Here is a 144,179-nt window from a genome sequence, read left to right as displayed (position 1 = left end):
TCCTGAGGGGAGACCCCACATCTGTCTATTCGTCTGCACTCAATAATATTCTGATTAAAGCTGTGGATAATTTACTTATCTCTAAGAATGAGTTCAATTTTATTTTTCCCAAATATCCCACTATCGCTACTTTCTACTCTCTCCCAAAGATCCATGAGGGGCTTATCCCCTTAAGGGGTTGCCCAATTGGGTCAGGAATCAGTGCCCTATGTCAGAACTCAAGTGTATAATTAGATCGTATTCTTCGCCCATTTGTAACAGTGTTACCCTCATATATAAGAGATACAACAGATTTGTTAAACAAAATTGAGGATATACGTATTGAACCAGGTACTATTATTGCATCAATTGACGTTGAGTCACAATACAGTAGCATCCCGCATCAACAGGGTGTTCAAGCAGTAGAATATTTTCTGAGAACAAGGAGTGTTCACCTCCTGGCACATAACAACTTAGTCGTTGAGTTACTTAGATTTGTGCTTGATCACAATTATTTTTTATTTAACGGCAAGTTTTACCACCAGCTCAGGGGCACAGCTATGGGGAGCCCATGTACCCCACTTATGCTAATTTGCTCCTCGGCTGGTGGGAGGATGCCGTTGTATTCCGGGACGAGGATGTCACATGGTGCCCTAAGATCATTTTCTGGGAGTGCTACATTGATGACATCCTCGTCCGGTGAAATGGCATCTTTTGAGGAATTTGTGGCATATCTTAACATCAATGACCTGGGACTTAGATTTACCTATGTGGTACGAGGGGACAGCATCCCCTTCCTTGATGTGTTTATCACTAGAGGGATTGGTGGCCATATTGGTACTTCTATTTCCCGGAAACCAACAGCCTCAAACAGTCTGCTGAGATGGGAAAGTTACCATCCACACAGCCTAAGGAAGGGCATCCCTAAAGGGCAATTCCTGAGGCTGAGAAGAAATTGTTCATCATACTGGGATTTTGAGTCAAAATCCAATAATCTGAAGAAAAGATTTAGGGATCGGGGTTACCCGGTGCATGTAATTAATCAAGAGTACAGACACGCGGCTGGGTGTAATCGATCAGAGCTCCTTGTCCCTAAATTAAAAAACAACACTGAAGAGGTTACTCAACTAATTGGAACCTTTGATGACCAAAATGACAGAGTAATGAATATCCTAAGAAGGCATTGGGGCATCCTTAGGGCAGACCCGGTTATCAATAATGCCATTACCCCATATCCATCAGTCTCTTATAGGAAGGGCAAATCAGTGCGTGACTTTGTATCTCACAGCCATTATAGTGCCCCTAAGCCATCTGGCACATGGCTGGACCGGAGGGAACGTGGCACGTTTAGATGTGGGTCTTGCGGCTTCTGTAAATGTGTAAAACCATGTAATACCTTTGTGAGCTCTGTAACAGGCAGAACTTATAACATGAAACATTTTGCTAACTGCAAAACAGTAGGTGTTGTATATCTGTGTATGTGTACTCGCCCCCTGGACTATGAGGGCAAAACGGACAGCTGAGGGTGAGGATCAGTGAACATAAGTGGGACACTCCCCTTGCTGGACACATAGTCAATGCACATATGGGTGACCTTAAATCGTTTGTATCTAGGGTCATTGAGACAATCCCTAAATTTATCAGATTAGGAGACTGGGATAAAAGAATCATCCAGTGAGAGCGGAGATGGATCTTTGGGTTGGACTCCACTAGTCCAGGAGGCTTAAATGAACAACTTAACTTCGGATGCTTTATTTAATTTTGTTGCTCTAAAAACTGCCAAAATTGCCTGGTTACATTGGTCCTACAGACCATGACCACTACATCTATATCTCTCATTTGGGAGATTCTGTACTATATTTCTATTTGATTATTGCTTTCTTCTTTTCAGCATTGAGGGTCCGACTATCCTTTATTTATCTCTATAAGTCTAATCCCTATACTGCGTACTATATTTTTTGTAGGCAATATTTTAAAGGGATGTGTAGTATGAGATGGAACACACATGGTGGACATGGAAATAAGGTATATCTTTAGGTCCCTATATGGACTAATAGAGGGAAGAGGTATATTATGACCGTTTCCATTGTCCGTTAGCCATAATGATGGTGGAACATATTTTCTATCGCTGTGGATCTTTTAGCAGCTGGTAACGCGCCCCATGGAACGCATGCTGCGTTCCACAAGCGAGACAGACTGGTATCACATGATCACTGATGTGCAGACTGCGCTCCACCACTGACACTTGTAACCGGAAGCCGATACTATCTTCTGAGAAACAAACTGCTGATACATACAAGCGGCTGACAGCTGCCCTGCTACCCCGGAAGTCAATGAATGACTTCTGGGATTACGGCGTGCGTTCCACATTATGGTATATAAGGACCCTCTGTTGAAGCGCATTCAGTGCTTTTTCATTACAAGCTGCCTGGTGCTTACCGCTGGCATTGCCCTGATGAAACCCTTTGGACCAGCAATGGGTGGAAACGCGTCGGGATGGGGCACTAGTCCCCGGGATGGGGCACTAGTCCCCGGGATGGGGCACTAGTCCCCGGGAGATAAGTGGACATTATTGATTACACACCTATGTGCTGATCATGAGGTGTCTGTGACCTTTTTGGTTGGGATGAATGCTCACACAACGCGGTTGTGGCTCAATACATATTAATGCCTATAGAGATGGTCACTTTTTTCATCTATATTGGATGGCTTTGCCTGCCTTGACCCAATGGGACTTGTGGCTTATTTTGTGACCACTTTGGGCAAGAATTATGAGCTGTGTAATCTTTTGTATTGATATCATGTATAAATGCCCTAACCTGATGGTTTGATGACTATTAGAACCTGAGTATATTTTCCTTGCCTAAAGGATGGTCATGACACATAATGGGTCTCATCTCTTAGCTTTTAAGTTTGCCAGCTGTTTTGACTCCTCTATCTATCATTGAACCTCAGGTATCATCCTCTATCAGACAATTCTTGGCTAGTGTCAAACCGTTTCACATCTATACATCAAGATAAGAATTGTGGATAAAGACGAGGCGTTTGTGAAATATATGATACCCTCTTTGATTATCACTTGTTATTAGCCTATTGAGCCTTACCTAGAGTTATTCTGCTCCGCCTCTGGAACCACAATGTTTAGATTCAGATAAGGACCTTGGTAACTGCACGAACAGCACTTTAGACATTATAGGTGTTTGGTGATGGTGGTGGCTTTTTGATAGGGATTCCTGTTGAGGGTCAAACCATTTTCTAGTGATTTTTGAAGTGTGTTTTGGGTCATTGTGCTGCTGGAAGACCCATGACCTCTGAGGGAGACCCAGCTTTCTTACACTGGGCCCTACATTATGCTGCAAAATTTGTTGGTAGTCTTCAGACTTCATAATGCCATGCACACGGTCAAGCAGTCCAGTGCCAGAGGCAGCAAAGCAACCCCAAAACATCAGGGAACCTCCGCCATGTTTGACTGTAGGGACAGTGTTCTTTTCTTTGAATGCCTCTTTTTTTCTCCTGTAAACTCTATGTTGATGCCTTTGCCCAAAAAGCTCTACTTTTGTCTCATCTGACCAGAGAACATTCTTCCAAAACGTTTTAGGCTTTTTCAGGTAAGTTTTAGGCTTTTTCAGGTAAGTTTTGGCAAACTCCAACCTGGCTTTTTTATGTCTCGGGGTAAGAAGTGGGGTCTTCCTGGGTCTCCTACCATACAGTCCCTTTTCATTCAGACGCTGACGGATAGCACGGGTTGACACTATTGTACCCTCGGACTGCAGGGCAGCTTGAACTTGTTTAGGTGTTAGTCGAGGTTCTTTATGCAACATCCGCACAATCTTGCGTTGAAATCTCTTGTCAATTTTTCTTTTCCGTCTACATCTAGGGAGGTTAGCCACAGTGCCATGGGCTTTAAACTTCTTGATGACACTGCGCACGGTAGACACAGGAACATTCAGGTCTTTGGAGATGGAATTGTAGCCTTGAGGTTGCTCATGCTTCCTCACAATTTGGTTTCTCAAATCCTCAGACAGTTCTTTGGTCTTCTTTCTTTTCTCCATGCTCAATGTGGTACACACAAGGACACAGGACAGAGGTTGAGTCAACTTTAATCCATGTCAACTGGCTGCAAGTGTGATTTAGTTATTGCCAGCACCTGTTAGGTGCCACAGGTAAGTTACAGGTGCTGTTAATTACACAAATTAGAGAAGCATCACATGATTTTTCGAACAGTGTCAATACTTTTGTCCACCCCCTTTTTTATGTTTGCTGTGGAATTATATCCAATTTGGCTTTAGGACAATTCTTTTTGCGTTTTTTTTATTTAAGACAAATTAAATGAAGATAATAATACCAAACAATTTGGGTTTGCAATCATTTTCAGGAAGAAAATGAGTATTATCTGACAGAATTGCAGGGGTGTCAATACTTTTGGCCATGACTGTATCTATGTATGTATGTATTGTACATTTGTGCTCAAAAGTTTACATACCCCTGCAAAATTTTTGCTTTATTGGCCTTTAGTTTAGAGAATATGAATAACACCAAAACTTTTTCTCCACTCATGGTTAGTGGTTGGTTGAAGCCATTTATTGTTAAACTCTGTGTCTTCTCTTTTTAAATCATAAGTAAAGATCACCAACAAAAAAAGTGACATTATATAAGGCCAAATATAGATGTGCAATAGTATGTCGTATAGTCACTTAAAAATAGGACTCATCAAGGGCCAATCATCGAACAGCAAACAAAACCCAAAGAGGACAAAAGATGATCAAAAAGGCCAGGGGTATAGTGTAAAAATCTACAACTTTATTGAATACGATCATATTATATAAAAACCAGAGAGAAAAAGTGGGTAAGACCACAGTGCACAAAAACAACAAAACCGGGATGGGTGAAACCGCGGCTAGCAATAACGTATATACAATGAGCAAATAGCAAAATACATGGTATAAATATGTAAGATCAATGGCTCCGTTACCCCTGTGCATGGCGAAATGAAAACATCATGTCGGTCAGTAATAATGGCTGTGATACAGACGTGGGCAGAGTAGTAACAGCATAGTAGGATATACCTTAATCAAATGAAGACCAAACGTCCGCAACAGCAAAACAGGAGAGCGGGAGGAAGCCAGCGGTCACCACATCACCCCGACGCGCGTTTCGGCGGAGCCTTTGTCAGGGGGCGTGGTGACAAAAGGATATGTGCGGTTTAAAAAGGAGCCCCGACCAATGGCCGGAAACCGGAAGTGAAGTAATGTGCCAATGCATATTAACGATGGAATAAGTCACAGTAATAATGTAATAATAATAAACATAGTCCTAGGAATGGGAGGTATGTTAATAGTGCAATATGCAGCGGCACAAAGATTAATATTCAATCAAGCAAGCTGCTGCGGAAGCGGCGCATGCGCCCTCAAGACCCAAACCCCGCCTGTCGGCGTCCACGTCAAAGAGAGGCGGGGCCGCAGCGCTGGGTGAGCGCGGCAGAGACCGCGTCGCTATAGAGATGCAGAAAGCCGAGAGACGGGGCGGGCAGAGGCCGTTATGGTTGTGGCGGATGTTGAATCCCTTTACACCAGCATTAAACACCCTGACGGCCTCAGGGCCACTAAATACTATCTTAATATGTCCAATTTTCCTATTTCTTTTCAAAATTTTGTTTTAGAATTACTTGAATTTGCTTTAACCCACAATTTCTTTACGTTTAAGGGGTCCTTCTTCCTGCAGCTCCAGGGAACAGCCATGGGAGCGGCCTTTGCCCCATCCTATGCTAATCTTTGGGTTTTCTTTTTCAATCATAACTACCCAAAACATCAAAAGACCCTCATCAAAAGTTCACATACCCTGCTGATTTTGGCCTGATAACATGCACAGAGGTTGACACAAATGGGTGTGAATGGCTACTAAAGGTAACATCCTCACCTGTGACCTGTTTGCTTGTAATCACTGTGTGTGCATAAAAGCTGAGTGTGTTTCTGGGATCCAGACAGACTCTTGCATCTTTTATCCAGCCACTGAATTTTCTGGATTGTGAATCACGGGGAAAGCAAAAGAATTGTCAAAGGATCTACGGGAAAAGGTAGTTGAACTGAATAAAGCAGGAAAGGGATACAAAAAGATATCCAAGGAATTCATAATGCCAGTCAGCAGCATTCAAACTGATTAATGGAAATTCAGGGGCTCTGTAAAAACCAAACGACGGTCAGATAGACCAACAAAAAGGTCATTAACAACTGCCAGGAAAATTGTTCGGGATGCAAATAAAAACCCACAAATAACATCAGCTGAAATACTGGACTCTCTGAAAACTAGTGGTGTGGTTGTTTCAAGATGCACAATAAGGAGGCACGTGAAGAAAAATGGGCTGCATGGTCGAGTCGCCAGAAGAAAGCCATTACTGCGCAAATGCCACAAAGTATCTCGCCTACAATACGCAAACAGCACAGAGACAAGTCTCAAAACTTCTGGAACAAGGTAATTTGGAGTGATGAGACCAAAATTGACCTTTTAGGCCCCAACCAAAAAACGTTACATTTGGAGAGAGGTTAACAAGTCCTATGATGAAAGGATCATCAGACCTACTGTAAAGCATGGAGGTGGATCGCTGATGTTTTGGGGATTTGTGAGCTGCAAAGGCACAGGAAATGTGGTCAAAGTTGAAAGAAAGAGGAATGCAGCACGTCATCCGCAAATACTGGAGGCAAATTTGCAATAATCAGCCCAGAAGCTGTGCATGGGTGTTCCAACATGACAACGATCCAAAACACAAGACCAAGTCAACCTGTCATTGACTACAGCAGAACAAAGTGAAGGTTCTGGAGTGGCCATCTCAGTCTCCTGACCTCAATATCTTTGAGCCACTTTGGGGAGATCTCAAGCGCGCAGTTCATGTTAGACAGCCCAGGAATAAATTTACAGGAACTGGAGGCTTTTGCCAAGAACAGTGGGCAGCTTTACCATCTGAGAAAATGAAGAACCTCATCCACAACCACCACAAAAGACTTCAAGCTGTCATTGATGCCAGAGGGGGCAATACAAGGTATTAAGAAATGGGGTATGTGAATTTTGATCAGGGTCATTTGGATGTTTTGGGTTGTCATTATGATTTAACCCCTTCATGACCTTCACCATAGTAGTACTATAGAGGTCGTTTCCTCCCTTTGATGTGGGCTCCAGCGCTGAGCCCACATCTTTCCTGGGACATGTCAGCTGTTTTGAACAGCTGACATGTGCCCGGAATAGCCGCGGGTGGAATCATGATCCACAGCAAGTAATTCCATAGCATCATAGCAAGTAATTCTACTGCATAGAGGCGATCTGATTATCGCCTCTATATCGCAGAGCTGATCAGGCTATAGCAACTTCTAATCTCCCATGGAGACTATTGAAGCATGCCAAAAGTAAAAAAAAATGTTTTTAAAAATCTAAAAAAAATAAGTTTAAATCACCCCTCTTTCGCCTCATTCAAAATAAAATAAAATAAAAAATCAAACATACACATATTTGGTATCACCGCATTCAGAATCGCCAGTTCAATAAAAAAAAGGGATTAACCTGATCGCCAAACAGCGTAGTGAGAAAAAAGTAAAAACGCCAGAATTACATTTTTTTGGCCGCTGCGACATTGCATTAGAATGCAATAACAAGCGATCAAAACATTGTGTTAGGGTTGGCGGAACGCACCGAATATATACATTTATTAGAAGTTGGTGCATTCGCAACCCGGGATCCACCATGCAGGAAAGCACCTGCAGCTAAATATGGCGGTACTATATAGTAGTACTTCACAGAGTCTGTTAGCAAGGATAACGCTGTGCCCTGTTTGGCTCACAGAGGAACACAGCTACTTAGTAGAGCAGATGGTGGTCATGTAGTCAAATGCAAACATGAAACTCCTTGCCGGAGGTGCCAGCATTCTAGGGGTTTATTTCAGCCGGATCCCTGAATACACACACACCAAACTCCTCGCCGGAGGTGCCAGCATTCTAGGGGCTTATTTCAGCCGGGTCCCTGAATACACACACACCAAACTCCTCGCCGGAGGTGCCAGCATACTAGGGGCTTATTTCAGCCGGGTCCCTGAATACACACACAAACATGACCACACTGGCGCGGAGCTCGTACATGAATTGACACGTGCGGTCATGCGCACCTATTATAGCTGCAGCAAATACAGGACCTTCCTAGAAGGACCAATGAGAGACTGCCAGAGACATTGAACACCTTCAGGACCTTCCTAGAGGACCAATAGAATTTGCTGCAGTACCTGAGCATGTGACCCTTGATCTCCAATGAGAGATCTTACCCTGGGCATGCTCAGAAGGGGAAAAGTAGGACTTAGTCCCAAAGACGTCTGCCACAATGGCAGAAGCTGGAGGGACAGCAGTAACCCTTCGCACAGTGTCAGACTGAGCTTGACGCTGGGACCGACGCCTCCGCTGAGCAGGCAGGAGAAGAATGGGAGACTGCAGCGGAGATGGCTCGAGATTCCCTCTGTGCAGAGGCGGGAACTCGACCCCTAACACATTGCATCTGCACCAATATGGTATCAACAAAAATGTCAGCTCAGCATGCAAAAAAATAAGCCCTCACCCAACCCGAGATCATGAAAGGTGGAGACGCTAGAGGTCTCAGAAAATGGCACAATTTTTATTTTTTTTAACAAACTTTGGAATTTTTTCACCACTTAAACAAAAAAGAACAGAGACATGTTTTGGTGTCTATGAGCTCGTTATGACCTGGAGAATCATAATGGCAGCTCAGTTTTAGCATTTGGTAAACATGGTAAAAAAAAAAAGTCCCACAAAGTTGCGAAATTACACTTTTTTTTTGCAATTTCAACACATTTGGAATTTCTTCCCTATCTTCTAGTACAGGACATGGTAAAACCAATGATGTCTTTCAAAAGTACAACTCATCCTGCAAAAACCAAGCCCTCACATGGCCATATTGACAGAAAAATATAAAAGTTATGGTTCTGGGAAGAAGGGGAGCAAAGACTGAAATGCAAAAATGAAAAAGGGCAGGGTGGCTTCACCCATCCACTAACCATGAGTGGAGAAAAAGATTTGGTGTTATTCGTATTCTCTGAAAAAAAGCCAAGGAAGCAACAATGCTGCCAGGGTGTGTAAACTTTTGAGCACAGTTGTATGGTGCACTTAATTTCATTTCAACCTTGATAGTGACTCTCTTAGGATACATTTTACTCTATGATGGCACTTTTGCACATAGCCACTAGATGGAGCGACATTTGCCTGAATTTTTATATCTACATATGGTTTACAAAAATTATATTTTCTTCTCTTAACTATATAATATTTATCATTATAAGCTGTGTGTTTTTGTAACTATTTATATGTATACATGATTGATTACCACTTCTGTCTCTGTAAAAACAATCCCCTGTAACGCCTTTCCGACATCGACTCCCTCCCTTTGATGCGGGCTCCGGCGCTGAGCCCACATCTTTTCTGGCACGTGTGCCCCTAGCAGCCTTTGACAGCAGCATTTAACGTGCGCTTACAGCAAACGTGCTGGAAATCCTGCCCATTGGTGACCCCGTCACGTGATCACTGGTCACCAATGGATTGGTATGACAACCAGTGGTCTCCAGCAGACCTCTGTGGTTGCCACTCCCAGATTGCTATGAGCGCCGCCCGGTGGACGGAACTCACAGCAAGTGATCAAATCTGCTACATACAGGCCAATATGGTCAATATATATATATTTGTAAGAAAATATATATTTTTCATATAGAAATGTTTGCAAACAGTGCAAACATTGCATTAATACATTTTATTTACTATTTTAAGCTTAGTTTCACAAAAAAAAAAAAAACTACAAAAAAACTGGTGGCACCTTCCCTTTAATAAAGATGAGTTGTTTTTACTGATGGGATAAATGTTTGTCTTGGGTCATTTATTTCTTTGTGGTATTTGGTTTATCCTATAAAACTCCCATATAATATTCCATCCTTGAATGCACGCTGCGTGCATCATGTGTCTGTACAATAATATGTATAGGTTCTTCCCATCTGAGTTATTTTTGAAGGTTAACAAAATACGATTTTCCTGTAATTCATTTCTCACACTCAGGGCTGCCACTAGGAATTTCAGGGCCCGATACTAGCAAAATTTCCGTGACCCCCTTGAGACTCCGCCCAGGCTCTACCCCAGCTCCGCCTCCACCCCTCAAACTGTCCACAGTCCCACCGCTCTCTATTGGAAAAACTCCACTTCTCACCTATCACACATTAACAGTTCCCATAACCAGATCACACATATAACAGCAGCTTTTGTTTTGGCCAAAAGATTTATCTAATCTGCCACCACGACACGGCAGACTCTTTTGGCTGGGCCCTACGCTACTGTACCCTATTAAAAATTTGTTAAAATATGCAGTACAATTTAGGTATATTTTTATTTATTTTTCAATTTTTAAAATGACCAATAATATCACATACAAGAGACAAATACCACCGCACCATAACCAGACGCCATATTACTACAGCATAGTGACTGAATAATACCACATACAAGGAACAAATATCACCGCACCATGTTCAGATCACATATTACCACCACATGGTGGTCAATAAGACCACATATTACCACCACAGTGACCGAATAATAGCACATACAAGGGACAAATACCACCACACCATGACCAGACCACATATTACCACCACATAGTGACTGAATACTGCAATACTAATCATTAATTAAAAAAACCCACAATACTAATATCACCATATGTGCTATTATACACAGAAGATCTGTACTTAGTATGCAGTGTCCGTGTACAGGTAACACACTGACTCACCAGTGACGTCTCTAGATGAAGTCCTTTAGCCTCGCTTTCCATCTTCATCCAGCACAGACCGCCATCAGGTCTTCCAGCCAGGACTTGTCTCTGCAGTAAATAACACAGTTATCTAGAGCTCCTCTTGCAGAACACATTGCTTAATTTTTTCCCCAACTTCTACATTATACCAGATGAAGAAAAAAAGGCAACAGTGTCGCTCTGCACAGAAACAGGAATGCCCCCCATTTAAAACAGTATCCTCATAAAATAAAATAAATACATCACTGCAGTAATAATATCCGTTAATTAGCCCCTATGGTAATAATATCCCCCATCCTGGCCGCGTGTATCTCATTCCTGGCTCCAGCCATATGTTCTCACATTCTGCCTCCATGTGGTCTCCCCATCCTGCCCCATCTGTCCCATGATCCTGCCCCATCTGTCCCATGATCCTGCCCCATCTGTCCCATGATCCTGCTGCCCCATCTGTCTCCATCATATCCATCCTGCCCCATCTGTCTCCATCCTGCCCCATGTCTCCATCCTGCCCCATATTCCTGCCCCATATTCCTGCCCCATATTCCTGCCCCATCTGTCTCCATCCTGCCCTATATTCCTGCCCCATCTGTCTCCATCCTGCCCTATATTCCTGCCCTATTTGTCTCCATCTTGCCCCGTGTCTCCCAGCCTGCCCCGCCTCACATTCAGCCCCGTGTCTCATATTCAGCCCCCTGGGTCTCACACTCTGCCCCCCGTGTCGCACATTCCTGCCCCCCTGTGTCTCAAATTCCTGCCCCCCCGTGTCTCACATTCCTGCCCCCCGTGTCTCACATTTCTGCCCCCAGTGTCACATTTCTGCCCCCAATGTCTCAAATTTCTGCCCCCAGTGTCTCACATTACTGCCCCCCAGTGTCTCACATTCCTGCCCCCGTGTCTCACATTCCTGCCCCCGTGTCTCACATTCCTGCCCCGTATCTCACATTCCTGCCCCGTATCTCACATTCCTGCCCCGTGTTTTCATTCCTGCCCCGTTTCATATTCCTGCCCCCGTGTCTCACATTCCTGCCCCATTGTCTCACATTCCTGCCCCCGTGTCTCACATTCCTGCCCCGTCTCTCACATTCCTGCCCCCGTCTCTTACATTCCTGCCCCGTGTTTTCATTTATGCCCCGTCTCACATTCCTGCCCGTGTCTCCATCAAGCCCTCTTGTCTTTACCATGTCCCAGGCTTGCCGCATTCAGTAAAAAAAAACAAAAAACACCTTTCTCCTTACCTGGCCAGGCTCCAGCGCCGATGTCCATCGCAGGCATTTCAGCGCAGACTCGCCGGCGAATGACAATGACGTCATACGCCGGCGACGTGCGTGCTGATGTCAGCTGCCAGCCCCCGATTGGCTGGTGGCTCTAACTGTTGCCTTGCGGGCCTGCAAGCAACAGAGGACACTGAACCTGCATCTCAGACGCAGGTTCAGTGTACTGTTTGAAGCCTGCCACTGGGGCCCGGGCGGCGGGCCCAATGTGGGCCCCCTCTGCCCACCGGGCCCCATACGCCAGTCAAGGTAGTAATGCCCTGATGGCGGCCCTGCTCACACTCTAGGTATAATAATGGCTTTTCCCAGTTTAACAGCAAATTTATCAAAATATATAGACTGTCATCTTCAAAAATTGGTCCCTGAACTCCCTTCTCATTTAAAAGATAGTACACATATCCTCAGAAAACTAGAGAATATAGAATGGAAGGATCATTTTATTATGGGCACGCTTGATATTACCTCACTATATACTATTATACAGCATGATAAAGGCTGTGAAGCGGCAGAATTCTTTTTAAATAAACAAGGCCTACTGCCAAAAAGTCAAATTCAATTTATTTTAGACTGCATGCGTTTTATTTTATCTCACAATTATTTTAAATATAATGTGCACTACTACACCCAGCAGTGGGGTACTGCTATGGGTACCAGATTCGCACCTAGCTATGCGAATCTCTATGTGGGTAAGTGGGAGTCTGATACCATTTATGGGGACTCCCATTGGGGTGCGAATCTGGTACTCTGGCAAAGATTTATCGACGACATTGTTTTTATCTGGTCTGGTGGTCCCGATTCTTTGTCTTATTTTATTAGTAATTTAAATAAAAATTCATATTTTTAAAAATTTACGGGAACCACCAGCTCCGTTTCTATCAACTTTTTAGATCTTAACATTTTTATTGAGGAGGGTATCATTCATACAAGGACATTCCTCAAACCGACGGATGGCAATAACTATATTGCTTTGGATAGCTGCCATCTTCCTAATTGGCTGTTGAACGTGCCAAAAAGCCAGATGATCAGGGCACGTAGAAATTGTTCCCGTAAGCAGGATTTCATGCAGGAATCCAAAATTTTGACTGATAAATTTAGTAAGAAGGGTTATTCCCACAGTTCTTTGTCCTTGGCTACTAACCAGGTAGAAAAATTACCAAGATCAGGTCTCTTGCAAACAAAAGAAAAAACCAGCAAGAAAGAATGGTTAGATCGAGTCCCAATTATAACGAGATATAATGCTAACACCTACTTGTTCAAGAAAATTGTAAGTAGACATTGGGACATCCTTAGAGAGGACAAGGTCATTGGGGAAAAACTCCCAGAACGTCCATGGTTTATTTATAAAAAGGCTTTTAATCTAGGTAGCAGGATAGCTCCTACAGTCCCATGTAACCTTCTCCCAATAAAATATCCATTTGGAAAGACACCTCAAGGCTTCTATCCTTGCTTAAAATGTAAACCATGCAAACTGTTGGGAAGTAGAAAACAACATTTATTTGAGAAGGGGACCATCAGTTGGAAAATTAAAAACTTTATTTCCTGTAACACCAAGGAGGTTATATATGCAATTATATGCCCTTGTGATAAGGTGTATATAGGCAGAACCAAAAGAGCCCTTCATACAAGGATCAACGAACATATCAGAAATATAAAGAAAAAATTTGTTGGGTACCCTCTCTCCAAACACTTCCTGACTCACCATGAAGGGTTAATTTGTGGAACTACCTTTACTGGCCTCAAAGTGGTACAAAGATGCTGGAGAGGGGGGGATTTTATTAAAAAAATGTCCAGGGAAGAGACGGAGATGATCTTTAAATTGGATACTTTAATCCCGAGAGGTCTGAATAGCGAAATTGAGCTATTTGCGTTTAATTCATAATATGGTTGTGTGTCCACGGTCCACTATATAAGAGCGCAATACCTTGAAGAGGACCATCCCTGAGGAAGGAGATCGTTTATCTCCGAAACGCGTTGGAATTGGTCCTAAGCTCTTTCCATAGCCGGTCACGTGATTACTCACGTGAATGTGACGTCACACTAGGTCCTGCGATTGCGGAAGACCTAACGGCTTTGTCCAACAGCGTGGACACACTCCATTGTACGCAGGCGTGCGCTGCCACCGGCCGGGGCAGTGCCTGCGATCCGGATCTTTACAGGATTGTTTGTGGACTACATCTCACCCAATTTTTTTCCTGGCATTGTAAAGGATTGGAAGAAACAACAACATAGAAGCAATCGCTACAGATCCATAATCATCTGGTACTTTATTTTCTTTCTCATTTCGGGCGTCTCGAGAAAACTACATTGAAGTATTCCTATCTCCCTCGGACTACTTTCTCAGGTAGCTATGCAATATTTTTAACTAATTTTTATATATCTTGCGGCATGAGGTAGTTTGAGCGTGTATAGTATAATTCTCCGTTTCTTCTTTCACTCACCGTGGTAGGATTTATCAACGGATTTGGCCCTATGGTCCTCTTTTTATTAAAAAAAAAAAACACCTTTCTCCTTACCTGGCCAGGCTCCAGCGCCGATGTCCATCGCAGGCATTTCAGCGCAGACTCGCCGGCGAATGACAATTACGTCATACGCCGGCGACGTGCGTGCTGATGTCAGCTGCCAGCCTCCGGTTGGCTGGCGGCTCTAACTGTTGCCTTGCGGGCCTGGATGGGCCTGCAAGCAACAGAGGACACTGAACCTGCATCTCAGACGCAGGTTCAGTGTACTGTTTGAAGCCTGCCACTGGGGCCCGGGCGGCGGGCCCAATGTGGGCCCCCTCTGCCCACCGGGCCCCATACGCCAGTCAAGGTAGTAATGCCCTGATGGCGGCCCTGCTCACACTCTAGGTATAATAATGGCTTTTTCCAGTGAGGGATTTTTGCGGTTTAAAAAAGGTTGACAACTAGTTGGACAAGCCCTTCTCGTTCCTCATGTTTGGTACTGTTAAAATAAAAATACTTATTATTATTATTTATTTATATGGCATCATTGATTCCATGATGCTGTACATGAGACGGGGTTACATAAAAATACAAAGATCACTTACAGTAAACAAAACTAACAATGACAGACTGATACAGAGGGGAGAGGACCCTGCCCCTGCTGGCTTACATTCTACATGATGGTGGGGAAGGAGACAGTAGGTCGAGGTTTGCAGTAGCTCCGATGGTGTTGAGGTGGTCGTGTGGTCATTACAGGTTGTAAGCTTCTTTGAAGAGATGGGTTTTCAGGTTCTGTTTGAAGGATCCAAATGTGGTGGATAACCAGGCATGTTAGGGCACAGAATTCCAGATGATGGGGGATATTCGGGAGAAGCCTTGGAGGTGATTGGGTGAGGAGCGAATAAGTGTGGAGGAGAGAAGGAGGTCTTGGGAGGACGGGAGATTAGTTGAGGAAAGATATTGATTAGTTTAGAAATATATGGAGGAGAAAGGTCATGGATGGCTTTGTAGGTCAGTGTTATGCAAACCTCCCATGGTGGCACCGTTTCACTGGTGTTGGTGCTTGTGTTCGTGGGTTTCTTTTGAGATTTTTATGTCATGTGAGCCCTGTGCCCAATCAGCGCTGACGTTACTGTCCCCACCTTCGGAAAAATCAAGCATCATGAGGCAGTCAGAGAGCAGCCGCGGACCTGGCTTCCTATTCATGTTCAATACGTCCGAAGGAAGGATCAGTGAAGCTGCCGCTGATCAGGTGCAGGGCTCTTGTGGTGTAACAACCTCACATAAGCTCTGGGACAGTGAGTCTCAACACCGCTGAAGTGGAGCCGGCACGCCAGCGGAGTATGAGTGTTTTTATTTTAATGAGGCCAAACATGAGGAATGAGTTCACCAAGAAAAAAAAAAAAAAAAGATATACACCATATTTTTTTGGATTATAGGATGCACTTAGGTTTTAGAGTAGGAAATACACGAAAAAAAATTGAAGCAAAAAATGTGGTCAATTCTGTACTTTGTATCTCATATCCTGATATATATGGTCCCCTCACCCCTACCCCGATACACATGGCTCCCTCATCCCTAGCCTTGTATGCATGGGTCCATCACCACCATCCTGTCACGGGGAGCCTAGGTAGGCTAAGGCTGGTTACCCGGGCCCCTGCGATATCCCTCAGACTAGGGGGAACCCTGTCTGTCCCACTCCCAGAATTTACACTAATGGTGTGCTTGTCTGCGCCACCAGGCCTAGCCCTGACTCCTGTTTCAGCCCTATGCTGAAACCACCACCCGCCACCCAGTGAAGAGACCACACACCAACCCCCACAGAAAGCACAGACAGGGAAAACTTAAAACGCACCACGCCTCAGACACACAGGAAAACACAATAATGTGCACAGGGCAAAACAAATACAAATATAGGAAGGAGAAATATAACACAGGATAATACACCATCAGATAAGGTATTTCTTCTCCAAGACCACCACTCCAGACCGGAATCACTAGGCACAAGCTATAATCGGCGACGCCCAAAGTCCAGCAATACTATTTAAAGGCCGTGGGCATGACCCAGCCTCCAACCCGAGTACCAGCTAGATTAACCACGGGCAACCTGGATGAAGTCTAGCCAGCGCCACTGAGCGTATAGTGGACGAATGTGGAATTACCGCTGTCGGACACCCTAGTGTGAATAGCATCCAACATGACAGTACCTCACCTTCTACGAGGGACCCCAGGGCCCTCATGACTTATAGGACCCGGCTTGTCCGGATGGCGGCAGTGAAACATACTGACCAGCCGGTCCGCATGTATGTCCGAGGCTGGTACCCAAGAACTCTCCTCCGGCCCATAACCATGCCAGTGTACCAGGTACTGTAATGTGCGGCGCACTACTCGAGAGTCAACCACCTTGGAGACTTCAAACTCCAAATTGCCATCCACCAAGACTGGAGGTGGCATTGGCGCCGCGTCCACGGAACCCACCACCTTTTTTAATAAAGATCTGTGGAACACGTTGTACATCTTATATACCGTAGGGAGCTCCAATCGGTAGGCTACCAGGTTAATGATGGCGGCGACCCTAAATGGACCAATAAACCTTGGACTCAATTTCAGGGATGGTATTTTGAATTTTATGTTTTTTGTGGACTACCACACCCAGTCACCCACACTCAGGTCCGGACCTGGCACACGTCCACTGTCAGCCACTCGTTTGTACCTTGCACCTACGCTCAGCAAGCGCTGTTTCACTCTCCTCCAGACGGATGACAGTTGTGCTCCTAGCTGGTCCTCCTCCGGGACACCAGCTGAGCCCCGCTGACGCAGAGTACAAAATTGAGGATGGTGCCCGTAAACACAAAAGAACGGGGACTCCCCAGACGATTCCTGGTGGTGATTATTTATGGCAAACTCAGCCAAAGGAAGGAACGTCGACCACTCCTCCTGGTTGTAAGAAACAAAGCAGCGTAAGTACTGCTCCAAATTCTGGTTCATACGCTCAGTCTGACCATTTGACTGAAGATGAAACGCCGAAGAATGCGACAACTTGATCCCCAGCCGTGAGCAAAATGTTTTCCAAAATTTAGCCACAAACTGAGTACCCCTATCAGACACGATGTCAGACGGGACCCCGTGAAGTCTGACCACCTCCTGCACAAATACCTGAGCCAGAGTCTTTGCATTAGGCAACGAAGGTAAGGACACAAAGTGCGACATATTTGAGAACCGATCAACAACCACCAGGATGACCGTGTTCCCAGCTGAGGAGGGCAAGTCTGTGATAAAATCCATGGAGATCTCAGTCCATGGCCTACTGGGTACCCCGAGAGGATGTAGTGTGCCAGCAGGATGGGAGCAGGGCGTCTTAGCCATAGTGCACGTGGTGCATGCTGACACGTACGAGACCACGTCCTGATGGATTTTGGGCCACCAAAATCGACGCGACACCAACTCCAAGGTACCCCTAACCCCTGGGTGGCCAGCCAGGACAGCATCATGATGCTCCATCAATACCTTTAGGTGAAGATGTAGCGGTACAAACGATTTGTTAATGGGAAGCTCTGGTGGTTCCTCCTCCTGAGCCTCGGCAATCTCAGCCTCAACCTCAGTCGTGAGAGCCGAGACCACTACACCCTTTTGGAGGATGGGTACCGGATCTTCCCGAGGTTCTCCCCCCGGAAAACACCTGGACAAGGCATCCACCTTGGTGTTCTTAGACCCAGGTCGGTAACAAAAAAGTTGAATTGCGTGAAAAACAATGGCCAGCGAGCCTGCCTGGGGGACAGACGCTTGGCTGACTCCAAATAGAGAAGATTTTTATGGTCGGTGATAACTGTAACCTGGTGGACCGACCCCTCCAAGAAGTGTCGCCACTCCTCAAAAGCTAACTTGATAGCCAACAGCTCCATGTTGCCGATATCGTAGTTACGTTCGGCGAGTGACAGCTTCTTGGAGAAGTATACGCATGGACGCAACTCGCCCAAGGATGAGCCTTGTGACAGCACCGACCCCACTCCAACCTCAGACGCATCGACTTCCACAGTAAATGGTTTCGATACGTCCGGTTGCACCAGAATGGGGGCTGAAGCAAAACTGTTCTTCAGGAACTCGAATGCGCGCACAGCAGCCTCAGACCAGGCAGAGAAATTGGTACCTTTTTTCGTCATGTCAGTGAGCAGTTTAGCAATGGTAGAAATTTTTTTTATAAACTTTCTATAATAGTTAGAAAACCCAAGGAACCGCTGGAGCACTTTTAGATTATCAGGCCGTTCCCAACGCAGCACCGCTTGCACCTAAGCGGCGTCCATTTTAAACCCTAAAGCGAACACAATATAACCCAAGAAAGGTAACTCCTGAACCGTAAATACACATTTCTCAAGTTTTGCATAGAGCTTATTCTCTCTGAGTAGCTGTAACACCTGCCTAACATGCTCTAAATGAGTATCACGGTCGCATGAATAAATGAGAATGTCATCTAGGTACACAATAACGAATTTCCCCAGGACATGAGAGAACACATCATTTATGAAATGTTGAAATACAGCAGGCGCGTTTGTCAACCCAAATGGCATCACCAGATTTTCAATATGACCCACAGGAGTATTAACCTCTTTCTGACCTTGGACGGGATAGTACGTCCGAGGTCAGATCCCCTGCTTTGATGCGGGCTCCGGCGGCGAGCCTGCATCAAAGCCGGGACATATCAGCTGTTTTGAACAGCTGACATGTGCCCGTAATAGGTGCGGGCAGAATCGCGATCTGCCCGCACCTATTAACTAGTTAAATGCCGCTGTCAAACGCAGACAGCGGCATTTAACTACCACTTCTGGCCGGGCGGCCGGAAATGATCGGAGGTCGGCGATGCTTCAGAATTGTAACCATAGAGGTCCTTGAGACCTCTATGGTTACTGATGCCGGCCTGCTGTGAGCGCCCCCCTGTGGTCGGCGCTCACAGCACACCTGATTTTCTGCTACATAGCAGCGAACAGCAGATTGCTGCTATGTAGCAGAGGCGATCGTGCTGTGCCTGCTTCTAGCCTCCCATGGAGGCTATTGAAGCATGGCAAAAGTAAAAAAAAAAAAGTTAAAAAAAATGTGAAAAAAATATAAAAGTTTAAATCACCCCCCTTTCGCCCCAATCAAAATAAATGAATAAAAAAAATATCAAATCTACACATATTTGGTATCGCCGCGTTCTGAATCGCCCCATCTATCAAATAAAAACAAAGCATTAACCTGATCACTAAACGGCGTAGCGAGAAAAAAATGCGAAACGCCAGAATTACGTTTTTTGGTCGCCACGACATTGCATTAAAATGCAATAACGGGCGATCAAAAGAATGTATCTGTACCAAAATGCTATCATTAAAAACGTCATCCCAGCATGCAAAAAAAAAGCCCTCAACCGACCCCAGATCATGAAAAATGGAGACACTACGAGTATCGGAAAATGGCGCAATTTTTATTTTTATTTTTTAGCAAAGTTTGGAATTATTTTTCACCACTTAGGTAAAAAATAACCTAGTCATGTTAGGTGTCTATGAGCTCATACTGACCTGGAGAATCATAATGTCAGGTCAGTTTTAGCATTTAGTGAACCTAGCAAAAAAGCCAAACAAAAAACAAGTGTGGGATTGCACTTTTTTTGCAATTTCACAGCACTTGGAATTTTTTTCCCGTTTTCTAGTACATGACATGCTAAAACCAATGATGTCGTTCAAAAGTACAACTCGTCCCGCAAAAAATAAGCCCTCACATGGCCAAATTGACGGAAAAATAAAAAAGTTATGGCTCTGGGAAGGAGGGGAGTGAAAGACGAACACGGAAAAACGAAAAATCCCATCTTCCACTCATCCCCTTGACGGACTCTTATGAGGTTGTACAGCCCCCTGAGGTCAAGCTTGGAGAATCACTTAGCATCAGCCACCTGGTTGAACAAATCAGGTATCAGTGGCATAGGGTATGAATCACGAACCGTAATCTGGTTTAACTCCCTGAAATCCAGACATGGGCTTAATCCGCCATCTTTCTTCTTAATGAAGAAGAACCCTGCTGCCACAGGCGAGGACGAAGGCCTGATGTGCCCTTTGCTCAGACTCTCAGCAATGTAGTCTTTTAAAGCTTGCCTTTCAGGACCAGAAATGTTAAACATCCTTGCTTTCGGCAATTTGGCCCCTGGTTTTAACCTAATAGTACAGTCATAGGGTCGATGTGGTGGCAATTCTGAGCAACCCTTCTCCGAGAACATATCCGCGAAATCCAGCAGTGACTCAGGAATGCTAGGAGTCACAGCAGACACACATGTGGCCAGGCAATTCTCCTGGCAGAATCCGCTCCACTGGATTATGTCCTGGGTTCTCCAGTCAATCACCGGGTTGTGCATACACAACCATGGAAAACCCAGAACCATTTGTGCAGGAAGATTACTGAGCACCCTACATGTAACCTGCTCAAAATGTAAGACCCCAATGTGGAGTTTAACCTCAGCCACAAACTCAGTAATCTCCCCCTGTGGGAGAGGAGCGGCATTGATGGTGACCACCCGGATAGGATGAGGCAGTTTTTCGATCCTGAAACTGTCGGGGTCGTCACGACAATACCCTTCATCCACCAGTCATTCCAAATCAGATTAAAAGCATGTTGGTACCGGATAAGAATGAGTCAGACACAATGCTGGTTCAAACTCATTGCATGCTCATGTGTAACGTCACAGCAACAACTGAACTTTATTTCCTGATACACAACATTACATGATCTATTGGGGGAAGGTGTGCAGAGGACGGGGATAGGCGGGGGTTAAGCAATGTATCTAGTATTCAGTCCTTCTGGTTGGCTCTGACATCATATGATGGATCCTCCTTCCTCCCCGTCACTTTAAGTTTCCATTTCTCCAGAAACGATACTTTAGCTTCAGAAACGAAAGTAGATTCTTGGCAAGAACAAAAAGTAGGGCAAAGGTGAATACTGGCAGCCATCTTAAATACAGTTAAATTTGCATTAGCAAGCAAAGGGGAAAAACTTATTGTTTCACAGCATAAGAATATATAAAAGTACAAAAGAGTATAAAGACATATATTGGGGCTCGATGCTTATCATGTGACACCCCTGCGATTTGCATAGGCTCCGTGGGCCCACCTGCAGCAACCTCACGTGCACCTACGCTCTCCCCCATAGGCGGCGTCTCTTGTCCCCCTGAAGCAAACGACGATCAATGCGGACAACAAGACTCATAGCAGACTCTAGAGAAGCAGGAGTCTCATACATCAGGAGGGCTTGTTTAACCCTTCCCGAAACCCCATGAACAAACTGACTCCGCAGCGTGGGGTCATTCCATTGTGTGTCCACCGCCCAGCGGCAAAATTCAGAACAGTAATCCTCCGCCATTCGCTCCCCCTGGCGGAGAGCGCGTATTTTAGATTCTGCTAGAGCCATTCTGCCAGGATCATCATATATGAGCCCAAGAGCAGAAACAAAAACTCTCCACTGAGTTAAATGCAGCTGAATCAGATGGTAATGAAAATGCCCATGCTCCGTTCAGTAATGACAACACCAGGCCCACACGCGGAGCCTCATTACCTGAGATCGGGCGCATACGTAAGTATAATTTGCAAGCTTCACGAAAAATAACAAATTTACTGCATTCCCCAGCAAGCCTTTGAGGTAAAGGGATCTTTGGCTCTGCAACTCTACCTGCAGTTTCAGCATGCACATTAGATACTACTAGACCCTGTTGCTGAACCGCCCCCTTCAACCCATTGACCTGTAAGGACAGCACCTCCAACTGGCGGGTTATGAAAGTCATGGGATCTATAAAATACAAAATTTGGGGCCGATTATAAATGTCACGGGGAGCCTAGGTAGGCTAAGGCTGGTTACCCGGGTCCCTGCGATATCCCTTAGACTAGGGGGAACCTTATCTGTCCCTCTCCCAGAATTTACACTAATGGTGTGCTTGTCTGGGCTACCAGGCCTGGCCCTGACTCCTGTTTCAGCCCTATGCTGAAACCACCACCCGCCACCCAGTGAAGAGACCACACACCAACACCCACAGAAAGCACAGACAGGGAAAACTTAAAACGCACCACGCCTCAGACACACAGGAAAATAGAATTATTCTTACCGTTAATTCGGTTTCTAGGAGCCTTCCACGACAGCCACCAGGAGGTTGTCTCCATACCCTAATGGGGGACAGGAAGCACAAGAGGTTAAAAACCCCTCACACCTCCCATTAACTAGTGACTTACAACTGAACCCATAGCACCGGTTACCTTTAGGTTCTCAGATAAATATCCAAGAACATCGGGAGGGAATTAATGCTGTCGTGGAAGGCTCCTAGAAACCGAATTAACGGTAAGAATAATTCTATTTTCTCTAGTAGCCTTCAACGACAGCCACCCGGAGGAATGCCAACCAATTCTGTATTTAGGGAGGGATCACAGCTTGAAGAACCTTTCGGCCAAAAGCAAGATCCCGATTGGACCAGAAGTCCAATCTATAATGCTTAGTAAATGTGTGTAGAGAAGACCATGTTGCTGCCCTGCAAATCTGCTCTGTTGAAGTGCCAGCCCTTTCAGCCCAAGAGACGGAAGTAGATCTGGTGGAATAGGCCCTTAGGCCCGCAGGAATAGCAATATTCTGAGTTAGGTATGCTTCAGAAATGGCCTTTTTTATCCAATATGATACATAAGAAGAGACTGAAAGCGCACTCACCGGTTTTTGAACAATCAGAGCGGTTTATTCACATGAAATCATGCGGTGCAGGGAGGGTTTGTGAATACAAAGAGGATGACAGCTGTTTCGTGCTAGGTGAGCACTTCAACAGATCCAGATTGGATCTGTTGAAGTGCTCACCTAGCACGAAACAGCTGTCATCCTCTTTGTATTCACAAACCCTCCCTGCACCGCATGATTTCATGTGAATAAACCGCTCTGATTGTTCAAAAACCGGTGAGTGCGCTTTCAGTCTCTTCTTATGTATCATATTGGATCTGTTTTTCATAAGCAGCACCAAGGTAAAATCTTTTCAGCGGTTTTTTTGTTTAGTTTGTTTTCTGACAAAAGGCTTAAACAGTGCATTTTTTTTGCCCCTGGAGCAGTAAGGGTCTAGCGTATAGCGGCTGTGCGATTGCATTTTTTTCTTTTTACTCTGGACTTTGGCCTTTTTTATCCAGTTGGCAATGGTACTCTTCGCTACCTTCTTGCCTTTGTTTCTGCCAGAAAGATGAACGAAGAGATTTTTGTCAATTCTGAACGATTTAGTATGTTCTAAGTAGTATAACACTATACGTCGTACATCCAAGGTATGAAATCTGTGTTCTTCCGGATTTGAAGGATTGTGACAGAACGATGGGAGGACTATATCCTGTGATCGATGAAATTCTGATACTACCTTCGGTAGGAAACATGGATCTGGACGGAACGCGATGGAGTCATCCCTTATGGTAAGATAAGGCTCTCTTACTGAAAGGGCTTGTATTTCCCCCACTCGTCTTGCAGTAGAAATTGCAACCAAGAAGGCCGTCTTGCAAGACAGAAGTTGCGAGGAGCAAGATGATAATGGCTCAAATGGAGGAGCTGTAAGACCCTTTAGAACTATGTTTAAGTCCCATGATGGCACGAAAATTTGTTTTCTTGGACAATGTCTTGATGATGCGACAATAAACCACTTTATCCAACGATGACCCGCAAGGTCTTGATTGAAGACGGAGCTCAAGGCTGACACCTGAACTTTCAAGGTACTTGGCTTCAGGCCCAACTCTAATCCTTTTTGTAAAAAATCTAATATTTGTGAAATATTAGGATGAAAAGGGTCAGGTTTATGAGGATGACACCACGAGGAGAATCTATTCCAGATTTTGCCATATATGGCATTGGTAATAGGTTTTCTAGATTTCTGTAGAGTAGAGATTACTGACTCTTAAAGGCCCTTAGCTCTTAGTACCTGGACTTCAATAGCCAGGCTGCCAGTTTGAACTTTTGTGGTTCCGGATGGTAAAAGGGGCCCTGGCAGAGAAGATCTTCTGATGCTTGAAGAAAGACTGGACCGTCCACCTTCAGTTCTTCGATGAGGTGGTACCAGCTCCTCTTCGGCCATGCTGGAGCTACCAAGATAGCTTGGACCTGATCGTCCCGGATCTTCCGGAGGGTCTTTGCAAGTAACGGTATTGGAGGGAACACATATGCTAGATGGAACCTCCAAGTATGAGCGAAGGCGTCTACCCCCTGAGACCTGTCCCTGGGGTTTAGGGAGAAGTAGTTCTCGACCTGTGCATTCTGGCTGGAAGCTAGAAGGTCTATATCGGGAAGACCCCATCTGTCTATCAACATTCTGAAGACGTCCGCCTTCAGGCTCCATTCTCCTGGATGCAATTCGTGACGACTTAGGCGATCTGCATGAATGTTCACTGACCCCCTGAGGTGTATCGCTGAAAGTGAGAGATGTTTCTGTTAGGAGTCGAGTTTCCTCTGCTGCACAGGGGGAATCTCGATCCGTGTCTGCTGCTGTCTCCCATTCGGTATCGGCCGCAGTGGGCTCTGCTCAGCGGAGACGTCGCTCCCAGCGTCTCGCTGGGGCTGATTCGGTGCATAGGGTCACTACTGCCTTTTCTGGCTTTCCTATGGTACCCTGGACTGATCTGCGGCGAGCGAGCCTCTCTGGGACTAAGTCCTTGTTTACTCACACTGAGCATGCCCAGGGCAGGGTCTCCCATTGGAGGTCGAGGGCCACATGTTCAGTCACATGCTCAGGTGCTGCAGTACATTCCATTGGTCCTTCTGGAAGGTCCTGAAAGGGCAAAAACTTCAGTAGCAGCTTCCTGTGCTGCAACTATATAAACTGCGCATGACCGCATGGCCATGCGCTAGTATTGTCTTATGTTATGTGCTTTGCGCCAATGTGGTCACATGCATGTGTGTTCAGGGACCCGGCTGAAATAAGCCCCTAGAATGCTGGCTCCTCCGGCGAGGAGTTTTGTATGTTTGTGTGACCACTGACTGCTCTCTGTTTGGGCAGTTACCCTGTGCCTCTGTGGAGTCTAACAGGGCACAGTGCTTTCCTTTCACGGCTACTCAATGAATTAACTGAGTTAGTCTATACCGCCATATAGCTCCGCCGTTTGCTAGCAGCAGGTACTCCTGCACGGTGGACCCCGGGCTGCGAACGCACCAATATCAATAAACATCTCTATTTACTCGGTGCGTTCCGCTAGCCTTAACAGTTTCTCTGCCCAGCAAAATATTCTGTTTGATATTGCTTTTAATTGGTTGAACTTCGGACTTCCCTGGTATTTTAGATGCGCAACAGTCGTCATATTGTCCGAGTAAATTCTGACATGTTGACCCATGAGACTGCTGGCTGCCCGAAGGGCCCTCTCCACTGCCAACAATTCTCTGAAGTTGGAGGAACTGGAGCTCTCTCTCTGATTCCAGTGACCCTGGAATGGGATTTGCGAGACCACTGCTCCCCAACCTTTTTGACTGGCGTCTATTGTCACCGTAATCATCGGATCTTGCACCCAGTCTACTCCTTTCAGTAGGTTTGATTGGATCGCCCACCAGGTTAACGAGGCTTTTACCTTCCCTGGAGTGTAAACTCTTCTGTTTAGGGAATTTGGATTCCCGTTCCAGTTCCCTAAGATGTGTGCCTGCAGAACTCTGGAGTGGCTCTGAGCCCACTGGACTGATTGTATACAGGCTGTCATCGACCCCAGAAGAGACATTGCAGCCCGTAGAGTCGGAGAACGTTGTTTTCTGAAGTGTGAGACCTTGGAAATTAGATTTATCCGATGTTCCTCTGGCAGGAAGGATTTTTGACCTTCTGAATCCAAGAGGACTCCGAGGAATTTCCTCACCTTTGATGGTGATAGCTGAGACTTTTTTAGATTTGGAATCCAACCCAAAAACTGTAAGATGTTCAGAGTTTTGGAAATTCTCTGATTGAGAACTTCGGCGGAAGGACCAATTATTAACAGGTCGTCCAAGTATGGTACTATAGCGATGTCTTGGCTCCTGATATGGGCTACTGCTTCCGCCATGACTCTGGAAAACACCCTTGGGGCTGAGGAGATCACGAAGGGGAGAACATTGTATTGGAAATGCAAGATTTTTTGGTTGAATTGGACCGCAAATCTTAGGTATTTCCTGTGATGAGGAATATGGAAATAGGCATCCTTGAGGTTTATTGTTGCCATATATGAATGAGGAGCTATTAGAGGGATGGCTGTTCTGACTGACTCCAACTTGAACTTGCGGTAGGTTATATATTTGTTGAGAGCTTTTAGATTTATTATGATCCGAGCTTGCCCGGAAGGCTTTTTTATCATGAAGATACGGGAATAGTGTCCTTCCCCTTGCTTGTTCACCGGGACCACGGAAATAGCTCATGAGTCTAGCAAGTCCTGTATTCCAGCCATCATCAACTTTTGAGTCTCCTGAGATGACGGGGAGGTGACTCTTAAGATCCTGGGAGGAGGCGCATCGAACTCTATCAGTAGACCCTGTTGGATGACACTCACGACCCAAGGGCTGTTGGAGATATTCTGCCAACTGTGAACGAAGTTCGAAAGCCTCCCCTCCACCGGATCGGAGTCATTGCTTTTCTTGTTGTTTGTTGGGGAATAAGGATGTTTTTAGGCTTCCCTTAGCATAACTCCACCTCCCGGTTTTTCCTTTTCCTCTACCCTGGGAGGGCTGGGGCTGGGAGGGTAAAAAAAAAACGCTTCCTGAGAGGTCTCTGTTCAGGAAGGGTTTTCTTTCTGTCTGTGGCTTTCTCTAAGATGTCATCTAAAGAGGGCCCAAACACGTAGTCACCCTTAAAGGGAATGGAACATAGTTTTATTTTTGACGTAACGTCTCCGCTCCACATTTTTAACCAGAGAGCTCTTCTGGCTGAATTTGTCTGGACCAAGGATCTGGCGGCCACCCGGATAGATTCCAGTGAGGCGTCTGCAAGAAACCCTGTTGCTCTGTGCAAGATAGGCAAGGAGTCCAGTACCTCCTCTCTCGGGGTACCCTGAGAGATGTGGTTTTCCAACTCTTCTATCCAACGGAAGAGAGCGCGGGCCACGCAGGTGGATGCTATATTGAATCTGAGGGCAGAGGTAGACGTTTCCCAGGACTTTTTGAGAAGGCTCTCAATCTTCCTATCCAAGGGGTCCTTTAATTGGGAAGAATCTTCGAACGGCAGAGCCGTCTTCTTAGCCACTCTAGCCACATGGACATCAATTTTTGGGATGCTCCATTTTATTGAGTCCTCATCAAGAGGAAACCGATGTTTAAAATCTGGAGGCGTTGTTAGCCGTTTCTCGGGCAATTCCCATTCATTATTAATCATATCTATTATGCTTTTATGGACAGGAAACCCAGGTTGCTTTTCAGCATGTATACCGAACAGTTCGTTTTGTATAGACTGAGGAACTGATCCCTCTTTTAGCCCCATGGTGTTCCTCACTGCAGACACCAATTCCTCAATATATTCAGATGAAAAAAGGTATTTCCTAATTTCCGCAGATTTATGGGGTAGCACATCTTCCCATTTGACAGAGGAAGACGTATAAGACCCCTCAGACTCTGACTCAGAATACACCTGGATTTTCCTCTTTTTGGGGAGTGATGGACCAGGTGAGGACGGTGGTGGCGGTGGAGGTGGGGCAAGTGTGGCCAAAGAGGTTTGAACCTCCTGCCTAACCAAGGAGCGAATTTCATCAATGAAGGGTGTTCCGCTCGGACGATTTTATCCCTACAAGGTTGGCACAACTTTTTCTCCCAATCTAGCGGCATTTTCACATTACAGGTAGCACATTTGCGTTTGGTAATGTTTTTAGGGACAGGCTTGACTCCCTGTAATGAGGAAGCCGTGTAAGAAGGTATATTTAAGTGTACCTTTAAATGGGACCCCCTCTGCCACACTTACTTGGGCTTGAGGAGCGCTGGGCTCTGCAGCTGCAGGGCAAGACCAATCCATGCTTAAGCAGGCTTACCTGAGACGTCTTCACAGCTTATATAGAAAATAAGCCTGCACCAGCGCGTGGCAATTAGCCGCCCCTCCCCCTCCGAAGTCCCAGGCAGGCATGCGAGGATGCAGCGTGCCTCGCACGCCGTTCGGTGATCCATAACACTGGACTGTGTCGCTCCTGTACAGGAGCGCCGACCCGGAAGTGGAGTCACCTGACTTCCTGGTCGCCGAACAGCATGCGCTGGAGGGAGAGACACCGGAGAGCTCAGGGAGGCCTCCGGGTGGGCTCACCGGCCAGCTTTGTCCCCGCAAGAGGACACATGAGGACCGGGAACGCGGTCCCAGAATCCAAAGGAGACGGGAGAAACAGCGCAGGAGGAAGCCGCGGGGGGCCCGACCATTAGTGCCCGGCAAAAGAATGCTAGAGCCGCCGCTGCAGCGCACCAGTAACCTCTCCATGCCCCATGGGGGACAGGAAAGACACTGGTTAATAGGAGGTGGGAGGGGTTTTTAACCTCTTGTGCTTCCTGTCCCCCATTAGGGTATGGAGACAACCTCCTGGTGGCTGTCGTGGAAGGCTACTAGAGAAAACACAATGTTTACAGGGCAAAACAAATACAAATATAGGAAAGAGAAATATAACAAAACGATAATACACCACCAGATAAGATATTTCTTCTCCAAGACCACCACTCCAGACCGGAATCACTAGGCATGAGGCACAAGCTATAATCGGCAACGCCCAAAGTCCAGCAATACCATTTAAAGGCCGTGGGCGTGACCCAGCCTCCAACCCGAGTACCAGCTAGATTAACCCCGGGCAACCTGGATCAAGTCTAGCCGGCACCACTGTTATGACCTGGTGGTTAGGAGCACCCGGAATGACCTGATAGTTAAACCTCATACAGGACGAGCTCTGGGATGTGGGAGCTCTGCTGACCGCAATCCCTAATCCTATCACACACACTAGAAATAGCCGTGGAGCGCTCCTGACACTACCTAGGCGCCTCATCACAGCCTAAGAGTTAGCTAGCCCTAGAGAAAGAAAATAAAGCCTACCTTGCCTCAGAGAAATTCCCCAAAGGAAAAGGCAGCCCCCTACATATATTGACTGTGAGTAAAGATGAAAGTCACAAACGCAGAAATGAAACAGGTTTCAGCACAGGGAGGCCAGACTTACTAAATAGACAGAGGATAGGAAAGGTAACTTTGCGATCAGCACAAAAACCTACAAAAGACCACGCAGAGAGTACAAAAAGACCTCCGCACCGACTCACGGTGCGGAGGGCCACTCTGCATCCCAGAGCTTCCAGCTAGCAAGACAAAATCATGATAACCAGCTGGACAAGAAAACAGTGAACAAATAATGACTATCAGGAACTTAGCTTCTGCAGGAGAAGGCAGGTCACCAGAGAGATCCAGGAGCGAACTGAACCAATGCAAAAACATTGACAGCTGGCATGGAGTAACGATCTGAGGGGAGTTGAATAGAGCAGCCAACCAAAGGATAAACCACGTCACCTGTGTAAGGAACCTCAGAAGCAGCAGCTTCACTCATAACTCTCCGAAGTACCATTCACGACCACAGGAGGGAGTTCGACAACAGAATTCACAACACACCACTGAGCGTATAGTGGACAAATGTGGAATTAGCGTTGTCTGTTGGATGCCCTAGTGTGAATAGCGTCCGCCATGACACATCCTGATACACATGGTCCCCTCATCCCTACCGGGGTGTGGATGGATCTCTCATCCCTATCCTGATACACAGTCTCCTCATCCCTATACTAGTATGCATGGCCCCATCCCTATCCTGGTATGCAGGGCCCCCATCTCGTCGTAGTATGCAGGGCCCCATCCCTATTCTGATATGATTGGCCCCCACCCTGGTCTGCATGGCCCCATCAGAAAACATAAAAAAAACCAAAACATTACACTTACCTACCCGGCGCTCCCTCACAGCGTCATGCTACGATGCGAGCAACTGCTTTATGCTCGTAAGCAGCACATGGCAGGGACATCACAAGCAGAGTACAGCTGCCGGAGTACTCGCTGGGACTGTGCACACAGAGAGCGGTTAGTATTCATTGCTCTTCAGTAGTGCGCAGTGTCCGCCGGAGCCTTCCTGCTGCTGCAGGCGGTCACGAGTGCCGCTACTTAAGAGAAATGAATATTCATTGGATTCATTCATCGGGAGACTATTTAATATTCACCTATATTCAAGCGCGACTAAACAAAAAAAAACCTAAAATCATGTATCATGTTATCCGAAACAGTCAGAAAACTAGCCACATATTGGCAGACCTCAAACTATATACTTCGTAAGTTTATACGCCACTCCAGTGTCAGGAATAGATAGTATGTGAAAATACAGCATATACCGCTCAGGGAACACTTAACTTTCAGAGATAATCTCCATATTCATACTAAATAATGGCACAGATCTTCCAGACATTATGATTGCACACATCTCTAGTCTTTATAATGATATTGCACTAATTCCTTAACAGACCGCAGCATAGCCATTAGTTAGGCCGGCGTCACACACAGCGTATGAAAATACAGTCCGTATATTACGGCCGTAATACACTGAAAAGTCCCGAAAATAGTGGTCCGTAGCTCCTCCGTAGGCAGGGTGTTTCAGCGTTTTTTGTGCATGGCATCCTCCGTATGTAATCCGTATGTCATCCGTACTGCGTGTTTTTATCGCAGGCTTGCAAAACCGACATACGGCTATACAAGGGATCCATGTGTAAAAAAAACAAAAAAAAACCAAAACATATATATATATATATATCAGTAGACACATATATGTACTTATATGAATATTTCATCCAGCGCGATAAAGCAGAAAGCCGGTAATTCAATTACCGGCTTTTGCTCTCTCCTTCCTAAACCCGACATGATGTGAGACATGGTTACATACAGTAAACCATCTCATATCACCATTTTTTTTGCATATTCCACACTACTAATTTTAGTAGTGTGTCTATGCAAAATTTGGCCGTTCTAGCTAGTAAATTAAGGGGTTAAATGGCGGAATAAATTGGCGTGGGCTCCCGCACAATTTTCTCCGCCAGAGTAGTAAAGCCAGTGACTGAGGGCAGATATTAATAGCCTGGAGAGGGTCCATGGTTATTGGCCCCCCCCGGCTAAAAACACCTGCCCCCAGCCACCCCAGAAAAGGCACATCTGGAAGATGCGCCTATTCTGGCACTTGGCCACTCTCTTCCCATTTACGTGTTGCGGTGGGATATGGGGTAATGAAGGGTTAATGCCACCTTGCTATTGTAAGGTGACATTAAGCCAAATTAATAATGGAGAGGCGTCAATTATGACACCTATCCATTATTAATTCAATACTAGGAAAGGGTTAAAAAAATACACAAACACATTATTAAAAATTATTTTAATGAAATAAAAACAAAGGTTGTTGTAATATTTTATTGAACGTCCATTCCAATCACTGAAGACCCTCGTTCTGTAACAAAAAAACAAACAAACAACAATATACATACCTTCCGCAGATCTGTAAAGTCCAACGATGTAAATCCATCTGAAGGGGTTAAAATATTTTGCAGCCACGAGCTGTGCTAATGCATTGATGCTCGTGGCTGCAAAACCCCAGGGAATGAAGGTAAAGTAGGTCATTGACCTATATTTACCTGCATTTGCGGTGAGGCGCCCTCTGCTGGCTGTTCCTAGATCGTGGGAACTTTCCTAGAAAGCTCCCTGGCTCGAGTTCATAAAAGGCGCCCTCTGCTGGTTGTCCTCATATGAACACGAGCCAGGGAGCTTTCTAGGAAAGTTCCCACGATCTAGGAACAGCCAGCAGAGGGCGCCTCACCGCAAATGCAGGTAAATATAGGTCAATGACCTACTTTACCTTCATTCCCTGGGGTTTTGCAGCCACGAGCATCAATGCATTAGCACAGCTCGAGGCAGCAAAATATTTTAACCCCTTCAGATGGATTTACATTGTTGGACTTCACAGATCTTCGGAAGGTATGGATATTGTTGTTTTTTTTTTTTTTGTTACAGAACGAGGGTCTTCAGTGATTGGAATGGGCGTTCAATAAAATATTACAACAACCTTTGTTTTTATTTCATTAAAATAATTTTTAATAATGTGTTTGTGTATTTTTTTAGCCCTTTCCTAGTATTGAATTAATAATGGATAGGTGTCATAATTGACGCCTCTCCATTATTAATTTGGCTTAATGTCACCTTACAATAGCAAGGTGGCATTAACCCTTCATTACCCCATATCCCACACCTACACGTAAATGGGAAGAGAGTGGCCAAGTGCCAGAATAGGCGCATCTTCCAGATGTGCCTTTTCTGGGGTGGCTGGGGGCAGGTGTTTTTAGCCGGGGGGGGGGCCAATAACCGTGGACCCTCTCCAGGCTATTAATATCTGCCCTCAGTCACTGGCTTTACTACTCTGGCGGAGAAAATTGTGCGGGAGCCCACGCCAATTTTTTCCGCCATTTAACCCTTTAATTTAGTAGATAGAACGGCCAAATTTTGCCTATACACACTACTAACATTAGTGTGGAATATGCAAAAAAAAGGGGGAGAAGACATGGTTTACTGTATGTAAACCATGTCTCAAATCATGTCGGGTTTAGGAAGGAGAGAGCAAAAGCCGGTAATTGAATTACCGGCTTTAAAGCTGTCTAGCGCTGGAAGAAATATTAATATATATATATATATATATATATATATATATATATATATATATATATATGTGTACACATTTATTCTACCTATTCTACTGGAAGCTGTCAGTGTGATTTTACTGTACACCGCAATGAGTTACCGGTTTTTCTCGCTAACAGCGCTGCGTATTTCTCGCAAGTCACACTGCTGGTCCGTGTGTGATCCGTATTTTTGGGGCTTCCATAGACTTTCATTGACGTTTTATTTGCGCAATACGGTGACAAAAGCAGCATGCTGCGATTTTCTACGGCCGTAGAAGACCGTATAATAGTGATCAGAAAAATACGGCAGATAGGAGCAGGGGCATAGAGAATAATTGTGCCGTATGTTTTGCGAGTTTTACGGACGTAGTTTCTGCGCTCTTACGTCCGTAAAACTCGCAAGTGTGATGCCGGCCTTAGAAGCTGCTATTGATCTTTGGAGCAGGTAAGTTTTCCCTGAGTGGTACATATTGGGCCGTCTGAAAACGGAGTTTAGTCTAGGACAATTTGTCTGCACTACTAATTAACAGCTGTTACAACACCAAACTAGGGCAGTCCCTATAGGAGGAAAACACAAGAATTATACTGTATTGTCACATACTATCTATTCCTGACACTGGAGTGGCTTATAAACTTACGAAGTATATAGATTGAGGTCTGGGATCTGCCAATATTTGGCTGGATTTCTGACTGTTTCGGATAACATGATACATGATTTTAGTTTCGTCTATTCTCGCTTGAATATAGGTCAGTATTAAATAGTCTCGTGATGAGTCACCTTTGGTGAGGACGATGAAACCCGTAGAAATGAGAGGCTTGGAGAGTGAGCGTGTATATGTCACCTCACCCTATATACTGAACTGTGGGGTACATGTTTTTTCTATTAGTCACCTACTGACTAACCAGGGCCGGCGTCAGCACCCGGCGCACCCGGGCAAATGCCGGGGCCCTGGCGAGACAGGGGGCCCATTTATGGTAGTGTAACTACATCCTGGACCCTGCTGTGTGTGACTGACTCAGACTCAGTCAATCAAATCCCTCATGCTGGCGCCAGGCGGGCGGCAGCGCCTCGGCAGCAGACAGCACAGAGCTCCGACTGTGGTTTCGCTGGCGCCTGGCGCTGCGCAGCTGCCTCCAATACTCACCAGTCACCTCCGCCGGCCCGTCACCATGGATATACAATACAGAGGGTCACTTCTGGGCGACGCCAGGTCATCAGTCCTGTCACTTCCGGTCGCCGCCCTCGTCATCCTAAGAGCCGGCAAGAAGAGCTCCTCACACAGTCACAGCAGATCTTCCTGCGTTCGTTTAGTTCCATTCCAAGTCCACCAGCCACAGGTCCAGCAGCGGCAGTGCCAAGCAGGAGAAGAAGAGCAGCAGCCAGCAGCTGCAGTCAGGTGCACGGTGCACCCTCTCTCTGTGTCCACAACGAGGGCGACGGACGGCACCGAGTGAAGCAGTGAGTGAGTGACTCATCTTCGATGACGGTCCCAACGCTGCGCATTGCGGGGCCGGGGGGAATGGGATGCAGCCTGCTGACTGCCTGCGTCTGCTGCGTGCATCCTGCCAAGCTGTATTGCTTCATTCAGAGTTTGTGAACCTTATCACGGGGCTGTGCTATACTACGTGCGCTGTGCTGTATACTACGTGGGCTGTGTTTCTTTGTTATATCCTGCGCGGGCTGTGTAATATCCTGCGCGGGCTGTGTAATATCCTGCGCGGGCTGTGTTATATCCTGCGCGGGCTGTGTTATATCCTGAGCGGGCTGTGTTATATCCTGCGCGGGCTGTGTTATATCTTGCGCGGGCTGTGTTATATCTTGCGCGGGCTGTGCTATATCCTGCGCGGGCTGTGTTATATCCTATGCGGGCTGTGTTATATCCTGCGCGGGCTGTGTTATATCCTGCGCAGGCTGTGTTATATCCTGCGCGGGCTGTGTTATATCCTGCGCGGGCTGTGTTATATCCTGCGCGGGCTGTGTTATATCCTGCGCGGGCTGTGTTATATCCTATGCGGGCTGTGTTATATCCTGCTCGGGCTGTGTTAAAGGGGGGGCCCAGTGAGACTCTTTCGCCTGGGGCCCTTAAAAACCTGGAGCCGGCCCTGTGACTAACCTTCAGGGGGTGAATTATGGGTATGGTTTTAATTTGGAATTAAAAAAGTTTAGTTCTATCCTTTTGTCAGCAAACATGAGGAATGATAAGAGACAACCCATTTAAGAAGATTCAATTTTGGTTAAAACTATTCCAACATTATGAACATAAAAAAGGCTTCTCCCCTATGTGACGTCTCTAATGGTTTATTAACAGATGATTTCCAAGTAAAATATTTCCCACATTAACAAAATGAAAAAAGCTTCTAATCTGTGTGACTGCACTGATGTCTAACAAGAAGCGCTTTCCATTTAAAACATTTCCCACATTCTGAACAGGAAAACGGCTTCTCCCCTGTGTGAGTTCTATGGTGATTAACCAAATCTGCTTTCTGGGTAAAACATTTCCCACATTCTGAACATGAAAAAGGCTTCTCCCCTGAGTGGGTTCTTTGGTGTCTAACAAGATTATCTTTGACGGTAAAACATTTCCCACATTCTGAACAGGAAAAAGGCTTCTCTCCTGTGTGAGTTCTATGGTGATTAACCAAATCTGTTTTTTGGTTAAAACATTTCCCACATTCTGAACAGGAAAAAGGCTTCTCTCCTGTGTGAGTTCTATGGTGATTAACCAAATCTGTTTTCTGGGTAAAACATTTCCCACATTCTGAACATGAAAAAGGCTTCTCCCCTGAGTGGGTTCTTTGGTGTCTAACAAGATTCTCTTTGACGGTAAAACATTTCCCACATTCTGAACAGGAAAAAGGCTTATCTCCTGTGTGAGTCCTATGGTGATAAACCAAAGCTGTTTTCTGGGTAAAACATTTCCCACATTCTGAACATGAAAAAGGCTTCTCTCCTGAGTGGGTTCTTTGGTGTCTAACAAGATTATCTTTGACGGTAAAACATTTCCCACATTCTGAACAGGAAAAAGGCTTCTCCCCTGTGTGAGTTCTATGGTGTGTAACAAGCAGTGATTTATGTGCATAACATTTCCCACATTCTGAACAGGAAAAAGGCTTCTCCCCTGTGTGAGTTCTCTGGTGAGTAACCAAATCTGATTTCTGGTTAAAAAAATGTCCACATTCTGAACATGAAAAAGGCTTCTCCCCTGTGTGAGTTCTATGGTGTTTAACAAGCAGTAATTTATGTGCAAAACATTTCCCACATTCTGAACAGGAAAAAGGCTTCTCCTCTGTGTGGGTTCTTTGGTGTCTAACAAGATTTTGCTTGAGGGTAAAACATTTCCCACATTCTGAACAGGAAAAAGGCTTCTTCCCTGTGTGAGTTCCATGGTGATTAATCAAAGCTGATTTCTGGTTAAAACATTTCCCACATGCTGAACAGGAAAAAGGCTTCTCCCCTGTGTGAGTTCTATGGTGATTAACCAAATCTGATTTCTGGTTAAAACATTTTCCACATTCTGAACATGAAAAAGGCTTCTCCCCTGAGTGGGTTCTTTGGTGTCTAACAAGATTCTCTTTGACGGTAAAACATTTCCCACATTCTGAACAGGAAAAAGGCTTCTCCCCTGTGTGGGTTCTTTGGTGTCTAACAAGATTCTCTTTGACGGTAAAACATTTCCCACATTCTGAACAGGAAAATGACTTCTTTGCTTTAGGAGTAGTTTGTCTTTTAATGCTTATGTTGTGACTTTGATTTTCCTTAGTAGTCAGTAATGAATCAGTAGATGGGACCTGTTTCATAGGATCAGATGACAGATCTTTGCGGTGAATGGATGATAATATATCTGGAGTAATGGCATTCACTTCAGTTGTATCTTGTAAGATCTCAAGACCATCAGATTTAAAAATTGAAGATGTCAACTGTCCCTCTGATCTCCTGGTACAGTCATCTAAGATAAAAAAAAAAACAATTATTATTTTCTACAAACTTTTAGAATTTTCTAGAACATTCTCTGACTGTTCAATAGTAGTCATACAAGTATAAAAGCACAGGTGACTCGAACCAACATTTCAGTTTATGTTATTGCTGAGTAAGAGAATAACGAATTGTAGCTAAAGAGCTTTCTTTTTTTAGATGTAATCAAGAGGTTGATTGCACCCAGCAGATGCATTTTGCTACGTGTGTGGACAATTTATGAAGACAAGAGTGAGAAAGTATTCCATGAAAGCATGTTGTATGATATGCGAGGCCTACAAGGCATATTTCACCATGCCTGTAGGGCATCAAGACAAGTCCTGGGTACCTCATTTCACATGCGAATATTGGAAGAAAACTCTTTAAGGTAAGGTGAACAATTGCTGCTCATTTGGATGGCAGTGCTTTATTTTTGTAGAATTTCAATGATTTAGATCTAGTACAGTTTAAGGAGTTGCAATTGACAACATTTTCACATATATCAATGCACTATAGCAGGGGTGTCAAACTGCATTCCTCGAGGGCCGCAAACCATGCGCGTTTTCAAGATTTCCTTAGCATTGCACAAGGTGCTGCAATCATTATGTGTGTAGGTGATTAAATTATCACCTGTGCAGTACAAGGAAATCCTGAAAACATGACCTGTTTGCAGCCCTTGAGGAATGCAGTTTGACACCCCTGCACTATAGTAAAATATGTATTAAGTAATGTGTAAAATTTAATGCTTTAAATTTATATGATTAATTATATCTGCTATGTTACAGGTTGGTACAGGGGAGAAAAGAGAGCCACGAAGTTTGCTAAGCCGCAAATTTGGCGGCAACCAACCGACCACTCAAGCAATTGCTACTTCTGCATGGTGGATCCTGCCAAATGGCGCACAGGCAAGAATGCACCTCAAATTTTTTTATCCAGACATTCCTTCTTCCATTGCCCCAGTACCACACTGCCACGAGATAACTGTTCCAACTCCCCCAAAGAGGGATCAACCATCTTCAGGAAAAAGCAGCAAGTCGGACAGTGAGGAAGGTATTGGAGATCAAGATTACGTTTTCTCAGATGCGGTTGAGGAGAGAAGGCCATACTTTCCTAACTAGAAAGATGTCAACAATCTAATCAGAGACCTTCGTCTTACCAAGTCCAATGCTGAGCTTCTGACATCCAGGCTCAAGCAGTGGAACTTGTTGGATGAAAGCGTGCAAGCCACAGATCAAAGAAAGCGTCAAACATTTTCCAACTTCTTCTGTTGAGAAGATGGGTTGTGCTTCTGCAACCATGTGGCCGGTCTTTTTGAGGCTGTAGGTGTCACCTGTAACCTGAGTGACTGGCACCTATTCATAGACCGTTCAAACCGCAGCCTCAAAGCAGTGCTGCTTCACAACGGAAACAACTACCTTTCTCTCTCTATGGCTCACTCGTTTTATCTAAAAAAAGACTACACGAGTGTCAAGATGTTGCGGAGAGCTTTGAAGTATGACGACTATGGATGGGAGGTCATCGGAGACTTCAAAATGATGTCATTCCTGATGGGCCTTCAAGGCGGTTTCACAAAATTTCCTTTGTCTCTGGGACAGCCGTGACACTAAGGCACATTATCACAGAAAGGACTGGCCACAGCAGACCGTGTTCTCTGTGGGGAAGAGCAACGTCAAGTGGGAGCCGCTGATAGAACTTCTGAAGGTGCTGATGCCACCATTGCATATCAAGATAGGCCTCATAAAGCAATTTGTCATGGCTCTTGACAAGGAGTCAGAATCTTTCACGTACCTCTAATATCTCTTTCCAAAGCTGTCGGAGGCAAAGGTCAAGGCTGTTATCTTCATCGAACAGCAAATCAAGAAGATCATAGAATGTGACGAGTTCGGCAAGCTGCTGAACAGGATGGAGAAAATGGCTTGGAACAGTTTCATTACAGTGGATCATGGCTTCCGGGAAATCACAAGGCTGAAAACTATGTGCAGTTGGTTCAGACGCTCAAAGAATTACGCCATAATGGGATGCAGAATGTCTCTCCAAGTGCATATCCTTGATGCTCATATTGACAAGTTCAAGGAGAACAAGAGAACTCTGAGGAGCAAGGCGAGCGCTTTCATCAAGATATATTGAACTTTAAACTTCATTACCAAGGACAGTATAACGAAAACATGACGGGGAACGACATTTGGGGGCTTGTTCAGGAAAGTGATTTGCAGTATACTTGCAAATCTAGAACACCTACAGTACAGACCAAAAGTTTGGACACACCTCTCTTAACCCCTTCATGACCCAGCCTATTTTGACCTTAAAGACCTTGCCGTTTTTTGCAATTCTGACCAGTGTCCCTTTATGAGGTAATAACTCAGGAACGCTTCAACGGATCCTAGCGGTTCTGAGATTGTTTTTTCGTGACATATTGGGCTTCATGTTAGTGGTAAATTTAGGTCAATAAATTCTGCGTTTATTTGTGATAAAAACGGAAATCTGGCGAAAATTTCGCAATTTTCACATTTTGAATTTTTATTCTGTTAAACCAGAGAGTTATGTGACACAAAATAGTTAATAAATAACATTTCCCACATGTATACTTTACATCAGCACAATTTTGGAAACAAAATTTTTTTTTGCTAGGAAGTTATAAGGGTTAAAATTTGACCAGCGATTTCTCATTTTTACAACGAAATTTACAAAACCATTTTTTTTAGGGACCACCTCACATTTGAAGTCAGTTTGAGGGGTCTATATGGCTGAAAATACCCAAAAGTGACACCATTCTAAAAACTGCACCCCTCAAGGTGCACAAAACCACATTCAAGAAGTTTATTAACCCTTCAGGTACTTCACAGCAGCAGAAGCAACATGGAAGGAAAAAATGAACATTTAACTTTTTAGTCACAAAAATTATCTTTTAGCAACAATTTTTTTATTTTCCCAATGGTAAAAGGAGAAACTGAACCACGAAAGTTGTTGTCCAATTTGTCCTGAGTACGCTGATACCTCATATGTGGGGGTAAACCACTGTTTGGGCGCACGGCAGGGCTTGGAAGGGAAGGAGCAACATTTGACTTTTTGATTGAAAAATTGGCTCCACTCTTTAGCGGACACCATGTCACGTTTGGAGATCCCCCGCGTGCCTAAAAATTGGAGCTCCCCCACAAGTGACCCCATTTTGGAAACTAGACGCCCCAAGGAACTTATCTAGATGCATAGTGAGCACTCTGACCCCCCAGGTGCTTCACAAATTGATCCGTAAAAATGAAAAAGTACTTTCTTTTCACAAAAAAATTCTTTTAGCCTCAATTTTTTCATTTTCACATGGGCAACAGGATAAAATGGATCCTAAAATTTGTTGGGCAATTTCTCCCGAGTACGCCGATACCTCATATGTGGGGGTAAACCACTGTTTGGGCACACGGCAGGGCTCGGAAGGGAAGGCGCGCCATTTGACTTTTTGAATGGAAAATTAGCTCAAATTGTTAGCGGACACCATGTCGCGTTTGGAGAGCCCCTGTATGCCTAAACATTGTAGCTTCCCCACAAGTGACCCCATTTTGGAAACTAGACCCCCCAAGGAACTTATCTAGATGCATATTGAGCACTTTAAACCCCCAGGTGCTTCACAGAAGTTTATAACGCAGAGCCATGAAAATAAAAAATAATTTTTCTTTCCTCAAAAATGATTTTTTAGCCTTGAATTTCCTATTTTGCCAAGGGTAATAGGAGAAATTGGACACCAAATGTTGTTGTCCAGTTTGTCCTGAGTACGCTGATACCCCATAAGTGGGGGTAAACCACTGTTTGGGCACACGGCAGGGCTCGGAAGGGAAGGCACGCCATTTGGCTTTTTAAATGGAAAATTAGCTCCAATCATTAGCGGACACCATGTCACGTTTGGAGAGCCCCTGTGTGCCTAAACATTGGAGATCCCCCACAAATGACCCCATTTTGGAAACTAGACCACCAAAGGAACTAATCTAGATGTGTGGTGAGGACTTTAAACCCCCAAGTGCTTCACAGAAGTTTATAACGCAGAGCCATGAAAAAAAAAAAAAAAATTATTTTCTCAAAAATGATCTTTTAGCCTGCAATTTTTTATTTTCCCAAGGGTAACAGGAGAAATTTGACCCCAAAAGTTGTTGTCCAGTTTCTCCTGAGTACGCTGATACCCCATATGTGGGGGTAAACCACTGTTTGGGCACATGCCGGGGCTCGGAAGTGAAGTAGTGACGTTTTGAAATGCAGACTTTGATGGAATGTTCTGTGGGCGTCACGTTGCGTTTTCAGAGCCCCTGATGTGGCTAAATAGTAGAAACCCCCCACAAGTGACCCCATTTTGGAAACTAGACCCCGAAAGGAACTTATCTAGATGTGTGGTGAGCACTTTGAACCCCCAAGTGCTTCACAGAAGTTTATAATGCAGAGCCGGGAAAATAAAAAAAAAAATTATTTTCTCAAAAATGATCTTTAAGCCTGCAATTTTTTATTTTCCCAAGGGTAACAGGAGAAATTTGACCCCAATATTCGTTGTCCAGTTTCTCCTGAGTACGGTGATACCCCATATGTGGGGGTAAACTACTGTTTGGGCACATGCCGGGGCTCGGAATTGAAGTAGTGACGTTTTGAAATGCAGACTTTGATGGAATGGTCTGCGGGCGTCACGTTGCGTTTGCAGAGCCCCTGGTGTGGCTAAACAGTAGAAACCCCCCACAAGTGACCCCATTTTAGAAACTAGACCCCCCAAGGAACTTATCTAGATATGTGGTGAGCACTTTGAACCCCCAAGTTCTTCACAGACGTTTACAACGCAGAGCCGTGAAAATAAAAAATCATTTTTCTTTCCTCAAAAATGATGTTTTAGCAAGCATTTTTTTATTTTCACAAGGGTAACAGGAGAATTTGGACCCCAGTAATTGTTGCGCAGTTTATCCTGAGTATGCTGGTACCCCATATGTGGGGGTAAACCACTGTTTGGGCACACGTCGGGGTTTGGAAGTGAGGGAGCACCATTTGACTTTTTGAATACAAGATTGGCTGGAATCAATGGTGGCGCCATGTTGCGTTTGGAGACCCCTGATGTGCCTAAACAGTGCTAACCCCTCAATTCTACCTCCAACACTAACCCCCCCACATCCCTAACTCTAATCCCAACTGTAGCCATAACCCTAATTCCAACCCTAACCCCAACACACCCCTAACCCTAACCACAACCCTAATTCCAACCCTAACCCTAAGGCTATGTGCCCACATTGCGGATTCGTGTGAGATTTTTCAGCATCATTTTTGAAAAATCCGCGGGTAAAAGGCACTGCGTTTTACCTGCGGATTTTCCGCGGATTTCCAGTGTTTTTTGTGCGGATTTCACCTGCGGATTCCTATTGAGGAACAGGTGTAAAACGCTGCAGAATCCGCACAAAGAATTGACATGCTGCGGAAAATACAACGCTGCGTTTCCGCGTGGTATTTTCCGCACCATGGGCACAGCGGATTTGGTTTTCCATAGGTTTACATGGAACTGTAAACCTGATGGAATACTGCTGCGAATCCGCAGCGGCCAATCCGCTGCAGATCCGCAGCCAAATCCGCACCGTGTGCACATAGCCTAATTCTAAAGGTATCTGCACACGCTGCGGAAAACGCTGCGGATCCGCAGCAGTTTCCCATGAGTTTACAGTTCAAAGTAAACCTATGGGAAACAAAAATCGCTGTACACATGCTGCAGAAAAACTGCACGGAAACGCAGTGGTTTACATTCCGCAGCATGTCACTTCTTTCTGCGGATTCCGCAGCGGTTTTACAACTGCTCCAATAGAAAATCGCAGCTCTAAAACCGCAGTGAAATGCGCAGAAAAAACGCAGTAAATCCGCCATAAATCCGCAGTGGTTTATCACTGTGGATTTATCAAATTTGCAGCGGAAAAATCCGCAGAGGACCAGAATACGTGTGCACATACCGAAACCCTAACCCTACCCCTAACCCTACTCCTAACCCTATTCTAACATTAGTGGAAAAAAAAAAAAAATTATTTATTTTTTTATTGTCCCTACCTATGGGGGTGACAAAGGGGGGGGGGGGGAGGGGGGTCATTTATTATTTTTTTTATTTTGATCACTGTGATATAATCTACCTCAGTGATCAAAATGCACTTTGGAACGAATCTGCCGGTCGGCAGATTCGGCGGTCGCACTGCGCATGCGCCCGCCATTTTGGAAGATGGCGGCGCTCAGGGAGAAGACGGACGGACCCCGGCAGGATCGCTAAGTATGATGGGGTGGGGGGGGGGGGGGAGCACAGGGGGGGGGGGGGAAATCGGAGCATGGGGGGGTGGATCGGAGCGCGGGGGGGTTGGAACGGAGCATGGGGGGGTGGGTGGAACGGAGCACGGGGGGGCGGGTTGAACGGAGCACGGGGGGTGGAACGTCGCACGGGGGGTGGATCTGAGTACAGGAGGGGTGATTGGAGCACGGGGGGAGCGGACAAGAGCACGGGGGGAGCGGAGCACAGGACGGAGGGGAGCCGGAGCAGTGTACTGGACAGATCGGTGGCTTGGGGGGGCGATCGGTGGGGTGGGGGCACATTAGTGTTTCCAGCCATGGCCAATGATATTGCAGCATCGGCCATGGCTGGATTGTAATATTTCACCAGTTTTAATAGGTGAAATATTACAAATCGCTCTGATTGGCAGTTTCACTTTCAACAGCCAATCAGAGCGATCGTAGCCACGGGGGGGGGGGGGGGTGAAGCCACCCCCCTTGGGCTAAACTACCACTCCCCCTGTCCCTGCAGATCGGGTGAAATTGGAGTTAACCATTTCATCCGATCTGCAGGGACGCGATCTTTCCATGACGCCACATAGGCGTCATGGGTCGGATTGGCACTGACTTTCATGACGCCTACATGGCGTCATGGGTCGGGAAGGGGTTAAAGATTTTTTTGTATTTTTAGGACTATGAAAATTGTAAATTCACACTGAAGGAAACAAAACTATGAATTAACACATGTGGAATTATATTCTAAACAAAAAAGTGTGAAACAACTAAAATTATGTCATTCTAGGTTCTTCAAAGTAGCCACCTTTTGCTTTTATGACTTCTTTGCACACTCTTGGAATTCTCTTGATGAGCTTCAAGAGGTAGTCACTGGAAATGGTCTTCCAACAATCTTGAAGGAGTTCCCAGAGATGCTTCGCACTTGTTGGCCCTTTTGCCTTCACTCTGCGGTCCAGCTCACCCCAAACCATCTCGATTGGGTTCAGGTCTGGTGACTGTGGAGGCCAGGTCATCTGGCGGAGCACCCCATCACTCTCCTTCTTGGTCAAATAGCCCTTACACAGCCTGGAGGTGTGTTTGGGGTCATTGTCCTGTTAAAAAATAAATTATGGTCCAACTAAACACAAACCGGATGGAATAGCATGCCGCTGCAAGATGCTGTAGTAGCCATGCAGGTTCAGTATGCCTTCAATTTTGAATAAATCCCCAACAGTGTGACCAGCAAAGCACCCCCACGCCATCACACCTCCTCCTCCATGCTTCACGGTGGGAACAAGGCATGTAGAGTCCATCCGTTCACCTTTTTTGCGTCGCACAAAGACACAGTGGTTGGAACCAAAGATCTCAAATTTGGACTCATCAGACCAAAGCACAGATTTGCACTGGTCTAATGTCCATTCCTTGTGTTCTTTAGCCCAAGCAAGTCTCTTCTGCTTGTTGCCTGTCCTTAGCAGTATTTTCCTAGTAGCTATTTTACCATGAAGGCCTGCTGCACAAAGTCTCCTCTTATAACAGTTGTTGTAGAGATGTGTCTGCTGCTAGAACTCTGTGTGGCATTGACCTGGTCTCTAATCTGAGCTGCTGTTAACCTGCGATTTCTGAGGCTGGTGACTCGGATAAACTTATCCTCAGAAGCAGAGGTGACTCTTGGTCTTCCTTTCCTGGGGTGGTCCTTATGTGAGCCAGTTTCTTTGTAGCGCTTAATGGTTTTTGCAACTGCAAAGTGGGGACACTTTCAAAGTTTTCCCAATTTTTTGGACTGACTGACCTTCATTTCTTAAAGTAATGATGGCCACTCGTTTTTCTTTACTTAAGTGCTTTTTTCTTGCAATAATACAAATTCTAACCGTCTATTCAGTAGGACTATCAGCTGTGTAGCCACCAGACTTCTGCACAACACAACTGATGGTCTCAACCCCATTTATAAGGCAATAAATCCCACTTATTAAACCTGAGAGGGCACACCTGTGAAGTGAAAACCATTTCTGGTGGCTACCTCTTGAAGCTCATCAAGAGAATGCCAAAAGTGTGCAAAGCAGTCATCAAAGCAAAAGGTGGCTACTCTGAAGAACCTAGAATAGAAGACATATTTTCAGTTGTTTCACACTTTTTCGTTAAGCATATAATTCCACCTGCCTTCAGTGTGAATTTACAATTTTCAGTCATGAAAATACAGAAAAATCTTTAAATGAGAAGGTGTGTCCAAACTTTTGGTCTGTACTGCATTCATTTCTGAACCTTTGAGAGATTTTTGACTGTCTTTGTCAATTTACAATGCAAGTGTTTTTTTTATCAGACCGCATGAACGAAAGCATTAAGCTACTTACTGGTAGCGGCATTTTTCGGAGGCCCATGACAGCTCTACGAGAGAGGGGATCCGCCCTTCAGGAACAGGAAACCTACAGATACAAAAGGACGGTACCTCTCCCTTGCATCAGTTGTATTTCAGAGCCTGAGAGGACTACCGCGGTTAGTAGCACACAAATATACACTATATACAGTTTATGTACAAAAATAATCCATCATAATGAACTATATACCACACGTGAGATCTATCTATCTCGTTATATACATTATAGGAAGTGCAACCCCCAGTGAATAGGGAGGGAACTAAGGGTGCTGTCATGGGCCTCCGAAAAATGCCGCTACCAGTAAGTAGCTTAATGCTTTATTCGGACTCCCATGACAGCACTACGAGAGAATTACAGAGATGTAAAACTACCTTAGGGAGGGACTATAGCCTGTAGCACCCTTAACCCGAAGGTGAGATCAGAAGAGAACGCCAAGTCCAACCTATAGTGCTTGAAAAAGGTGGAAGGGGATGACCACGTAGCTGCCTTACATATCTGGTCGATCGATACTCCAGATCTTTCCGCCCAAGATGTAGCCATGGCCCGGGTGGAATGTGCCCTCAGATTCTGCGGAGCTGGACCTCCACCTGCAGTATAAGCCAGAGAGATAGCCTCCCTAATCCACTTCGCTAGCGTGTACTTGGATACTCTAAGACCTTTCCTGGGACCTTGGAAGGATAGAAACAACGCATCCTCTCTCTTCCAAGCATCAGTGACTGATATATATTCTAATAGACATCTCCTAACATCTAATGTATGGAGTAACTCCTCTTTGGAATTAGAAGGATTAGGGAGAAATGACAGTAACACTATCTCCTGAGATCTGTGAAAATCTGAGGCCACTTTTGGTAAATAAGCTGGATCTGGTCTGAGGACTACTCTGTCCTGTAGAAATTCTGTGTAAGGGGACATCCTAGAAAGAGCCTGTATGTCTCCTACCCTACGAGCAGATGTAATTGCCACCAAAAACGCTGTTTTGAGGGATAGTAATTTAAGTGAGGCTGAATGTAAGGGCTCAAATGGTTCCTTAGTCAAGGCTGAAAGGACTAGATTGAGATCCCAAGGCATTGACCTATTCCTGTGTATAGGTCTGGATCTACTAGCTGCTTTGATAAACCTTGATACCCAGTAGTTACCCGCAATGTTACAAGAAAATAGAGCCCCCAGGGCTGAGACTTGTACTTTTAGAGTACTTGTGGATAGATTTAGCTCTAGCCCCCTCTGCAGGAATTCTAGAATCTGGTTGATTGGTATACCCTCTTCAATATTAAAATTTGAAGAGGCCAGAAACTTCCTCCAAGTTGTAGAGTAGATCTTAGTTGTTATGTTTTTCCTACTCTTCATAAGGGTATCAATTAGATTTGGAGAAAAACCTCTGCTTTTCAACAATGACCTCTCAAAAACCATGCCGTCAAATGGAGACCTTTCACTTGTGGATGGTTGATCGGACCTTGATGAAGTAAGTCCGGAATGTCCGGCAGTACCCAGGGGTCTTTCACAGACATGGTCCTGAGCCAGGAAAACCAAGCTCTTCTGGGCCAGAACGGAGCGATCAGTATGACTCTCGCTTGATCCTCCCTTATCTTCCTGACCACCAGCGGCAATAGATTGAGCGGGGGGAACACATATGCCAATTGGAAATCCCATCTGATCAGGAAGGCATCCACTGCCAGTGGATATTCCCTGGGATTTAAGGAACAGAAATTTATCGTCTTTCTGTTGTGCTTGGTGGCAAATAAGTCCACTTCTGGATGACCCCACATGCGGACAATCCGGTTGAAGATTTTTGTATTCAGAGACCATTCTCCTTGTTTTAAGGTGCTTCGACTTAGAAAGTCTGCTCTTATATTCTCTCTCCCTCTTATGTGAACTGCGGATAAAGATAGAAAATGGTTTTCTGCTGTCTGGAGCAGTCGATCCGCTACTTCCATCAGGGACTTGGAGCGTGTTCCACCCTGGTGATTCACATAGGCCACTGCCACCTGGTTGTCGGAGAGGATTTTGACATGGTGACCCTGTAGATATACGAGGAGTTCTTTAATTGAGAATTCAATTGCCATTAACTCCCTCTGATTGGAAGAGGCTGATGTTTGGGGATCCCATAAACCCTGGACTACTACATCACCCATGTGTGCCCCCCACCCCGTGGGGCTGGCGTCCGTCGTAACTACCCGAGTCACTTGAGTCACCCAGGAACTCCTGCTGACAGATTGTCTTCCTTTAGCCACCATCTAAGAGATGTCAGAACCTCTGGACTCAATGTCATTTGACCCTGCAAGGAACCCTGTAAGACTCTATCATAATTCAGTACGTCCAACTGTAAAGGTCTGGAGTGGAACTGGGCCCAACGGACGGCGGGAATACAGGAAGTCAGGGAACCTAACAAGGACATAGCCTGTCTAAGAGTCATGGTTGGTTTATTGATTGCTTTTAATACCTGTTGTTGGATATGGAGCAGTTTATCAGGTGGAAGACAGCATTGTTGGGACTCGGAATCTAACAGCAGCCCTAGGAATCTCTGGGTTTTTAGGGGTTGTAATCGGGATTTTTCATAGTTTATGATCCAGCCCAGATGTTCTAGTTTAGATATAGCTGTTTTTACCTGAGCAAGGCAATGGTCTGCTGAGTTTCCAACTATCAGGAAATCATCCAGATAAGGGATTATGAGGATATCAGATTCACGTAAGTGCGCCATGATCTCCGCAACAACTTTAGTGAATACTCGGGGAGACGTTGAGAGGCCGAAGGGAAGGGCTCTAAATTGAAAATGTCGAACAATACCCCCCATAGACACCGCCACACGTAGAAACCTCTGAAAGTTTTCATGGATAGGAACATGATAATACGCATCCTTTAAGTCCACAACTACCATGAAGCAGTGTTTGAACAACATTTTAATTGCAGAGCTGATTGACTCCATTTTAAATGTGGCCTTAACCAGGTATTCATTAAGGGATTTAAGGTTAATAATAGTCCTAAATGACCTGTCTGGTTTTTGAATCAGAAATAGGGGAGAGTAGAATCCACTTCCTCTTTCTGACTCTGGGACCTCAATCAGCACGTTTTTGAGGCATAAACTCACAACTTCTGCCTCTAAAGCCGTCTGTTCAATAGTGGAGGAACGTAAGGGGGTTAATATAAATTTATCCCGAGGCCAGTGAATAAATTCCAATTTCAGACCTTCTGAAATAATACCTCGGACCCAGTCACTATTTGTGATGTTAATCCATGCGGAAGAGAAGGCTGACAATCTCCCTCCCACAGGGATTGCTAGTCATTGGTCCGGTTTCTTACGTTCTTTTGAGGAACGGCGGAACATGTAAACCGTACCTCTCCTGCGTCTATCCTCCCATCTAAAATTCTCTCTAGAGGGTGAGGATGCGCGCTTCCTTCCGCGACCAAATCTCCTCCTGTTGAATGGACGCCGATAAGAAGCTGATGACAAACTAGGGAATTTTTTCTTGTCATCTCCAGCCTTTTCAAGCAGCTCATCCAAGGTTGGCCCAAAGAGATATTCCCCTTTGCATGGGATAGCGCATAATTTGGACCTTGATTGAATGTCACCCGACCAACACTTCAACCACAGGGCTCTACGAGCCGCGTTGGAGAGTCCTGCTGCTCTGGCCGCCATTCTGACCGAATCAACCGACGCGTCCGACAGGAAAGCTGCAGCATCTTGAATCACTGGAAGCGCACTTAGAATAGAACTTCTGGAAGCGCCTTCTTTAAGCTGGGATTCCAACTGTTCCAGCCAGACCATTAGGGATCTGGCTGTACAAGTCGCAGCCACTGCCGGTCTCAAGGATCCGGCTGCCATCTCCCAAGTACCTTTAAGGAAGGTATCCGCCTTCCTGTCAAGGGGGTCTTTAAGGGATCCCATGTCCTCGAAAGGTAATGCGGCTTTCTTTGATGCCTTTGCTACCGCGGCATCTAACTTAGGGGCCTTGTCCCAGGTATCCACAGTCGTATCCTCAAAGGGATATCTGCGTTTTAAAGCTGGTGGTAATGAGCCTTTCTTCTCCGGTTTCTTCCATTCCCGGAGAATCAGGTCTTGAATTTTATCATTCACCGGGAAGGATCTACGCTTCTTGTGTTCCAAGCCACTGAACATAAGTTGCTGACGGGAAAGCTGAGTCTTAGGTTCTTCTAGGCCCATCGTACCTCTGACCGACTTAACTAATTTATCTACCCGATCCAGAGGCAGACAGAATCGGCCAGATTCCTCTTCTGATGAGGAAGAGATCTCTGAGCCATAAGAACCTTCGTCCTTATCTTCCTTTGACGGATCAGAGATCACCGAGGTTCTCTGTCTTGAACTTCCCGTCTGGGACATAGACCGCAGGGATTCCCTTACTTCTGAACGGATCATCTCACGCAGATTAGCCGTAGAAGCAGATTCTTCCGCTACCTAGGGGAGGACAATAAGGGTGATACCATCTATCTAGCCTGATGTCACTCAACCCCTCCACTCCTGTAGACCTTACCGTCTGTTGTATACAGGAGGCGCATAATTTTTTAGTGTAAGAATCTGGTAACGGGACTTCACACAGGGCACATTGTGTTTCGACTTTGCACTTTTCTTTCCCTAGAATGACAAAGTATAAGGGGCCCGCGTCACTGAGTGAGCATTCACGTAGATCACTTACCAGTGTACGCCAAAAAAGGTACCGGAACACGAGGGGGTTCTTTGCCAGTCGATGCTCTAGATCCCTGCTTGGACGAGCTTTTACGGCTGGACTGGTCACTCCTGGCATGCTCCTTCTCCGTGGGCTTTTGTCGCACCTCCTCCGGCAGCTGAAGCTGCCGCTCACCATCACTCTCCATGATGTAGATGTGACCAAAGGCAGAGCTCTAAATCCGGCTCCTGCTTAAATCCCCCTCAGATCCGGTCAGCAGGCTGCCTGGCGCCACTCTCATTGGTTCCTGCTGATGAGGCTACAGCTGGGGGGTCAGCGCAGTGTGTGAGGAGTCCGGCGTTCAGGATCGATGGGCGCCGCCATCTTGGATGAACTGCGCATGCGCAGTCACCCAGAGACCCGGAAGCGCCTGCTGACTCCGCCCCCTCGACATCACTGCACCCGGAAACGCTCCAGCTAACGCTGAGAGCGATGCAGGACGCCGAAGAGCACGCAGCAGCGCTCCGGATAGCGTTCCCCTCCTGGCACCGCTACCCCACCACCGCGCTGCACCACCACATGGACCGAAGGAGCGCTGTACTTACCGACGCCGGCGCTGAAGGAGATCAGGAATCCTCTGGACTCTGCTCCCTGCTGTCTACGTCACTGACGTGCAGTCCAGCCAGGACCACCGTGACGTCTTCCAGGGGCTTCCGCACCGGCCGAGGTAGGAGACCCCCCCGCTACCTGATTCGACCGGCCGGCCTGGGATCCATTCCTACGAGATTCATCTGTAGGATCCTGTCCCATCAGGAACAGGAAACCAACTGATGCACGGGAGAGGTACCGCCCTTTTGTATCTGTAGGTTTCCTGTTCCTGAAGGGCGGATCCCCTCTCTCGTAGTGCTGTCATGGGAGTCCGAATAAAATATAATAGTTTCCTTTTTTGTCAAAATAAATACAAAATATTTCTGGGTTGTGATCATAAAATCAAAGTTTCTGTTGAATGTAGTCGTTTTTCCATAGTCTTTAAACATAAGCAATTGAAATATTTCACTTGGAAGCCAGGAACAAAAATTGTGTTACATGGTGTTATTTACCAAAACAATGACTGTTTTGTCCCCACTCAGGTCCATCATCTGTCAATGGAAAAACAGAGGTTCGCACACTATTAGTGGCTCAAAGGCTGTTGAAAAGTAACAGAGTTTCTATAAACCAATCAAGAAAAATCCTCTCTCACTTCTGAGTCTTGCAGTGCGCTCAAACAACTTTTAAGATCCCTATATTTAGCAATATTATATAGTGAGAAGAATCCACTTAATTTGCGGTGTGTGTCTCCTGAAGCACAATCTGGGCACTATGTGCTGGGTAATAAAATGGCAAATGTGTAATTTTCACTCTCCAACATCCACTGCGTGTTAATTTCCAGAAAGTGGCTGTGGAGTCAAAATATTCATTCCTCCTACACACATGGTCTAAACTGTTGGTATCCCTCGCTTAATGACAGAAAACCACACAAAGGTCACAGAAATAACTTGAATCTGACAAAAGTAATACAAAATAAAAAATCTATGAAAATGAACAAATTAAAGTCAGACATTGCTTTTCAACCATGCTTCCACAGAATTTAAAAAAAATAAAACTCGTGAATTAGGCCTGGACAGAAATGATGGTACCCTTAACGTAATATTTTGTTGCACAACATTTTGAGGCAATCACTGCAAACGATTCCTGTAACTGTCAATGAGACTTCTGCACCTCTCGACAGGTATTTTGGCCACTACGCAAGAGCAAACTGCTCCAGTTGTCTCGTGTTTGAAGGTTGCCTTTTCCAGGCGGCATGTTTAAGCTCTTTCCAAAGATGCTCAATAGGATTTATGTCAGGGCTCATAGAAGGCCACTTCAGAATAGTCCAATGTTTTCCTCTTAGCCATTCTTGGGTGTTTTTAGCTGTGTGTTTTGGGTTATTATCCTGTTGCAAGACCCATGACCTGTGACTGACACCAAGCTTTCTGACACTGGGCAGCACATTTCTCTCTAGAAACCCTTGATCGTCTTGAGATTTCATTGTACCCTGCACAGATTCTAGACACCCTGTGCCAGATACAGCAAAGCAGCCCCAGAACATAACAGAGCCTCCTCCATGTTTCACAGTAGGGACAGTGTTCTTTTCTTGATGTGCTTCATTTTCCAGTCTGTTAACATAGAGCTGATGTGCCTTGCCAAAAAGTTCAATTTTTGTCTCATCTGTCAATAAGACATTCTCCCAGAAGTTATGTGGCTTGTGAACATGTAGTTTGGCAAATTCCAGTCTGGCTTTGTTATGATTTTTTTTATACAACCAAGGAGGACACCATTGTTTCTCATGAAGTCCACTTTGGGTCATACAACGACGGATGGTGCAATCGGACACTGATGTTCCTTGAGCTTGAAGTTCACCTTTAATCAGTTTAGAAGTTTTTCAGGGCTCTTTTTTTACCATTCGTATTATCCGTCTCTTTGATTTGCCATCAATTTTCCTCCTGTAGTCACTTCCAGGGAGGTTGGCTACAGTCAATGGATCTTACATTTCTGAATAATATGTGCAACTGTAGTCACAGGAACATCAAGCTGCTTGGAGATGGTCTTATAACTTTTACCTTTAACATGTTTGTCTATAATTTTCTTTCTAATCTCCTGAGACAACTCTTTCCTTCGCTTCCTCTGGTCCATGTTGAGCGTGATACACACCATGTCACTAAACAGCACAGTGAGTATCTGTAGCCCTATATACAGGCCACTCACTGATTCCAAGATTGTAGACACCTGTGATGCTAGTTAGTGAACACAATGCGATTTAACATGTCCCTTTGTCACATTTTCAGGGGTACTATCATTTCTGTCCAGGCCTATTTCAGGAGTTTTATTTTTTTTAATTTTGTGGAAGCATGGCTGAAAAGCAATGTCTGACTTTCATTTGTTCATTGTCATAGATTTTTTATTTATTATTATTTTTGTCAGATTCAAGTTATTTCTGTAACCATAGTGGGTTTTTTTGTCATTAAAAGAGGGGTACCAACAATTTTGACCACATATGTATAGATTTTAACCCTCAGTGAATTAATTTACAAAACTGAATCACTTCACGGGGATTTCGACTAATCTGGCTTTCTGTCATTTAGTCATATTAGGGCTTCTGTATATGATGTGCCCAATCTCATCTGGGATCTGTTCCTGCTGTCCAGATGGAGTAATCTGCTCCCTACTTCAGCCAATTGGAAAGTACCACACCCTACTAAAGCTCAAAGCACATGGCCGGAATCTGCCAGAAACAGCGTTGTTCTCCTCTGGTTCAGTCCTCTGTGCTCAGCTTGCGTATTTGTTTACTGTGTGACCGTGGCCTGTTTACTGACTAATCGTGTGTCTTCCGATTCTGTCCTTCCGGTTCTGACCCAGCTACCTGACTATTCTGCTTACCATCTAATACCACAGAATGGCAGGTAACACCATGGTCCAAGCCTAGGGGTCCCAGTGTAAGTCCAGATCCATGTAATGGTGATAAAGGGAGATGAGCAAGGCAATCCTTGGGATATGGAAAGCAGAGAAGATAGTGCCAAGCATGTTCATGGTGGCGATCTTTTGAGCTATCAGTTGACCACGAACAGTGCTCCCAATACATTGTGTCTGCAAACTATTCCAGCTAGATCTTCATTCAAACAGCTAAATGGCGCTCCTTCCCTTCTGAACACTGCCATGTGCCTAGAGAGTAGTGTACAATCGTATGTAGGGTATTGTGAGAAGTTGAAAAATAATTTGTAAGATCCATTTGTTTTCTATTATCCTTTGTGAAGAATTCCAAAGTTATTCCCCACATAAAGTGACACACGTTAGATTTTAAAAATTGAAAAAACGATGAGACTTGAATACCTCAAGGCAGGACTTATACCTCGGGGTTTAGAAGTGGCTTTTTTTCCCACTTGGGAACCCTACGATTCTTTTGGTAATTCTTGGGAGCAAGGGCTCACACAATGTTCCAAAATATTAATTAATATGCTGCTTGAACATGACAAAAAAACTCTTTTCCATCACTAAAATCCATCTTAAAGAGCTGGAGTCCAAGCTGAGTAAACTTGACTCAGCACAGGTCATGAGTTTCAGGACAAAGTTAAAGGTTTTAGATAAATATGAGTTGGATGTAGCTTCCAGAAAACCGAAAAAGTTTCAGAGAGATAAACTGGACTTTGAGCACCACACAGTTTTTAGGTGGAAGCATAGTGGTAGCGCCCATTACACCAAGGCTAATAACAAAAATTTCCAAACTATAGCCACAATGGATCCCTCGTCGGGTGAAGCCAGCTCCAGTGATTTTTCGTCATCAGCTGGAAGCGAGCTAGACATCGGACCCGATGGGGTGGAAAACACAAGAAAAACAAGAAGGAGGCCAACCAGGTACAGGAGTCGGACATCGCCCTTTCGACAGACTTACGGGACTAGGCGCAAGTAACCCCTGGGCATAAGCCATCCCCTACAATGGAAGGTCCAGAAGTGAGATTTCTATCGTTACAAGTCATTAATCTTTCAGATCATATCTTGTCTTCTCAGATTTCTGTTTTGCAGATGTTCTGCAGAAATTTGACATTCCAGGTGTACAAGAAACCTGACATTATGCAAACACTTCCAGAGGAGGAACATCAAGCTTTTCTAGATCTGCTTGAGCTTTTTAAGAAAATCATTCCACCACCATCAGAAGTCCCTTTCCATACAGGAATAAGTCCACAAAAGCCCCTTCCTTTTCATTGGTACCCACAGTGAAGATATTTTTCGAACTGGTCAAACGAGACATTTTGCTTATGTCTCCTCAGGTTAGTACTTCGCCCCATCTGTTTAGGGCTGAGAAGCAGGCACTCTTTTCGCTCAAAAACAACGTCTTTCTAATTAAGGAGGCCAACAAGGGTGGCAATGTGGTTATTTGGCCTACCCACATGTATTTGGAGGAAGGAACTAGACAATTGGGAGATTCTAGGTTTTATTTGAAATTCCCTTCTGATCCAACATCAGTTTTTCTCACCCAATTTCATACACTACTCATGAAAGCGGAACAATATGGTATCATTACCTCCAATGAGAAAAAATACATGTGGGTAGAACATCCTGTTATTTCCACCTTTTACATAGTAACATAGTAACATAGTTAGTAAGGCCGAAAAAATACATATGTCCATCCAGTTCAGCCTTTGCCCGCCAAGATTAGGCAGTCTGCTGAAGTATCTGGGTTTAAGTATGGGTCAATTGAAGAAAAGATAGCGTTATATGCGGACGACATACTGCTGTTCCTGAGCAATACACATATTTCATTGGGAAATGCAATTCGGCTTATGGAAAGATTTGGAGCATTGTCGGGGTTGAGGATAAATTGGAATAAATCAACTCTGTTTAAGGTAGATGACGTAGGGGATGAGGTGAGAGATGTTGCGGAGGGAGGCAGACAAAGTAACTGATCAGTTCAAATATTTGGGGATATGGATCTCTCTGCCGATTACAGATTACTTGCATAAGAATTTGACTCCCGTGTTGGGGGTTCTTAAGGCAAAAGTAGGGGCATGGTCTAAATTGAACTTGTCAGTGGTGGGCCGAGTCAACCTTATTAAAATGATTCTCATGCCTAAGATTCTGTATGTTCTCCATAACTCACCTATTTGGATACCACGTGGGAAATTTAAGCTGATTAACTCCTTATTTAGGAATTTGGTGTGGGGGAAGCAGCATCCCTGCATTAGGTTGGAGACGCTTCAGAGACCTAAGGATGAAGGAGGTTTGGCTTTGCCTAACCCCGAAATATACTTCCTGGCGGCTCAGTGCCTGCACTTAAAGGGCTGGGAGCGTGAGGCGTCTTCCAGCGTGGTACAACAGCTGATAGAGAGGGTGACGACAAGAAGTCCTGCGGTACAGTGCTTGGAAGATGGGTCTCTGGGGACACTTGGGAAAATCTATCCTACGCTATTCCGGATATATAAATTATGGGGAAGTCTAGGAGGCATGTATGATCTAAAGACGCCAATCTGGTAATAGGATTATAATATTGCACTTGTATCTTGAGCTTTACTAATAATCACCTGCCTGCTATAATTTATACACTATTTATTTATTAAAGATTTGTCATTTGTTCTTAGTGTTCACAACATTGTAGCACCTATTGTTTTAGTAAGGTGACTTTTTTTTTTTTTTTTTTAATCAAGGATCATGCTAATTACTAGACAGTAAAATGTAACTATTGTGAGTCCTAAAGTCCCTCTTTTCTTTCTGAACCCTTCTTACTATTTGTATCCATGTATTTATCATGTTTGTTGCTCTAATAAAAATATAAAAGATTTTTTTTAATAAAAACCATTCTTCTGGCTCGTCTCCTTTATCCTTTGAGGTTTATCGTCCTCAGGATGTTTTCTTGATGTCACTGAGTTGGCACTAACTAATCGGATTACCACGTTAACTAGGACCAAGGTGCGTATTAATATTGTCGTAATACTGTTATTTTAACAGTGGGGCCGCACAGAATGGACCAAGACCAGGGAAAGCTCCGGGCTAGCTAAAGCTACGGATGTGTGTAAGAAGGGGGCAGGATCTGGCACCGGCCACACTTCAATCACCAGCCAAGAGATTCTAATATAAAAATGCTTTACATAAAAACACTAAACTGCGGTGGATGAAAACGGCAGTGGAAAATTATTGGGGCCAGAAAATCAGACCACGGGGACTAAGAATACAAGATTATCCGACTTCTGATCTTGAAGATGAAAATGTAACTCAAAGGTGGATTAAGGCAGCGAATACATGCTCCTCGGAATTTATCCACATAATTATTGAAAATAATACTGCATCATTGGCCAAAACGGAGGAGGAGATACAGGATCTCCACAATAAGGTACAATCAGAAATGACAGCAGTATCTTTTCAAGAGACCACAACCAACATGGAGAAAGACATGGAAAGATGGGAAAGACAATAAGTCCAACAAATATCAACGTGACAGTTCAGATTTTGCCACCGGTAAGATTTTCCGCTAAAGAAAAGTTCCATTGACAAGAACCTTTCCAGGACCTCATCCGTCAATCCATATCTTCTGTGAGAGAATGTGACGTCAAATCACTAAACCTGAAAAGGCTCCTCGAACGAGGCAATTTGGGAAAAGGAATCAGCATCTCGCATCATCAAATAAAGATCGTCGCGAGGACCATGTAAGGGTAATTTATCACATCATGGATCGACAACCACACAGATGACCGTGCTGCAGAAAGGGCCAACGTTCTCCCCTTCATCTCGCCTAGATTCATTCACGATAATTAAGGATTTACATCTATTTTTGAGAAAAGTGATTTTAAAAAAATTGCATTATTAATCTGATCAATAGGATCTCTTTCCTACAAGGAAGGAACAGGATGCCCTTGCTAACATTTCAATCTTTATTGGATGAACAAGTCTCTGAGGTGAGCCATTTCCCCACAAATCTAATTAATAAATCCAAAACATTTCCCCATTTGTCTTTGGTCTCAGCAGTTGATGTTTTTACCAAAATGGTCTCGGAGGATAAAGCATCCCGACCATCTAAACCACATGAGACACCTAATCTAACACCAGGAGAAAGAAAGGCGTTGATGGATATGGAAAAATGGGATGTTGTGGTGTTTTGCTGGATGTATATTTTATTTTCTAAGCCCCACAATATTATAGGCATTATCAACAATAATATCAACACTCTTATATGTATTACGTAAAAATGGGGGCAGGTCAGTGAGGGATCAGCGACCTGTCATAAGCCAATACAGATGAATATGTAATCAGAGCACCACAAAGCCCCGCCCACAGTCCCACCCCAGAGCACCACAAAGCCCCGCACACAGCCCCGCCCCAGAGCACCACAAAGCCCCGCACACAGCTCCGCCCCACAGCTCCACATAAAGCCCCGCACACAGCTCCGCCCCACAAAGCCTCGCACACAGATCCGCCCCACAGCACCACAAAGAACAGCACACAGCTCTTCCCCACAGCACCACATAAAGCCCCGCCTACAGTCCCACCCAATAGCACCACAAAGCCCCGCCCACAGCACCACAAAGCCAAGAATGCCAAGAGGGTGCAAAGCAGTTATCAAAGCAAAAGATGGCTACTGTGAAAAACCTAGAATATAAGACATATTTTCAGGTGTTTCACACTTTTTTGTTAAGTATATAATTCCATATGTGTTATTTCATAGTTTTGATGCCTTCTGTCACGATCCAATTTTGGATTTGTGGCAGATCTGGTTTGCTTAAGTTTAATACCTTTTTGGTCATCAGGGGTTAATGCAGTTTTTCCCCCTCTGGTGGCCGCTTGTGTTATTGCATTGCTTCTGGCTCAGCTGAAGTTTATGGTGACCACTCCCTCCATCCTTTAAAAGGTCACCTGGTTCATCAGCTGACTGTCGGTGTTTGTTCATTCTGCAGCTGACCAAGCCAGGAGTAGGAGCTAGCTGAGAGCTGTTGTTCTACTGCAGTGTCCGTTTCTTCTTGCTGCGCCTTGCAGCATTAAGCTAAGTCTGGTTTTTTCTTTTCCTTTTCTGTTTTGGTGATATCATTTACTCTGGTGCAGTTTACCTCTCTTGGGGGGGGAGAGGGGGTCACTTATAGGGCCTGTACAGGAGACAGGGTTACGCTGGCGCCTCGGGCCTCCTAACCTTCATAGGTACCCCTGAGATAAGGGAAAGTCAGGGTCCCTTTTAGTGGCAGGGACAGGTGCGGGTTCCAATACGCCGTCCTGCCCCATTATTGCCGAAAACGGCGTGACATTAACACCGACCGAACATTATTTCTGGTGAGCTATGGCTCAAATGCAGGCTTTTGCCCAACTGCTTCAGACCCTCACCGATGAGTTTAAGGGGCTGCGTGGTGAGGTGGTGCAGCAGCTGCAGCAGTTGGTGGGGTTTTAGGCTTCGGCCCAGGTACATGCTCAACCTGAGCCCAAGTTATCTCTTCCTGACAGGTTCTCTGGTGGGAGAGATAAATTTTTTGTTTTTAAGGAGGCCTGTAAGTTATACTTTAGGCTCCGCCCTCGTTCATCAGGGAGTGAGGAACAACGGGTGGGAATCATCGTTTCCCTTCTTAAGGGTGATCCCCAATCCTGGGCCTTCTCCCTGCTGACCGGTTCTCCATCTCTATGGTCAGTGGACGAGTTTTTTGCGGCTCTGGCGCTGGTACATGGTGACCCGGACGGCGTCTCCTTGGCGGAATCCCGACTCCGCAAGATCAAGCAGGGGGCTCGGCCGGCGGAGGAGTACTGTTTAGAGTTCAGGAGGTGGGCCACTGACACACAGTGGAATGACCCGGCCCTTAGGAGCCATTTTGTGCAGGGTCTGTCCCCTAGGTTGCAAGATACTCTGGTACAGTACGCCGCTCCCAAGTCATTGGAGGCCGCCATGTCCCTTGCCATCCGGGTGGATAGACGCTTGAGGGAGAGGCATACACCAAATGTGCCCCCGGTAGTCCTTGCTAAGGAGGAGGACACACCTGATCAGGTGGACGAACCCATGCAGCTGGGAGGAGTTGCTTCCCAAACAGGGTTGTCTGGGGTTCGCCGTGGTGTGGGGGCATGTTTTTACTGTGGGCACACTGATCATTTTATCAATGTCTGCCCAGCTCGCGCCAAAATACCTGTTCCATCTAAAAAGCCGCATCCCCCTGGTTGTGTGGAAGGAAGCGACCAGGGAGTGTATATTTCTTCCATTTTCTCTTCTCAGTGTACCTTACCTGCTGAGGTGGTTGTTGGTGGGGTAACTGAGAATGTTCCGATGCTCGTGGACAGTGGAGCAGGAGTCAATCTGGTGGATGCTCATTTTGTCCAGACCCATGGCCTGAGGTGTAGAACACTAACTAAACCCCTAAGCGTCCAGGCCATTGACTCCATACCACTCAGCCAGGGGTGGGTGACCCAAGTCGTGGATGATATACACCTGCGTATAGGGACTCGTCATGAGGAGTTCCTGTCGTGCTACGTCTTGGGGGGGAATACCTACACCCATCGTTTTAGGACTCCCTTGGTTGAGTAAACACAACCCGGTCATTGACTGGCGGTCCAGAGAAGTAGTCAGTTGGGATCAGTCGTGTAAGGACTGCTGTCCAGGAGCTACGATCTCTGCCGTCCTTCTACATCCTACCCCTTCTTCTCCAATGGGGGAGTAGAGGTGTTTGAAGGGAGTAGGGGCAAGACTCTACCCTCATTACATTCTAACCCAGTATGTCAGAGACCTCTAAGGAGGAGGGGTCAGAGGAGGGTGGTGCTTTCCTCGGTGCATAGTGGGGGTGTGAGTTTGGTGACACAGGGGGACGCCTCTGTTGTCGGTTCTGTAAAGAGTTCATCATCTTGTGGCAGACGCATGCGTGAAAATAAACGTTCAGGTCCGGACCTGTGTGTGAATGATTACGTATGGGTGTCCACCAAAAATATCAGGTGGAAGTGTGGAACTGGAATCTGGAGTTCGAGGGTAATCGGGCCATACCGGGTGTCAGCCATTATCGGTCCGAAGACTTACCAGTTGGAGTTACCCTCTGTACTGACCATACACAACTCATTGCACAGGTCGGCGCTCTGGAGATTTGTGCCGCCTACGTTGTCATCTCCAATGTTCTGTGTCCACCATAAACCTAAGGGTCAGGTGACTGAGGAGGTGAACTCTGGTGAATCGAGGCGTTCTCACTGTAGGTCCAGTGTTGAGGGTCCAGAGGTCCCTCATTGAAAGGGGGGTACTGTCACGATCCAATTATGGATTTGTGGCAGATCTGGTTTGCTTAAGTTTAATACCTTTTTTCCTTTTTGGTCATCAGGGGTTAATGCAGTTTTTCCCCCTCTGGTGGCCGCTTGTGTTATTGCATTGCTTCTGGCTCAGCTGAAGTTTATGGTGACCACTCCCTCCATCCTTTAAAAGGTCACCTGGTTCATCAGCTGACTGTCGGTGTTAGTTCATTCTGCAGCAACCAAGCCAGGAGTAGGAGCTAGCTGAGAGCTGTTGTTCTATTGCAGTGTCCGTTTCTTCTGGTGTTTATTCTTGCTGCGCCTTGCAGCATTAAGCTAAGTCTGGTTTTTTCTTTTCCTTTTCTGTTTTAGTGATATTATTTACTCTGGTGCAGTTTACCTCTCTTGGGGGGGGGGGGGGGGGGAAGAGGGGGTCACTTATAGGGCCCGCACAGGAGACAGGGTTACGCTGGTGGCTCGGGCCCCCTAACCTTCATAGGTACCCCCGAGATAAGGGAAAGTCATGGTCCCTTTTAGTGGCAGGGACAGGTGCGGGTTCCAATACGCCGTCCGGCCCCTTTATCGCCGTAAACGGCGTGACACCTTCAGTGTGAATGTACAATTTTCATAGTTATGAAAATATAGAAAAAAAAATCTTTAAATGAGAAGGTGTGTCCAAACTTTTGGTCTGTACTGTATGTATGAGGGGAGAACTTTAAAATTAAACCAGAATTGCATTCATTTATGGTGGACCATTGGAGCTACTATGAATCCTGACCAGAAGATTACAGAAAATAATATTGCTCCCCATTTCAGGAGAGATTGTGCAGTAATCTGAATTTCTTAGGATCAAAAACAATGTAATTTATGAGGTGGAGTGAATCCATGAAACCAGGGCTGGAGCCAACACATCTCCTGCAGGCGGGAAGAAATGTATATTACAACCATCAGCCACACACAGCTCAGAGATATATCATGGCACCGGTGTGATGGGTTTATGTAGATTATCACAATCCTCCTGGAAGTTAGTCGGTTTTAATACAATTTGAAAAGTCCGGCTAAAGGGAAACTCTGTTATTGTGCAGAAATTCACACTTGGCCTCACTGCACATTTAACCCCTTCATGACCGTGGGATTTTTTGTTTTTCCGTGTTCGTTTTTCACTCCCCTCCTTCCCAGAGCCATAACTTTTTTATTTTTCCGTCAATTTGGCCATGTTAGGGCTTATTTTTTGCGGAACGAGTTGTACTTTTGAACAACATCATTGGTTTTACCATGTCCTGTACTAGAAAACGGGAAAAAAATTCCAAGTGCGGTGAAATTGCAAAAAAAGTGCAATCCAACACTTGTTTTTTGCTTGGCTTTTTTGCTAGGTTCACTAAATGCTAAAACTGACCTGACATTATGATTCTCCAGGTCAGTACGAGTTCATAGACACCAAACATGACCAGGTTATTTTTTACCTACGTGGTGAAAAAAAATTCCAAACTTTGCTATAAAAAAAAAAAAAAAATTGCGCCATTTTCCGATACTCGTAGCGTCTCCATTTTTCATGATCTGGGGTCGGTTGAGGGCTTATTTTTTGCGTGCCGAGATGATGTTTTTAATGATTCCAATTCGGTGCAGATTCGTGCTTTTGATCGCCCGTTATTGCATTTTAATGCAATGTCGCGGCGACCAAAAAAACATAATGCTGGCGTTTCGATTTTTTTTTCTCGTTACGCCGTTTAGCGATCAGGTTAATGCTTTTTTTTATTGATTGGGCGATTCTGAACGTGGCAATACCAAATATATGTAGATTTGATTTTTTTATTGATTTATTTTGATTGGGGCGAAAGGGGGGAGTGATTTAAACTTTTATATTTTTTTTATTTTTTTCACATTAACTTTTTTTTTTACTTTTGCCATGCTTCAATAGCCTCCATGGGAGGCTAGAAGCAGGTACAACTCGATCGCCTCTGCTACATAGCAGCGATCTGCTGTTCGCTGCTATGTAGTAGAAAATCAGGTGTGCTGTGAGCGCCGAGCACAGGGTGGCGCTCACAGCTACCAGCGATCAATAACCATAGAGGTCTCAAGGACCTCTATGGTTACAATGGAGACGCATCATCGACCTCCGATCATGTGACGGGGGTCGGCGATGCCGTCATTTCCGGCCGGATGCGGTAGTTAAATGCTGCTGTCTGCGTTTGACAGCGGCATTTAACTAGTTAATAGTGCCGGGTGAATCGCGATTTCACCCGCCGCTATTGCGGGCACATGTCAGCTGTTCAAAACAGCTGACATATCCCGGCTTTGATGCGGGCTCACCGCCGGAGCCCGCATCAAAGCAGGGGATCTGACCTCGGACGTACTATCCCGTCCGATGTCAGTAAGGGGTTAATGTTGTCGATCATAAAAGTGAAGTTTGGCCAGAAAGACTGGACCTGGTCTTGTAGGGACCATATGATCACATTCAGCAGCACAGAAGGGAGAGAAGGGAGATTCATCTGATAAGATTTCAGGGTTCTAGGAAGCCAACAACATCATTAACCTCCGCTTTCTCTTACAGGCCCATCATCATATTTTTCTTCAAGTGATTTTCTATCTTGTCAGCACATTCTACGTACGCTGTCATTTGGCTTTATAGTTCACAGATCTGAGCAGGTAACAGCGTCTTCTAAACCCAGGGGGTAGGTGGATCCTCCAGGGTGTAAGATCTATAGAAAAGGGCTTTCAATGACCAAAGTCATTAGAACAGTTTTGGGTGGAGGAGAATGTTGTGGTCTAGAGGTAAAATGGTGATCATGGTAATACGGCCGGACTACACCACCGATAAAGCAGCCACAGCCGGTGATGAGAAGAATCTGTGACTTCTCTGCATTTAGTGGTCACTACTCACCTGGGGAGCCATATGTGGGAATCTCCTCTTTACACCGCTCATCACCCCTCACATATGTCTCTGTAGTATTAATATGGGTCAGATCTTCACCCTGAAACAAATATTATAAAAGTCACCGACAGATGGAGAAGTCACATCTATGATCAGCTCTAATCCTGCCACCTCCACCGTTCTCATTACACAAGTATAAAACATATAATACTGGTGGATAAAACAAGACTGAGCACAAGACCTTCACCGGCGTCTACACATCATAGGGGAGATCTCCTGACACCTTCTCTCCATCTACCTGATGATCCTGAGGAGCATTGGGATCTTCTTGGTTACAGTCCTGTGGAAGAAGAGGACGGGGACATCTCTCTGGTGTTGTCCTCTTATTGGGTAGATCTGGAGGAAACACATACAGGGAGTGAATTCATTCTCTACATACAGATAATTATAGGCTGTATGTATTTAGTCCTGTCTATTACCTGGAGATGTGAGGGGCTGGGGAACCTCCATTATGACGTTCTTGTACAGATCTCTGTGTCCTTCTAAATACTCCCACTCCTCCATGGAGAAATAGACAGCGACATCCTGACACCTTATAGGAACCTGACACATACAATGATACAGTCATCCCCCGATCCCTTCATAGCATTACTGTATAATGTCCCAGCAGTGTCACCTCTCCAGTCAGCAGCTCAATCATCTTGTAGGTGAGTTCTAGGATCTTCTGGTCATTGATGTCCTCATGGATCAGGGGGTGAGGTGGAGGCCCCGTGATTGGGCTCAGGGGTCTTCCCCATCCTCCAGACACAGGGTCCTGAAAGTGATCACTAGAGGTCTTCTTCACCACTGTGTAATCCTGGTAATGGAGAGACATTAATAAATCTCAAAACAGACATTTCCAGAGTCCTCACCTCTCCAGTTCCGTCCATCTGTTATTCCCATAGATAAGAATGATGTAATGTGACGTCATCAGAATCTCTCACCTCTCCAGTAAGCCGGAAGAGGATCTCTAGGGTGAGGTGTAATATCCTCTCCGCCATCTTGTCTCTGTTCATATCCATCTTTGATGGGTAAATCAGGAAAATGTTCTTTTGTAGAAGATCTTCACTGAGAGGATCCGATATTGTAGAGACCTGAATGAGAAGATGAGCCGATGTAACATCATAAGAATCCTGTGTAATAATACAATTACTGGAGATAATAAGGGAAACATATGAAGAGATTTATTATTTTACAGTATTTAGTTTCCTTCTTTACATCTACTAATAAATCCTATATATTTAGGCCACAGATAACAAGCAGTTTCTTCCTCGGAGTTGGCAGCTGAATACGTTTCTCATAGACTCATCTTCCATAACGCTAATTCTCGTCTCATTTACCGAGCCTGGAATCGGCATTAGCAATACTGCAGGAGATATTCATTACACGCGACAGGAGAAATAACTACTTCATGATGAGGACGACATCTTCATCTTCTACTACGGCTCTGAGACAGATTTGGCCAGAGTCGGTCACTGACTCCATCACCACCGTCTGTCTATATGAAGGTTTCCCGTCTTCCCCGCACTGTAATCTTCTATCACGTTAGATCTCAGCTCTGATTCACACACAGAACTTTGAGGCTTTTAGAAAAGTTTTTTGTTTCCACAATCAACGTGGACAGAAATGATCTGATCCCAAAGTCTCCATGTACAGAGATTTATGGGGTTTATTTCTGGCCTTAGGCTTTCCAATATTACAGGTAAAACACCAGAAAAAAAACCAGATATTGAAATGTTTCTAAAGAAAATTGGCTCCAACAATTCTTGTAAAAAGAAAAAAACATGGAAAAAGCAGAAGACACATTTTATAATTTTTAACATGTTAAACATTTATTAAAAAGAAATTAATCTTTTTGTGCCCCAGAACATAGATGTGCACCGCGGGGACGGCACAGATGAGGCTTCAACAAAAACCCTGGCAGTTTAACCACTTGCTGCTGTGAAAAGCAAACATGGCATCTAAGAAGGTGACAGAGTTTGGCTGAATGCCCCCCACCCCCAAGTACTCGATAGTATGGGGCGGCCTAGTTATTACGATACTTACCATATTTTTCTGACCATAAGACGCACTTTTTTTCCTCCAAATTTTGGAGGAAAGTGTGGGTGCGTCTTATGGTCGGAATGTAGCATGTGGGGAGGGGCAGCAGTGAGTGGGATAACACTGTGATCCCACTTACAGGAGGAAGAAAAATGTCCCAGCTGCCCGGAATCCAGTGCTGGGGAAACCACATGGTCCTGATGATTAAAGTGCAGTGAATATTCATTAGCCGCTTCCCTGCCCACCTGTCAGCTGAGCAGTGAGCAGCAAATGAATAGTCCTTCATTGAAATACGCATGGTTTTCCCAGTGCTGGATTCCTGCAGCAGCAGGGGAGATCTGTGTGTTTGGAGGAGGAGGCAGCAGCAGGGGCCGGAGGGGACAAGATCGCTGCGTACCTGCCTGTGCTGGATGCTGAGGCATAAGGACCTGTGTGATGTCATGAAGAGGGCGGGCTGGAGCATCACATGACGGCACAGAGCCCTACCTCTTCTGATGTCATCACAGGTCCTTCAGACTCCCCACTAGAATCTGCTGGCTTCCTCTTATGACCTGTGCTGTGGAGAGGCAACAAGAGGGAGCGCTCTGTGTGTGCAGTCATGGGAGGCTCCAGCTTTTTACCTCACCACAGTGGCTGGCTGCCACAATTAAAAGGTTAGTTGTTACAACACACAATAAAGAACTCTGCCACTCCTGTGGTGAACTAGAATTCCCAGCATGCCATAGGATCTGCAGGACATGCTGGGAGTTATAGTTCTTCCAATGGGATCTTAAAGCAGCACTCCAGTGTTATTTTCCAGTTCTGGAGTGGTGCTTTAAATATAAGCCCTGTGCCCCCATTCTTATACTCACCCTCCAGCGTCTTCATATAGTACTTTACAGCCACCACACTGGTCCCGCAGCACCATCTTCTACCCGCAGCTTCCAACATAATAACATACTATTATATATAATAACACCACATATAATACTATGTTATTAAATTTTACCACATTTTTTTTTGCTTCAAATATTTTTTTCCCTATTTTCCACCTCTAAAACCTGGGTGCGTCTTAGGCTATGTTCACACTTTGCGGATTCCACTGCGGATTTTTCCACAGCAGAATTCCAAAATCCGCAGTGAAAACCCGTCGCGGTTTTTACTGCGGATTTATCGCAGTTTTTACTGCGGTTTCTTCTGCGGATTTTCATCTGCAGTTTCCGATTGGAGCAGGTGAAAATCCGCAGAAAAGAAGTGATATGCTGCGGAATGTAATCCGCAGCGTTTCCGCGCGGTTTTTTCTGCAGCATGTGCACAGCGTTTTTTTGATTCCCATAGGTTTACATTGTACTGTAAACTCATGGGAAACTGCTGCGGATCCGCAGCGGTCAAATCCACTGCAGATCCGCATAAAAATCCGCAAAGTGTGAACATAGCCTTCTAGTCCGATGCGTCTTATAGTCCGAAAAATACGATACATGCCTAATAATGGGGTCTGGGCTGCAATGTATGGAGGTCTATTAGGCCAGAGGCAGCGTCCAATAAGTTACCTTTTACCGCCCCCATACACATTAGACTAGACATTAGACATTTCGGGGGTTTGGGCGACTATATAATGTATTTGGGGCCTCCCGACAGATGATGTCAGGGCAGAGAAGGATCTGACATCCTGAATTTCAGAGGATAATCAGTTTGTTCTTCCTGTACATAATCCTCCGCTAGAGGAGTCTGGAGGCGACTCTCTCATACAGACCCCAGGAAAGCTGGAATATTTGTGTGTATGGGGGAGTCGCGAGAGATGGCAGTCTGCCAAATGACCGTTCAGCCAACTCTAATCTCATGTGTATGGGGCCGTTAGTATTATACTGACAGCAGTGATGATACATGGCACTACAGTAGTACAGGGCATCACCGAAGCCATCAGAGGCTTGTATGTTGTACGATCGCACTGATCAGAGGTGTTTAACAAAGGGTTAAAGTGAAAAACATCATTGTTTCAGCAACAAGAAATATCCATCACTATATGGAAAGCAGAGTCACTGCACAATGTTAGTTAAGTCTCGTCCATAACTACTTTATTATACTCTATTATCCTGTACACAGTGGAGGAGATAGAAATCACAGGTCCGACAGCAACAGCTGGAATTGGGCCCTCCAACGTAAAGAAAAAAAATCTATATATATATAAAGCTGAGTGTGTGTGTGTGTGTGTGTGTGTGTGTTTGTTTATGTGTGTGTGACAAGCCACAACCATTCCACATAGCAACCAATCACTAAGCATCTTTCCTTTCACTAGAACTGTTTAACCCCTTAACCCCCAAGGGTGGTTTGCACGTTAAAGGGAACCTGTCACCCCGTTTTTTGAGATTGAGCTATAAATACTGTTAAATAGGGCCTGCGCTGTGTGTTCCTATAGTGTATGTAGTGTACCCCGATTCCCCATGTATGCTGAGAAATAACTTACCAAAGTCGCCGTTTTCGCCTGTCAATCAGGCTGGTCAGGTCGGGAGGGCGTGGTGACATCGCTGGTTCTTCCTCAGCTTTACGTTGGTGGCGTAGTGGTGAAGACACAGCGCGCGATCTGCGCTGTCATCCCTTTCGTCGGTGGGGGCGGCCATCTTCCTGGGGCCGCGCGTGCGCAGATCGAGTGCTCTGCTGCACGGGGCTTCAGGAAAATGGCCGCGGGATGCCGCGCGTGCGCATTAGAGATCGCGGCGGCCATTTTCCCAAAGCCGAGATGCAAACTCGGCTTTGGGAAAATGGCCGCCGCGATCTCTAATGCGCACGCGCGGCATCCCGCGGCCATTTTCCTGAAGCCCCGTGCAGCAGAGCACTCGATCTGCGCACGCGCGGCCCCAGGAAGATGGCCGCCCCCACCGACGAAAGGGATGACAGCGCAGATCGCGCGCTGTGTCTTCACCACTACGCCACTACGCCACCAACGTAAAGCTGAGGAAGAACCAGCGATGTCACCACGCCCTCCCGACCTGACCAGCCTGATTGACAGGCGAAAACGGCGACTTTGGTAAGTTATTTCTCAGCATACATGGGGAATCGGGGTACACTACATACACTATAGGAACACACAGCGCAGGCCCTATTTAACAGTATTTATAGCTCAATCTCAAAAAACGGGGTGACAGGTTCCCTTTAATGACCGGGCCAATTTTTACAATTCTGACCACTGTTGTGAATTCTGCTCTTGAGGTCCCTCCGGTGGTTGTAGGTGGGAATGCAGTTGTCTCTGAGTCACAGTCCTGGCCAGGTGTATCTGATGATTACAATTCGGACTGGGATATTTAGATGTGCCGGATCCTTTAGCCCTTGCCAGTTGTCATTGTTTCTTGTGAAGTGATGGTTCACTTTCTGGCTTCTCCTGCCTGCTGCCAAATTCAGCAAAGATAAGTGTTTTGTTCTTTGAATCTGTTGCACACGGCTGTGTGCTTGTTTTTGTTTTATTCCTGCTCTGATTGTAGGATTCACTGGAGTTGCAGATTTACTCTCCTACATCTATTAGTTAGATGTAGGAAGTTTTTGTAATTTCTGCTGTGGATGTTTTGAATGGTTTTTTACTGACAGCACAGAACTCTGTTCTTTCCTGTCCTATCTAGCTAGTTCGGCCTCCTGTGCTAATTCTGTTTTCTGCCTGTGTATGTTTTTTCCCTCTCCGACTCACCGCCAATATTTGTGGGGGGCTGTCTATCCTTTGGGGATTTTCTCTGAGGCAAGATAGTATTCCTCTTTCAATCTATAGGGGTAGTTAGTACTCCGGCTGTGACGAGGTGTCTAGATGTATTAGGTACACTCCACGGCTACTTCTAGTTGCGGTGTTAAGTTCAGGATTGCGGTCAGTATAGTGGCCACCTTCTCCAGTGAAAGTTCTCATGCAGCTCCGAAGTCACCGGATCATAACAGTACAACTGGCCAACAATGAGTTAAATGCATCTCAGAAGAAGGGAAGGAAGCTCTTGAGCCATTTTTTTTTCTCCAGTCTGTTGTGTGTTCTCGTCCCTCTTTACATCTGGGTGACTGACGAGCCCTGTGCAAGCATGAATGTTCAGGATTTGGCCTCTCGTGTAGACCAGATTGCTGCTGAGGTGCAAGGTATTTCTGAGTATATTTTGCAGACACCTGCTTTAGAACCAATGATTCCTACTCCTGATTTATTTTCTGGTGACAGGTCTAAATTTGAGTTTCAAAAATAACTGTAAACTTTTTTTTGCCCTGAGACCTCGATCTTCTGGTGATTCCATTCAGCAGGTAGAGATCGTTATATCACTGCTGCGTGGCGACCCGCAGGATTGGGCGTTTTCTCTGGAATCTGGAAATCCGGCTTTATTAAATATTGATTCCTTTTTTCAGGCTTTAGGATTATTGTATGATGAGCCTAATTCTGTGGATCAAGCTGAGAAGACCTTGTTGGCCCTGTCAGGGTCAAGAGGCGGCAGAATTGTATTGTCAAAAATTCAGAAAATGGTCGGTGTTGACTAAATGGAATAATGACGCTTTAGCGGCAATTTTCAGAAGGGGGCTTTCTGAAACCGTTAAAGATGTTATGGTGGGGTTTCCCACGCCTTCCGGTCTGAGTGAATCTATGTCTCTGGCCATTCAGATTGACCGACGCCTGCGGGAGCGCAGAACTGTGCGTGCTGTGGAGTTATCGTCAGAGCAGATTCCTGAGCCTATGCAATGTGATAGATTTCTGTCTAGAACGGAACGACAAGGCTTCAGACGTCAAAACAGGTTGTGTTATTATTGTGGCGATGCTTCTCATATCATTTCTGTCTGCCCTAAGCGGACTAAGAGGATCGTCAGTTCAATTACCATCAGTACTATACAACCTAAATTTTTATTATCTGTGTCCTTGATCTGCTCATTGTCATCATTTTCTGTCATGTCATTTGTGGATTCAGGCGCCGCCTTGAATTTGATGGATTTAGAACTTGCCAAGCGTTGTGGTTTTCCCTTGCAGCCTTTGCAGAACCCTATTCCTTTAAGGGGCATTGATGCTACACCCTTGGCTAAAAATAAGCCCCAGTTTTGGACACAGGTAACCATGCGCATGGCGCCAGCCCATCAGGAAGATATTCGATTTCTGGTGTTGCAAAACTTGCATGATATTGTCGTGCTGGGTTTTCCGTGGTTGCAGGTACATAATCCTGTGTTGGACTGGAGATCCATGCCTGTGACTAGTTGGGGTTGTCAGGGGGTTCATAATGATGTTCCTTTGATGTCAATCTCCTCTTCTTCACCTTCTGAGATTCCAGAGTTTTTGTCTGATTTTCAGGATGTATTCGATGAGCCCAAGTCCAGTTTTCTTCCGCCGCACAGGGACTGTGATTGTGCTATTGACTTGATTCCAGGCTGTAAGTTTCCTAAGGGTCGACTTTTTAACCTATCTGTGCCTGAACATACCGCCATGCGGAGCTATATTAAGGAGTCTTTGGAGAAAGGGCATATTCGACCATCTTCCTCACCGTTGGGAGCAGGGTTCTTTTTTGTTGCTAAAAAAGATGGTTCCTTAAGACCCTGTATAGATTATCGCCTCTTGAATAAAATCACGGTCAAGTTTCAATACCCTTTACCTTTGCTTCCCGATTTGTTTGCTAGGATTAAGGGAGCTAGTTGTTTACGAAGATTGACCTTCGAGGGGCATATAATCTGGTTCGTATTAAGCAGGGTGATGAATGGAAAACTACGTTTAACACGCCCGAAGGCCATTTTGAATACCTTGTGATGCCATTCGGACTCTCTAATGCTCCATCTGTTTTTCAGTCCTTCATGAATGATATTTTTCGGACTTATCTTGATAAATTTTTGATTGTATATTTGGACGATATTTTGATTTTTTCCGATGACTGGGAGTCTCATGTACAACAGGTCAGGAGAGTATTTCAGATCCTTCATGACAATGCCCTGTTTGTAAAGGGGTCTAAGTGTCTCTTTGGGGTGCAGAAAGTCTCTTTTTTGGGCTTCATTTTTTCTCCCTCGTCTATAGAGATGGATCCGGTTAAGGTTCAGGCCATTCATGATTGGATTCAGCCCACATCCGTGAAGAGCCTTCAGAAATTTTTGGGTTTTGCAAATTTTTATCGCCGTTTCATTGCTACTTTTTCTAGCGTGGTTAAACCCTTGACCGATTTGACGAAGAAGGGCGCTGATGTGGCGAATTGGTCCTCTGCGGCTGTCTCTGCCTTTCATGAGCTTAAACGTCGATTTACTTCTGCTCCTGTGTTGCGTTAACCGGATGTTTCTCTTCCTTTTCAGGTTGAGGTTGACGCTTCTGAGATTGGGGCAGGGGCCGTTTTGTCTCAGAGGGATCCTGTTGGTTCCTTAATGAAACCGTGTGCCTTCTTTTCCCGTAAATTTTCGCCTGCTGAACGCAATTATGATGTCGGCAATCGGGAGTTGTTGGCTATGAAGTGGGCGTTTGAGGAGTGGCGACATTGGCTTGAAGGAGCTAAGCACCGTAATGTGGTCTTGACCGATCATAAGAATTTGATTTACCTCGAGTCTGCCTAACGGCTGAATCCTAGACAGGCTCGATGGTCCTAGTTTTTTTTTCCGTTTTGATTTTGTGGTCTCGTACCTTCTGGGTTCTAAGAATATTAAGGCTGATGCCCTCTCTAGGAGTTTTTTGCCTGATTCTCCTGAGATCTTGGAGCCGGTCGGTATTCTGAAAGAAGGGGTGGTCCTTTCTGCCATTTCCCCTGATTTACGACGGGTTCTTCAGGAATTTCAAGCTGATAAACCTGACCGCTGTCCTGTGGGGAAACTGTTTGTTCCTGACAGGTGGACTAGTAGAGTGATTTCTGAGGTTCACTGTTCCGTGTTGGCTGGTCATCCTGGCATTTTTGGTACGAGATTTGGTTGGTAGGTCATTTTGGTGGCCTTCATTGTCAAGTGATGTGCGTTCTTTTGTGCAGTCCTGTGGGACTTGTGCGCGGGCTAAGCCTTGTTGTTCCCGTGCTAGTGGGTTGCTTTTGCCATTGCCTATTCCTGAGAGGCCCTGGACGCATATTTCGATGGATTTTATTTCTGATCTTCCGGTCTCCCAGAAGATGTCTGTTATCTGGGTTGTTTGTGACCGGTTTTCTAAGATGGTTCATTTGGTGCCCTTGCCTAAATTGCCTTCCTCTTCAGATTTGGTTCCGTTGTTTTTTCAGCATGTGGTTCGTTTGCATGGGATTCCGGAGAATATTGTGTCCGACAGAGGTTCCCAGTTTGTTTCTAGGTTTTGGCGGGCCTTTTGTGCTAGGCTGGGCATTGATTTGTCTTTTTCTTCTGCGTTTCATCCTCAGACAAATGGCCAGATCGAGCGCACTAATCAGACCTTGGAGACGTATTTGAGATGCTTTGTGTCTGCTGATCAGGATGATTGGGTGGCTTTCTTGCCATTGGCCGAGTTCGCCCTTAACCCCTTAATCCCATATGACGTACTATCCCGTCGAGGTGGTAATTTCCCACCGACGGGATAGTACATCATAGGCGATCGGCCGCGCTCACGGAGGGAGCACGGCCGATCGCGGCCGGGCGTCAGCTGCCTATCACAGCTGACATCCGGCACTATGTGCCAGGAGCGGTCACGGACCACCACCGGCACATTAACCCCCGGCACACCGCGATCAAACATGATCGCGATGTGCCGGCGGTATAGGGAAGCATCGCGCAGGGAGGGGGCTCCCTGCGGGCTTCCCTGAGCCCTCAGCAGCAACGCGATGTGATCGCGTTGCTGCGAGGGTCTCCTACCTCCTTCCTCCTTGCTGGACCCGGATCCAAGATGGCCGCGGCATCCGGGTCCTGCAGGGAGGGAGGTGACTTACCAAGTGCCTGCTCAGAGCAGGCACTTGGTAACGCTGCACTGCTCTCAGACAGATCGGTGATCTGTCAGAGTGCTGTGCAAACTGGCAGATCACCAATCTGTACTGTCCCCCCCTGGGACAAAGTAAAAAAGTTAAAAAAAATTTTTTCCAAATGTGTAAAAAAAATAAAAAAAAATATTCCTAAATAATGAAAAAAAAAAATATTATTCCTATAAATACATTTCTTTATCTAAATAATAAAAAAAACAATAAAAGTACACATATTTAGTATCGCCGCTTCCGTAACGACCCGACCTATAAAACTGGCCCACTAGTTAACCCCTTCAGTAAACACCGTAAGAAAAAAAAAAAAAACGAGGCAAAAAACAACGCTTTATTATCATACTGCCAAACAAAAAGTGGAATAACACACAATCAAAAAGACAGATATAAATAACCATGGTACCGCTAAAAGCATCATCTTGTCCCGCAAAAAACGAGCCACCATACAGCATCATCAGCGAAAAAATAAAAAAGTTATAGTCCTGAGAATAAAGCGATGCAAAAATAATTATTTTTTCTATAAAATAGTTTTTATCGTATAAAAGCGCCAAAACATAAAAAATGATTTAAATGAGGTATCGCTGTAATCGTACTGACCCGAAGAATAAAACTGCTTTATCAATTTTACCAAACGCGGAACGGTATAAACGCCTCCCCCAAAAGAAATTCATGAATAGCTGGTTTTTGGTCATTCTGCCTCACAAATCGTAATAAAAAGCGATCTAAAAATGTCACGTGCCTGAAAATATTACCAATAAAAACGTCACTCGTCCCGCAAGAAACAAGACCTCACATGACTCTGTGGACCAAAATATGGAAAAATTATAGCTCTCAAAATGTGGTAACGCAAAAAATATTTTTTGCAATAAAAAGCGTCTTTCAGTGTGTGACGGCTGCCAATCATAAAAATCCGCTAAAAAACCCGCTATAAAAGTAAATGAAAAAAATGTATTTATTTCCATTTTCCCATTAGGGTTAGGGCTAGGGTTAGGGTTAGGGCTAGGGTTAGGGCTAGGGCTAGGGCCACAGTTAGGGTTGGGGCTAAAGTTCGGGTTAGGGTTGGGGCTAAAGTTACGGTTAGGGTTTAGATTACATTTACAGTTGGGAATAGGGTTGGGATTAGGGTTAGGGGTGTGTCAGGGTTAGAGGTGTGGTTAGGGTTACTGTTGGGATTAGGGTTAGGGTTGTGTTTAGATTAGGGTTTCAGTTATAATTGAGGGGTTTCCACTGTTTAGGCACATCAGGGGCTCTCCTAACGCGACATGGCGTCCGATCTCAATTCCAGCCAATTCTGCGTTGAAAAAGTAAAACAGTGCTCCTTCCCTTCCGAGCTCTCCCGTGTGCCCAAACAGGGGTTTACCCCAACATATGGGGTATCAGCGTACTCAGGACAAATAGGACAACAACTTTTGGGGTCCAATTTCTCCTGTTACCCTTGGGAAAATACAAAACTGGGGGCTAAAAAATATTTTTTGTGGGAAAAAAAGATTTTTTATTTTCAAGGCTCTGCGTTATAAACAGTAGTGAAACACTTGGGGGTTCAAAGCTCTCACAACACATCTAGATGAGTTCCTTAGGGGGTCTACTTTCCAAAATAGTGTCACTTGTGGGGGGTTTCTACTGTTTAGGTACATTAGGGGCTCTGCAAATGCAATGTGACACCTGCAGACCATTCCATCTAAGTCTGCATTCCAAATGGCGCTCCTTCCCTTCCGAGCCCTCCCATGCGGCCAAACGGTGGCTCCCCCCCCCCCCCCACATATGGGGTATCAGCGCACTCAGGACAAATTGGACAACAACTTTTGGGGTCGAATTTTTCTTCTTACCCTCGGGAAAATACAAAACTGGGGGCTAAAAAATAATTTTTGTGGGAATAAATTTGTTTTATTTTTACAGCTCTGCATTATAAACTTCTGTGAAGCCCTTGGTGGGTCAAAGCGCTCAAAACACATCTAAATAAATTCCTTAGGGGGTCTACTTTCCAAAATGGTGTCACTTGTTGGGGGTTTCAACGTTTAGGCACATCAGTGGCTCTCCAAATGCAACATGGTGTCCCATCTCAATTCCTGTCAATTTTGCATTGAAAAGTCAAACGGCGCTCCTTCCCTTCTGAGCTCTCCCATGCGCCCAAAGAGTGGTTTACCCCCACATATGGGGTATCAGCGTACTCAGGACAAATTGTACAACAACTTTTGGGGTCCAATTTCTTCTCTTACCCTTGGGAAAATAAAAAATTGGAGGCGAAAAGATAATTTTTGTGAAAAATATGATTTTTTATTTTTACGGTTCTGCATTACAAACTTCTGTGAAGCACTTGGTGGGTCAAAGTGCTCACCACACCTCTAGAAAAGTTCCTTAGGGGGTCTACTTTCCAAAATGGTGTCACTTGTGGGGGGTTTCAATGTTTAGGCACATCAGGGGCTCTCCAAAAGCAACATGGTGTCCCATCTCGATTCCAGTCAATTTTGCATTGAAAAGTCAAATGGCGCTCCTTCGCTTCCGAGCTCTGTCATGCGCCCAAACAGTGGTTTACCCCCACATATGGGGTATCGTTGTACTCAGGACAAATTGTACAACTTTTGGGGTCCATTTCTCCTGTTACCCTTGGTAAAATAAAACAAATTGGAGCTGAAGTAAATTTTTTGTGAAAAAAAGTTAAATGTTCATTTTTATTTAAACATTCCAAAAATTCCTGTGAAGCACCAGAAGGGTTAATAAACTTCTTGAATATGGTTTTGAGCACCTTGAGGGGTGCAGTTTTTAGAATGGTGTCACACTTGGGTATTTTCTATCATATAGACCCCTCAAAATGACTTCAAATGAGATGTGGTCCCTAAAAAAAAAATGGTGTTGTAAAAATGAGAAATTGCTGGTCAACTTTTAACCCTTATAACTCCCTAACAGAAAAAAATTTTGGTTCCAAAATTGTGCTGATGTAAAGTAAACATGTGGGAAATGTTACTTATTAAGTATTTTGTGTGACATATCTCTGTGATTTAATTGCATAAAAATTCAAAGTTGGAAAATTGCGAAATTTTCATAATTTTCGCCAAATTTCCGTTTTTTTTTCACAAACAAACGCAGGTACTATCAAATAATTTTTACCACTATCATGAAGTACAATATGTCCCGAGAAAACAATGTCAGAATCACTGGGATCTGTTGAAGCGTTCCAGAGTTATAACCTCATAAAGGGACAGTGGTCAGAATTGTAAAAATTGGCCCGGTCATTAACGTGGAAACCACCCTCAGGGCTTAAGGGGTTAATAATCGAGCTAGTTCTGCTACCTTGGTTTCGCCTTTCTTTTGTAATTTTGGTTTTCATCCTCGTTTTTCTTCTGGGCAGGTTGAGCCTTCTGATTGTCCTGGTGTGGTGGACAAGTTGGTGTTGGCTCAGGAGGAGACTCAGCGTTTTGCTAATCATCGTCGGTGTGTTGGTTCCCGGCTTCGGGTTGGGGATTTGGTCTGGTTGTCCTCCCGTCATGTTCCTATGAAGGTTTCTTCTCCTAAATTTAAGCCTCGGTTTATTGGTCCTTACAGGATTTCTGAGATTATTAATCTGGTGTCTTTTTGACTGGCGCTTCCGGCCTCTTTTGCTATCCATAATGTTTTCCATAGATCTTTGCTGCGGAAATATGTGGAGCCCATTGTTCCCTCTGTTGATCCTCCGGCCCCTGTGTTGGTTGATGGGGAGTTGGAATATGTTGTTGAGAAGATTTTGGATTCCCGTTTTTCGAGGCGGAAGCTTCAGTACCTGGTCAAATGGAAGGGTTATGGTCAGGAGGATAATTCTTGGGTTTTTGCCTCTGATGTCCATGCTGCTGATTTAGTCCGCGCCTTACATCTAGCTCGTCCTGATCGCCCTGGGGGCCCTGGTGAGGGTTCGATGACCCCTCCTCAAGGGGGGTACTGTTGTGAATTCTGCTCTTGTGGTCCCTCCGGTGGTTGTAGGTGGGAATGCAGTTGTCTCTGAGTCACAGTCCTGGCCAGGTGTATCTGATGATTACAATTCAGACTGGGTTATTTAGATGTGCTGGATCCTTTAGCCCTTGCCAGTTGTCATTGTTTCTTGTGAAGTGATGGTTCACTTTCTGGCTTCTCTTGCCTGCTGCCAAATTCAGCAAAGATAAGTGTTTTGTTCTTTGAATCTGTTGAACATGGCTGTGTGCTTGTTTTTTTGTTTTATTCCTGCTCTGATTGTAGGATTCACTGGAGTTGCAGATTTACTCTCCTACATCTATTAGTTAGATGTAGGAAGTTTTTGTAATTTCTGCTGTGGATGTTTTGAAGGGTTTTTTACTGACAGCACAGAACGCTGTTCTTTCCTGTCCTATCTAGCTAGTTCGGCCTCCTGTGCTAATTCTGTTTTCTGCCTGTGTATGTTTTTTCCCTCTCCGACTCACCGCCAATATTTGTGGGGGGCTGTCTATCCTTTGGGGATTTTCTCTGAGGCAAGATAGTATTCCTCTTTCTATCTTTAGGGGTAGTTAGTACTCCGGCTGTGACGAGGTGTCTAGGTGTGTTAGGTACACTGCACGGCTACTTCTAATTGCGGTGTTAAGTTCAGGATTGCGGTCAGTACAGTAGCCACGATCTCCAGTGAGATCTCATGCAGCTCCGAAGTCACCGGATCATAACAGACCACTGTCCCTTTATGAGGTTATAACTCTGGAACGCTTCAACGGATTCTGATGATTTTGACAATGTGTTCTCGTGACATATTGTACTTCATGACAGTGGTAAACTTATCTTTGATATTTCGCAATTTTCCAACTTTAAATTTTTATGACCTTAAATCACAGAGACGTGTCACACAAAATACTTAATAAGTAACATTTTCCACATGTCTACTTAACATCAGCACAATTTTGGAACCAATTTTTTTTGTTAGGGAGTTATAAGGGTTAAGTTGACCAGCAATTTCTCATTTTTACAACACCATTTTTTTTTTAGGGACCACATCTCATTTGAATTCATTGAGGGGTTTATATGATAGAAAATACCCAAGTGTGACACCATTCTAAAAACTGCACCCCTCAAGGTGCTCAAAACCACATTCAAGAAGTTTATTAACCCTTCAGATGTTTCACAGGAATTTTTGGAATGTTTTAAAAAAATAAATGAACATTTAATTTTTTTTTTTCACAAAAAATTTACTTCAGCTCCAGTTTGTTTTATTTTACCAAGGGTAAGAGGAGAAATTGGACCCCAAAAGTTGTTCTACAATTGGTCCTGAGTACGCTGATACCCCATATGTGGGGGGAACCACCGTTTGGGCGCATGGCAGAGCTCGGAAGGGAAGGAGCGCCATTTGGAATGCAGACTTAGATGGAATGGTCTGCAGGCGTCACGTTGCATTTGCAGAGCCCCTGATGTACCTAAACAGTAGAAACCCCCACACATGACACCATATTAGAAACTAGACCCCCCAAGGAACTTATCTAGATGTGTTTTGACAGCTTTGAACCCCCAGGTGTTTCACTACAGTTTATAATGCAGAGTCGTGAAAATAAAAAAAAAATTCCCACAAAAATGATTTTTAGCCCCCCAAATTTTAATTTTCTCAAGGGTAACAAGAGAAATTGGACCCCAATAGTTGTTGTCCATATTGTCCTGAGTACGCTGATACCCCATATGTTGGGGTAAACCCCTGTTTGGGCGTACGGGAGAGCTCGGAAGGGAAGGAGCACTGTTTTACTTTTTCAACGCAGAATTGACTGGAATTGAGATTGGACGCCATGTCGCGTTTGTAGAGCCCTTATGTGCCTAAACAGTGGAAACCCCCCAATTCTAACTGAAACCCTATCCCAAACACACCCCTAACCCTAATCCCAACCATAGCCCTAACCAAAACCCTTAACCCTGACACACCCCTAACCCTAATCCCAACTGTAAATGTAATCGAAACGCTAACCCTAACTTTATCCCCAACCCTAAATTTAGCCTCAACCCTAACTTTAGCTCCAACCCTAACTTTAGCCCCAACCCTAACTGTAGCCCTAACCCTAGCCCCAACCCTAACCCTAACTTTAGCCCCAACCCTAACCCTTACTTTAGCCCTAACCCTAACTTTAGCCCTAACCCTTGCTGTAGCCCTAACCCTAGCCCCAACCCTAATCCCAACCCCAACCCTAACCCTAGCCCCAACTCTAACCCTAACCCTAGCCCCAACTCTAACCCCAACCCCAACCCTAACCCTAATAGTAAAATGGAAATAAATTCATTTTTTTAACATTTTATGTTTCCCTAACTAAGGGGGTGATGAAGGGGGGTTGGATTTACTTTTATAGCGGGTTTTCTAGCGGATTTTTATGATTGGCAGCCGTCACACACTAAAAGACGCTTTTTATTGCAAAAAATATTTTCAGCGCTACCAGCTTTTGAGACCTATAATTTTTCCATATTTTGGTCCACAGAGTCATGTGAGGTCTTGTTTTTTGCGGGACGAGTTTTTATTGGTAACATTTTCGGGCACGTGACATTTTTTGATCGCTTTTTATTCCAATTTTTGTGAGGCAGAATGACCAAAAACCAGCTACTCATTAATTTTTTTTGGGGGGAGGCGTTTATACGTTTATTCCACGTTTGGTAAAATGGATAAAGCAGTTTATTCTTCAGGTCAGTACGATTACAGCGATACCTCATTACTTTTTTTATGTTTTGGCGCTTTTTATACGATAAAAACTATTTTATAGAAAAAATAATTATTTTTGCATCGCTTTATTTTGAGGACTAACTTTTTTATTTTTTTGCTGATGATGCTGTATGGCGGCTCGTTTTTTGCGGGACAAGATGACATTTTCAGTGGTATCATGGTTATTTATATCTGTCTCTTTGATCGCGTGTTATTCCACTTTTTGCTCGGCGGTATGATAATAAAGCGTTGTTTTTTGCCTCTTTTTTTTTCTTTACGGTGTTCACTGAAGGGGTAAACTAGTGGGACAGTTTCATAGGTCGGGTCGTTACGGACGCGCCGATACTAAATATGTGTACTTTTATTGTTTTTTTTTATTATTATTTAGATAAAGAAATGTATTTATGGGAACAATATATATATATATATATTTTTTTTCTTTATTTAGGAATTTATTTATTTTTTTACACATGTAAAAAAAATTTTTTTACTTTTTTACTTTGTCCCAGGGGGGGACATCACTGTATAGTGACAGATTGCTGATCTGACACTTTGCAGAGCACTGTGTCAGATCAGCGATCTGGCATGCCCTGCTCCGTGGTTACCAGCGCCTGCTCTGGACCCGGAAGTACTCCCAGCAGGACCCGGAAGTAGCCCCGCTGCTATTTTGGATCCGGGGCCTGCAGGGAGGAGACGCTGGGTACAAGGTGAGCACATCGCCTTGTACCGATCATCTCAGGGAAGCCCGCAGGGAGCCCCCTCCCTGCGCGATACTTCCCTATGCTCCCGGAACAACATGATCATGTTTGATCGCGGTGTGCCGGGGGTTAATGTGCCGGGAGCGGTCCGTGACCGCTTCTGGCACATAGTGCCAGATGTCAGCTGCGATAGGCAGCTGACACTCGGCCGCGCTACCCCTGTGAGCGCGGCCGATCGCATATGACGTACTATCCCGTCACTGGGAATGAAGTCCCAGGTCACCTTGACGGGATAGTACGTCATATGGGATTAAGGGGTTAAAAAGCCATAAATACCACATACAGTACAAGGGACAAATATCGTCACACCATGACCAGACCACATATTACCACCACATAGTGACCGAATAATACCACATACAAGGAACAAATACCGCCACACCATGACCAGACCACATATTACCACCACATAGTGACTGAATAATACCACTTACAAGTAACAAATATAGTGATGAGTAGTGTTGAGCGATACCGTCCGATACTTGAAAGTATCGGATAGTATCGGCCGATACCCGAAAAGTATCGGATATCGCCGATACCGATACCAATACAAGTCAATGGGACACTAAGTATCGGAAGGTATCCTGATGGTTCCCAGGGTCTGAAGGAGAGGAAACTCTCCTTCAGGCCCTGGGATCCATATTAATGTGTAAAATAAAGAATTAAAATAAAAAATATTGATATATTCACCTCTCCGGCGGCCCCTGGACATCACCGCGGGTAACCGGCAGGCTTCTTTGTTTAAAATGAGCGCGTTTAGGACCTGAGAATGACGTCGCGGCTTGTGATTGGTCGCGTGGCGGTCACATGAGCGGCACGCGACCAATCAGAAGCCGCGATGTCATTCTCAGGTCCTAAACACGCTCATTTTAAACAAAGAAGCCTGCCGGTTACCAGCGGTGATGTCCAGGGGCCGCCGGAGAGGTGAATATATCAATATTTTTTATTTTAATTCTTTATTTTACATATCACTATGGATCCGATACCGATTCCCGATACCACAAAAGTATCGGAACTCGGTATCGGAATTACGATACCGCAAGTATAGGCCGATACCCGATACTTGCGGTATCGGAATGCTCAACACTAGTGATGAGCGAGTATACTTGTTACTCGAGATTTCCTGAGCATGCTCAGGTGTCCTCCGAGTATTTGTAAGTACTCGGAGATTTTGTTTTCTTGCCGCAGCAGAATGATTTACAGCTGTTAGCCAGCATAAGTACATGTGGGGGTTGACTGGTTGCTAGGGAAACCCCACATGTAATCAAGCTGGCTAACAGATGTAAATCATTCAGCTGCGGCAATGAAAACTAAATCTGAGCACTAAAAAAAAATAATCGGCGGACATCCGAGCGTGCTCGGGAAATCTATTTGCTCATCACTAAACAAATACCTACGCACCATGTCCAGACCACATATTACCACCACATGATGACCAATAATACCACATACAGGGAAAAAATACCGCCACACCATGACCAGAACACATATTACCACCAAATAGTGACTGAATACTACAATACTGATCATTAATTTAACCCCTTTCTGCCATTGGACGTACTATTCCGTCCATGTGGGGTGGGCCTTACTTCCCAAGGACGGAATAGTACGTCCAGCGTGATCGGCCGTGCTCACAGGGGTAGCGCAGTCGATCGCGGCCGGGTGTCAGCTGACATCCGGCACTATGTGCCAGAGGCGGTCACGGACCGCTCCCGGCACATTAACCCCCGGCACACCGCGATCAAACATGATCGCGGTGTGCCGGCGGTATAGGACAGCATCGCACAGGGAGGGGCCTACCTGCGTGCTTCCCTGAGACCCCGCAGCAACGCGATGTGATCGCATTGCTGCGAGGGTCTCTTACCTCTCCTCTCTGCAGCAGGTGAGGTGGCTTACCAAGTGCCTGCTCAGAGCAGGCGCTTGGTAAGCCTGCATTGCTGTAAGTGAGATCGCTGATCTGACAGAGTGCTGTGCAAACTGTCAAATCAGCGATTTGTGATGTCCCCCCTGGGACAAAGTAAAAAAAAAAATTTCCACATGTGAAAAAAAAAAAAAAAAAAAAATTCTAAATAAAGAAAAAAAAATATTATTCCCATAAATACATTTCTTTATCTAAATAAAAAAAACAAACAATAAAAGTACATATGTTTAGTATCACCGCGTCTGTAACGACCCAACCTATAAAACCGTCCCACTAGTTAACCCCTTCAGTAAACACCGTAAAAAAAAAAAAAGAGGCAAAAAGCAACGCTTTATTATCATACTGCCGAACATAAAGTGAAATAACACGCGATCAAAAAGACGGATATAAATAACCATGGTACCGCTGAAACCGTCATCTTGTCCCGCAAAAAATGAGCCACCATACAGCATCATCAGCAAAAAAATAAAAAAGTTATAGTCCTCAGAATAAAGCAATGCCAAAATAATTATTTTTTCTATAAAAGTTTTTATCGTATAAAAGCGCCAAAACATAAAAAAATGATATAAATGAGGTATCGCTGTAATCGTACTGACCCGAAGAGTAAAACTGCTTTATCCATTTTACCAAACGCAGAACGGTATAAACGCCTCCCCCAAAAGAAATTCATGAATAGCTAGTTTTTGGTCATTCTGCCTCACAAAAAACGGAATAAAAAGCAATAAAAAAATGTCAAGTGCCTGAAAATGTTACCAATAAAAACGTCAACTCGTCCCGCAAAAAACAAGACCTCACATGACTCTGTGGACCAAAATATGGAAAAATTATAGCTCTCAAAATGTGGTAACGCACAAAATACTTTTTGCAATAAAAAGCGTCTTTCAGTGTGTGACGGCTGCCAATCATAAAAATCCGCTAAAAAAACCCACTATGAAAGTAAATCAAACCCCCCTTCATCACCCCCTTAGTTAGGGAAAAATTAAAAAAATGTATTTATTTCCATTTTTCCATTAGGGTTAGGGCTACGGTTAAGGCTACAGTTAGGGTTGGGGCTAAAGTTAGGGTTAGGGTTGGGGCTAAAGTTAGGGTTTGGATTACATTTACGGTTGGGAATAGGGTTGGGATTAGGGTTAGGGGTGTGTCTGGGTTAGAGGTGTGGTTAGGGTTACCGTTGGAATTGGTGTAGGGGTGTGTTTGGATTAGGGTTTCAGTTATATTTGGGGGGTTTCCACTGTTTAGGCACATCAGGGGCTCTCCAAACGCGACATGGCATCCGATCTCAATTCCAGCCAATTCTGCGTTGAAAAAGTAAAACAGTGCTCCTTCCCTTCAGAGCTCTCCCGTGTGCCCAAACAGGGGTTTACCCCAACATATGGGGTATCAGCGTACTCAGGACAAATAGGACAACTTTTGGGGTCCAATTTCTCATGTTACCCTTGGGAAAATACAAAACTGGGGGCTAAAAATAATTTTTGTGGGAAAAAAAAAAGTTTTTTTTTATTTTCACGGCTCTGCGTTATAAACTGTAGTGAAACACTTGGGGGCTCAAAGTTCTCACAACTAGGGTTGAGCGAAACGGGTCGAACATTTTCAAAAGTCGCCGACTTTTGGCTAAGTCGGGGTTTCATGAAACCCGATCCGACCCCTGTGCGGGGTCGGCCATGCGGTACGCGACTTTCGCGCCAAAGTCGCGTTTCAATGACGCGAAAAGCGCCATTTCTCAGCCAATGAAGGTAAACGCAGAGTGTGGGCAGCGTGATGACATAGGTCCTGGTCCCCACCATCTTAGAGAAGGGCATTGCAGTGATTGGCTTGCTGTCTGCGACGTCACAGGGGCTATAAAGAGGCGTTCCCGCCGACCGCCATCTTACTGCTGCTGATCTGAGCTTAGGGAGAGGTTGCTGCCGCTTTGTCAGAAGCAGGGATAGCGTTAGGCAGGGTCCATTAACCACAAAACCGCTTGTGCTGCAGCGATTTGCACTGTCCAACACCACCCTCGGTGTGCAGGGACAGTGGAATTTTTTTTTTTTTTTTTTTTCCCCTCAGCGCTGTAGCTCATTGGGCTGCCCTAGAAGGCTCCCTGATAGCTGCATTGCTGTGTGTACGCCGCTGTGCAAACCAACTGCTTTTTTCAAAGCACAAATCCTCTTGTTCCTTCCTTTCTGCACAGCTATCTTTTTTGTTTGTCCACACTTTTTATTTCATTTGTGCATCAGTCCACTCCTTATTGCTGCCTGCCATACCTGGCTGAGATTACTGCAGGCAGGGAGATAGTAGCTGCCTGCCATACCTGGCTGAGATTACTGCAGGCAGGGAGATAGTAATTGTAGGACATTCCCTGTTTTTTTTTTTTTTTTTTTTTTGGTGGGAGATTAAGATTGGCAATTTGGCATTTCTGCTAGAGTGCCATCCCTGTGTGTGCCATCTCTCTCACATAGTGGGCCATAGAAAGCCTTTTCATTTTTCTGTATTTTTTTTTGTGGGGTGTATAAATTCTCTCTGATAAAAATACAGTGGGAGATTAATATTGGCCTTTGGGCTTGTGTGCCAGTCCTGAGTGTGCCATCTCTCTCACAAATAGTGGGCCATAGAAAGCCTATTTTATTTTTTTTTGGGTTTTATAAATTCTCCCTGAAAAAAAGGGAGATTAATATTGGCCTCTGGGCTTCTGTGCCAGTCCTGAGCGTGCCATCTGTGCCAGTCCTGAGCGTCCCATCTCTCTCACAAATAGTGGGCCATAGAAAGCCTATTTAATTTTTTTTTTGGTTTTATAAATTTTCCCTGAAAAAAGGGAGATTAATATTGGCCTCTGGGCTTGTGTGCCAGTTGTGAGCGTGCCATCTGTGCCAGTCCTGAGCGTGCCATCTCTCTCACAAATAGTGGGCCATAGAAAGCCTATTTAATTTTTTTTTTGGTTTTATAAATTTTCCCTGAAAAAAGGGAGATTAATATTGGCCTCTGGGCTTGTGTGCCAGTTGTGAGCGTGCCATCTGTGCCAGTCCTGAGCGTGCCATCTCTCTCACAAATAGTGGGCCATAGAAAGCCTATTTAAATATTTTTTTGGTTTTATAAATTCTCCCAGAAAAAAAGGGAGATTAATATTGGCCTCTGGGCTTCTGTGCCAGTTGTGAGCGTGCCATCTGTGCCAGTCCTGAGCGTGCCATCTCTCTCACAAATAGTGGGCCATAGAAAGCCTATTTAAATATTTTTTTGGTTTTATAAATTCTCCCAGAAAAAAAGGGAGATTAATATTGGCCTCTGGGCTTCTGTGCCAGTCCTGAGCGTGCCATCTGTGCCAGTCCTGAGCGTCCCATCTCTCTCACAAATAGTGGGCCATAGAAAGCCTATTTTATTTTTTTTTTGGGGTTTCAGAAATTCTCCCTGGAAAAAAAAAGGGAGATTAATATTGCCCTTTGGGCTTGTGTGCCAGTACTAAGCGTTCCATCTCTCTCTCTCTCTCAGTCAGTGGGCCATAGAACGCATATTTTTGGTTTTATTTGTTTTCTAAATTCTCCCTGAAAAAATCATTTTATTTTATTTGGTTTCTAAATTCTTCCTGATAAAATCATATTTTTTTTATTATTTTTATTTCTAAAGTCTCCCTGAAAAAAAAAAAAAAAAAAAACAACCAAAAAAACAGTGGGAGATTAATATTGGCCTTTCTGCTTGTGTGCCAGTCTTGACTCCTGGGTGTGCCATCTCTCTCTCTCTCTCTCTCTCTCTCTCTCTCTCTCTCTCTCTCTCTCCAATTGTGGTCCATAGAAAGCCTATATTTTTTTTCCTTGATTTGGGTTCTAAAATCTACCAGAGAAAATAACTACATCAATCATTGGTAGAAAAATATTGGCCTCTGGGTTTGTGTGCCACTCCTGACTCCTGTGTGCGTCATCTCTCAGTCAGTGGGCCATAGAACGCCTATTTTTGGTTTTATTTGTTTTCTAAATTCTCCCTGAAAAAATTATTTTATTTTATTTGGTTTCTAAATTCTTCCTGATAAAATCATATTTTTTTTATTATTTTTTTTTCTAAAGTCTCCCTGAAAAAAAAAAAAAAAAACAGTGGGAGATTAATATTGGCCTTTCTGCTTGTGTGCCAGTCTTGACTCCTGGGTGCGTCATCTCTCAGTCAGTGGGCCATAGAACGCCTATTTTTGGTTTTATTTGTTTTATAAATTCTCCCTGAAAAAATCATTTTATTTTATTTGGTTTCTAAATTCTTCCTGATAAAATCATATTTTTTTTATTATTTTTTTTTCTAAAGTCTCCCTGAAAAAAAAAAAAAAAAAACAACCAAAAAAAACAGTGGGAGATTAATATTGGCCTTTCTGCTTGTGTGCCAGTCTTGACTCCTGGGTGCGTCATCTCTCAGTCAGTGGGCCATAGAACGCCTATTTTTGGTTTTATTTGTTTTCTAAATTCTCCCTGAAAAAATCATTTTATTTTATTTGGTTTCTAAATTCTTCCTGATAAAATCATATTTTTTTTATTATTTTTTTTTCTAAAGTCTCCCTGAAAAAAAAAAAAAAAAAAACAACCAAAAAAAACAGTGGGAGATTAATATTGGCCTTTCTGCTTGTGTGCCAGTCTTGACTCCTGGGTGCGTCATCTCTCAGTCAGTGGGCCATAGAACGCCTATTTTTGGTTTTATTTGTTTTATAAATTCTCCCTGAAAAAATCATTTTATTTTATTTGGTTTCTAAATTCTTCCTGATAAAATCATATTTTTTTTATTATTTTTTTTTCTAAAGTCTCCCTGAAAAAAAAAAAAAAAAAACAACCAAAAAAAACAGTGGGAGATTAATATTGGCCTTTCTGCTTGTGTGCCAGTCTTGACTCCTGGGTGCGTCATCTCTCAGTCAGTGGGCCATAGAACGCCTATTTTTGGTTTTATTTGTTTTCTAAATTCTCCCTGAAAAAATCATTTTATTTTATTTGGTTTCTAAATTCTTCCTGATAAAATCATATTTTTTTTATTATTTTTTTTTCTAAAGTCTCCCTGAAAAAAAAAAAAAAAAAAACAACCAAAAAAAACAGTGGGAGATTAATATTGGCCTTTCTGCTTGTGTGCCAGTCTTGACTCCTGGGTGCGTCATCTCTCAGTCAGTGGGCCATAGAACGCCTATTTTTGGTTTTATTTGTTTTCTAAATTCTCCCTGAAAAAATCATTTTATTTTATTTGGTTTCTAAATTCTTCCTGATAAAATCATATTTTTTTTATTATTTTTTTTTCTAAAGTCTCCCTGAAAAAAAAAAAAAAAAAAACAACCAAAAAAAACAGTGGGAGATTAATATTGGCCTTTCTGCTTGTGTGCCAGTCTTGACTCCTGGGTGTGCCATCTCTCTCTCTCTCTCTCTCCAATTGTGGTCCATAGAAAGCCTACATTTTTTTTCCTTGATTTGGGTTCCAAAATCTACCAGAGAAAATAACTCCATCAATCATTGGTAGAAAAATATTGGCCTCTGGGCTTGTGTGCCACTCCTGATTCCTGTGTGCGTCATCTCTCACTCAGTGGCCCATAGAAAGCATATAGTTTGTTACATTTGTTTTCTAAATTCTCCCTGCAAAAATCTATTTTTTTTTTTTTGGGGGGTTTCTAAAGTGTTCCTGAAAAAAATAAAAATAAAAAAAAAATAATAGTGTGACATTAATATTAACATTTGTGCTTCAGTGACAGTCCTGCGTGTGGGGCATCTCTCTAATTTGCAGCCACCAAAAAAAGAGTGTGTAACATTGGGCCTGATTTTCGCTGTGGTCTCACCAACCTGTAAAGGGGTAGCTAAATCATACAGAAGTTATAGCTCACCGTGTAAGTTGTGTGACTGCAACAAATAACGTTAGTTTGGTTACGTTTTTAAAACAATGAGGAAGTCTAGTGGAAGAGGTCGTGGCCGGGGGCGTTCATTGTCAGCTGGTAATGAGGGTAGTGGTAGTGGTGGAGCATCAGGTGGTCGTGGGGGAAAAAATATTGCACCTAAGTCTGGAGCTGTGGAGCCAGGTTCGTCGTCCGGCTACACAAGGCCTCGAACGCTCCCTTTTCTGGGATTAGGAAAACCGCTTTTAAAGCCGGAGCAGCAAGAGCAAGTTTTGGCTTATCTTGCTGACTCAGCCTCTAGCTCTTTTGCCTCATCTCGTGAAACTGGTAAAAGTAAAAGCAGCGCGTCGTTAGTGGATGTTCACGGTCAGGGACAAGTCACTTCCTTGTCCTCTTCAGCAAAAACAACAACAGAGAAGAATGCAGCAGGCGACACAACGGGTTACTCCATGGAGCTCTTTACACATACCGTCCCTGGCTTAGAAAGTGAAGCAGTTAACAGTCCATGCCCATTACAAATTGAATCTGACATGGAGTGCACTGACGCACAGCCACAGCCAGACTACTATGCTGGTCCTTTGACTCAGACCACAACATTGCCCTCGCAGGGTGCTGATCAAGAATCAGACCCTGATGAGACTATGTTGCCCCATCACGAACGCTATACCACCGAACGACACGGTGACACAGACGAAGTTGCGCAGGAGGTACAAGAAGAGTTATTAGATGACCCAGTTCTTGACCCCGATTGGCAGCCATTGGGGGAACAGGGTGCAGGCGGCAGCAGTTCTGAAGCAGAGGAGGAGGAGGGGCCGCAGCAGGCATCAACATCGCCACAGGTTCCATCTGCCGGGCCCGTATCTTGCCCAAAACGCGTGGCAAAGCCAAAACCTGGTGGAGGACAGCGTGGCCATCCGGTTAAAGCTCAGTCTGCAATGCCTGAAAAGGTATCCGATGCTAGAAAGAGTGCAGTCTGGCATTTTTTTAAACAACATCCAATTGATCAGCGCAAAGTCATCTGTCAAAAATGTTCTACTTCCTTAAGCAGAGGTCAGAATCTGAAAAGTCTCAATACTAGTTGCATGCATAGACATTTAACCACCATGCATTTGAAAGCTTGGACTAACTACCAAACGTCCCTTAAGGTTGTTGCACCCTCGGCCAATGAAGCTAGTCATCAACGCAACATCCCTTCCGGCAGTGTAGGACCACCATTTAGCGCACCACCTGCTGTATCTGTGCAGGTATCTTTGCCAGGCCAAAGCAGTCAGGGTCAGGGAATCACCAGTTTCGTAGTAGGAAACACTGCATCTAGGGCACCGGCGGCAACAATACCATCTCCCACCGTCTCTCAGTCTGCCATGTCCACCGGCACCCCCGCTAGTTCCACGATCTCCAGCTCTCCAGTCCAGCTCACCCTACATGAGACTATGGTTAGAAAAAGGAAATACTTAGCCTCGCATCCGCGTACACAGGGTTTGAACGCCCACATAGCTAGACTAATCTCGTTAGAGATGATGCCCTACCGGTTAGTTGAAAGCGAAGCTTTCAAAGACCTGATGGACTACGCTGTACCACGCTACGAGCTACCCAGTCGACACTTTTTTTCCAGAAAAGCCATCCCAGCCCTCCACCAGCATGTTAAAGAGCGCATCGTCCATGCACTCAGGCAATCTGTGAGCACAAAGGTGCACCTGACAACAGATGCATGGACCAGTAGGCATGGCCAGGGACGTTACGTGTCCATCACGGCACACTGGGTAAATGTGGTGGATTCAGGGTCCACAGGGGACAGCAAGTTTGGGACAGTTCTGCCTAGCCCACGGTCTAGTAAACAGTTGTCTGTAGCCGTTCGCACCCCCTCCTCCTCCTCCTCCTCGTCCTCCTGCAGAAGCAAGAGCTCGTCCACAGACCGCAGTCGCACAAACACTCCATCCGCACCTGCCACTGTTGCACACCAGGTCTCCCATTATGGGGCAGCTACTGGCATACGTCAGCAGGCTGTATTGGCTATGAAGTGTTTGGGCGACAATAGACACACCGCGGAAGTTCTGTCCGAGTTCTTGCAGCAAGAAACGCAGTCGTGGCTGGGCACTGTAGATCTTGAGGCAGGCAAGGTAGTGAGTGATAACGGAAGGAATTTCATGGCTGCCATCTCCCTTTCCCAACTGAAACACATTCCTTGCCTGGCTCACACCTTAAACCTGGTGGTGCAGTGCTTCCTGAAAAGTTATCCGGGGTTATCCGACCTGCTCCTCAAAGTGCGTGGACTTTGCGCACATATCCGCCGTTCGCCTGTACACTCCAGCCGTATGCAGACCTATCAGCGTTCTTTGAACCTTCCCCAGCATCGCCTAATCATAGACGTTGCAACAAGGTGGAACTCAACACTGCACATGCTTCAGAGACTGTGCGAACAGAGGCGGGCTGTTATGTTTTTGTGGGAGGATACACATACACGGGCAGGCAGTAGGATGGCAGACATGGAGTTGTCAGGTGTGCAGTGGTCGAAGATTCAAGACATGTGTCAAGTCCTTCAGTGTTTTGAGGAATGCACACGGCTGGTTAGTGCAGACAACGCCATAATAAGCATGAGCATCCCCCTAATGCGTCTGCTGATGCAAAGTTTGACGCACATAAAGGATCAGGCGTCTGCACCAGAGGAAGAGGAAAGCCTTGATGACAGTCAGCGATTGTCTGGTCAGGGCAGTGTACATGACGAGGTACCGGGCGAAGAGGAGGTGGAGGATGAGGAGGATGATGGGGATGAGTATATTTTTAATGAGGAAGCTTTCCCGGGGGCACGGGAAATTGGTGGCGTGGCAAGGCCGGGTTCTGGTTTTTTGAGGGACACAAGTGACGTAGATTTGCCTGCAACTGCCCCTCAACCAAGCACAACCGCAGATTTGACAACGGGAACTTTGGCCCACATGGCGGATTATGCCTTGCGTATCCTCAAAAGGGACACACGCATTACAAAAATGATGAACGATGACGATTACTGGTTGGCCTGCCTCCTTGATCCTCGCTATAAAGGCAAATTGCAAAATATTATGCCACATGAGAACTTGGAACTAATATTAGCAACAAAACAATCAACTCTTGTTGACCGTTTGCTTCTGGCATTCCCTGCACACAGCGCCCGTGATCGTTCTCACACGAGCTCCAGGGGCCAGCAGACCAGAGGTGTTAGAGGGGCAGAAATCAGAAGTGGCGTTGGCCAGAGGGGTTTTCTGACCAGGTTGTGGAGTGATTTTTCTATGACCGCAGACAGGACAGGTACTGCAGCATCAATTCAAAGTGACAGGAGACAACATTTGTCCAGTATGGTTACAAACTATTTTTCATCCCTTATCGACGTTCTCCCTCAACCGTCATTCCCATTTGATTACTGGGCATCCAAATTAGACACCTGGCCAGAATTGGCAGAATATGCATTGCAGGAGCTTGCTTGCCCGGCAGCTAGTGTCCTATCAGAAAGAGTATTCAGTGCTGCAGGTTCAATACTAACAGAAAAAAGGACTCGTCTGGCTACCCAAAATGTAGATGATCTAACCTTCATTAAAATGAACCACAACTGGATTTCAAAATCTTTTGCCCCACCCTGCCCGGCTGACACCTAGCTTTCCTATGAAAAGGTCTTGCCTGTGGACTATTCTGAATGACTTTTCCAATCTCGTAATTTTCTTCACCTGATTGTCCAGCATACGACATGTTTCCACCTCACGAAATGGCCAAACTCCCCACACGGGGCCGTGCTATCGCCACTTTGCGCTTGGACCCTTGAGAGTGCTGTTTGTCTGAAGAGGTGGGTGTGGCCGCTTTTGGTCGACGGCACTGCCACTGGGTCCCTCATAGTACAATAAAGTGTCTCTGGCGGTGGTGGTGCGCACCCAACGTCAGACACACCGTTGTAATATGAGGGGCCCTGTGCCTGTACCGCCGGCCACAAGACAGTTCCCCCCCCCAGCTCAAACAGTGCTCTACCACTAGCAAAATTATCTCTCACAGCTTCACCAATGTGTAGTCTAGCCGCTGACATCCTTCAATGCCTGGCACTGACAATACCATTGTTTTGACATTTTTGTTATGTTAGGCCTTCGAAGCCTGTCTGCGGTCCCTTCTTTCTACAACTACTACACTGACCAGGCCACTGCTGGCCGTGTTACCCTGGAACCAATTTAAAAGTGCCTACAGTCAGCCCAATTTTGTTATGTTAGGCCTTCGAAGACTGTCTGCCGTCACTCCTTCCACTAGACTTCCACTGACCATACACTGCTGCCCATGTACCCCTGGAACCAATTTAAAGTGCCTACAGCCAGCCCAATTTTGTTATGTTAGGCCTTCGAAGCCTGTCTGCGGTCACTCCTTCCACTAGACTTCCACTGACCAGACCACTGCTGCCCGTGTACCCCTGGAACCAATTTAAAAGTGCCTACAGCCAGCCCAAGTTTGTTATGTTAGGCCTTCGATGCCTGTCTGCGGTCCATTCTTTCAACTACTACTACACTGACCAGGTCACTGCTGCCCGTGTACCCCTGGAACCAATTTAAAATTGCCTACAGCCAGCCCAATTTTTTTATTTTAGGCCTTCGATGCCTGTCTGCGGTCCATTCTTTCAACTACTACTACACTGACCAGGTCACTGCTGCCCGTGTACCCCTGGAACCAATTTAAAATTGCCTACAGCCAGCCCAATTTTTTTATTTTAGGCCTTCGATGCCTGTCTGCGGTCCATTCTTTCAACTACTACTACACTGACCAGGTCACTGCTGCCCGTGTACCCCTGGAACCAATTTAAAATTGCCTACAGCCATGTGTTATTATTTTAGGCCTTCGATGCCTGTCTGCGGTCACTCCTTCCACTAGGCCTCCACTGACCACACCACTGCTGTCCGTGTACCCCTGGAACCAATTTAAAATTGCCTACAGCCATGTGTTATTATTTTAGGCCTTCGATGCCTGTCTGCGGTCACTCCTTCCACTAGGCCTCCACTGACCACACCACTGCTGTCCGTGTACCCCTGGAACCAATTTAAAATTGCCTACAGCCATGTGTTATTATTTTAGGCCTTCGATGCCTGTCTGCGGTCACTCCTTCCACTAGACTTCCACTGACCAGACCACTGCTGCCCGTGTACCCCTGGAACCAATTTAAAAGTGCCTACAGCCAGCCCAAGTTTGTTATGTTAGGCCTTCGATGCCTGTCTGCGGTCACTCCTTCCACTAGGCCTCCACTGACCACACCACTGCTGCCCGTGTACCCCTGGAACCAATTTAAAATTGCCTACAGCCAGCCCAATTTTTTTATTTTAGGCCTTCGATGCCTGTCTGCGGTCCATTCTTTCAACTACTACTACACTGACCAGGTCACTGCTGCCCGTGTACCCCTGGAACCAATTTAAAATTGCCTACAGCCATGTGTTATTATTTTAGGCCTTCGATGCCTGTCTGCGGTCACTCCTTCCACTAGGCCTCCACTGACCACACCACTGCTGTCCGTGTACCCCTGGAACCAATTTAAAATTGCCTACAGCCATGTGTTATTATTTTAGGCCTTCGATGCCTGTCTGCGGTCACTCCTTCCACTAGGCCTCCACTGACCACACCACTGCTGTCCGTGTACCCCTGGAACCAATTTAAAATTGCCTACAGCCATGTGTTATTATTTTAGGCCTTCGATGCCTGTCTGCGGTCACTCCTTCCACTAGACTTCCACTGACCAGACCACTGCTGCCCGTGTACCCCTGGAACCAATTTAAAAGTGCCTACAGCCAGCCCAAGTTTGTTATGTTAGGCCTTCGATGCCTGTCTGCGGTCACTCCTTCCACTAGGCCTCCACTGACCACACCACTGCTGCCCGTGTACCCCTGGAACCAATTTAAAATTGCCTACAGCCAGCCCAATTTTTTTATTTTAGGCCTTCGATGCCTGTCTGCGGTCCATTCTTTCAACTACTACTACACTGACCAGGGCACTGCTGGCCGTGTACCCCTGGAACCAACATCAGAAAATATAAAAATAAGTATTTTGCTTATAAAAAAGAAAATACTGGTGAGATATCAAATGCAGAAATTTTAACATTAAAAACAAACACACAACTCTAATCTGGTACAGTACTAAAAATGGCCACCAGCTACAATTACTTTCTCCTGCAAGTAGTTAACTGAAAGTTTTTTTAAATTGAAAACACACATATGGCATCCACCGAGTGTTGTCCTGTCGCGTCTTCTTTATATTATTGCCGAGAAGATGCAAAATAATGAAAATAATAAAATCATTAATTACCAAAATAATAGAGAAAGTCAACACCACATTGCAAATAAACATTCATTCCAAATAAAGAAGCAGGGCGCGTCCGAGGGTGAGTATATACCTAATAAGAATATAATCACCCTCGGACGCGCAATGCTTATTTCCAACAGCCTTCCTTCCTAAGAATCAGCCCTTCCGTCGTGTAGAGAGACGTTGTGTTACACTCCAAGGTGTTCCCCAGGTTGCCTTTCCTGAGCTTCGATCTTCCGGCTCTCGTTTAGTAGTTCTTGGAAACTACTCTGCATTAGGCCTTCAAATTGGGTATGGGGTGTAGAGAGATGGTGTGTTCCACTCCAAGGTGTTCCCCAGGTTGCCTTTCCTGAGCTTCGATCTTCCGGCTCTCGTTTAGTAGTTGTTGGAAACTACGCTGCATTAGGCCTTCAAATTGGGTATGGGGTGTAGCGAGAGGGTGTGTTACACTCCAAGGTGTTCCCCAGGTTGCCTTTCCTGAGCTTCGATCTTCCGGCTCTCGTTTAGTAGTTCTTGGAAACTACACTGCATTAGGCCTTCAAATTGGGTATGGGGTGTAGAGAGAGGGTGTGTTACACTCCAAGGTGTTCCCCAGGTTGCCTTTCCTGAGCTTCGATCTTCCGGCTCTCGTTTAGTAGTTGTTGGAAACTACGCTGCATTAGGCCTTCAAATTGGGTATGGGGTGTAGCGAGAGGGTGTGTTACACTCCAAGGTGTTCCCCAGGTTGCCTTTCCTGAGCTTCGATCTTCCGGCTCTCGTTTAGTAGTTCTTGGAAACTACACTGCATTAGGCCTTCAAATTGGGTATGGGGTGTAGAGAGAGGGTGTGTTACACTCTAAGGTGTTCCCCAGGTTTCCTTGCCATTGCTTCGGTCTTCCGACTCTCGTTTAGTAGTTGTAGAAAAGTACACTGCATTAGGCCATACAAAATGGGTATGGGGTGGAGAGAGATGGTGTGTTACACTCCAAGGTGTTCCCCAGGTTGCCTTTCCTGAGCTTCTATCTTCAGGCTCTCATTAAATTGTGGTTAAATGGAACAACTGCATTTGGCGTACTAGTTGGTTTGGGGCCTACTATCGGTGTCTGCCACTCCTTGCTGTTCTCCTCCACTGAACAAAGCTGTGCCGCCTGTTTACTACGGTTGCCAATTTTGAACTGCATTTCGACTACTTACTGATTTGGCCCTACTCTCTGTGTCAGCCTCTCATTCCAGTTGTCCTCCACTGCAATGCCCCCTGGTTATTCCTGTGTTACCAATTTTGAACTGCATTTAGCCCACTTTCTTCTTTGGGCCTATATCTGTGTTTCCACTTCATCGTGCCCATTGCCCAGCCAGTGATAGATGAGTCTGCTGGTACATTGACCCATAACGCAACATTCCCCGTGCACGCTACACAACAACATTGTGACCCTGCTGAAAGTCAGGTTGCTCTTCCCGCATACCATACCACCTTACACGGGGACAAAGAGGAAGGTGCAGATGAAAGTGCAGGTTCCTTCATCAGGTGGGGGGAGGAATACTAGTTGGCGACGTCACTGGCACAGGGCCTCTCATAGTACGCAAAAGTGTTGCTGCCGGTGGGAGGCGCCCCCGCCGTGCAAACACACCGCTGTACTTTGAGGGGCCCTGTGCCAGTGCCAATGCCAACGAGTGGGCCCCCCCTGCTTGCTCAGGTTCACAGCACTTGCAAAGTTGAAATACTTACCTCTCCCTGCTCCACTGCCGTGACGTGGTCCAGATTTCCTGGGCCCACTAATTACTTGAACCAGCCCTACCCCCCACAACTTTAGCCAAATGACCCCCAATTTCAAATGCCTTCCAATTATTATAAGGTAAATTACGCTTGACAAGCTTCATTAAGAAGAATGGATGGTTTTGACATTAAAATGGCCACTCTAGGTGTTTTCCTGGCCCCCACTCACTGCCGACTATGCTGCCCCATTGACTTGCATTGGGTTTCGTGTTTCGGTCGATCCCGACTTTACGTCATAATCGGCCGATTTCACTCGACCCGACTTTGGACATAGTCGGGTTTCGCAAAACCCGGCTCGACTCTAAAAAGGTCAAGGTCGCTCAACTCTACTCACAACACATCTAGATAAGTTCCTTGAGGGGTCTAGTTTCCAAAATGGTGTCACTTGTGGGGGGTTTCTACTGTTTAGGTACATTAGGGGCTCTGCAAACGCAATGTGATGCCTGCAGACTATTCCATCTAAGTCTGCATTCCAAATGGCACTCCTTCCCTTCCGAGCCCTCCCATGCACCCAAACGGTGGTTGCCCCCCACATATGGGGCATCAGCGCACTCAGGACAAATTGGACAACAACTTTTGGGGTCCAATTTCTCCTGTTACCCTCGGGAAAATACAAAACTGGGGGCTAAAAAATAATTTTTGTGGAAAAAAAAATATTTTTTATTTGCACAGCTCTGCGTTATAAACTGTGGACTATGGGACTGAGGATGTGTGATGGGCATATGGGCACTGGACTATGGGATGGAGGATGTATGATGGGTATATGGGCACGGGACTATGGGATGGAGGATGTGTGATGGGTATATGGACACTGGACTATGGGATGGAGGATATGTATGATGGGTATATAGGCACTGGACTATGGGATGAAGGATGTGTGATGGGTATATGGGCACTGAACTATGGGATGGAGGATGTGTGATGGGTATATGGGCACTGGACTATGGGATGAAGGATGTGTGATGGGTATATGGGCACTGGACTATGGGATGGAGGATGTGTGATGGGTATATGGGCACTGGACTATGGGATGAAGGATGTGTGATGGGTATATGGGCACTGGACTATGGGATGGAGGATGTGTGATGGGTATATGGGCACGGGACTATGGGATGGAGGATGTGTGATGGGTATATGGGCAATGGACTATGGGATGGAGGATGTGTATGATGGGTATATGGGCACGGGACTATGTGATGGAGGATATGGATGATGGTATATGGGCACTGGACTATGGGATGGAGGATGTGTGATGGGTATATGGGCACTGGACTATGGGATGGAGGATGTATGATGGGTATATGGGCACTGGACTATGGGATGGAGGATGTGTGATGGATATATGGGCACTGGACTATGAGATGGAGGATGTGTGATGGGTATATGGGCACTAGACTATGGGATGGAGGATGTGTGATGGGTATATGGGTACTGGAATATGGGATTCAGGATGTGTGATGGGTATATGGGCACTGGACTATGGGATGGAGGATGTGTGACGATCTCCCGCTTCGACTACAGCAACATCCTTTTCTGTGACCTCCCTGCTAAAACCCTTGCACCTCTCAAGTCCATCCTTAACTCTGCTGCCCGACTAATTCATCTCTCTCCTCGCTACTCCTCCACTTCTCCCCTCTGCAAATCTCTTCACTGGCGACCATTCTCTCTTGCCTTGTCCATGTATGGTTTGGCCCAGTAGCCCATTTATCATCAGATTGTCCTGGTTCCTCGACCTTGTTAATCCGGGCGACGTCTGAGCCAGCATGACTCTCTTTGCTCGTGACACTCATGTTTATTGAGGTAGGCGCCATAGTGTTATGGACCACTACTGGTACATTATGTCCAACAGGGTAGAGCCAGGATTTGAACCCCAGTCTCCCACATTGGTGGCTGTGATTTTACTAAACGCGGCACATGTATTGCCGACTTCTATTATATCTTTTACCAAATGTTACCGAATTTTTCCGATCTTAAGAAAAATGCTCGTGTTACCGATCATGAATCTGAATGTACCATATTCCTGCCAAGTTTATGTTTGGATATAATTTTCTGAACATATTCGCTCATCTCTAATTATGGCCACCACAACCTGCTACACAAAATAAAACCCCCACTCAGTATGGAGGCATTTACAGTCCACCACAACCCCAGTATAATGGCCCCTACCAGCCACACATTCAGTATGAGAGTCCCAACAGCTCTTCTCTTAATATGATGCCCCCACAATTCCTGATATAAATACACACACTACTCAACCAACCCGGTTCCTGAGGAGCGCTGCTCTGGTCTGTGCGGTGTGAGTACTGAGGCTCCGTACTACAGGTGTGATGTAGTATAACATGCAAAAAATGCCAGCCACAAATAACCACACTTTTTTACAATATACTAACTCTAGCATAACCGTTTTGAAATTAGGAGGACTTGAATTTTTGTATATTAAAATATCATTTATTAAATACAAAAAAAACAAAAGAACAAAAATTCATATAAAAAATAAATTAAATACATTTTACATTTGTATGGAAGTGGTGTGATCCCAAATGGTAAAAAACGCAAAGTGATCGCTGTCCTTGGCCGATTGTGGAGCGGCACTAAAAATCAGATCCAGGTGGACATATAGACTTGAAACACAAATAATCCTATACCCTGCATGTGCAGAGAAAGAAAGAAATTCTTCACTTATATAAAATAGGGTAGTTCCAGTGAAAAGTAAGTACCACAGATAAGATACATTAGAGCGCTGCCCAAAAAAGTATTAGAATCAAAGGTTAATTACCCATAATGATTAAGTTCGGTCCAGGGAATGACCACTCTCCCCGATGCGCGTTTCGCAAGACTGATTCTCGCTTCCTCAAGGGGGCGTGGTCTCAAGTAGATAGATGTCGGCATTAAATACACGGTCATTCCGGTCACATGACGGAGAACAGACCTATTACATGTCCTACCTTTGCTCACGTGTGGATGTCATCGCCAATGCACACGCCGGGCGCAGCAACCGGCGCCTAGCTGCATGACACCCGACGTGAGACCAAGAGACGCGGAGAGCACACAGGAACCCAGAACATGACGGGCTATACTGCGTGAGTGAGGCTGAGTGTGGCTGTACTGTGTGAGTTTGTTCAACCCAACAAGTGTGGCTGTACTGCGCGAGTGCAGCCGAGTGTGGCTGTACTGCGCGAGTGCAGCAGAGTGTGGCTGTACTGCGCGAGTGCAGCCGAGTGTGGCTGTACTGCGCGAGTGTAGCCGAGTGTGGCTGTACTGCGCGAGTGCAGCCGAGTGTGGCTGTACTGCGCGAGTGCAGCCGAGTGTGGCTGTACTGCGCGAGTGCAGCCGAGTGTGGCTGTACTGCGCGAGTGCAGCCGAGTGTGGCTGTACTGCGCGAGTGCAGCTGTACTGTGTGAGCACGGTTGTAGTGTGTGAGTGCGGTTGTACTGTGTGAGTGCGGCTGTACTTACTGCCTAAGTGCGGCGCTGGCTATAATGAATACAGCACCCCTGCAGCAAGCACAGTGAGGGCTGACTCCGCCCACTCGCATCACATGGTGGTGACATCATCAAAGGTCCTTGCACTCTGCTGGGCTCTAGATCTCTACCCTGACTATAGCTGCAGAGCACGGAGCCCCAATGGCCGGTAGATTATGGGGGATACAGGGGTGTATGGAGCCCCCATGGCCGGTAGATTAGGGGGGGGCGGATGAGTAAGTTCGGCTGCGTCACTCTGGTCCAGACTGAGCAGGCGTGGTGCGTCGTGCTTGTGCTTCGGACAGAGTGAAGCTACCGCCGTTATATTATAGATATGAATATTGGTCATGGATTAATAATAATCTTTTTAATAATCTTAATTTTTATATAGCGCTAACATATTCCGCAGCGCTTTACAGTTTTGCAAACATTATCATCACTGTCCCCGATGGGGATCACAATCTAGGAATTTGGAATGTGGGAGGAAACCAGAGTGCCCGGAGGAAACCCACGCAAACACGGAGAGAGCATACAAACTCTTTGCAGATGTTGTCCTGGGTGGGATTAGAACCCAGGACCCCAGCGCTGCAAGGCTGCTGTGCTAACAACTGCGCCACCGTGCTGCCCATGGATTACCATAACACGTATTTATATATCATTATGTTATTATTATTATTATTATTATTATTTATTGTTATAGCGCCATTTATTCCATGGCGCTTTACATGTGAGGAGGGGTATACATAATGAAAACAAGTACAATAATCTTAAACAATACAAGTCATAACTGGTACAGGAGGAATGAGGACCCTGCCCGCGAGGGCTCACAATCTACAAGGGATGGGTGAGAATACAGTAGGTGAGGGTAGAGATGGTCATGCAGCGGTTTGGTCGATCGGTGGTAGCTGCAGGTTGTAGGCTTGTCTGAAGAGGTGGGTCTTCAGGTTCTTTTTGAAGGTTTCGATGGTAGGCGAGAGTCTGATGTGTTGTGGTAGAGGGTTCCAGAGTAGGGGTGATACGCGAGAGAAATCTTGTATACGATTGTGGGAAGAGGAGATAAGAGGGGAGTAGAGTAGGAGATCTTGTGAGGATCGGAGGTTGCGGGTAGGTAAGTACCGGGAGACGAGGTCACAGATGTATGGAGGAGACAGGTTGTGGATGGCTTTGTACGTCATGGTTAGGGTTTTGTAGTGGAGTCTCTGGGCAATGGGGAGCCAGTGAAGGGATTGACAGAGGGGAGAGGCCGGGGAATAGCGGGGGGACAGGTGGATTAGTCGGGCAGCAGAGTTTAGAATAGATTGGAGGGGTGCGAGAGTGTTAGCGGGGAGGCCACAGAGCAGGAGGTTGCAGTAGTCAAGGCGAGAGATGATGAGGGCATGGACTAGGGTTTTTGCAGATTCATGGTTGAGGAATGAACGGATTCGTGAAATATTTTTGAGTTGCAGTCGGCAGGAAGTGGAAAGGGCTTGGATATGTGGTTTGAAGGAGAGATCAGCGTCAAGGATTACCCCGAGGCAGCGAGCTTGTGGGACTGGGGAGAGTGGGCAGCCATTTACTGTAATTGATAGGTTCGTTGGGGGGGTCGCGTGAGATGGGGGAAAGATGATGAATTCTGTTTTGTCCATGTTAAGTTTCAAAAATCTAGCGGAGAAGAAGGATGAAATAGTGGACAGACATTGAGGGATTCTGGTTAGAAGGGAGGTGATATCTGGTCCAGAGATGTAGATCTGTGTGTCGTCAGCATAGAGGTGATACTGAAAGCCATGAGATTCTATGAGCTGTCCCAGGCCAAAGGTGTAAATGGAGAAGAGCAAGGGCCCAAGGACTGAACCTTGTGGGACTCCGACAGATAGAGGGCGAGGTGAGGAGGTGGTGTGTGAGTGGGAGACGCTGAATGTCCGGTCTGTTAGGTATGATGAGATCCAGGATAGGGCCAAGTCTGCGATGCCAAGGGATGAGAGGGTTTGTAATAATAGGGAATGGTCCACTGTGTCAAAGGCAGCCGACAGGTCGAGGAGGAGGAGGACAGAGTAGTGTCGCTTGCTCTTGGCGGTTATTGAGTAAGTATAACAATATTATTATGAACATTAAATTATTTTGCTAAGAAAACAAGATATTTACTTTGAGGGTTCCAATCAATGTCTGTCACCCTCAAAAGGGGGAATTGTTAAATATTATTACATTCTGTAGTGAGCACATTGCCTCTCGCTGAGATTGCACATGTGCTATTCCTGTATATTTACCACCATATAGAGAGGACACGTGCTCTATAGGACATATCTCCACGGCTCATAGGAGGGGGGAAAGCGGTCACTGTGGCCTCCTCCTGCTGTCACCGTCACTCTACAGACAGACGGAATGAGAGAACACGTAATCTATGGAACACATATATCCACGGCTCATAGGAGGGGGGGAGCGGTCACTGTGGCCTCCTCCTGCTGTCACCGTCACTCTACAGACGGAATGAGAGAACACGTTCTCTATGGGACACATATATACACGGCTCATAGTAGGGGGGAGCGGTCACTGTGGCATCCTCCTGCTGTCACCGTCACTCTACATACAGACGGAATGAGAGAACACGTAATCTATGGGACACATATATACACGGCTTATAGGAGGGGGGCGGTCACTGTGGCCTCCTCCTGCTGTCACCGTCACTCTACAGACAGACGGAATGAGAGGACACGTGCTCTATGGGGCACATATATCCACGGCTCATAGTAGGGGGGAGCGGTCACTGTGGCCTCCTCCTGCTGTCACCGTCACTCTACAGACAGGCGGAATGAGAGGACATGTGCTCTATGGGACATGTACATCCACGGCTCATAGGAGGGGGGGGGGGGGGGGAGCGGTCACTGTGGCCTCCTCCTGCTGTCACCGTCACTCTACAGACAGACGGGATGAGAGTACACGTGGTCTATGGGACACATATCCACGGCTCATAGGAGGGGGGGAGCGGTCACTGTGGCCTCCTCCTGCTGTCACCGTCACTCTACAGACAGACGGAATGAGAGGACATGTGCTCTATGGGACATATATATCCACGGCTCATAGGAGGGGGGGAGCGGTCACTGTGGCCTCCTCCTGCTGTCACCGTCACTCTACAGACAGGCGGAATGAGAGGACACGTGCTCTATGGGACATATATATCCACGGCTCGTAGGAGGGGGGGAGCGGTCACTGTGGCCTCCTCCTGCTGTCACCATCACTCTACAGACAGGCGGAATGAGAGGACACGTGCTCTATGGGACATATATATCCACGGCTCATAGGAAGGGGGGGGGGGAGAGGTCACTGTGGCCTCCTGCTGCTGTCACCGTCACTCTACAGACAGACGGAATGAGAGGACACGTGCTCTATGGGACATATATATCCACGGCTCATAGGTGGGGGGGCGGTCACTGTGGCCTCCTCCTGCTGTCACCGTCACTCTCTACAGACAGACGGAATGAGAGGACACGTGCTCTATGGGACATATATTTCCACGGCTCATAGGAGGGGGGAGCGGTCACTGTGGCCTCCTCCTGTCACCGTCACTCTGCAGACGGAATGAGAGAACACGTGCTCTATGGGACACATATATCCACGGCTCATAGGAGGGGGGAGCGGTCACTGTGGTCTCCTCCTGCTGTCACCGTCACTCTACAGACAGACGGAATGAGAGGACACATGCTCTATGGGACACATATCCACGGCTCATAGGAGGGGGGAGCGGTCACTGTGGTCTCCTCCTGCTGTCACCGTCACTCTACAGACAGACGGAATGAGAAGACACGTCCTCTATGGGACATATATATCCACGGCTCAAAGGAGGGGGGGAGCGGTCACTGTGGCCTCTTCCTGCTGTCACCGTCACTCTACAGACAGGCGGAATGAGAGGACACATGCTCTATGGGACACATATATCCACGGCTCATAGGAGGGGGGAGCGGTCACTGTGGTCTCCTCCTGCTGTCACCGTCACTCTACAGACAGATGGAATAAGAGGACACATGCTCTATGGGACACATATATCCACGGCTCATAGAAGGGGGGAGCGGTTACTGTGGCCTCCTCCTGCTGTCACCGTCACTCTACAGACAGACGGAATGAGAGGACACGTGCTCTATGGGACACATATATCCACAGCTCATAGCAGGAGGGAGCGGTCACTGTGGCCTCCTCCTGCTGTCACCGTGACTCTACAGACAGATGGAATGAGAGGACACGTGCTCTATGGGACACATATATCCACAGCCCATAGGAGGGTGGGAGCGGTCACTGTGGCCTCCTCCTGCTGTCACCCTCACTCTACAGACAGACGGAATGAGAGGACACGTGCTCTATGGGACACATATATCCACGGCTCATAGGAGGGGGGAGCGGTCACTGTGGCCTCCTCCTGCTGTCACCGTCACTCTACAGACAGACGGAATGAGAGAACACGTGCTCTATGAGACATATATATATATCCACGGCTCATAGGAGGGGGGAGCGGTCACTGTGGCCTCCTCCTGCTGTCACCGTCACTCTACAGACAGACGGAATGAGAGAACACGTGCTCTATGGGACACATATATATCCACGGCTCATAGGAGGGGGGAGCGGTCACTGTGGCCTCCTCCTGCTGTCACCGTCACTCTACAGACAGACGGAATGAGAGGACACGTGCTCTATGGGACATATATATCCACGGCTCGTAGGAGGGGGGGAGCGGTCACTGTGGCCTCCTCCTGCTGTCACCGTCACTCTACAGACAGGCGGAATGAGAGGACACGTGCTCTATGGGACATATATATCCACGGCTCATAGGCGGGGGGGGGGGAGAGGTCACTGTGGCCTCCTGCTGCTGTCACCGTCACTCTACAGACAGACGGAATGAGAGGACACGTGCTCTATGGGACATATATATCCACGGCTCATAGGTGGGGGGGGCGGTCACTGTGGCCTCCTCCTGCTGACACCGTCACTCTCTACAGACAGACGGAATGAGAGGACACGTGCTCTATGGGACATATATTTCCACGGCTCATAGGAGGGGGGAGCGGTCACTGTGGTCTCCTCCTGCTGTCACCGTCACTCTACAGACGGAATGAGAGAACACGTGCTCTATGGGACACATATATCCACGGCTCATAGGAGGGGGGAGCGGTCACTGTGGTCTCCTCCTGCTGTCACCGTCACTCTACAGACAGACGGAATGAGAGGACACATGCTCTATGGGACACATATCCACGGCTCATAGGAGGGGGGAGCGGTCACTGTGGTCTCCTCCTGCTGTCACCGTCACTCTACCGACAGACGGAATGAGAAGACACGTGCTCTATGGGACATATATATCCACGGCTCAAAGGAGGGGGGGAGCGGTCACTGTGGCCTCCTCCTGCTGTCACCGTCACTCTACAGACAGGCGGAATGAGAGGACACATGCTCTATGGGACACATATATCCACGGCTCATAGGAGGGGGGAGCGGTCACTGTGGCCTCCTCCTGCTGTCACCGTGACTCTACAGACAGATGGAATGAGAGGACACGTGCTCTATGGGACACATATATCCACAGCCCATAGGAGGGTGGGAGCAGTCACTGTGGCCTCCTCCTGCTGTCACCCTCACTCTACAGACAGACGGAATGAGAGGACACGTGCTCTATGGGACACATATATCCACGGCTCATAGGAGGGGGGAGCGGTCACTGTGGCCTCCTCCTGCTGTCACCGTCACTCTACAGACAGACGGAATGAGAGAACACGTGCTCTATGGGACATATATATATATCCACGGCTCATAGGAGGGGGGAGCGGTCACTGTGGCCTCCTCCTGCTGTCACCGTCACTCTACAGACAGACGGAATGAGAGAACACGTGCTCTATGGGACACATATATATCCACGGCTCATAGGAGGGGGGAGCGGTCACTGTGGCCTCCTCCTGCTGTCACCGTCACTCTACAGACAGACGGAATGAGAAAACACGTGCTCTATGGGACACACATATCCACGGCTCATAGGAGGGGGGAGCGGTCACTGTGGCCTCCTCCTGCTGTCACCGTCACTCTACAGACAGACGGAATGAGAGGACATGTGCTCTATGGGACATATATATCCACGGCTCATAGGATGGGGGGGAGCGGTCATTGTGGTCTCCTCCTGCTGTCACCGTCACTCTACAGACAGGCGGAATGAGGACACATGCTCTATGGGACATATATATCCACGGCTCATTGGAGGGGGTAGCGGTCACTGTGGCCTCCTCCTGCTGTCACCGTCACTCTACAGACAGACGGAATGAGAGGACACGTGCTCTATGGGACACATATATCCACGGCTCATAGGAGGGGGGAGCGGTCACTGTGGCCTCCTCCTGCTGTCACCGTCACTCTACAGACGGACGGAATGAGAGGACACGTGCTCTATGGGACACATATATATATGCACGGTCATAGGAAGGGGGAGCGGTCACTGTGGCCTCCTGCTGTCACCGTTACTCTACAGACAGACGGAATGAGACGACACGTGCTCTATGGGACATATATATCCACGGCTCATAGGAGGGAGGAGCGGTCACTGTGGCCTCCTCCTGCTGTCACCATCACTCTACAGACAGGCGGAATGAGAGGACACATGCTCTATGGGACACATATATCCACGGCTCATAGGAGGGGGAAGCGGTCACTGTGGCCTCCTCCTGCTGTCACCGTCACTCTACAGACGGAATGAGAGAACACGTGCTCTATGGGACACATATATCCACGGCTCATAGGAGGGGGGAGCGGGCACTGCGGCCTCCTCCTGCTGTCACCGTCACTCTACAGACAGACGGAATGAGAGGACACATGCTCTATGGGACACATAGATCCAAGGCTCATAGGAGGGGGAGCGGTCACTGTGGCCTCCTCCTGCTGTCACCGTCACTCTACAGACAGGCGGAATGAGAGGACACGTGCTCTATGGGACACATATATCCACGGCTCATAGGAGGAGGGAGCGGTCACTGTGGTCTCCTGCTGCTGTCACCGTCACTCTACAGACGGAATGAGAGGACACGTGCTCTATGGGACATATATATCCACGGCTCATAGGTGGGGGGGAGCAGTCACTGTGGCCTCCTCCTGCTGTCACCGTCACACTACAGACAGGCGGAATGAGAGGACATGGGATCTATGGGACATATATATCCACGGCTCATACGAGGGGGGGAGTGGTCACTGTGGCCTCCTCCTGCTGTCACCGTCACTCTACAGACAGGCGGAATGAGAGGACACGTGCTCTATGGGACATATATATCCACGGCTCATAGGAGGGGGGGAGCGGTCACTGTGGCCTCCTCCTGCTGTCACCGTCACTCTACAGACAGGCGGAATGAGAGGACACGTGCTCTATGGGACATATATATCCACGGCTCATAGGAGGGGGTGGGGGGAGAGGTCACTGTGGCCTCCTGCTGCTGTCACCGTCACTCTACAGACAGACGGAATGAGAGGACACGTGATCTATGGGACATATATATCCACGGCTCATAGGTAGGGGGGGCGGTCACTGTGGCCTCCTCCTGCTGTCACCGTCACTCTACACAGACAGACGGAATGAGAGGACACGTGCTCTATGGGACATATATTTCCACGGCTCATAGGAGGGGGGAGCGGTCACTGTGGCCTCCTCCTGCTGTCACCGTCACTCTACAGACGGAATGAGAGAACACGTGCTCTATGGGACACATACAGTGGGGCAAAAAAGTATTTAGTCAGTCAGCAATAGTGCAAGTTCCACCACTTAAAAAGATGAGAGGCGTCTGTAATTTACATCATAGGTAGATCTCAACTATGGGAGACAAACTGAGAAAAAAAAATCCAGAAAATTACATTGTCTGTTTTTTTAACAATTTATTTGCATATTATGGTGGAAAATAAGTATTTGGTCAGAAACAAACAATCAAGATTTCTGGCTCTCACAGACCTGTAACTTCTTCTTTAAGAGTCTCCTCTTTCCTCCACTCATTACCTGTAGTAATGGCACCTGTTTAAACTTATTATCAGTATAAAAAGACACCTGTGCACACCCTCAAACAGTCTGACTCCAAACTCCACTATGGTGAAGACCAAAGAGCTGTCAAAGGACACCAGAAACAAAATTGTAGCCCTGCACCAGGCTGGGAAGACTGAATCTGCAATAGCCAACCAGCTTGGAGTGAAGAAATCAACAGTGGGAGCAATAATTAGAAAATGGAAGACATACAAGACCACTGATAATCTCCCTCGATCTGGGGCTCCACGCAAAATCCCACCCCGTGGGGTCAGAATGATCACAAGAATGGTGAGTAAAAATCCCAGAACCACGCGGGGGGACCTAGTGAATGAACTGCAGAGAGCTGGGACCAATGTAACAAGGCCTACCATAAGTAACACACTACGCCACCATGGACTCAGATCCTGCAGTGCCAGACGTGTCCCACTGCTTAAGCCAGTACATGTCCGGGCCCATCTGAAGTTTGCTAGAGAGCATTTGGATGATCCAGAGGAGTTTTGGGAGAATGTCCTATGGTCTGATGAAACCAAACTGGAACTGTTTAGTAGAAACACAACTTGTCGTGTTTGGAGGAAAAAGAATACTGAGTTGCATCCATCAAACACCATACCTACTGTAAAGCATGGTGGTGGAAACATCATGCTTTGGGGCTGTTTCTCTGCAAAGGGGCCAGGACGACTCATCCGGGTACATGAAAGAATGAATGGGGCCATGTATCGTGAGATTTTGAGTGCAAACCTCCTTCCATCAGCAAGGGAATTGAAGATGAAACGTGGCTGGGTCTTTCAACATGACAATGATCCAAAGCACACCGCCAGGGCAATGAAGGAGTGGCTTCGTAAGAAGCATTTCAAGGTCCTGGAGTGGCCTAGCCAGTCTCCAGATCTCAACCCTATAGAAAACCTTTGGAGGGAGTTGAAAGTCCGTGTTGCCAAGCGAAAAGCCAAAAACATCACTGCTGTAGAGGAGATCTGCATGGAGGAATGGGCCAACATACCAACAACAGTGTGTGGCAACCTTGTGAAGACTTACAGAAAACGTTTGACCTCTGTCATTGCCAACAAAGGATATATTACAAAGTATTGAGATGAAATTTTGTTTCTGACCAAATACTTATTTTCCACCATAATATGCAAATAAATTGTTAAAAAAACAGACAATGTGATTTTCTGGATTTTTTTTTCTCAGTTTGTCTCCCATAGTTGAGGTCTACCTATGATGTAAATTACAGACGCCTCTCATCTTTTTAAGTGGTGGAACTTGCACTATTGCTGACTGACTAAATACTTTTTTGCCCCACTGTATATCCACGGCTCATAGGAGGGGGGAGCGGTCACTGTGGTCTCCTCCTGCTGTCATCGTCACTCTACAGACAGACGGAATGAGAGGACACATGCTCTATGGGACACAAATATCCACGGCTCATAGGAGGGGGGAGCGGCCACTGTGGTCTCCTCCTGCTGTCACCGTCACTCTACAGACAGACGGAATGAGAGGACACGTGCTCTATGGGACATATATATCCACGGCTCATAGGAGGGGGGGAGCGGTCACTGTGGCCTCCTCCTGCTGTCACCGTCACTCTACAGACAGGCGGAATGAGAGGACACATGCTCTATGGGACACATATATCCACGGCTCATAGGAGGGGGGAGCGGTCACTGTGGTCTCCTCCTGCTGTCACCGTCACTCTACAGACAGACGGAATGAGAGGACACATGCTCTATGGGACACATATATCCACGGCTCATAGGAGGAGGGAGCGGTCACTGTGGCCTCCTCCTGCTGTCACCGTCACTCTACAGACAGACGGAATGAGAGAACACATGCTCTATGGGACACATATATATCCACGGCTCATAGGAGGGGGGAGCGGTCACTGTGGCCTCCTCCTGCTGTCACCGTCACTCTACAGACAGACGGAATGAGAGGACATGTGCTCTATGGGACATATATATCCACGGCTCATAGGAGGGGGGGGAGCGGTCACTGTGGCCTCCTCCTGCTGTCACCGTCACTCTACAGACGGACGGAATGAGAGGACACGTGCTCTATGGGACACATATATATATGCACGGCTCATAGGAGGGGGGAGCGGTCACTGTGGCCTCCTCCTGCTGTCACCGTTACTCTACAGACAGACGGAATAAGAGGACACGTGCTCTATGGGACATATATATCCACGGCTCATAGGAGGGAGGAGCGGTCACTGTGGCCTCCTCCTGCTGTCACCATCACTCTACAGACAGACGGAATGAGAGGACACATGCTCTATAGGACACATATATCCACGGCTCATAGGAGGGGGGAGCGGTCACTGTGGCCTCCTCCTGCTGTCACCGTCACTCTACAGACAGGCGGAATGAGAGGACACATGCTCTATGGGACACATATATCCACGGCTCATAGGAGGGGGGAGCGGTCACTGTGGCCTCCTCCTGCTGTCACCGTCACTCTACAGACGGAATGAGAGAACACGTGCTCTATGGGACACATATATGCACGGCTCATAGGAGGGGGGAGCGGGCACTGCGGCCTCCTCCTGCTGTCACCGTCACTCTACAGACAGACGGAATGAGAGGACACATGCTCTATGGGACACATATGTCCACGGCTCATAGGAGGGGGGAGCGGTCACTGTGGCCTCCTCCTGCTGTCACCGTCACTCTACAGACGGAATGAGAGAACACGTGCTCTATGGGACACATATATCCACGGCTTATAGGAGGGGGGAGCGGGCACTGCGGCCTCCTCCTGCTGTCACCGTCACTGTACAGACAGACGGAATGAGAGGACACATGCTCTATGGGACACATATATCCACGGCTCATAGGAGGGGGAGCGGTCACTGTGGCCTCCTCCTGCTGTCACCGTCACTCTACAGACAGGCGGAATGAGAGGACACGTGCTCTATGGGACATATATATCCACGGCTCATAGGAGGGGGGGGGGGAGAGGTCACTGTGGCCTCCTGATGCTGTCACCGTCACTCTACAGACAGACGGAATGAGAGGACACGTGCTCTATGGGACACATATATCCACGGCTCATAGGAGGGGGGGGAGCGGTCACTGTGGCCTCCTCCTGCTGTCACCGTCACTCTACAGACAGACGGAATGAGAGGACACGTGCTCTATGGGACACATATATCCACGGCTCATAGCAGGGGGGAGCGATCACTGTGGCCTCCTCCTGCTGTCACCGTCACTCTACAGACGGAATGAGAGAACACGTGCTCTATGGGACATATATATCCACGGCTCATAGGAGGGAGGAGCAGTCACTGTGGCCTCCTCCTGCTGTCACCGTCACTCTACAGACAGGCGGAATGAGAGGACACATGCTGTATGGGACACATATATCCACGGCTCATAGGAGGGGGGAGCGGTCACTGTGGCCTACTCCTGCTGTCACCGTCACTCTACAGACAGGTGGAATGAGAGGACACATGCTGTATGGGGCATATATATCCACGGCTCATAGGAGGGGGGAGCGGTCACTGTGGCCTCCTCCTGCTGTCACCGTCACTCTACAGACAGGCGGAATGAGAGGACACATGCTGTATGGGACACATATCCACGGCTCATAGGAGGGGGGAGCGGTCACTGTGGCCTCCTCCTGCTGTCACAGTCACTCTACAGACAGGCGGAATGAGAGGACACGTGCTCTATGGGACACATATATCCACAGCTCATAGGAGGGGGGAGCGGTCACTGTGGCCTCCTCCTGCTGTCACCGTCACTCTACAGACAGGCGGAATGAGAGGACACATGCTGTATGGGACACATATATCTACGGCTCATAGGAGGGGGGAGCAGTCACTGTGGCCTCCTCCTGCTGTCACCGTCACTCTACAAACGGAATGAGAGAACACGTGCTCTATGGGACATGTATATCCACGGCTCATAGGAGGGGGGGAGCGGTCACTGTGGCCTCCTCCTGCTGTCACCGTCACTCTACAGACGGAATGAGAGGACACGTGCTCTATGGGACACATATATCCACGGCTCATAGGAGGGGGGAGCGATCACTGTGGCCTCCTCCTGCTGTCACCATCACTCTACAAACGGAATGAGAGAGCACGTGCTCTATGGGACATGTATATCCACGGCTCATAGGTGGGGGGGGATCGGTCACTGTGGCCTCCTCCTGCTGTCACTGTCACTCTACAGACAGACGGAATGAGAGAACACGTGCTCTATGGGACATATATATCCACGGCTCATAGGAGGGGGGAGCGGTCACTGTGGCCTCCTCCTGCTGTCTCCGTCACTCTACAGACGGAATGAGAGAACACGTGCTCTATGGGACATATATATCCACGGCTCATAGGAGGGGGGAGCGGTCACTGTGGCCTCCTCCTGCTGTCACAGTCACTCTACAGACAGGCGGAATGAGAGGACACGTGCTCTATGGGACACATATATCCACAGCTCATAGGAGGGGGGAGCGGTCACTGTGGCCTCCTCCTGCTGTCACCGTCACTCTACAGACAGGCGGAATGAGAGGACACGTGCTCTATGGGACATATATATCCACGGCTCATAGGTGGGGGGGAGCGGTCACTGTGGCCTTCTCCTGCTGTCACCGTCACTCTACAGACAGATGGAATGAGAGGACACATGCTCTATGGGACACATATATCCACCGCTCATAGAAGGGGGGAGCGGTCACTGTGGCCTCCTCCTGCTGTCACCGTCACTCTACAGACAGACGGAATGAGAGGACACGTGCTCTATGGGACACATACATCCACGGCTCATAGGAGGGGGGAGCGGTCACTGTGGCCTCCTCCTGCTGTCACCGTCACTCTACAGACAGACGGAATGAGAGGACACGTGCTCTATGGGACACATATATCCACGGCTCATAGGAGGGGGGGAGCAGTCACTGTGGCCTCCTCCTGCTGTCACTGTCACTCTCTACAGACAGACGGAATGAGAGGACACGTGCTCTATGGGGCACATATATCCACGGATCATAGGAGGGGGGAGCGGTCACTGTGGCCTCCTCCTGCTGTCACCGTCACTCTACAGACGGACGGAATGAGAGGACAAGTGCTCTATGTGACACATATATATATATATATATATATATATATGCACGGCTTATAGGAGGGGGGAGCCGTCACTGTGGCCTCCTCCTGCTGTCACCGTTACTCTACAGACGGAATGAGAGAACACGTGCTCTATGGGACACATATATCCACGGCTCATAGGAGGGGTGAGCGGTCACTGTGGCCTCCTCCTGCTGTCACCGTCACTCTACAGACGGAATGAGAGAACACGTGCTCTATGGGACACATATATCCACGGCTCATAGGAGGGGGGAGCGGGCACTGCGGCCTCCTCCTGCTGTCACCGTCACTCTACAGACAGACGGAATGAGAGGACACATGCTCTATGGGACACATATGTCCACGGCTCATAGGAGGGGGGAGCGATCACTGTGGCCTCCTTCTGCTGTCACCGTCACTCTCTACAGACAGACGGAATGAGAGGACACATGCTCTATGGGACACATAGATCCACGGCTCATAGGAGGGGGGAGCGGTCACTGTGGCCTCCTCCTGCTGTCACCGTTACCCTACAGACAGGCGGAATGAGAGGACACATGCTCTATGGGACACATATATCCACGGCTCATAGGAGGGGGGAGCGATCACTGTGGCCTCCTTCTGCTGTCACCGTCACTCTCTACAGACAGACGGAATGAGAGGACACGTGCTCTATGGGACACATATCCATGGCTCATAGGAGGGGGGAGCGGTCACTGTGGCCTACTCCTGCTGTCACCGTCACCCTACAGACAGACGGAATAGGGGACACATGCTCTATGGGACACATATATCCACGGCTCATAAGAGGGGGGAGCGGTCACTGTGGTCTCCTGCTGCTGTCACCGTCACTCTACAGACAGAATGAGAGGACACGTGCTCTATGGGACATATATATCCACGGCTCATAGGTGGGGGGGAGCAGTCACTGTGGCCTCCTCCTGCTGTCACTGTCACTCTCTACAGACAGACGGAATGAGAGGACACGTGCTCTATGGGGCACATATATCCACGGCTCATAGGAGGGGGGAGCGGTCACTGTGGCCTCCTCCTGCTGTCACTGTCACTCTACAGACGGAATGAGAGAACACGTGCTCTATGGGACATATATATCCACGGCTCATAGGAGGGGGGGAGCGGTCACTGTGGCCTCCTCCTGCTGTCACCGTCACACTACAGACAGGCGGAATGAGAGGACACGTGCTCTATGGGACATATATATCCACGGCTCGTAGGAGGGGGGGAGCGGACACTGTGGCCTCCTCCTGCTGTCACCGTCACTCTACAGACAGGCGGAATGAGAGGACACGTGATCTATGGGACATATATATCCACGGCTCATAGGTGGGGGGGGCAGTCACTGTGGCCTCCTCCTGCTGTCACCGTCACTCTACACAGACGGAATGAGAGGACACGTGCTCTATGGGACATATATTTCCACGGCTCATAGGAGGGGGGAGCGGTCACTGTGGTCTCCTCCTGCTGTCATCGTCACTCTACAGACAGACGGAATGAGAGGACACGTGCTCTATGGGACATATATATCCACGGCTCATAGGAGGGGGGAGCGGTCACTGTGGTCTCCTCCTGCTGTCACCGTCACTCTACAGACAGACGGAATGAGAGGACACGTGCTCTATGGGACATACATATCCACGGCTCATAGGAGGGGGGGAGCGGTCACTGTGGCCTCCTCCTGCTGTCACCGTCACTCTACAGACAGGCGGAATGAGAGGACACATGCTCTATGGGACACATATATCTACGGCTCATAGGAGGAGGGAGCGGTCACTGTGGTCTCCTCCTGCTGTCACCGTCACACTACATACAGGCGGAATGAGAGGACACGTGCTCTATGGGACACATATATCTACGGCTCATAGGAGGGGGGAGCGGTCACTGTGGCCTCCTTCTGCTGTCACCGTCACTCTACATACAGACGGAATGAGAGGACACATGCTCTATGGGACACATATATCTACGGCTCATAGGAGGAGGGAGCGGTCACTGTGGCCTCCTCCTGCTGTCACCGTCACACTACATACAGACGGAATGAGAGGACACATGCTCTATGGGACACATATATCTACGGCTCATAGGAGGGAGGAGCGGTCACTGTGGGGGACATCTATATATATCCACAGCTCGGGGGGAGCGGTCACTGTGGCCTCCTCCTGCTGTCACCGTCACTCTACAGACGGAATGAGAGAACACGTGCTCTATGGGACACATATATCCACGGCTCATAGGAGGAAGGAGCGGTCACTGTGGGGGACATCTATATATATCCACAGCTCGGGGGGAGCGGTCACTGTGGCCTCCTCCTGCTGTCACCGTCACTCTACAGACAGAATGAGAGAACACGTGCTCTATGGGACACATATATCCACGGCTCATAGGAGGGGGGAGCGGTCACTGTGGCCTCCTCCTGCTGTCACCGTCACTCTACAGACAGACGGAATGAGAGGACACGTGCTCTATGGGACACATACAGTGGGGCAAAAAAGTATTTAGTCAGTCAGCAATAGTGCAAGTTCCACCACTTAAAAAGATGAGAGGCGTCTGTAATTTACATCATAGGTAGACCTCAACTATGGGAGACAAACTGAGAAAAAAAAATCCAGAAAATCACATTGTCTGTTTTTTTAACATTTTATTTGCATATTATGGTGGAAAATAAGTATTTGGTCAGAAACAAAATTTCATCTCAATACTTTGTAATATATCCTTTGTTGGCAATGACAGAGGTCAAACGTTTTCTGTAAGTCTTCACAAGGTTGCCACACACTGTTGTTGGTATGTTGGCCCATTCCTCCATGCAGATCTCCTCTACAGCAGTGATGTTTTTGGCTTTTCGCTTGGCAACACGGACTTTCAACTCCCTCCAAAGGTTTTCTATAGGGTTGAGATCTGGAGACTGGCTAGGCCACTCTAGGACCTTGAAATGCTTCTTACGAAGCCGCTCCTTCGTTGCCCTGGCGGTGTGCTTTGGATCATTGTCATGTTGAAAGACCCAGCCACGTTTCATCTTCAATGCTCTTGCTGATGGAAGGAGGTTTGCACTCAAAATCTCACGATACATGGCCCCATTCATTCTTTCATGTACCCGGATGAGTCGTCCTGGCCCCTTTGCAGAGAAACAGCCCCAAAGCATGATGTTTCCACCACCATGCTTTACAGTAGGTATGGTGTTTGATGGATGCAACTCAGTATTCTTTTTCCTCCAAACACGACAAGTTGTGTTTCTACCAAACAGTTCCAGTTTGGTTTCATCAGACCATAGGACATTCTCCCAAAACTCCTCTGGATCATCCAAATGCTCTCTAGCAAACTTCAGACGGGCCCGGACATGTACTGGCTTAAGCAGTGGGACACGTCTGGCACTGCAGGATCTGAGTCCATGGTGGCGTAGTGTGTTACTTATGGTAGGCCTTGTTACATTGGTCCCAGCTCTCTGCAGTTCATTCACTAGGTCCCCCCGCGTGGTTCTGGGATTTTTGCTCACTGTTCTTGTGATCATTCTGACCCCACGGGGTGGGATTTTGCGTGGAGCCCCAGATCGAGGGAGATTATCAGTGGTCTTGTATGTCTTCCATTTTCTAATTATTGCTCCCACTGTTGATTTCTTCACTCCAAGCTGGTTGGCTATTGCAGATTCAGTCTTCCCAGCCTGGTGCAGGGCTACAATTTTGTTTCTGGTGGCCTTTGACAGCTCTTTGGTCTTCACCATAGTGGAGTTTGGAGTCAGACTGTTTGAGGGTGTGCACAGGTGTCTTTTTATACTGATAACAAGTTTAAACAGGTGCCATTACTACAGGTAATGAGTGGAGGAAAGAGGAGACTCTAAAAGAAGAAGTTACAGGTCTGTGAGAGCCAGAAATCTTGATTGTTTGTTTCTGACCAAATACTTATTTTCCACCATAATATGCAAAAAAAATGATAAAAAAACAGACAATGTGATTTTCTGGATTTTTTTTTCTCAGTTTGTCTCCCATAGTTGAGGTCTACCTATGATGTAAATTACAGACGCCTCTCATCTTTTTAAGTGGTGGAACTTGCACTATTGCTGACTGACTAAATACTTTTTTGCCCCACTGTATATCCACGGCTCATAGGAGGGGGGGAGCGGTCACTGTGGCCTCCTCCTGCTGTCACCGTCACTCTACAGACAGGCGGAATGAGAGGACACATGCTCTATGGGACACATATATCTACGGCTCATAGGAGGAGGGAGCGGTCACTGTGGTCTCCTCCTGCTGTCACCGTCACACTACATACAGACGGAATGAGAGGACACGTGCTCTATGGGACATATATATCCACGGCTCATAGGAGGGGGGGAGCGGTCACTGTGGCCTCCTCCTGCTGTCACCGTCACTCTACAGACAGGCGGAATGAGAGGACACATGCTCTATGGGACACATATATCTACGGCTCATAGGAGGAGGGAGCGGTCACTGTGGTCTCCTCCTGCTGTCACCGTCACACTACATACAGACGGAATGAGAGGACACATGCTCTATGGGACATATATATCCACGGCTCATAGGAGGGGGAGCGGTCACTGTGGCCTCCTCCTGCTGTCACCGTCACTCTACAGACAGGTGGAATGAGAGGACACGTGCTCTATGGGACACATATATCTACGGCTCATAGGAGGGGGGAGCGGTCACTGTGGCCTCCTTCTGCTGTCACCGTCACTCTACATACAGACGGAATGAGAGGACACATGCTCTATGGGACACATATATCTACGGCTCATAGGAGGAGGGAGCGGTCACTGTGGCCTCCTCCTGCTGTCACCGTCACACTACATACAGACGGAATGAGAGGACACATGCTCTATGGGACACATATATCTACGGCTCATAGGAGGGAGGAGCGGTCACTGTGGCTTCCTCCTGCTGTCACCGTCACTCTACAGACAGACGGAATGAGAGGACACGTGCTCTATGGGACACATATATCCACGGCTCATAGGAGGGGGGGAGCGGTCACTGTGGCCTCCTCCTGCTGTCACCGTCACTCTACAGACAGACGGAATGAGAAAACACGTGCTCTATGGGAAACATATATCTACGGCTCATAGGAGGGAGGAGCGGTCACTGTGGCCTCCTCCTGCTGTCACCGTCACTCTACAGACAGACGGAATGAGAGGACACATGCTCTATGGGACACATATATCCACGGCTCATAGGAGGGGGGAGCGGTCACTGTGGCCTCCTCCTGCTGTCACCGTCACTCTACAGACAGACGGAATGAGAAAACACGTGCTCTATGGGACACATATATCCACGGCTCATAGGAGGGAGGAGCGGTCACTGTGGCCTCCTCCTGCTGTCACCGTCACTCTACAGACAGACGGAATGAGAGGACACATGCTCTATGGGACACATATATCCACGGCTCATAGGAGGGGGGAGCGGTCACTGTGGCTTCCTCCTGCTGTCACCGTCACTCTACAGACAGACGGAATGAGAAAACACGTGCTCTATGGGACATATATATCCACGGCTCATAGGAGGGGGGAGCGGTCACTGTGGCCTCCTCCTGCTGTCACCGTCACTCTACAGACAGACGGAATGAGAAAACACGTGCTCTATGGGACACATATATCCACGGCTCATAGGAGGGGGGAGCGGTCACTGTGGCCTCCTCCTGCTGTCACCGTCACTCTACAGACAGACGGAATGAACAGCTGGACGCCATGTGCTTATGGAGACGTCTACCATCCTCCATCACAGGGACAGACGCCATTTACCATTCAGAATCTCAGGAAAGTTGGGGAACAGACATGAGATGGACGATCTCTGTGGAACTACTTCACCGAGTTTATGCTTTGCTGCAATCTGGGTTTTCACATTTTGATGACAATATCAGGACATTTCTGTTTAGGAGCATCGCATCTGATACAGAGTCCTGATTGGATAACTATAAGAAAAAAGCCAAAATAACAGCCGGCGTCCCCCCCCCTCTCGCACACCGTCCCCCCGCACACAGCCGGCGTCCCCCCCCCCCCTCTCGCACACCGTCCCCCCGCACACAGCCGGCGTCCCCCCCCCCCCTCTCGCACACCGTCCCCCCGCACACAGCCGGCGTCCCCCCGCACACAGTCCCCCCGCACACCGTCGCCCCCACACGGTCACTCACCGCCTCAGCCGCCGCTCAGTGACAGGAGCCGCTGAATTCTCACTGTGCAGAATTAAAATCCTGACGTTCAGCAGACATAACCCCGCCCACTCACTCAAAACTCCACCCACTCATCCATTTAATTGGTTACTGACAAGCGGGTGGGGTTGTTGTCATACGTGGGCGGAGTTTCAGTTGCATTACAGCGACATAAATATACGATCACAGATTGTGAACTCATATTTAATAGGCATTCACTCTGTGCCGCGCTCAGTGTACTGTGCGCCTGCGCAGTGTCCGTCCTTTCCTCACACAGCAGCTCCGGGATTCTACAGCCTCTTGGTGAGAAGGGGGCGGGCTGGAGTAAAGGAGTGACGCCCAGTGAGCGGTGACGTCACTGTACGGTGCGCCTGCGTACTGTCCGTCCTCTCCTCACACAGCAGCTCCGGGATCCTACAGCCTAAAGCTATGGTTGAACCTAGAGTGTATGGGCTCCTTCCAGGTCTTGACTGCAGCCCATACAGTGTAGCTGGCTCACTACTGAAGATGCTAGTGTGTATGGGCTGCAGTCAGGTATATATTCTTGAAGATGGCAGACTTTATGGGCGGCTGCCTGGCCCTGACTGCAGTAAATACATGACACTAGACTGTATGTGCTCCTTCAAGGTATAAATTATTAAAGCCAGCAGAATATATGGGCTCCTGCCAGGTCCTGACTGCAGCCCATACAGTGTAGTCAGCTCACTGGTGAAGACACTAGACTGTATGGGCTCCTGTCAGGTGTATATTATTGTAGATACAGACTGTACGGGCTCCTGTCAGGTGTATATTATTGTAGATACAGACTGTACGGGCTCCTGTCAGGTGTATATTACTGTAGATACAGACTGTACGGGCTCCTGTCAGGTGTATATTATTGTAGATACAGACTGTATGGGCTCCTGTCAGGTGTATATTATTGTAGATACAGACTGTACGGGCTCCTGTCAGGTGTATATTATTGTAGATATAGACTGTACGGGCTCCTGTCAGGTATATAGTATTGTAGATACAGACTGTACGGGCTCCTGTCAGGTATATATTATTGTAGATATAGACTGTACGGGCTCCTGTCAGGTATATATTATTGTAGATACAGACAGTACGGACTCCTGTCAGGTATATATTATTGTAGATATAGACTGTACGGGCTCCTGTCAGGTATATATTATTGTAGATATAGACTGTACGGGCTCCTGTCAGGTATATAGTATTGTAGATACAGACTGTACGGGCTCCTGTCAGGTGTATATTATTGTAGATACAGACTGTACGGGCTCCTGTCAGGTGTATATTACTGTAGATACAGACTGTACGGGCTCCTGTCAGGTATATATTATTGTAGATATAGACTGTATGGGCTCCTGTCAGGTGTATATTATTGTAGATACAGACTGTACGGGCTCCTGTCAGGTGTATATTATTGTAGATACAGACTGTACGGGCTCCTGTCAGGTGTATATTACTGTAGATATAGACTGTATGGGCTCCTGTCAGGTGTATATTATTGTAGATACAGACTGTACGGGCTCCTGTCAGGTATATATTATTGTAGATATAGACTGTACGGGCTCCTGTCAGGTGTATATTACTGTAGATACAGACTGTACGGGCTCCTGTCAGGTATATATTATTGTAGATATAGACTGTACGGGCTCCTGTCAGGTATATAGTATGGTAGATACAGACTGTACGGGCTCCTGTCAGGTATATATTATTGTAGATATAGACTGTACGGGCTCCTGTCAGGTATATATTATTGTAGATACAGACTGTACGGGCTCCTGTCAGGTATATAGTATTATTGTAGATATAGACTGTACGGGCTCCTGTCAGGTATATATTATTGTAGATATAGACTGTATGGGCTCCTGTCAGGTATATATTATTGTAGATACAGACTGTACGGGCTCCTGTCAGGTGTATATTATTGTAGATATAGACTGTACGGGCTCCTGTCAGGTATATATTATTGTAGATACAGACTGTACGGGCTCCTGTCAGGTATATAGTATTATTGTAGATATAGACTGTACGGGCTCCTGTCAGGTATATATTATTGTAGATATAGACTGTATGGGCTCCTGTCAGGTATATATTATTGTAGATACAGACTGTACGGGCTCCTGTCAGGTATATAGTATTGTAGATACAGACTGTACGGGCTCCTGTCAGGTATATATTATTGTAGATATAGACTGTACGGGCTCCTGTCAGGTATATATTATTGTAGATACAGACAGTACGGACTCCTGTCAGGTATATATTATTGTAGATATAGACTGTACGGGCTCCTGTCAGGTATATATTATTGTAGATATAGACTGTACGGGCTCCTGTCAGGTATATAGTATTGTAGATACAGACTGTACGGGCTCCTGTCAGGTGTATATTATTGTAGATACAGACTGTACGGGCTCCTGTCAGGTGTATATTACTGTAGATACAGACTGTACGGGCTCCTGTCAGGTATATATTATTGTAGATATAGACTGTATGGGCTCCTGTCAGGTGTATATTATTGTAGATACAGACTGTACGGGCTCCTGTCAGGTGTATATTATTGTAGATACAGACTGTACGGGCTCCTGTCAGGTGTATATTACTGTAGATATAGACTGTATGGGCTCCTGTCAGGTGTATATTATTGTAGATACAGACTGTACGGGCTCCTGTCAGGTATATATTATTGTAGATATAGACTGTACGGGCTCCTGTCAGGTGTATATTACTGTAGATACAGACTGTACGGGCTCCTGTCAGGTATATATTATTGTAGATATAGACTGTACGGGCTCCTGTCAGGTATATAGTATGGTAGATACAGACTGTACGGGCTCCTGTCAGGTATATATTATTGTAGATATAGACTGTACGGGCTCCTGTCAGGTATATATTATTGTAGATATAGACTGTACGGGCTCCTGTCAGGTATATATTACTGTAGATACAGACTGTACGGGCTCCTGTCAGGTATATATTATTGTAGATATAGACTGTACGGGCTCCTGTCAGGTATGTATTATTGTAGATATGGACTGTACGGGCTCCTGTCAGGTGTATATTACTGTAGATACAGACTGTACGGGCTCCTGTCAGGTATATATTATTGTAGATATAGACTGTACGGGCTCCTGTCAGGTGTATATTATTGTAGATATAGACTGTACGGGCTCCTGTCAGGTATATAGTATGGTAGATACAGACTGTATGGGCTCCTGTCAGGTGTATATTATTGTAGATATAGACTGTACGGGCTCCTGTCAGGTATATATTATTGTAGATATAGACTGTACGGGCTCCTGTCAGGTGTATATTATTGTAGATATAGACTGTACGGGCTCCTGTCAGGTATATATTATTGTAGATATAGACTGTACGGGCTCCTGTCAGGTATATATTATTGTAGATACAGACTGTACGGACTCCTGTCAGGTATATATTACTGTAGATATAGACTGTACGGACTCCTGTCAGGTATATATTATTGTAGATATAGACTGTATGGGCTCCTGTCAGGTATATATTATTGTAGATACAGACTGTACGGGCTCCTGACAGGTATATATTATTGTAGATATAGACTGTACGGGCTCCTGTCAGGTATATATTATTGTAGATACAGACTGTACGGACTCCTGTCAGGTATATATTATTGTAGATACAGACTGTACAGACTCCTGTCAGGTATATATTATTGTAGATATAGACTGTACGGGCTCCTGTCAGGTATATATTATTGTAGATACAGACTGTACGGGCTCCTGTCAGGTATATATTATTGTAGATACAGACTGTACGGGCTCCTGACAGGTATATATTATTGTAGATATAGACTGTACAGACTCCTGTCAGGTATATATTATTGTAGATACAGACTGTACGGGCTCCTGACAGGTATATATTATTGTAGATATAGACTGTACGGGCTCCTGTCAGGTATATATTATTGTAGATACAGACTGTACGGGCTCCTGACAGGTATATATTATTGTAGATATAGACTGTACGGGCTCCTGTCAGGTATATATTATTGTAGATACAGACTGTACGGACTCCTGTCAGGTATATATTATTGTAGATACAGACTGTACAGACTCCTGTCAGGTATATATTATTGTAGATATAGACTGTACGGGCTCCTGTCAGGTATATATTATTGTAGATATAGACTGTACGGGCTCCTGTCAGGTATATATTATTGTAGATACAGACTGTACGGGCTCCTGACAGGTATATATTATTGTAGATACAGACTGTACAGACTCCTGTCAGGTATATATTATTGTAGATATAGACTGTACGGGCTCCTGTCAGGTATATATTATTGTAGATATAGACTGTACGGGCTCCTGTCAGGTATATATTATTGTAGATACAGACTGTACGGGCTCCTGTCAGGTATATATTATTGTAGATACAGACTGTACGGGCTCCTGACAGGTATATATTATTGTAGATATAGACTGTACAGACTCCTGTCAGGTATATATTATTGTAGATACAGACTGTACGGGCTCCTGACAGGTATATATTATTGTAGATATAGACTGTACGGGCTCCTGTCAGGTATATATTATTGTAGATACAGACTGTACGGGCTCCTGTCAGGTATATATTATTGTAGATACAGACTGTACAGACTCCTGTCAGGTATATATTATTGTAGATATAGACTGTACGGGCTCCTGTCAGGTATATATTATTGTAGATATGGACTGTACGGGCTCCTGTCAGGTGTATATTATTGTAGATATAGACTGTACGGGCTCCTGTCAGGTATATATTATTGTAGATACAGACTGTACGGGCTCCTGTCAGGTATATAGTATTATTGTAGATATAGACTGTACGGGCTCCTGTCAGGTATATATTATTGTAGATATAGACTGTATGGGCTCCTGTCAGGTGTATATTATTGTAGATATAGACTGTACGGGCTCCTGTCAGGTATATATTATTGTAGATACAGACTGTACGGGCTCCTGTCAGGTATATATTATTGTAGATACAGACTGTACGGGCTCCTGTCAGGTATATATTATTGTAGATATAGACTGTATGGGCTCCTGTCAGGTATATAGTATTATTGTAGATATAGACTGTATGGGCTCCTGTCAGGTATATATTATTGTAGATATAGACTGTACGGGCTCCTGTCAGGTATATATTATTGTAGATACAGACTGTACGGGCTCCTGTCAGGTATATATTATTGTAGATATAGACTGTATGGGCTCCTGTCAGGTATATATTATTGTAGATACAGACTGTATGGGCTCCTGTCAGGTATATATTATTGTAGATACAGACTGTACGGGCTCCTGTCAGGTATATATTATTGTAGATACAGACTGTACGGGCTCCTGTCAGGTGTATATTATTGTAGATACAGACTGTACGGACTCCTGTCAGGTATATATTATTGTAGATATAGACTGTACGGGCTCCTGTCAGGTATATAGTATTATTGTAGATATAGACTGTATGGGCTCCTGTCAGGTATATATTATTGTAGATATAGACTGTATGGGCTCCTGTCAGGTATATATTATTGTAGATACAGACTGTATGGGCTCCTGTCAGGTATATATTATTGTAGATACAGACTGTACGGGCTCCTGTCAGGTATATATTATTGTAGATACAGACTGTACGGGCTCCTGTCAGGTGTATATTATTGTAGATACAGACTGTACGGACTCCTGTCAGGTATATATTATTGTAGATATAGACTGTACGGGCTCCTGTCAGGTATATATTATTGTAGATACAGACTGTACGGGCTCCTGTCAGGTGTATATTATTGTAGATATAGACTGTACGGGCTCCTGTCAGGTATATAGTATTGTAGATACAGACTGTACGGGCTCCTGTCAGGTGTATATTATTGTAGATACAGACTGTACGGGCTCCTGTCAGGTATATAGTATTGTAGATATAGACTGTACGGGCTCCTGTCAGGTATATATTATTGTAGATACAGACTGTACGGGCTCCTGTCAGGTATATATTATTGTAGATACAGACTGTACGGGCTCCTGTCAGGTATATATTATTGTAGATATAGACTGTACGGGCTCCTGTCAGGTATATAGTATTGTAGATACAGACTGTACGGGCTCCTGTCAGGTGTATATTATTGTAGATATAGACTGTACGGGCTCCTGTCAGGTATATATTATTGTAGATACAGACTGTACGGGCTCCTGTCAGGTGTATATTATTGTAGATATAGACTGTACGGGCTCCTGTCAGGTATATATTATTGTAGATATAGAATGTACGGGCTCCTGTCAGGTATATAGTATGGTAGATACGGACTGTACGGGCTCCTGTCAGGTATATATTATTGTAGATATGGACTGTACGGGCTCCTGTCAGGTATATATTATTGTAGATACGGACTGTACGGGCTCCTGTCAGGTATATATTATTGTAGATATAGAATGTACGGGCTCCTGTCAGGTATATAGTATGGTAGATACGGACTGTACGGGCTCCTGTCAGGTATATATTATTGTAGATACAGACTGTACGGGCTCCTGTCAGGTATATAGTATGGTAGATACAGACTGTACGGGCTCCTGTCAGGTATATAGTATGGTAGATACAGACTGTACGGACTCCTGTCAGGTATATATTAGTGATATCAGAATGTATGGGCCCCTGTCAGGTATATATTAGTGATGATATCAGAATGTATGGGCCCCTGTCAGGTATATATTAGTGATATCAGAATGTATGGGCCCCTGTCAGGTATATATTACTGATGATATCAGAATGTATGGGCCCCTGTCAGGTATATATGCTGCGATTGTTCTCGTATGCCGATTTGGCATGAAAAAATAATCACAGATGTGATCTGCCCCATAGATTAACACTGGTCCGAGTGCCATGCGATGTTTTCTCACATAGCGCTCGTCCGTATTCTACGCTAGTGTGACCCCGGCCTTAAACTTATGAAGAGACACAGACCACCTGCAGTTCAGCCATCATCAATATTTAAGCTACAAGTTTTTCACCATCCAAAAAATGCTATTTTTTACCTAGTTCCATAGGTTTCTTAAAGGGAACCTGTTACCAGGTTTTCCCCATATATAGTACCACCAGAACCTATATGCCCTTATACACAGCCTTCTAGAGTGCTGTACCGTACATACCGTATATACTCGAGTATAAGCCGAGATTTTCAGCCCACTTTTTTGGGCTGAAAGTGACCCTCTCGGCTTATACTCAAGTCATTGTCGGTGGGGGAGAGGGGAGCGGCGGCTGTCACATACTCACCTGCTCCCGGCGCGGTCCCTGCATGTCCGATGGTCTCCGGGCAGCTCTTCCTTTGTTCAGCGGTAACGTGGTACCGCTCATTAAAGTAATGAATATGGAATATGGACGCTGCCGACTCCCGGAGACCATCTGACAGTGAGAAGCTGCCAGGGACCGCGTCGGGAGCAGGTGAGTATGACGGGGGAGGTGAGCATTGCGCGATATTCACCTCTCCCCTTTCCACCGCTGCGGGACGCTCTGTCCTCTGGCTGTGACTGTTTAGGTCAGAGGGCACGATGACGTAGTGTGCGCGCTGCCCTCTGCCTGAACAGTCAGTGCAGAGGATGGAAGACAGAGCAGCGCGCAGCAGTGGAAAGTGCCGGGGGCCTGAGCGAAGAGAGGCGAGTATGTGATTTTTTTTTTTTATTCGCAGCAGCAGCAAATGGGGCATAATGTGTGGAGCATCTCATGGGGCATAATCTATGGAGCATTTTATGGGGCAAAATCTATGGAGCATCTTATGGGGCCATCAACCTTTATGCAGCATTGTATGGGGCAAAAGTTTCTATGGAGCATCTCATGGGGCCATTATTAACATTTGGGCAGCATTATATGGGGCATATTTTAATATGGAGCATCTTATGGGGCCATCATGAACTGTATGGAGCATTATATGGGGCTCCTGATTCAATATGGATATTCAAAAACACTTAACCTACTGATGTCTCAATTAATTTTACTTTTATTCATATCTATTCTTATTTTTGACATTTACCGGTAGCTGCTGCATTTTCCACCCTAGGCTTATACTCGAGTCAATAAGTTTTCCCAGTTGTGGCAAAATTAGGGGGGGGGGGGGGGAAGGGGGTCAGCTTCTACTCGAGTATATACGGTATGTCCCTAAGCCAATGTGCATAATGTAAATAACTTCTTATACTCACCTACGGGGCAGTCCGGTGTTATGTTTGGCGCTGGTCTTCATCTGGCACAGTCCTTCCCGTGGATGATGTGTTCTACATCATCCACACAACCTTCCTCATCACGCTTCTGTGCAGGAACACTTCTCTTCCCTAGCACAAATCAAAGTACTGCAACGGGCAGAAAGAAGTGCGATGCACAGGAGTGTGATGGAAGACACCGTGTGGATGACATAGGACGCGTCATCGACTCAAAGAAAGAAGGACGGTGATAGAAGAGGAGAAGGCACCGGATTAATACTAGCGAAGCCCATTGTATGGGGCTAGGCAAATATGCCACTATCTTAAGGGCATACAGATAGTGGTTGTGCTTTATAAAATGCTGTATATAAGGGTATACAGGCAGTGGGCCTACTATCTATACACAGCATTCTAGAATGCTGTATATAAAAGGCATATAGATAGTGGTCGTACTTTATATGGGGGGGGGGGGGGGGACACAGAAACAATGATTGAATACCCTGTTGTAAGTAAACGGCTACAGTGCAAGAAAATAAAGGGTACTAAGTTAACACTTTTTGGGGGGCCTGAGAAAGGAGTCAGAAAAGAGTATCGGGGCGGACGCGCTGCTGTGAATGTCAGTGTCTATATCTAGCACTGTTCTCTTAAAGTAATTTTACCGGAATAGTTTATTCTGAGCATGGTCTCATAGAAGGGTATATTACCCTTAGGCCGGCGTCACACTAGCGAGTTTTACGGACGTATGAGCACATTAAATACGTCCGTAAAACACGCATTACACACGGCCCAATTATTCTCTATGCCCCAGCTCCTATCTGCCGTATTTTACTGATCCGTATTATACGGCTTTCTACAGCCGTAGAAAATTGCAACATGCTGCGTTTGTCACCGTATTGCGCAAAAAAAAAAAAAAATAAAAAAATAAAAAAAATCGCCAATGCAAGTCTATGGGGGCCCGAAAAATACGGATTACACACGGACCAGCAGTGTGACTTGCGAGAAATACGCAGCGGTGTTAGCGAGAAAAGCCGGCAATTCAGTGCGGTGTACAGTAAAATCACACTGACAGCTTACAATAGAATAGGTAGAATAAATATGTATATATATATATATATATATATATATATAAATAATATGTGTCAGTGAGACACATATATGTATTAATATTTCATCCAGCGCCAAGATAGCTTATAAGCCGGTAATTCAATTGCCGGCTTTTGCTATCTCCTTCCTAAACCCGACATGATATGAGACATGGTTTACATACAGTAAACCATGTCATATCCCCCTTTTTGCATATTCCACACTACTGTTAGTAGTGTGTATGTGCAAAATTTGGCCGTTCTAGCTATTAAATGAAAGGGTTAAATGGCGGAAAAAATTGGCGTGGGCTCCCGCGCAATTTTCTCCGCCAGAGTAGTAAAGCCAGTGACTGAGGGCAGATATTAATAGCCTGGAGAGGGTCCATGGTTATTGCCCCCTCCCCCCCCCCCCCCCCACGGCCCCCAGCCACCCCAGAAAAGGCACATCTGGAAGATACGCCTATTCTGGCACTTGGCCACTCTCTTCCCATTCCCGTGTAGCGGTGGGATATGGGGTAATGAAGGGTTAATGTCACCTTGCTATTGTAAGGAGACATTAAGCCAGATTAATAATGGAGAGGCGTCAATTATGACACCTATCCATTATTAATCCAATTGTATGAAAGAGTAAAAAAAAAAAAACACACATTATTAAAAAGTATTTTAATGAAATAAACACACCGTTTGTTGTAATATTTTATTGTACGCTCAATCCACTGGCTGAAGACCTTCGCTCTGTGACAAAGAAAAAATAAACCAACAATATACATACCTTCCGAGGATCTTTAACATCCCACGTTGTAAATCCATCTGAAGGGGTTAATTTTTTTTACAGCCAGGAGCTCTGCTATAATGCAGCTATGCTCCTGGCTGTAAAACCCAAGCGAATGAATGGAAACTAGGTCAATGACCTGTAGTTACCTTCATTAGCGGTGAGGCGCCCTCTGCTGGATGTCCTTCGAGCGTGGGAAAAATTCAGAAAAGTTCCCAGGCTCGTGTTCATATGAGGACAACCAGCAGAGGGCGCCTCACCGCAAATGAAGGTAACTACAGGTCATTGACCTAGTTTCCATTCATTCGCTGGGGTTTTACAGTCAGGAGCATAGCTGCATTATAGCAGTGCTCCTGGCTGTAAAAAAAAGTTAACCCCTTCAGATGGATTTACAACGTGGGGCGTTACAGATCCTCGGAAGGTATGTATATTGTTGGTTTATTATTTTTTCTGTCACAGAGCGAGGGTCTTCAGCCAGTGGATTGAGCGTACAATAAAATATTACAACAAACGGTGTGTTTATTTCATTAAAATACTTTTTAATGTGTGTGTTTTTTTAACTCTTTCATACAATTGGATTAATAATGGATAGGTGTCATATTTGACGCCTCTCCATTATTAATCTGGCTTAATGTCACATTACAATAGCAAGGTGACATTAACCCTTCATTACCCCATATCCTACCACTACACGGGAATGGGAAGAGAGTGGCCAAGTGCCAGAATAGGCGTATCTTCCAGATGTGCCTTTTCTGGGGTGGCTGGGGGCAGATGTTTTTAGCCGGGAGGGCCAATAACCATGGACCCTCTCCAGGCTATTAATATCTGCCCTCAGTCACTGGCTTTACTACTCTGGCGGAGAAAATTGCGCAGGAGCCCACGCCAATTTTTTCCGCCATTTAACCCTTTAATTTAATAGCTAGAACGGCCAAATTTTGCACATACACACTACTAACATTAGTAGTGCGGAATATGCCAAAAAAAAAAAAAAGGTGGATATGACATGGTTTACTGTATGTAAACCATGTCTCATATCATGTCGGGTTTTTGAAGGAGAAAGCAAAAGGGGGCAATTGAATTACCGGCTTTAAAGCTATCTCGCGCTGGATGAAATATTAATTTCAGCGTCCAAGGTCCGTCACAAAAGAACGGCATATCGCTAGCACGTGCTGAAAATGGCATGCGCTAGCGATGCGCTTCAGCTAAAAATAACATTGCTGTCAATGGGTGCGCTAACAGACCCGTTGCACGGCGTTAATTGCGACATTTTCGCCATGCAATGCAGTCCGTTAGCGTTAACCCATTAACGCAATGTGAACCTAGCTTTACACAGATACATCATGGGCTTGTCCTGCCCTACGCATGAAATGAAAGACTAAAATACAATGTGGAGACTTAATCAGAGCAATGTTTTATTTACATTCAGAACTGGTTTAAGAGGTAAACAATTACCATTTCTCACAGAAATCTCAGACTTTTACCTATAGAAATACTGGATAAATATAATTTTAACATTAGATATAGAAATATTTCTAATTTTATAAAAGTGCATTTTTTTGCATTGAAAAACTTTATGCCTGTCCTTGTTTCATTTTATGCCTTTGCTTGTTTCATTTTATGCATTTGTAAAGTATGGTAAAAATGTAATATGCTGTTGGTGCATGCGGGCAGGACTGTCGGTAGGGTATGTGGCTCTGCCCCCCACCGGGCCTGCCTCCGATGTCTGAGGTTTCGGTGTCCCGGACCAGAGATCATAATACCGGCCTTGAATTGTGAAGGACACGGCAGCCGACCCTGAGAAACATCCAAGGTGGGAACGCCCCATCATGTCGAAAAGAGTCTGCTAGATTCAGGCCTAGCAGACCAGTGCTGGTGGGTTCATGGATGCCAGGAGGGAGCTGGCCTAAAGGAAGGTCTCGTCTTTTCCTGGCGGGTCGGAGAGTTGTCCCGTCGTTTTTTTGCACAGAACATTTCCAAAACAACCAAATTTGAACAGATCTCTTGGGAGGCAGACTTTAGTCCTCTGTTGCAGAAGCGTAGTACTCTTAAACTGATAGGCGCAGAGTAGGACGCACTAGAAAGTCGGCATGCATGATTGTTCAGGGCGCTGGCGGTGTGGACCGGCCACCAGAGAAGGCCTAGACCAAAGCCTGGATATTTTAAGAGCAGGGTCACAGGAGCCTCTGGAAAACGTGGAGGCTGCATGAATAGGAAGGTTTCCTCAGGAGACGTCCACATTGCTCAGGGGAAAACTAGGACATATTTGTCCTGTTTTTTTTTTTTAAAGTAGCCCCCTCACTGCCTCATAGGATATACCAGTCCTTAAGATCACAAATCCTTTTTCGCAGACCGATGATTAAGATGGGCATGGAATAACCTGGATGCAGAGAGGCGAGAGGGTAGGGGGATTCGTGGCATGAACGGTCCTCCGGGGAACCCCAAACACTCTTGATGTGTTAGGGCCTTGCCTCGTAGACCACAGATGACACGGTAGTGACAATTCTAGGTGGGAGATTAGAGTGACAATTCCACTGTCGCCCTCAAAAGCCATATCTGGGAAGAAAAAAAAATAAATCGTTAATAGAAAAAAAAAAACCTAAGGCCTAAACTGGGCTGGGCGGTCCAGACCCATGTCTTCCTCCTACTGACATTAAGCTAAAACGGATTAGCTTTGTGCCAGTTGGTGGTGTACCCTCCTCTACAGGAAATACCTAAAAAAAAAATTTTGCATAGCATAAGCAGCATACACCCATTTTTTTGTGTACCCCAATGAAGCATTAGCCCCCCCACATGAACCAGAAGGCCACACAGAATAACCTCGCTCCCTCAGTCAGAAACATCCACCTCACATTAACCAGCGGACCCCACAGGATAAACCCAAAGCCCACATTCCCTCCCACAAGCGTAAATCTCCATATGACGCCCCCTGCCCCCAACCATAAATCCCATCAGACACCCCCCATCGGATGCCACCCCAGCTTAACCCCCCAGCATAAACCCCCATTGGACGTCCACCCCTCCTCCAAGCATTACTCCCATCGTACACCACGCCCACCCAAGAATAAACCCCCACCGGATGGCCAAACCCCCACCGGACGTGGACCCCCCACCCAGCACAAACCCCTCATCGGACGTCCACCCCCGACCCAGCCTACACCCTCATCGGACGTCCACCCACGACCCAGCCTACACCCTCATCGGACGTCCACCCCGACCCAGCCTAAACCCTCATCGGACGTCCACCCCCGACCCAGCCTAAACCCTCATCGGACGTCCACCCCCGACCCAGCCTAAACCCTCATCAGCCCCCCCCAAATCCAACCCATAAGCAGGTCACCCCCCAATAAAAGGGATCCCTCCGTAAGCAGCATGTCGCCCCCAAATCCCACCACAGGCAGGTCGCCTCCCCACGTCCCACCACAGGCAGGTCGCCTCCCCACGTCCCACCACAGGCAGGTCGCCTCCCCACGTCCCACCACAAGCAGGTCGTCTCCCCACGTCCCACCACAAGCAGGTCGTCTCCCCACGTCCCACCACAAGCAGGTCACCACCACAGGGGTCCCCCAATAGCCTGCAGCAGGTCTCCCCCCACATCCCACAAGCAGATAGCCCTCAAATCCCACCACAGGGGTCCCCCCCCCAATAGACAGGTCACGCCCCCCCAAACCGAACCACAAGCATGTCACCCTCAAACCCCACCACAGGTCTCCCCCACTAAAAAGGGGCCAACCCGTAAGCAGCAGGTCACCCCCAAACCCCACCACAGGGGTCCCCCCACAATAGCCAGCAGCAGCAGGTCCCCCACAACAGCCCACCACAGGGGTCCCCCACAACAGCCCACCACAGGGGTCCCCCACAACAGCCCACCACAGGGGTCCCCCACAATAGCCAGCAGCAGCAGGTGCCCCCCAAAATCTCACCACAGGAGTCCCCCACAATAGCCAGCAGCAGGTGCCCCCCCAAAACCCCACCAGAGGGGTCCCTCACAATAGCCAGCAGCAGCAGGTGCCCCCCCAAAAAGCCCACCACGGGGGTCCCCCACAACAGCCAGCAGCAGCGGTCCCCCCCCCCCCGACCCAGCCTAAACCCTCATCGGACGTCCACCCCCGACCCAGCCTAAACCCTCATCGGACGTCCACCCCCGACCCAGCCTAAACCCTCATCGGACGTCCACCCCCGACCCAGCCTAAACCCTCATCGGACGTCCACCCCCGACCCAGCCTAAACCCTCATCGGACGTCCACCCCCGACCCAGCCTAAACCCTCATCGGACGTCCACCCCCGACCCAGCCTAAACCCTCATCGGACGTCCACCCCCGACCCAGCCTAAACCCTCATCGGACGTCCACCCCCGACCCAGCCTAAACCCTCATCGGACGTCCACCCCCGACCCAGCCTAAACCCTCATCGGACGTCCACCCCCGACCCAGCCTAAACCCTCATCGGACGTCCACCCCCGACCCAGCCTAAACCCTCATCGGACGTCCACCCCCGACCCAGCCTAAACCCTCATCGGACGTCCACCCCCGACCCAGCCTAAACCCTCATCGGACGTCCACCCCCGACCCAGCCTAAACCCTCATCGGACGTCCACCCCCGACCCAGCCTAAACCCTCATCGGACGTCCACCCCCGACCCAGCCTAAACCCTCATCGGACGTCCACCCCCGACCCAGCCTAAACCCTCATCGGACGTCCACCCCCGACCCAGCCTAAACCCTCATCGGACGTCCACCCCCGACCCAGCCTAAACCCTCATCGGACGTCCACCCCCGACCCAGCCTAAACCCTCATCGGACGTCCACCCCCGACCCAGCCTAAACCCTCATCGGACGTCCACCCCCGACCCAGCCTAAACCCTCATCGGACGTCCACCCCCGACCCAGCCTAAACCCTCATCGGACGTCCACCCCCGACCCAGCCTAAACCCTCATCGGACGTCCACCCCCGACCCAGCCTAAACCCTCATCGGACGTCCACCCCCGACCCAGCCTAAACCCTCATCGGACGTCCACCCCCGACCCAGCCTAAACCCTCATCGGACGTCCACCCCCGACCCAGCCTAAACCCTCATCGGACGTCCACCCCCGACCCAGCCTAAACCCTCATCGGACGTCCACCCCCGACCCAGCCTAAACCCTCATCGGACGTCCACCCCCGACCCAGCCTAAACCCTCATCAGCCCCCCCCAAACCCAACCCATAAGCAGGTCACCCCCCAATAAAAGGGATCCCTCCGTAAGCAGCATGTCGCCCCCAAATCCCACCACAGGCAGGTCGCCTCCCCACGTCCCACCACAGGCAGGTCGCCTCCCCACGTCCCACCACAAGCAGGTCGCCTCCCCACGTCCCACCACAAGCAGGTCGCCTCCCCACGTCCCGCCACAAGCAGGTCGCCTCCCCACGTCACGCCACAAGCAGGTCTCCTCCCCACGTCACGCCACAAGCAGGTCACCACCACAGGGGTCCCCCAATAGCCTGCAGCAGGTCTCCCCCCACATCCCACAAGCAGATAGCCCTCAAATCCCACCACAGGGGTCCCCCCCAATAGACAGGTCACGCCACCCCAAACCGAACCACAAGCATGTCACCCTCAAACCCCACCACAGGTCTCCCCCACTAAAAGGGGTCCACCCCGTAAGCAGCAGGTCACCTCCAAACCCCACCACAGGGGTCCCCCCACAATAGCCAGCAGCAGCAGGTCCCCCACAACAGCCCACCACAGGGGTCCCCCACAACAGCCCACCACAGGGGTCCCCCACAACAGCCCACCACAGGGGTCCCCCACAACAGCCCACCACAGGGGTCCCCCACAATAGCCAGCAGCAGCAGGTGCCCCCCAAAATCTCACCACAGGGGTCCCCCACAATAGCCAGCAGCAGGTGCCCCCCCAAAACCCCACCAGAGGGGTCCCTCACAATAGCCAGCAGCAGCAGGTGCCCCCCCAAAAAGCCCACCACGGGGGTCCCCCACAACAGCCAGCAGCAGCGGTCCCCCCCCCCAAAAAAAGCCCACAACAGCCAGCAGCAGCAGTGCCCCCCAAGAAGCCCACCACAGGCGTCCTCCACAACAGCCAGCAGCAGCGGTGCCCCCCAAAAAAAGCCCACCACGGGGTTCCCCCACAGCAGCAGCGGTGCCCCCCCCCCAAAAGCCCACCACGGGGGTCCCCCACAGCAGCAGCGGTGCCCCAAAAAGCCCACCACGGGGGTCCCCCACAACAGCGGTCCCCCCCCCAAAAAAAAAAGCCCACAACAGCCAGCAGCAGCGGTCCCCCCCACAAAAAAAAGCCCACCACGGGGGTCCCCCACAACAGCCAGCAGCAGCAGTGCCCCCCCAAAAAGCCCACCACAGGGGTCCCCCACAACAGCCAGCAGCAGAGGTGCCCCCCCAAAAAGCCCACCACGGGGGTCCACCACAACAGCCAGCAGCGGTGCCCCCCCATAAAGCCCACCACGGGGGTCCCCCACAAAAGCCAGCAGCGGTCCCCCCAAAAAGCCCACCACGGGGGTCCCCCACAACAGTCAGCAGCAGAGGTGCACCCCATAAAGCCCACCACGGGGGTCCCCCACAACAGCCAGCAGCAGCGGTGCCCCCCCAAAAAGCCCACCACGGGGGTCCCCAACAACAGCGGTCCCCGCCCCCAAAAAAAGCCCACAACAGCCAGCAGCAGCGGTCCCCCCCCAAAAAAAAGCCCACCACGGGGGTCCCCCACAACAGCCAGCAGCAGCGGTGCCCTCCCCAAGAAGCCCACCACAGGGGTCCCCCACAACAGCCAGCAGCAGAGGTGCCCCCCCAAAAAGCCCACCACGGGGGTCCACCACAACAGCCAGCAGCAGAGGTGCCCCCCAAAAAGCCCACCACGGGGGTCCCCCACAACAGCCAGCAGCAGCGGTGCCCCCCCCATAAAGCCCACCACAGGGGTCCCCCACAACAGCCAGCAGCAGCGGTCCCCCCCCCAAAAAGCCCACCATGGGGGTCCCCCACAACAGCAGCGGTGCCCCCCCCAAAAAAAACCACCACGGGTGTCCCCCACAACAGCAGCGGTGCCCCCCAAAAGCCCACCACTGGGGTCCCCCACAACAGCAGCGGTGCCCCCCAAAAGCCCACCACGGGGGTCCCACACAACAGCAGCGGTCCCCCAAAAAAGCCCACCACGGGGGTCCCCAACAGCAGCAGCGGTGCCCCCCCACACAGACAAGCAGGTCGCCAACCACAGGGCCTCTCCCCAATAGCAAGCAGCATTTTTTCACCCTGAAACCACTAACCTCCATGTGCCACGCCGTCCACAAGCTATAAACATGCTGCTTTGCTTTGCCGCCTCCATGATGTGACTGAGAACACGCCCCCTCCTGATAGGACACGCCCCCGGAGATGACGTCACACCTGGAAGGAGCCCATACACTCTAGCATTTAACGATTAGGGCTGCTCTGTGTGCACAGGACCTGTGATGAGGTCACAGGAGGGGAGGAGTCAGGGGTCACATGATCAGGGGCCTCAGTGTATGCAGAACTCTGCTGTGCTGGTTGCCATGGTGCTGGATGAGGGGAAGTTTATGTGTGCGGTCAGGAGGGGTTTACAGTGTGGATGTAGCAGAGCCGTGTGTGTACGAGGTGTACGGAGCAGAGCCGTGTGTGTATGAGGTGTACGGAGCAGAGCCGTGTGTGTACGAGGTGTACGGAGCGGAGCGTGTGTGTACGAGGTGTACGGAGTGGAGCCGTGTGTGTACGAGGTGTACGGAGTGGAGCCGTGTGTGTACGAGGTGTACGGAGCAGAGCCAGGCGTGTATTGAGCGGAGCCCTGTTTGTATGGGGTCCTGTGTACTGACCAACCGTATACCCCCAGCTTCGGTCACAGACCCCCTCTGTGTACGCTGTATACACCCGTATACCCTCAGCTTCGGTCACAGAAACCCCTCTGTGTACGCTGTATACACCCGTAAACCCCCAGCTTCGGTCACAGACCCCCTCTGTGTACGCTGTATACACCCGCATACCCTCAGCTTCGGTCACAGACCCCCTCTGTGTACGCTGTATACACCCGTATACCCCCAGCTTCGGTCACAGACTCCTCTGTGTACGCTGTATACACCCGTATACCCCCAGCTTCGGTCACAGACCCCCTCTGTGTACGCTGTATACACCCGTATACCCTCAGCTTCGGTCACAGAAACCCCTCTGTGTACGCTGTATACACCCGTAAACCCCCAGCTTCGGTCACAGACCCCCTCTGTGTACGCTGTATACACCCGTATACCCTCAGCTTCGGTCACAGACCCCCTCTGTGTACGCTGTATACACCCGTATACCCCCAGCTTCGGTCACAGACTCCTCTGTGTACGCTGTATACACCCGTATACCCCCAGCTTCGGTCACAGACCCCCTCTGTGTACGCTGTATACACTGTATACCTCCAGCTTCGGTCACAGACCCCTGTGTACGCTGTATACACCCGTAAACCCCCAGCTTCGGTCACAGACCCCTCTGTATACACCCGTATACCCCCAGCTTCGGCCGCACCCCCCCCCCCCTGTGTACGCTGTATACACCCGTAAACCCCCAGCTTCGGTCACAGACCCCTCTGTATACACCCGTATACCCCCAGCTTCGGCCGCACCCCCCCCCTTTGTACGCTGTATACACCCGTAAACCCCCAGCTTTGGTCGCAGGCCCACCTGCATATGCTGTATACACCCGTATACCCCCAGCTTCGGTCACAGACTCCCTCTATGTACACTGTATACACACGTATACCCCCAGCTTCGGCCGCACACACCCCTGTGTACGCGGTATACACCCGTATACCTCCAGCTTTGCTCACAGACCCCCGGCTCTATCCCCCTGTAGAACTGACCCCGGACACACACGGTAAGACTGCGGCCGTCGGCCTCTCGTCTCTCGCACATACACTCATAACATACGATGGAGTCAGACGAACCCTCCTACAAAATGTGAGAACAAAGTCATTACTACAGAACTGTATGAGAAAGGGATTTATTCTACAAGAAACGGTGGGGCCACAAATGAGAGATTCCGGGCCCCGTGGCAGGATACTCCGGGCCCCCAGCATGTTAGGACCAGACGGGGTTTTTGTCCCTGGAGCTACTCGGTATAATGAGACTCTGATCTCGGTCATATAAAGAGGGTTTGAGTAAAATAAAAATTGCCGGAATATGAGACCTTGTCTGATCTCTGTGTCCTGTGTAAGAACTATGGAGATCGCGCTATTCTTCTGTATAATGGGGCATGGTGCTGGGGCCTGAATATGAGACCTTGTCTGATCTCTGTGTCCTGTGTAAGAACTATGGAGATAGTGCTATTCTTCTGTATAATGGGGCATGGTGCTGGGGCCTGAATATGAGACCGTGTCTGATCTGTGTGTCCTGTGTAAGAACTATGGAGATTGCGCTATTCTTCTGTATAATGGGGCATGACGCTGGGGCCTGAATATGAGACCTTGTCTGATCTCTGTGTCCTGTGTAAGAACTATGGAGAGAGCGCTATTCTTCTGTATAATGGGGCATGGCGCTGGGGTCTGAATATGAGACCTTGTCTGATCTCTGTGTCCTGTGTAAGAACTATGGAGATCACGCTATTCTTCTTTATAATGGGGCATGGCGCTGGGGCCTGAATATGAGACCTTGTCTGATCTCTGTGTCCTGTGTAAGAACTATGGAGATAGCGCTATTCTTCTGTATAATGGGTGTTGTGAATTCTGTGGCCAAGCTCCCTCCTGTGGTCGTGAGTGGTACTTCGGCTGGTTCTGTCTATGAGCTTCCTTTGGTGGATGAGAGTGGTACTGCGGCTTCTGAGTTTCCTTCCTCAGGTGATGAGGTTAAGTCGTTAGGTGCTGCTCTATTTAACTCCACCTAGTGCTTTGATCCTGGCCTCCAGTCAATGTTCTAGTATTGGTCTTGCTTCCTCCTGGATCGTTCCTGTGGCCTTTCTATCCTGCATAAGCTAAGTTTTGCTTGTGTTATTTTTGTTTGCTATTTTTTCTGTCCAGCTTGCTATATTGGTTTTTCTTGCTTGCTGGAAGCTCTGGGACGCAGAGGGAGCACCTCCGTACCGTTAGTCGGTGCGGAGGGTCTTTTTGCCCCCTCTGCGTGGTTGTTTGTAGGGTTTTGTGTTGACCGCAAAGCAATCTTTCCTATCTTCGGTCTGTTCAGTAAGTTGGGCCTCACTTTGCTAAATCTATTTCATCTCTGCGTTTGTATTTTCATCTCTACTCACAGTCATTATATGTGGGGGGCTGCCTTTTCCTTTGGGGTATTTCTCTGAGGCAAGGTAGGCTTATTTTTTCTTTCTTAGGGCTAGCTAGTTTCTCAGGCTGTGCTCGAGGCGCATAGGTCTGGTCAGGAGCGCTCCACGGCTACCTTTAGTGTGGTTGGATAGGATTAGGGATTGCGGTCAGCAGAGTTCCCACGTCTCAGAGCTCGTCCTATGTTTTTGGTAATTGTCAGGTCACTTTGTGTGCTCTGAACTTCAAGGTCCATTGTGGTTCTGAATCACCTGTTCATGACAGTACTGGAGGCCCAAAGTACTAATGCTTCTCAATAGAGGGAAAAGAGAAGTTCTGAGACCATTTTTTTTTTTCTTTGCACTGTGTTCTGTCTTTCTTTTCCCCTTTACATCAGGGTGGTTCAGAACACAGGTGTGGACATGGACATTCAAGGTCTGTCCTCTTTGATGGATAATCTTGCTATAAATGTACAGAATATTCAAGATTTAGTGGTTCAGAATCCTATGTTAGAACCTAAAATTCCTATTCCTGAGTTATTTTCTGGAGATAGAGCTAAGTTTTTGAATTTTAAAAATAATTGTAAACTATTTCTGGATTTGAAACCCCGCTCCTCTGGTGACCCAGTTCAACAAGTTAAGATCATTATTTCTTTATTACGTGGCGACCCTCAAGACTGGGCATTTTCCCTTGCGCCAGGAGATCCTGCATTATGTAATATTGATGCGTTTTTTCTGGCGCTCGGATTGCTGTACGATGAACCTAATTCAGTGGATCAGGCAGAGAAAAATTTGCTGGCTCTGTGTCAGGGTCAGGATGAGATAGAGATTTATTGTCAGAAGTTTAGAAAGTGGTCCGTGCTCACTCAATGGAATGAATGTGCGCTGGCAGCTATTTTCAGAAAGGGTCTCTCTGAAGCCCTTAAGGATGTCATGGTGGGATTTCCTATGCCTGCTGGTCTGAATGAGTCTATGTCTTTGGCCATTCAGATCGGTCGACGCTTGCGTGAGCGTAAATCTGTGCACCATTTGGCGGTATTATCTCAGCCTAAACCTGAGCCTATGCAGTGCGATAGGACTTTGACCAGAGCTGAAAGGCAAGAACACAGACGTCAGAATGGGCTGTGTTTCTACTGTGGTGATTCCACTCATGCCATCTCCGATTTTCCTAAGCGCACTAAGCGGTTCGCTAGGTCTGCCACCATTGGTACGGTACAGTCGAAATTTATTTTGTCCGTTACTCTGATTTGCTCTCTGTCGTCCTATTCTGTAATGGCATTTGTGGATTCAGGCGCTGCCATGAATTTGATGGACTTGGAGTTTGCTAGGCGCTGTGGGTTTGTCTTGGAGCCCTTGCAGTGTCCTATTCCATTGAGAGGAATTGATGCTACGCCTTTGGCCAAGAATAAGCCTCAGTATTGGACCCAGCTGAAAATGTGCATGGCTCCTGCGCACCAGGAGGATATTCGCTTTCTGGTGTTGCATAATCTGCATGATGTGGTCGTGTTGGGGTTGCCATGGCTACAAGTCCATAACCCAGTATTAGATTGGAAATCAATGTCTGTGTCCAGCTGGGGTTGTCAGGGGATACATGGTGATGTTCCATTTCTGTCTATCTCATCATCCACCCCTTCTGAGGTCCCAGAGTTCTTGTCTGATTACCGGGATGTATTCGATGAGCCCAAGTCCAATGCCCTACCTCCGCATAGGGATTGTGATTGTGCTATCGATTTGATTCCTGGTAGTAAGTTTCCTAAGGGTCGACTGTTTAATTTATCTGTACCTGAGCACGCCGCTATGCGGAGTTACGTGAAGGAGTCTTTGGAGAAGGGTCATATTCGCCCGTCATCGTCGCCATTGGGAGCGGGGTTCTTTTTTGTGGCCAAGAAGGATGGTTCGCTGAGACCTTGTATTGATTACCGCCTTCTAAATAAAATTACGGTCAAATTTCAGTACCCCTTGCCGCTGCTGTCTTATTTGTTTGCTCGAATTAAGGGGGCTAGTTGGTTCACCAAGATAGATCTTCGTGGTGCATATAATCTTGTGCGTATTAAACGGGGCGATGAATGGAAAACAGCATTTAATACGCCCGAAGGCCATTTTGAGTACCTGGTTATGCCATTCGGGCTTTCTAATGCTCCATCAGTGTTTCAGTCCTTTATGCATGACATCTTCCGAGAGTACCTGGATAAATTCCTGATTGTATACTTGGATGATATTTTGGTCTTCTCGGATGATTGGGAGTCTCATGTGAAGCAGGTCAGAATGGTATTCCAGGTCCTGCGTGCTAATTCTTTGTTTGTGAAGGGGTCAAAGTGTCTCTTTGGTGTTCAGAAGGTTTCATTTTTGGGTTTCATTTTTTCCCCTTCTACTATCGAGATGGACCCTGTTAAAGTTCAGGCCATTTATGATTGGACTCAGCCAACATCTCTGAAGAGTCTGCAGAAGTTCCTGGGCTTTGCTAATTTTTATCGTCGCTTCATCAATAATTTTTCTAGTATTGCTAAACCGTTGACTGATTTAACCAAGAAGGGTGCTGATGTGGTCAATTGGTCTTCTGCTGCTGTGGAAGCTTTTCAGGAGTTGAAGCGTCGTTTTTCTTCTGCCCCTGTGTTGTGCCAACCAGATGTTTCGCTTCCGTTCCAGGTCGAGGTTGATGCTTCTGAAATTGGAGCAGGGGCTGTTTTGTCGCAGAGAAGTTCTGATTGCTCGGTGATGAAACCATGCGCCTTCTTTTCCAGGAAATTTTCGCCTGCTGAGCGAAATTATGATGTTGGCAATCGAGAGTTGCTAGCCATGAAGTGGGCATTCGAGGAGTGGCGTCATTGGCTTGAAGGAGCTAAGCATCGCGTGGTGGTCTTGACTGATCACAAGAACTTGACTTATCTCGAGTCTGCCAAACGGTTGAATCCTAGACAGGCTCGTTGGTCGCTGTTTTTCTCCCGTTTTGACTTTGTGGTTTCGTACCTTCCGGGCTCTAAAAATGTGAAGGCGGATGCCCTGTCTAGGAGTTTTGTGCCCGATTCTCCGAGTTTGCCTGAGCCGGCGGGTATTCTCAAAGAGGGGGTAATTTTGTCTGCCATCTCCCCTGATTTGTGGCGGATGCTGCAAAAATTTCAGGCTAATAGACCTGACCGTTGCCCAGCGGAGAAACTGTTTGTCCCTGATAGGTGGACGAATAAACTTATCTCTGAGGTTCATTGTTCGGTGTTGGCTGGTCATCCTGGAATCTTTGGTACCAGAGATTTGGTGGCTAGATCCTTTTGGTGGCCGTCTCTGTCGCGGGATGTGCGTTCTTTTGTGCAGTCCTGTGGGATTTGTGCTCGGGCTAAGCCCTGCTGTTCTCGTGCCAGTGGGTTGCTTTTGCCCTTGCCGGTCCCGAAGAGGCCTTGGACACATATCTCTATGGATTTTATTTCGGATCTCCCCGTCTCTCAAAGAATGTCCGTCATTTGGGTGGTTTGTGATCGCTTCTCTAAGATGGTCCATTTGGTGCCCTTGTCTAAATTGCCTTCCTCCTCTGATTTGGTGCCATTGTTTTTCCAGCATGTGGTTCGTTTACATGGCATTCCAGAGAACATCATTTCTGACAGAGGTTCCCAGTTTGTTTCGAGGTTTTGGCGAGCCTTTTGTGCTAGGATGGGCATTGATTTGTCTTTTTCCTCGGCTTTCCATCCTCAGACAAATGGCCAGACTGAACGAACCAATCAGACCTTGGAAACATATCTGAGATGTTTTGTTTCTGCTGATCAGGATGATTGGGTGTCCTTTTTGTCTTTGGCTGAGTTCGCCCTTAATAATCGGGCCAGCTCGGCTACTTTGCTTTCGCCGTTTTTCTGCAATTCTGGGTTCCACCCTCGTTTCTCTTCAGGGCAGGTTGAGTCTTCGGACTGTCCTGGTGTGGATACTGTGGTGGATAGCTTGCAGCAGATTTGGACTCATGTAGTGGACAATTTGACTTTGTCCCAGGAGAAGGCTCAACGTTTTGCTAACCGCAGGCGCTGTGTGGGTCCCCGACTTCGTGTTGGGGATTTGGTTTGGTTGTCATCTCGTTATATTCCTATGAAGGTTTCCTCTCCTAAGTTTAAGCCTCGTTTCATTGGTCCATATAGGATTTCTGAGGTTCTTAATCCTGTGTCTTTTC

The 144,179-nt window shown here is 46.8% G+C and overlaps 1 protein-coding gene and 1 long non-coding RNA gene across 2 annotated transcripts; both read right to left on the bottom strand.

The window, feature by feature from the left end:
* Nucleotides 1-35,458: 35,458 nt before the first annotated feature.
* On the bottom strand, nt 35,459-119,859 carry LOC138663454 (oocyte zinc finger protein XlCOF6-like). Its single transcript, XM_069749663.1, has 7 exons — nt 119,726-119,859; nt 64,951-65,100; nt 64,644-64,823; nt 64,447-64,570; nt 64,266-64,363; nt 63,977-64,067; nt 35,459-37,122 (listed from the first exon to the last, which is right to left on the bottom strand). The coding sequence occupies exons 2-7, from the start codon at nt 65,026-65,028 to the stop codon at nt 35,534-35,536; spliced, it is 2,160 nt and encodes a 719-aa protein (XP_069605764.1). The 5' UTR covers nt 65,029-65,100; nt 119,726-119,859; the 3' UTR covers nt 35,459-35,533.
* An 11,334-nt stretch (nt 119,860-131,193) lies between these two features.
* Nucleotides 131,194-137,289, bottom strand: LOC138663449 (uncharacterized). Its single transcript, XR_011318190.1, has 2 exons — nt 137,065-137,289; nt 131,194-132,354 (listed from the first exon to the last, which is right to left on the bottom strand). It is a non-coding gene; the product is annotated as an uncharacterized lncRNA (long non-coding RNA).
* Between the last annotated feature and the right edge of the window lie 6,890 nt (nt 137,290-144,179).

The sequence above is a fragment of the Ranitomeya imitator genome, chromosome 2 (genome assembly GCF_032444005.1).
Source record: "Ranitomeya imitator isolate aRanImi1 chromosome 2, aRanImi1.pri, whole genome shotgun sequence".
NCBI classification, from domain to species: domain Eukaryota; kingdom Metazoa; phylum Chordata; class Amphibia; order Anura; family Dendrobatidae; genus Ranitomeya; species Ranitomeya imitator.
Note: the sequence above shows the minus strand (reverse complement) of the source record. Positions and strands in the feature narration are given on the sequence as shown.

Bases quoted from the DNA above. Each gene is read 5' to 3' on its own strand.
- LOC138663454 (XM_069749663.1), bottom strand. From the start codon at position 65,028: ATGGATATGAACAGAGACAAGATGGCGGAGAGGATATTACACCTCACC. The intron at 64,571-64,643 runs GTGACACTGCTG...TGTATGTGTCAG, and splicing joins TTGAGCTGCTGACTGGAGAG to GTTCCTATAAGGTGTCAGGA. The intron at 64,364-64,446 runs GTAATAGACAGG...TGTTTCCTCCAG, and splicing joins CCAGCCCCTCACATCTCCAG to ATCTACCCAATAAGAGGACA.